The 125,677-nt window shown below is 41.0% G+C and overlaps 3 protein-coding genes across 4 annotated transcripts; 1 reads left to right on the top strand and 2 right to left on the bottom strand.

The window, feature by feature from the left end:
• Nucleotides 1-11,796: 11,796 nt before the first annotated feature.
• On the top strand, nt 11,797-23,797 carry CNOT11 (CCR4-NOT transcription complex subunit 11). The gene is made up of 7 exons (XM_084227029.1): nt 11,797-12,235; nt 13,452-13,616; nt 18,041-18,193; nt 18,765-18,967; nt 19,762-19,964; nt 21,170-21,266; nt 23,467-23,797. The coding sequence occupies exons 1-7, from the start codon at nt 11,830-11,832 to the stop codon at nt 23,662-23,664; spliced, it is 1,425 nt and encodes a 474-aa protein (XP_084083155.1). The 5' UTR covers nt 11,797-11,829; the 3' UTR covers nt 23,665-23,797.
• A 2,187-nt stretch (nt 23,798-25,984) lies between these two features.
• Nucleotides 25,985-48,311, bottom strand: RNF149 (ring finger protein 149). Of its 2 annotated transcripts, XM_084226663.1 has the most exons (9): nt 47,761-48,311; nt 40,230-40,480; nt 37,308-37,376; nt 34,384-34,466; nt 33,817-33,913; nt 33,276-33,305; nt 30,982-31,177; nt 28,590-30,626; nt 25,985-26,518 (listed from the first exon to the last, which is right to left on the bottom strand). In XM_084226663.1, exons 1-8 carry the CDS (start codon nt 48,224-48,226, stop codon nt 30,568-30,570), a joined length of 1,251 nt encoding a protein of 416 aa, XP_084082789.1. In that variant the 5' UTR covers nt 48,227-48,311; the 3' UTR covers nt 25,985-26,518; nt 28,590-30,567. The 2 variants fall into 2 exon arrangements, with proteins under 2 accessions (XP_084082789.1, XP_084082790.1); XM_084226664.1 differs by lacking the exon at nt 33,276-33,305.
• A 6,705-nt stretch (nt 48,312-55,016) lies between these two features.
• Nucleotides 55,017-71,492, bottom strand: CREG2 (cellular repressor of E1A stimulated genes 2; the record flags this gene model as incomplete). Its single annotated transcript, XM_084227135.1, has 4 exons — nt 55,017-55,164; nt 56,923-57,036; nt 68,854-69,023; nt 71,094-71,492. The coding sequence occupies 4 exons, from the start codon at nt 71,490-71,492 to the stop codon at nt 55,017-55,019; spliced, it is 831 nt and encodes a 276-aa protein (XP_084083261.1).
• Nucleotides 71,493-125,677: the final 54,185 nt, after the last annotated feature.

Here is a 125,677-nt window from a genome sequence, read left to right as displayed (position 1 = left end):
TTTAATTCACAATTCTAGATGCCAGTCCACGTGAGGAGTTCTGGGAGGGTGGCTAGGATTTCAAATTATCACCAGTATGAAATACCTAAGGAAATGTTTTACCATGTGCTGTGGAAAGACATGTTTGTTTTTCCTCAACCCCAGCTCACAGACGTTCCTAGTCCATTATCAAACTACTAAAAATAAAGTACTTCTGATTCAGCTTTTTCTCTCCTGTCCTCTCCAGCTGCTGCCCAGACATGGATCCTGCCCCATTGAAAGAGCTGTTCCTGTTTTGGGCTGTGATGTTATTTCAGAAGGATGCACACAGAAGGCTCTGACCATGAAGGGCGTTTCAGCAGTGGAATTTTTTAACCCTTACTTGACAGTGATGGGTCCTGGCAAAGAAATGCTGCTGCTTACATTGCTGAATGTTGACAGCTGTTGTTTACATCAGGCCTTGCCAGTTGAGGTTTCTGGTGCTACAGGGTTGTGAAACTGCATCAAGATCTAGAGTAGGGGTGATAAGCAGCAGCTACACAGTTATTCCATAGGGAACTCTGCCCCCTTTGAGTCTTCTGAAGACCTTGCTTTGATCCAAAACTGCTGTAAAAAAACAGAGAGGACCTGGTGCACGAACAGGTCACCACGCTAACCAGGATGTGGCTGTGACAGGCTTAGGTAACCATTTTTGTGTTGATTAGACAACTTCTAATGCTGTGATAGGAAGAAGTTTGTGCTGATGCCAAACCACAGGCTCCGGTAGCTAATACATGTGAAATAGTAGCTGGCTGAGGGAGAGTGCACTTTTCCAACTACACTGACTGCATGTGTCTGTCCTTGGTGTGATCTCTGCAAGAAATGCAGGAACAACTGGCATTCAGGGACACAGATCTGCAGATGGTGGCTGATCACAGGGAAACATTTATGGACACAAGCATGGGGTGCATAGAACATGAAACAAGGATCATGAAGAAATCTAGGGCTTCTCCTTTGGAGAAGGGACTCGGGTTATTTCTGACAGTATATTTACAAATAGAAAGACTCTACCCATTATTACTTTATTTGACCCACCTCACCATCTTCTTCTGTCCTGGCATGTAAAGTTATATGCTGAGGATGGATCACCTGATAGGAAAAGAAGGTTTAATTATATATTAAATATTTGCAAAATTATTTCTGTTGCTGAAGGCAAAATTGCACAGCCTTCAAACTTGTTTCGATGTCTATGTGTTCTGGGCCATTTGTATTAATATCACTGCACTTTCACACCTTCTGTGAGGGCATCAATTAAAAATGTCAGTCTTTGGAGATAGGCAGGGACAGCAAGAGAAATCAAAGATATCACGAGAATGTCACACCTCTGTCTCCCCACCCCTGAAATACTGCCAAGTAGCCCTACCTCTGCACTGCAGGTGGCATGTTTGTACACACCACACACTTTGTGAATGTGACAGGAAGATGTTCATGCTGTAGGTAGTTTTTGACTCTTCTTTCTTTCCCATGAACTCCAAGTCCAGCTGCAACTAAAATAAATTGGACTTGTGCCCAAAATCAGTAAGCACCTGCAGGAGAACAGGAACTTTTATCCCCTCTCTTTCCCACTGCCCCCCTGCCCCACCCCAACTCCAACAGATTCTTGATTTGTCATCTTATCTAAAAAGACTGTAATTTTTTTTTTTTGTGACGTGGAAAGAGAAGAAGAGAATGTTCTTATTTATTTTGCTCATCAGAATAGTGTCACTGTTTTTTTAAACTTTATCTCATCCTTATCCATTAACCTGTTCTGAATCCCTTGCAGACTCCAGACTCAGGTACCTCAGATTTAAGCTTGAAAGAATTTGGCAAACAAGTAGCTGGGGTTTTATGAGGAAGAGTAGGACAACTGAAGTAAAGGCATGTTACCAATACTGTTTTAAATGTATTTTTAGAGTATTGACTTGCTGGAATTCCCTAACAGAAGAAGCTACTTCCCAGACCTATAACAAGAGACCTTATCTCTTTGTTTAAATGTTATCTGCTGACCAGCATATTTGTGAATAGGAAGGAACTTATGGAAGCTTAGTCTCTTAAATGATCTTACCAATTCCTCCATTAAAAAAAATCTCAAACATCAGGGTAAAGATGTTAGGAAGGTATTAGTAGATGTCAGACTAAGTTGAAGAAGCTGTCTGAAAACCAAAACCACTTTCCATGTCCCCTTCCCTAGCACTGGCTTTGCATTTCTTTTTCACCATGTTCCTTGAGCCACCACAGAGAAGCTCCCCAGAACATCACCTTAACATTCAGCACCTTTGGGATATAAAGAAAACCCTAAAGTGTGCTATGCCCTCTGCATCCCACAAGTCCCACAACCCAATTCCTTCCCTTCCTTTCCTCTTTGCCACCATATCTCTCTCCCCACCCCTGAAATATTGCCAAGTACTCAGGAGAGCCTCTCCAAAAGTACCTCTGAACTCCCAGCCCAGTGACTCCAGTTCTTCTACCTTCAGGGGGCAATGGGCATCATGTGGTGTTACAGCTATGCCTAAGGTGACAGCACTTTGCTGCCCACCCACTGAATTCAGCCAGAAATGGCTTCTTCCATGAGGGAACTGATAATATCTCTCCTCTGGCCCACCCACTGATTTTCATAAAACTCATGTGCATTTAACACTTTCAAAAGAATTTTGCATTTCTTTCAGATCTGCTGGAAGAAATTAATGGTGAGAAGTTGATGGGGGGAGGGAAGGGGGGAAGGGGGCCAGTTTGATAGACAGACAAATAGACAATGTGATTGCATCAGTCTCATTTCCTTAGGAAACTGGGCTAAAAATAAAAGTTTTTATTTGCCCCCGGGAATAAAGAAGAATGTCTCTTACATCTTTACAAAACATTTGTTTCTATGTATACTTATAAATAGTCAGGATAAGAGAGGAAGTTTGCACGGGATTTTGAGCAAAGAATTAAAAGGAAGAGCAGGAGGTGCGTGAGTTGCACAATCTGGGATTCTTTTAGGCAAATGAGAGCAGAGCAATGAATGCAGGGCTTTGTACACCAATGCCACATTACCCAAGAGTACACATCTCTGCCCTGCAAACCAACTGCCCATTGGGCAATTTTTCAGAGCCTCGCAGAATGCATGCAGTTTTACTGCATCAGTGATGGATGATGTGCTTTAGATCAAACCCTTGGTGCACTTTATGGTCAGCAGACTCTCTTGGGTGTAAGTAAGCAACACGGAAATTGCTACATTTGTTCAGATTTATGGTCTAGAAATTCCTGTCTGATGGTGACCAAGACAAGTTACAACAGAGAAAATAATCCCCAAAAAGGTCTCATCCATCATCAAGAGATTGTGTAAGATGAAGAAGCACTTATGCACCTTCTAAATTTCTCCTTTCCTGAATTTACTCTAGATATTTTGTTATCTTTCAAAATGTCATAGGCCTCCTTACAACCATGGCCTCTGTTACAGTCTGTAGTAGTAAATTCTGTAAATTCTTTATATGCATGCTGTATATAAAATGCTTTTTGTTTATGAGATTTGAATTTACTACCTTTCAGTTTCACTGAACTGGCAGGGCTGAGAACTTGGGTTTTTATGGCCATGCTTAATAGACAGGGAACAAAGTAGTTCCACATCCTCTAGAAACTTCTGATTGTTGTAAGACACAAGTGCCAACAAGTGGGAGCCACAGGAGACTTCCCCCAGGGCAGGTGGGCAGAAAGAAGCATTTGTATTGTACAACTCCTTTGGTTTTCCACTGCCCATTAGTTTTTGCTTCAACTGCTTATGCATGGAAGCCCCTTCTTCCTGAGACATGCCAGAATTTCCATTGCAGGGACACTGCAATTACAGTCCCAGAAATTGCTGCTCTAAGGACTGTCACTAGAGGCAGTCCTCATCCTGGAGAATTTAAGTTTAAAATATGAAAAACCAGCACAGTCTGGAGAAAAGGGATGCAACACAGCATTGGAAGATTAGAAAAGGAGGGAGTATCTTGCCTGCAGGTATGACTGGGGCTCTGACCAGGAGTTAAACCTCAGCTTCGTGTCAAACTTGATCTTGCTTCTCCAGGGAATGGGACTGATCTCCTAACTTAGAGGTCAAAAATGAGATGCCTGAGGTCATCATTCTACAATCCCTCCACCACCAGCCAAGAGAATTAGTTTCTTCTGGAGACTGTTCATGTGACTTATCTTAAATAAAAGGTAACAGTAATTTCTTCTGTTTTCAACTATATGCATAAGAGATTTCTTCTCTGACTGGTTCAATATCCATGCCCCATTCTATTGCTTTTAGCAGAGTTACTTACTGATATCACCACCTATGCAAGGTACACGAAGATGGTTTTCTTGCTTATTTCTTTTCCTAGTTAGAATAGTCTCTGGTATGAGCAAAAATAGAGCTTAATTTACATTTTAACAACAAAACATGTATATGCCTGTCTTAGGTACCTTACTTGATAAACAGTTTTAAATTTTTAAGTAATCTCTGAAAATTTTGTATCATAATTCCAGTCTAAGGTGCAGTCTGGGAATTACTAATAATTCAAAAAGCATCTCAGACTTCAAAATCACTTACATAGTCTCAGAAAATTTGCTCCTGATCTTACTTGCATCATCTTCTTGAAAGAAAACCACAGGACTGAAAAAACATCTGAACCAAATGATAATGAAAGCAGCTGATTTTTTTTTTTAAGCTTGATAGCAAAACCCCTGTCTAATTATATGCAATTGCAATGAGGTCTGAGTCATGACTTGTCAGATGATCCTCTTATTTGATGTGGCTAGAAAACCAAAAGATATGCATTGGGAAGGCAAACAAACTGAAGACCTCACAAAAGCATAGGCCTTCCTTGTTTCCCTGGTCCTTTGTTTTTCTCTCTTTCTTTATGTATTACCTTATGTTCAACCAACCCAGAGAGCAGCAGCTGTATTTCTTAAAATTTTGACAGTGTCATGCACATTTATGGTGCTGTGCAGATGACTGATAGGCAAAGAATATGAATGATGCTGTGAAAAGACAGAAGGGAAAGGTGTAATGACGTAAACTTGACCTGTATTCATTTTTGATAAACACACTCTGAAAAAAATATGTCACAGTACTAGAAAACGAAGGTATTTACATATAACACTAGGAAAACATATTGCCAGTAGAGCCTGGCAATGCTGCTGTTAGTTTGATGTCCAGTAGTCACAAACACAGGGTGGTCAGGACAGAGTATGGCTGCTTCACTTCTTGCTTGTTGACTTCTCAGAAACCTTTCCTGGAAACAAAACCCTTCATATGATTTAACTATTGAGTTATTCATCAAAAGGCAGCTGCTATCTTATGCTGATGTGTATGTTTGCTAATGACATTTTTCTCTTTGTGTTTGTTAGTTCACCAAGTGAGCGTGAGAACTGTCTAGAGGGCATCCTTGGGCAGTTCACTCCAGAGCTAACTCATTGCATTCTCTGGCAGCACTCACTGGATGTGGATCATTAATATCTTCATTGTGATCAGATATGCAAAGCTGTGTCTTGATACTGAAATTTTGTAGTTTTCCCTTTTATTTTCTTGTACCAAGTATTATGGTACAAGAAAATAAAATTATTAGTAGTATTATTACTTTTTTAAAAACACTGAAAATTATATATTTCCAATGTGGATGATTGCCAAAAAGATTGCAGAAGATGGGGGGAAAGAGGGTCAGGAAATAGAGAATGTGACTTTTTTTAGTAGAGACATATTGTGTTGCATTTGCCTTGTCTTTGAATCACATTAAATATACACACTGTTAAAAGGCTATTGAAATGTTCAAATGTCAGTGTTTCAAATGAAAATCAATAGCATGCTATTAGGCTCATTATATTGCTGTTATGCATCATTAAAACACATTTAAAAGCTTTCAGCATAAACCAGGAGATGGGATGGATAACAAGACACTTTCAGAATGTGCAACATACTTAAAAGGAAATGAAGAGGCAAAAGAGAACTTTGTAGGCACTGGGATAGAAAGCCCTTGAAAGAGCTCACTGGGTGTTCAGAAACATACATGAACATGAGAAAATGAATGACATGGAACTCAGGATACAGGCAAATGTGTGAAGCTGTGCCACTGAAAGTATATTACCATAGGAAAGGAAGTATATGAGACAAAGAGAGATTCCGTACTAAATTTTAAAATTTTCTTTCTAAAGGGAAAGACTGGGAAGAAGTGACTCTCCCAATGGCTGGGAATTTAAGAGGGCAAGAGGGGCAACAGATTTCTAGTCCCTTCACATATGTATTTTTATGCTTTTACACCTGATTGCTATAGTGCACATTTGCCTTGTTCCTGGAGCAGGACTACCACACAGACCACCCATCATCCTGAATGTCACACTCCATTACATCCATCAGATCCTCCTTTTTCTCCCTTCCTCTTGTGGTGAATCTTTAATTCCTGTAAACAAAGCAAAATAATTTCAGCCAAAGGAGATAAACACTCCCCTCTACTCCTAATAGCCATAGTCTGGGCTGGAGTTTAAATCCCTGTAGGGAGATGAAGAAAACCTGAATCTCCCACTTCCTGGACAAGAGCTTTCTAATCAGTTCAGAATTATTGAATATTCTTTCAGAAGGTGGATTTCAAATTTGTAGCTTAAACATAAAGCACTTCCTCCTGCAATTTTATCTGCATAAGTAAAGATTCTACTGAAACTGATTTTGGATGAAAACAGAACCATAAGGCATAAATCAAGTCATGGAGTCAGGAAACGGAAATAGTTCCATTTGTATCAGATACGCAATTGCATAGCTCAAATTAAAAATGCTGAGTGCTCAAATTAAAGTTCACGGTGAAGACTTCCTGAGCGATGCACAGACTGAATATTTCTACACAGAACATATGCCTAGATATTTTTTAATTACAAATGGATTTCAAAAAATTCCTGTGAGAAAAAAAGAGCAAGAAAAAAAGGACAAATGAAAATATTATTTTGCTTTTGGTTTTTGGAGGAAAAAGTGTTTCTGAGCAATCCAGAAAGGGTTTCCTTGTCAGAAGAAGAGCCTATCCAAAGACACATATGCAAATAGCTATACTGTATGCTGCTTTTATGTGCCAATATGTCCCTGTTGGAGTTTCACCATCAATCTAATTAAGCCAAAGCTCTGTCTCTTCTGGGAACATCTAACACTCAAAGAATCAAGAGAGTGGACTAACATTAATTTACAGGTGTGATCATGTTTGGCTTAAAATGCAGAGACATCACTAGAACTCACAGTAGTTAAAGAATTCAGCAATGACCATGTTTATTTCTAACCCACTCAGTATTCAGCACTTATGAAGCCATTCATGCAATGATATTTTTGGTGTTTCTTAAGTGCTTTTCAAGCTGTATCCAAGATACCTTGGCAGCTTAGAGAGCTGACTAACAAGTGAAGGTGCGTTCTCTTACAGTTACTCAGGAAGAGTTTTAGGCATTGTTAGCAGGCCAATATTGTTGATTACTCCAGGAATAACAAAATCTGTTTCTGTATTCGTGGTCCTGTCTTGTATTTTGAATTGAAAAGATGAACTAGGAAAAAAACATTTAACTGTTGCTAGAAAGATACACATGAAGAAACGTATACAAAATGCATCTTCTCCTTCCTTTCTCTGATATGCTCTTTCTGATATGCTGCTATTTAAAATATACTGTAGACAGGATGGGTCACTTTAACTACTATGGAAAGGAATTTGTATACAAGGGAGAATAAACAGAACAATCTGGAAGCGCTTTAATTCACCCTTTGACTTTAAGGTGTGATTTAATTTGTTCCTACTGTGTCCTTCCTAAATGAACTGTGGGGATAAAAGATAGGCTGTTGGGAGCTGTTTCCTGAGTATTCAGCCTCTTTGCTAGAAGAAACTAAAATACTGGCTGGATAGTTCTTTAATACTTTTATTGCTCCTTCCAAATGTTGTCTTTTCCCATCTATCCTTCAACAGGATTCTTTTTATAGTACCTGCAATGTAGTCTGTGTTTCTTATGTGTCATCTAATTTACAGCTGTAAACAATACAAACTACAACAGTAAATAATATCATAAATTCTAAGAAGGAAAGAGAACTACAGTTAAATTGCATAGCCTTGCCCTTAGCTCAGGAAATCAAATCTGATTCTGGTCTCCTTTGGTTGTGAATTTAATTTTCCAGTAACAATTACAATTCATCAAAAGCTGATGTTCTTTTAAATACTACACCAATTGCATTCTAACAGCCAAATAATTTTGTAAAGGGTTATTTGAATTTGCAAAGGGTAACCTGCCAAACTAGATTGCCTGTGTCACTTTTGGTCTGGGACCTCTGTGTCTGGGCTAATATGTATTAGCATGTTTGAGCCAACAGGACAGGGTTACACAAAGGGGCTGAGAATCAGAAATTTAAGTACAGCCCCAATCTCCTTATCCCTCTTTAAGAACTCAAAGCATGATTTTTACTGAGGTTCTTCCTTAAAGTCAAACATGAAAAATAACAGGTGTATTATAAGCGTGTATTGACCATTTAACAGCTATTCCATAGGCCATCTATAGGAAATGGAATATGCTCAGCTTGCTCCCACAGGTGTAGTTCTGCAAAGGGAGAAAACTGATGTTTTCATTTTATACCATGAGACTGTGCTGCACTGAGGCATCTCCTGCAGAATTGACCCCCCCGGCCCATCAAGGGAGCTGGGGCCCCAACCTTCGTCCCTGAATGTAATGCAATACATTTCAGATCCAGCCAAGAACTCCTTTTATTTGAGTCTGCACTATTACCACACTCTCTTGCTTCTTCATTACACAAGTTTTGAGCCCAAGAATGTCCAACACACTCATGTGTACACAAAATACAGTGCCCTGTGCAGTCACAGAAACACTATTTTGCTTACTACACTTTCTGTCCCAAAAGCATTTTACCCCCATCTTTTTTTTTTTAATTAAGATTTTTCCTACCCTGAAATAGTAATCTGTTATAAAATCTTTGTGACTTCAAAATTCCCTTTGTCAACTGATGCTTGGGCCCATCCCACTTCCTATTAAGTATTCCATCCTCTAAACTGCTAAACTGTTAGCTTTCCTGTTCTGACGAAACTTTTAATTTGCATTGAATACTTTCATATGGCTGCATTAGTGAGCACATATGAGTAATACATTCTTCTTGCTATCTCAGTCATCAGAGAAACTTTTTATTTCTCTAAAGTCCATTTCTGCAGTTCTGCGTCCATTATTCCAGTAAGCACAATATCAAAGAGTGAATTATGATTCTGAAATCTATAGGAAAAGAAAAAGCAGCTTTCTCTTTCTAAACATGTTTCTTCTTTTAGCTCTGCTGTCTTCAGCAGAGTTTGTTATTAGGAGCAGACTGTACAAAAAAGACCACCTGGACAAAAGCATCAAAGGTTTGTTTGGGTGCTAATCCAGCCAGCAAGCCAGCCCTCAATATAAGGCACAACTTTAGATGCAATAATTTCTAACCATAAACTTCATGCCAAAAATGAACAAGTGCAACTTTTGTCAGCCACCAGAAACAGAAAACCTGCTGGCCTCAGACCAGCCAAGTTTTCCATCTAGCCCTACCACACACATACATAGTTTACTTCCTCAGCTATTTAGAATACTTTCATCTTCTTCCTAAATCTTACAAATAAAGTCCTTGTTGCAGTTGTTAGTAAATTCTAAATTGTCCTAAATTTCCAAATAATGCTTTATTTCCTTGAATACTCTGGCCAGGTCTGGGAGCGCACTGGCATCCTCTTCCACCTGCTTTTCTCTTCTAGCAGTGTATGTTGCAAGCAGACTTCTCACTGTGATCCAGTCTGCTGGTAACTGCTCTATCAACAAAGCTTTCAGATCTTGCCTCACCTGGCTGTAGACCTTGCTTTCCTCACAGACCCATCCTTTTTTAACAGCTCTGTATGTACATGAATTCTTCACACCTCTGGGATCTGCGTTTCTTTGCCATCAGAAATGTGAAATAGGGAACATCTCCATTACTTGGCTTATATGTAGAACACAAACCTTCAATTTATACTACTTTAGAAACTGAATCCATCTCTTCCACATGTATTGCTGTCTGGAAAGCCAAGATCCTTAGGGCTGGGTGACTTGGGAGGAGTACTACTACTAGAAGGATCAGTGCCTGCTCTCAGGACTTCCTAAGCTCTTCTCCTCTCAGCACAATCCACAGAAAGCCCTTCCTCCACGCCATGACCTCAGCACTTCTTCTGGTTAAGCCAGTGACTTGCTGTCCCATGAGATGCACTTCTACAGGATAAGCCAATGAAGCAGATCATCACACTTCATAGGGATGTGTTTAATGCTACTGGGCCGCTCCTAGCCAGATAGTGAGATCTATACAGGACCAGGGTTCCTCAGGCGAGCAGTCTCGGGCCAGGCAGCTCAGCCTTCCGCAGGCCGGGTTTCCGAGCCCTAAGTGCCCTATAGCCTGGCACCTTAGCAAGCACAGTGATTATCAGCTCTCAGTGATTTTCAGCTCCTTTATAATTTCAGCTCTTAGCTTGCTAAGGTGCTGGCCGCAGTGGCTTCCACATAAGCAGACGGAGAGAGAGAAGAAGGCAGCCCCGGAGATTCCACGATGGTTTATTTGCAGGGAGTTCGCGAAGGGTTCCGACGGCAGCTCTTCTAACCAGAATGGGCCAGGGTGGCTTCTCATATAGGGTTAGGGGGGCTCAGGAACTGACCAAGTGTAAGGGTTAGGGCAAATAACCTATAGGGTCACAGAGAGATAAGCTAGGCCAGAGGACCTAAGTGAAGACTCCATGCTTAGCTATTCTGACTCAGCATTTCCGTATCTCTAAGTTTCCATCCTCCACAGGGCCTTAGCCATCTCAGTGTCCGCTACAGGGATGTGCTTCAACCCCTGGCTCCCAGACACACGTTACTGCAGCTCACCACCCTCCTGCTCTGCTGAGAGCCCCACCAGCAAAGTGATATTCTCAACTGCACTGGACCATGGAAGACATGGATGAACATCAGCCCTTCAGGATCACAGAATCAATTAGATTGGAAAGGACTTCTGAGATCATAGAGTCCAACCTGTGACTACACCAGAGCTTGTCAACTACACTGGGGCACCAAGGGACATTTCCAGTCTTTACTTAAACACTTCCAGGGATAGATAGTGACTCTGCCACATCCCTGGGCAGAGTTCCAATGTCCAATCACCCTTTTTGTGAAGAAACCTCTAATGTCCAACCTAAACTTCCAATGTCCAATCACCCTTTTTGTGAAGAAACCTCTAATGTCCAACCTAAACTTCCCCTCGTGCATCCTAGGACTGTGTCCTCTTGTCCTGTCGCTGGTTACCTAGGAGAAGAGTCTGACCCCCACCCGGATACAAGCTCCTTTCAGGTGGTTCGAGAGAGTGTTAAGATTCCCGCTGAGCCTCCTTTACTCCCGGTCCAACAACCCCAGCAGCCCCAACTGCTCCTCACAGAACTTGTGCTCCAGACCCTTCAATGGGCCCAATCCATGGCGTAACTGCTCCGCCGTTAAACGGCACGGCCACGAGGTGTTCCTCGGCCAAGAGAAAGCCCCCGGCCCACAGCGCGGGGCCCGGGCGCAGGCCGGGAGCAGCCCCGGCCCGTGAGGCGCAGGCTCCCGCCGCAGCGCCGCCGCCATCGCACCGCCCCCGCCCGGCACGGGGACGGCGCAGCCGGTGTCGCGCGTCGCCGGGCGCCCCCTGCCGGCCCCCGCGGGAGCGCGCGCAGCCGCTGCCAGGACCAATCCCGGCCCGCCCGGCCGCGCGCGCGCCGCCCCGCAGCCCGGGCCGGAACGCCCCCGGCTCCTTTCGCGGCAGCGCCGTAAAGCGCGGCCGGCGGGGAGCGCCGGGGCCGGAGCGGCGGCGGTCGCGGTCGGATGCCCGGGGGCGGGGGCAGCCCGGCGCCCGGCACGCAGGGGGCAGCGGAGGCGGGCGAGGTGGCGGCGGGCGGCAGGATGAGCCTGTCGCCGAAGGAGCTGTCGAGCCTGCTGAGCATCGTGTCGGAGGAGGCGGGCGGCAGCACCTTCGAGGGGCTCTCCAGCGCCTTCCACCACTACTTCGGGAAGGCCGAGCACTTCCGGCTGGGCTCCGTGCTCGTCCTGCTGCTGCAGCAGCCCGACCTGCTGCCCAGCCCCGCGCAGCGCCTCACCGCGCTCTACCTCCTCTGGGAGATGTACCGCACCGAGCCCCTGGCCGCCAACCCCTTCGCCGCCGTCTTCGCCCACCTCCTCAACCCCGCTCCCGAGCGCGGCGGCGACGAGGCGGAGCGCACCCCGCTCTCAGGTGCGTCCCGGCGCGGCGGGGAGCGGGGCAGGCAGGGCGGCACTGGAGCCCTCCTGGAGAAAGCGGTGGGAATCCGGCACGGCCGGCGTCTCTGGGCTTGCGGTCAGCCAGGCCTCTTGCTGGGACCTCGTAGGTCTCTACAACTGCCTGGGGGGCTGGGGCTCTTTAGCCTGGAGAAGAGGAGGCTCGGCTACTTTTCGCTCTCTACAGCCGACTGAAAGGAGGCTGTAGCCAGGTGGGGGTCGGCCTCTTCTCCCAGGCAACCAGCGACAGGACAAGAGGACATAGTGTAAAGCTGAGCCACGGGAGGTTTAGGTTGGATTAGGGAATTCTTCACAGAAAGGGTGATTAGACATTGGAATGGGCTGTCCAGGGAGGTGGTGCAGTCACCGTCCTTGGAGGTGTTTAAGGAAAGACTGGACGTGGCACTCAGTACTCTGGTGTAGTTGGCCTGGTGGTGTCCAGTCATAGGTGAGACTTGATGATCTCAGAGGTCTTTTCCAGCCTGATTCTGTGATAACACTGAATTTTCTGGGAGAAAGCCGTCACAAAAAGCTGGAGGTGATAGGAGGCTTCTGACAGCCTTAAAGCTGTGAAACAAAACTGTTAGAGAGAAATACATTAAAGACTTTTCCTCTTCAGTAAATATGACACTACCAGTGTCAAATAAATCAGTTTCTAGAAAAAATAACCTGTTGGAGAGACTACAAGAGAGGACCACCAAGTTTTTTAGAGGGCTGGAGCACTGGAGCAGACTACCCAGAGAAGGTGTAGATGCCCCATCCCTGCAAGTGTTCAAGGCCAGGCTGGATGGAGCTTGGGGCAACCTGGCCTAGGGACGGGTGTCCCTGCCCGTGGCAGGGGGTGGGAACCAGATGGTCTTTAAGGTCCTTTCCAACCCAGGCCATTCTCTGATTCTGTGCATTGCAATGTCAGGTCATACTGAATAGCTCACTTTTTGTCTCTATTGGAAATTGTGTGAATGAACTAGTGTGAGTGACTTAGCATCAGCTGTGGCATGTTGTGATGTCACATAATGCTGTATTTTGCATTAAAACAGTTTTGTATGTGTCACACAGATTCTCCAGCTGCACCTGCCTTGCCATAAATAACAGATCCATTTGTCTTAGTTTTGTTTTTTATACATGAAGAGCACGGAAACTGTTAATGCTCCCACATTAAAAACCATGGATTGTTTTTCATTGTGTCTCCATAGGCTTTTTACCTCCTATAACTCCTCCAGAAAAATTCTTTCTTTCACAACTGATGTTGGCCCCTCCTAGAGAGCTGTTCAAGAAGACTCCTCGGCAGATTGCTGCGATGGATGTGGGGAACATGGCCCAGTCAGTGGACATCAGTGGGCTGCAGCTGGCATTAGCAGGTAAGGAAGGTTTGTGGCTGTGGTGCTGTTAGGGATGGAAGCTCTCATTGGAATGTGGCTGTGGGCTACCTGAGAAACACCTGTCTGTCCTCTATATGGAAAAGTTTGAACTATGCTTTAAGGTCTTCAAGCCTGTGTTCAAGAACTCAGAGAAACTTCAGGCAGAGATTACATCCTAACCCTTTTATCCTCCTTAACAAGTAGTTTTTTAAGCATATATGTAGTTGCCTTAAATACAAGAATATTTTGTAAGTATAGGAAGATTTTCATCTAAAGCTATGAGGGATTGTTTTTAAGGATGGATTTTTCGGGGGGGGGATGTTTTTGGTGGGTTTTTTTGTTTGTTTGCTTTGTTTTAGTTATTGGTGGGGTGTTTTTTTTTTTGTATTTTCATCCCTTTCCACCCTTTGCAGTATTTCTTTTATGAGAGAATCAGCATAACTGTAATGCTACTATTACATGCAGTACTTCAGCTGTACCTGGAAAATTGAGTGCTACAATTATATCTTTGGTTTATTGCAGAGTTAGGCCTTGCAGTCTTAGCCCAACAGTTGGAAAGAGATCCAGCTTTACTAGATTGAAAAGAAAAGCAGTGTGATGCTTATTCTTTGACAGGAGAATGGGAGGAGGGACATGACTGTTCATGTCACATCTGGGGTGAAAATGAAATATATATTGTTGGGAACAAGGAACCAGTTCAAAAACAAAAAAAAAAAATCCTTTTTCCCTTGGTATGTTGCAGTAGATCTGCTTGCTTGAAAACTGACCATCCCATTTCTGTATCTGTACAATGTGATTTATTGCTCTGAGGTTGGGCACCATTTAGATTTTTTGTGTCCTGCAGTTGTATCTTGGTATTGTCAATTTTTTTTCTGTGGACTCTGACATTGACTGGTAAAGCTGTGATGTACTGTCCCTTGTTCACAGTCTACAAATGTCTTGTGGGTCCTCTTTAGGTGCTATTTCCCGACTGGGATAATTTGAAAATGCAAATTGAACACCCTGTCATGCCATTGTGGGTGAGACAAACTTTTCTGGTCCTTCTTATGTTCATCCTGTCTGTGTTCTGTAGGAATACCTTAGCAAATTAAAATTTTGCTCGGGTAACTTGTCATTTTTAGTGCAAGGCATATGTGATGCCTTAAGAAGCCTCAAGGTGCTTTGATTTGCTTTCCCCTTGGTACTGTGTTTGCCTTCTGAATAGTTTGTTCTCATTAAAGATGAAGTAATTGAATCACAGAATGGGTTGGGTTGGAAAAGACTGTAAAAATCTACTTCCTCCTTTGTCTACTGTGGGCATGGACACCTTCCAGTAGACCAGGCTGCTCAAAGCTCCATTCAGCCTGGACTTGGACATTTCCATGGGTGAGGATCCACAGCTTCTCTGGGCAACCTCAAAGCTGTGGTTGGGTGAATGTGTGCTCTAGGCCACATATTTAATTCTAAAACAGAAGATAATGATGGCTGAAAGTAGAATACAAAGTCATTAATGGTGCTTGTTTAAAATTTATATAATTGTTTACATAATCTAGTAAAAGTGCACAGTTGCTTACAAGCAGTTGTAGAAGTTATGTAACAAAACCAGCTGCATCTGAGAAAGCTCTGTGCTATCTTTCTCAGACTTCTTGCTGTAGGTCCCCAGAATAACTGTCTGCTTTCTAATAATTTTCTTAGAAAATAAATCTTTTACTTGTTTTAAAATCATGATGCTTCTTCTCTTTGTTGTGTTTTGGAAAGTCTATGATTTTTTCACTTGTCTTCACTATATTTGTCCTAATGATTCAATATGCAGGATGAAGCTGGTGCAGGATGATGACACTAAGATGCAATGTTTGAGGTGTTTTGTTTACACCCTTTCCCCAGGATGTACAGAATGGCACAGCTATAACACTTGGTAGCTTTTCAGAAGTATGGTCTTTTATATGAGTTCAGAGCTGTTCAGAGCAGGATGATTTTTACTTGCTTTAGCACATACCTGCAAACTCAAGTGAAATAATTTAGAAAGCATTCAATTTTTTCTATCAGTTTATCTCTCCCAATCCTTTTTTTGTAAAGAAAATGAGAACACTTATCCTCTGAATCCAAGCTTACTGTGACAGTTTCTTTGCAACTCTAAGGTGGATTTTCTATTTTTTATTTTCTTTTTTGGTTTAAGGTTTTCCACCACCACCCCTCAAAAAAAAAGGCAACAAAAAAATAGAATGCTGGAATCGAGCATCTTGGGCATGAGTATTAACACTTGTTCTGTTCTCTCCTTTGGTCTGCAGAGAGCTAATTCAAACATTGGTACTGCCCTACAGTATGTTTCTGTTCATCTGGTGTGCTACCCTATAAAAAAAGTAATCTTCTCCTAGTTGCAGGGATGGGTGTCCTGGCTAAGGGTTCCTCAGTGTTTGTCTGCTAAGCCCTGTTTGATGGGGGAGTAATTGACCTGCATGAAAGTAAAGCTTTAAATACATTGTCAAGCTTTCTTTAAGAATCAAAGAAAGTTTCTTTTTACCTGTAAAAATAAAATAGTAAGCTCCATAAAGGAACCTAAGGATTTGTTTTCAGTTTAGTTTTGTAAAACTTAAATGTCTTAGTTGAAGGTGCTGTATTAGTTTCTGTTAAATCACCATGTTGTAATTCTTACTTCTGCTTACCTGAAGCTTTTGATTCAGCCCTTATTCTTGAAGCAGTGAGGTTGAACTTCTGAGCTTCAATGCATATAACTGAGGGCTCAGGCAGGCTTCTCAAATCAGTGAAGTGAAATATCACTAATCATCTTATCTAATATCACTAGTAATTTCAGATTATGAGGTTACAAACAAATCCATGACTTACTAACTGGTGGATTTAAGTCCTAGACTATTAATGAAAAGATAGAAGAAGGACACCCAATGCCTCTCCCCCACTCCTGTATTTCTTTTGTTAAATGAACCCTTCTGTTCAGGGGCTAAATGAAAATACTCATGAGATGAAGTTTGAAATAGTTGCTTAAGTAGAAAATATGTTTTATAAGCCATCTCATTTGGACTTTGCCTTTAAAATGTTTTTTTTTTTTAAGTAGATGAAAAGTATTGTAGTTGTTGCCTTTAATAGAAAAATATACCCTGCTGTCCTGCTTCAGTGAGCATATATGCACATGTTTGCATAATCTGAAGTAGTTGGATAAAGTAGGACAGAAAGCCAGAAAAATTAACAATTTTGTTCTCATGATGCTCATCACTCCACAGTTTTGGGCATCTCCTGCAGATTTGTTTGGAGTCATATGAAATAGTTTGTGTGTGTGGGCAGCTGGAAAGGGTCAACATGATTGCACAAAAAGGGGCAAACACACTTTGCTTAGAAGTGTTAGCGTGCACAAAATATAACAGCACTCACTCAAGTAGCCAGGAAATTGAGTGGTGTTTAGTTTCATCTGGAACTTTTTCAAGGGATTTCTTGTGTGGTACCAGCAATTTTGGACTTCAGATTGCTTTAGGCATAATCTGCTACTTAGTGTTCTCTGTTAACAGGGTGGGGAGAGGAATGTTAAGTGGTATTCTGTAGTGGGGATTTTTCTGCTTTTTGTCCTTTGGAGCTTTCTTTACCAAAGCAATGGAAAACAGGATCTCTCAAAATAGTACAGAGAACATGGAAGATCAGCCATTAAGTCTCCAGATACAGAAGAGCAATAGATTATTGACAGAAGGGCACATAAAAATCTGATAATACAAGCCATGAGGCCCTATTTTCCTTTTTGGCCAATTTGTTCAAGTCTTCAGTTGTATATACACTAACCTTAGTGTTATGTTTCTGTAACTTGTTTATGCTCTGTAATTTGGCCTCTAATGGGATGACTTTAGCTCCTTTCAGGTTTGCTTTAGTGATGATGTCTGTAGAATCACATTACCATTAAAACTCCATTGTTTGCCACTAAAACACTGATTCTGGCTTGACAGCAAACCTACAAGGAGCTCAGGCAATGCCACAGAAATGTGTTGGGTAAATTTGAATAGCTGACTTCAGGTCTAGTATGACCATTATAGTCTGTAAAAGGATCCGTGTAGATCTTTCACTTTCCTTCTCTGAGAAGTGATTACAAAACCAGATACAGCACATACAAAACCAGAACTCTTTGAGTAATAGCATGGGAACCTACTAATGTGCTGCTTTTAGATGTAGATTACATCAGTTACGTGCCTGTTCTAAGGCCAAGACTACGTTTCAGATTAACATCTATTGATTAACATCTATTTCTTCTTTATCCTTGCTGCATACCCTCTGTCCTTGTCTGTCAGCTGGCACTCAGACTGCTGACTGCCCAACTGTACTAAATTTCATGTTGATATTATCTGTTGAGTTTTTTAAGCCAGTTCTTTTCTAAAGCTGCTTGTTTCTCACTACTTTTAGTATTCCAGGCATCTCTGTTCCAATTTTATGGTTTAATATTCCTCTTTCAGAACGTCAGTCTGAGTTGCCAACACAGAGCAAGGCCAGCTTCCCCAGCATTCTCAGCGATCCTGACCCAGATTCTTCCAACTCCGGTTTTGACAGCTCTGTTGCTTCCCAGATCACAGAAGCATTAGTGAGTGGACTAAAGCCTCCTATAGAAAGTAGGTGCATTTTCATATCTTTGTTTCTGTAACTCACTACATACTGTGTTACTATACTTCAGATAAAATGTAATGGAATTCAGAAATATTTTCAAGACATGAAGTGGAAATTAAGGTGAATGGAAGTGCAAAACTGCATCAGGTTGTTTCTAGATCAGAGTCTAGTGTTTACATTTGCAGACTTCTAGAAATCTGGAGTCTGTCTTCAAGCCCTTCCCCATGTCATCTGTTGAACAAGACACTAGTCCCTGCACTGAGATCTGCATTGGCTGGTAGCCCCTCCCAAGGAAGCTGTTACTGTGGAAGGGAAAAAGACCACAGGATCAGTAACAGAGTGATCTGAATCAAGAGGAAAAACAGGCAGATGTAATGGTATCACTGAAAATCAGAAATAAATGTTTTTCTGGGAGGCAAATAGGATTGTAATGCTGTTCTCAGTGTTATAATAGCTTAATCAATAGGGATCAATAGCAAAAATCAATAGGGACTTTTGGGGCGTCTTCTGTTTTTTTACTGATACAGAACTGAATACCCAAGCTTAAGCAAATATCTCCTATTGTTGCCTTTTTAGGTCACTTTCGACCAGAGTTTATCCGACCACCACCTCCACTCCATATATGTGAGGATGAATTGGCATGGCTAAATCCAATTGAACCAGACCACACAATTCAGTGGGATAAGTCAATGTGTGTTAAGAACAGCACTGGAGTTGAGATAAAAAGAATAATGGCAAAAGCTTTTAAAAGTCCTTTGACTTCCCCACAGCAAACACAGGTAAGGATGGATGCACTTTCCATCTAAAATTATTCTCTAAGAAGCTGTTAACTGCTGTGTTTTTAAAAAGTTTGAGCACTTTAATTGATCTGTGTTTGCATTCAGGAAACTTTTAAATTGTAAAAATCCAAAAATTTTGACTTGGGTTTGTCTGATTAAGGAAGATAATGTTCATACCATTGACTTGATGTAGTCATAGGAGTGGCACCGACATATTTCTGTATGGAAAAATCTTTGTATAACTAAGTTGCTCATGCTCCTGTGAAAATTTTTGATAAATAATTACTCCAGAAATATTAACAAAATTTTTTTTTCCCCTCAATTTGATAGTATTACCCCTGATTTCAGTGGGCTTTTGTCATAATCATTATCCTGGCACTATAAAATAAACTTTATTTGCACTACTCTTTCTGCCAAGTGAACTTGAAATTGAGATTTCCTTCTACTGGACAGGAAGCTAAAGGAGGCTGAAACTTTTCTTTCTTTTTTCTCCATAAAAAAATTCATCATGGAATTTTTTTAACTCCCTTCTTTGCCATCTACTGATGAAAGACTCCTAAATGCATTAGTTTTATGGACAGAGTTGCCTGTGTCCACTTATGTGTCCATTAGTTTTATGGATACATAAAAATTTTAAAGTAGCCCTCCAGTGCTTTTCAATAGAGAAGCCTAAATCTAAAGGGCTATCATTCTCCTGGATCTTAGATGTGTTATAACAGTTTTTCAGTTTTTTCAAGCAGTAGCATGAATAGTTGAGGAAAAATCAACTGAGGATTTTTTTGTCTTCTTCACAGCTCCTTGGAGAATTGGAAAAGGACCCCAAGCTTGTTTACCATATCGGTCTCACTCCTGCCAAATTGCCAGACCTGGTTGAAAACAATCCTTTAGTAGCTATAGAAATGTTGCTGAAACTAATGCAGTCTAGTCAAATAACAGAGTATTTTTCTGTCTTGGTCAACATGGACATGTCCTTACATTCAATGGAAGTTGTAAATCGGTGAGTACAATCTCAAATCTAGTAAGGTTTCACTGAGTGTGTAAAATGAGCAGTTTTGTTTTATCCGGATATCTAGAAATGTTTCTTTTGATCCTTCTTGAGGCATGTCTGTGAGAGATAGAAGACTACAGTGGGACAAAGGGCACTTACTGTGAGAATCCTCCACAAACTGTTAATGCCTCATAGCTAATCTGCTTAATTGCAACTTGTATTCTTGATGCAGCTTAAGTGAACAAAAGCTGCTGTTGTTAAACAGCTGCCCTGCTGTACATTCATGTTCTGTTTTCATTGAGAATAATCTCTGCAGATAGGTACAACCCATTTTCCTAATAGAATGCTAGCCCTTTAAATGGGAATACTTTTCAGACAGCTAATTCCCACAAATTTACAGAAATATATCTCTCCCACTTAGTTTCTTCCATTTCTTGGCAATTACTGAATGTGAACTACCAAATAAGCCTCAATCAGCAGTTCCTTTGAAGCACAGTTGAATTGCACCTTAAATATCTTCTGATTAAAGAAACAGCTCCAAAATAAATGCCTCCCTACTGGTGTAGACTGATGGCAGTTACTGCCCTGAAGTGGAGCTAATGATTGCAACATGGAGAAAGAGTGGTGAGAGTAGGGCTTTTACCTGTGTCCAGGAGAGCTACACCACCAGTCAGGCATGCTGGTTCTCCCACAGTATAGCTACCACAGGAACAACCTTTCATCAAACTGCAAAGTGACTGTTGGTGCAAACAGGGGGAGACACTGATTGTTAAGGGAAATAAGACAAAAATTGAAACTGCACTTGAAACTAAAACCTTCACCGTTTTCCCCATTGTCCCCCTTTCACGATTACCCCCTTTCACTCATTACTTTGGTTAGATTCTGTTGTAACCTTGTTGCAGTTCTCCATTTAGTGCATGTTACCTAAAGAGAGCTGTATTGCTCTTTTGGTTAACAAACAGTGGCAACTCAAATGTCAGATGTACTAGAAACCAAACTAACTTAGCTTCTGTACTGTCAGAGTTTAAAAAAGCTTTACTCTTAATTTAGATATTTAAATGACTAGAAATACATCTGGAAGCTGTAAAAATCAGTTCTGTATTACAGAACTGGGAATAAACTCATATAACAGGTCTAACTGATATGATTTGTTTTGCGACAGAAGCACTCGATTTATGGCTTCATAAATCACTGAATATATTTTATTTGAACAGGCTTACTACTGCAGTTGATCTCCCACCTGAATTTATTCATCTTTATATCTCCAATTGTATCTCCACCTGTGAACAGATTAAAGACAAATATATGCAGGTGAGTGCTTCAATAAATAGGTTAGGAAAACGTATCCCATATATTGCTCTGTGAAATATGTGCTATGATTTTAATAAGGTTGATAGCATTAAGTTACTCTGTTTTACTGCTTTTTTATTTTAAAGGCACTTCTTTTTTCCTAACACTCTCTGCTTCCCAAGCCTGTCCTGCTTGCATGCTAGTACTGAGGAAGTTGTAGGCACTTTAAGGACCCCTGACTAGGGAGGGTCAGGGGAAACCTGAGGATGTTTACACACTTCTGCAATTCAGAGTTGTCTACATGCTGTGAGGTACTTCCTTCTCTCCTAACCTGATCTGTTGGCTTCACCAGGTGCCCAGTAGAACTTTTCTTGAGTATGTCATTGGTAAAAAACATTTCTGTATTCAGTTTCTCCAAAGCTTTTTGAATCCCAAGTCCTGCCTTAGCTTTTTCCTCTTGATACTGAAGGACTGCAATGTCCTGAGTCTCTCGCAGCAAGACAACTGTTTCTTTCCCATTAAGCTTTTTTGGTGTCCTCTAGTACCTTCTCCAGCTCTATTGTATCCTTCAGCAACAGAAATGAAAGCTGTGTGCAGTGCACTGAATAGGGTTGCAATGTGGTTTTAGGTAGCAGCAATTCCCCCTTCTTGTTCTCAATCCCATTCTGATCATGACTGGCCATGTGTTATCTTTTGGCGCTGCTGATGCTTCTTTGCTTTGTGGTTCTGCCACACACACATGGGTGACTTGATCTGCTGAGGAGCTCTGCCTATTACATTTGGTAGTGGAGTAGGAAAATAGCAGCAGACCTGGGCTGCAGCTGAGAATATGCCCAGAATGGGACACTGTGCTCAGGGGGGCTGCTGAGAGCACATAGCAGCTGTGCTTCAGGCACACGGGACAAAAAAGAGCTCTGAGGGTCAAAGAACATTCACTGATTACTGAGCAGCATGCAGAGCTTGAGATCTAACATTTTTTATATGTATGGGGCCTCACAGAGCTGAGACACAAGATGTTTTGTTTACAAAGCATGGTACAAGATTACTGTTGGAAATGATCCTCAGAGACTGGGAGTCAGCCAGTAATCTTGCATTTGTTCTTTTGCTGAGTTTCATCCTCCTGGATTATTAAAATTACTCGCGTAACTAATTTGTGTTGCAGAGAAAGCATGTGATGCCTTTTGATCACAATGAAGGAAATAAGTTATTCAGTCTCTGAATTCTTTCATTATAAGTAGCAAATTTTGCAGTAGTAAGATTAGTTCCTGGAAAAACAGCTGATACCTGATTTTCAGTGTCAAATAATCTGAAATGCTTTGGACACTTAATCTGTCACATCCTTCAGTTCTGTCTGAGAAACATCATTCACATACATAATTGCTTTTAGAGAAAGAGTTGAACCCAGACCTTTCTCACAATGTGAAGTGTGAAAGCACTTTAATGATAAAGGCTTGGTTTTGTCCTTGGGGAAGAATGTGCTCTATGCTAAACAGATAGTTGGTGACTGGACCTATGTATGACAGATTTTAAGTGCCAGTTCCTAAGCTTTCAATTCCCTTCGTGCTCTTCAAGGTGTTGCCTAAGTAGCTTTTAAGATCCTGTTTTTTCTCTGAATCAGGCAGGAAATGAGCCATGAGTTCTTGGATTAGGTGTCCCTGGAATTTTTTTCCTTCTAACATAGAGCAAAAGGGTTACCTCCTGATTCAGCAACAGAGCACATTCAATGAAAGAAGTTTGGAATCAGTTTGGTTGATGTCACTTCCTATCTGGAGCTCCTTGATCATGTGGTCATAAGAAATTTTAAGATGTGAAAACTAGTTCAATTTTCTTTATGGTACTATTGTGGAAAATAAGACTAAGCAAGACTCAAATGTTGGCATCATCTTCAGCTATTCTCTCTTCTTTGCCTTTATTCAGAGATTACATAATAATAAGTTAAGTACAGGGGATAGGTAGATCTGGTGCTTCATTTGTGCATGGGATTAATCCTGAGAAAGCTCTTGCATCCAGAAGTACAAGAACTATAAAGCAGTCAATTTTTTAACTATAGTAGTAGTAGTGTGGGATATGGAAGAGAAGGGGCAGCATGTACAAAGCTTAGGAACATGATAACTGCTGAAGCTAAAACACCTCACTTGTACTGTTGAGGGCCAACAATCCTGTAACTGACTTGGTTGCAAACATTTATTTGGATTATTAAACCATTTCTCTTATGTTTCAGAACCGCCTGGTCCGTCTTGTTTGTGTCTTTCTTCAGTCTTTAATCAGAAACAAAATTATTAATGTACAGGACTTGTTTATAGAAGTGCAAGCATTCTGCATTGAGTTCAGTCGGATACGAGAAGCAGCTGGCCTTTTCAGATTGCTGAAGACACTGGACACTGGGGAAAATCCATCAGAAACAAAAACATCAAAATAAAGTGACTGTCAGTGGCAAAAAAAAACACCTCTTGCTAGTGTTCTATATCAATTAATTGTACATTTTAAACTTAAATCCCTGGATTAATTATGTATTATGTTAATTACATTATAAATAGCATTTTATGCATTTGAACAATAAATAAGGCTTTTTCTGATACATGTTTGATTTTGTGAAAGGTGTTAGGCCTTAAAACTATTTTTTACTATGGTTAAAATTTGTATGTTAAATACATATCCTGAAATTCATGCTCTAGTTCCAGAGATAATATAAAGGATACCTAGCATTCACAGCAATTTTAAGCATTAATCTGGCACTCATGCCCTGTCTTTGAGTCCAAAATTGTTTGTATATAACTAAAGTCAGCTTGTATCAAGGTAAGTAAGTTCCTTGTTTTACCTTTTGTTCACTATGTAAGACCTTCTAGGAGCTGGATAGAACACCTAACAATGTATTCCAGTGACTAAGAGAAAGTCTGTCTTGATATCTAGAAACAGCTAAAGGCTTATCTTCACAAGGCAGAAATGAAGTAGGGTGCTGTAGGCTCACAGCAATATTTTCTCCTATCAAGACCACTGAGTATTTTCAGAATCATGCCAGCACCAGTTGAAATACTATACCTTACATGCTTATAAAAATCTTTCACTTAGGAAAGAGGGTCACATTTCTTCCATAAAAATCAAAAGAATTTCAGTCTCTTCTCACTTCCAAATTTGCACGAGCAGTTGCTATTTATGTTCCAAAGTTAAATAGCCTCTTCCTTCTAGAGCACAGAGACAGAGTAGCTTTCATGTTAGATGCCAGGTATTGTGGAAACTGGAGAGGGAGTCTGCTAAACTCTAATTTTAAGCTGATTGGGTAGAGTACCTGCTTTTATATTTAAGCCCTGAGACTGAAAAGGAAAGTATGTTGGAAAGTAACAAGATCTAATGTAATGCTGCTTGCTAAATGAAAGTTGTTTTAAATCTGCATCTGCTTCTCAAATTTTTAGGAACTACACGACCACTAATGCAAAGTAAATACAGTCTTTTGGCTTTTTCTTTCCAAGGAGTTTAGGATGTGAAAGTGCTTGGATTGAAAGGATTTTCAGTCTCCCGTCTCACTTAATACAATCTTTCAGTAAAAAGTCCTATGAGTAATGTTCTGTAGTCATTAGGGCTTAGACTTGTGCAGCTTTCCAGTTAAAATGTATCAGGTCAACTAAAGTAACACTTATTTAAGATCTGTTCCAATTCTAGACGTTACTTCCAAACCCAGTATATTTGTTATCAGGCATTTTTAGTGGCAACACTTAGAGCATGAGCTGGTTTAAAAGCATACCTTAAGGTTTTCTGTCTACTAAAGCTGAAGCCAAATTTGACTATATTCTGCGTAGCAATACTTCTCTTTAAAAACATACATACATTTTAGACTAGTGTCATAGACTAATATCATAGTGCTGCTATGATATTGCAGCCAAAATCTAGCTGTTCTGCATCTTCACTGTGTTTGCTTGAGTTGTACTGATACATGGAATTTTTATAGTTCTGTGAGAAATCTAAGGATGAGGGACTTAACCAGAAATTTTATGATTTTATCATAGGTATGTCTGAGACATATTAATTTCAGAGCCCTGTGGTACTGGGGAAGTGCAGGGTGGCCTTTGTGAGAAGAAGGCTGCACTGTTCCAGACCCAGCCAGGAGAAGCTGGCACAGCAGAGCCCCACAGCCAGGCTGGTGGCAGCTCAGTGATAACCCTGGAGTTGTCTATACCGGATGGAGAAGATCTGCACTGAAGGATTTCCTAGAGAACTGCGACTCCTTGGAAGGAGCTCAGGATGGAGCAGGGCAAAAGGGTGAGGAGGGAACCGCAGAGATCACCTGTTACAGGCTCACCATGCCCCCAAGAATCCTGCCACCATGGAAGGGAGAAGTGTCAGCTTACACAGGGGTAGTTTTAGTCCTCTACTACCCAACTCTCAAACTAATTTATTGCCATTTCAAAGTAATCTTCATGAAGTCACATCTCTTGTGCCTGTAATGGTAATTGGTAACTATTTCTTATCTTGACCCACAAACCCTTCCATCAGTTTTCCCCCTTGTCACAAAGCAGCCAGCCAAGGTTAGCCCAGCCCTCCCAGGTATTGGTGATGTGGGGGAAAACAGCACATGCTGAAAGGGGCTCCCCCATAGCTACCCAGCATCAAGTTAATCTTGTTTTGTGCTGTGCTAGTGGTGTGTGTCTCAGATTCATTTCCTAAGTGTACCAAAGAACACAAAACCCTCCACCTTCACAGACATTGCTTTTTAAAAGGTATAATTTATTATGGAATTTGAGCTTTTAGCCATTAAGTTACAACAACAATGCATAACTTGACATTCTTACAACTGTACATACACAATGGAAAAGACAAGTGCTTAATCCAAACAATGCAACCAAATTAGTTCAAGGTTACAATAAAAGAGTGTTGTGAATTTTTTTTTTACAGACTAGCAAATTCAAATAGTTCTCTGCAGGTATATGTATGTTTCAAAGTTTTGGAGTTAAGCTTCAGACTAACAAAATGATGGAAACTTACCCTGCTCCTCTGAATTAAAGATATGCTCATTTAAAAATGCAGTAACATTACCATGTTTCAGATGGTGAAAAGGAGCTTCAGGTCCAATGGAAGTATAATGGACAGTCTCAGGCAATGCACTCTTCACACAAATACATGCAATTATAAAAGCATTCTATTTTAAAAACTTTCTTAAGTTTTGCAATACAGTAGGATATCTGAGGAGAGATCAGGACCCATACTGAACAAAACCAAAAGCCTTCAGCTTGATTTGTGCACTTTTAATCAATTCCAATTCTCAAATCTTCACATATCACCTGTGAGAGAAAAGAACACATCCAGTAAAGATCAGTCTCAAAGACATATTACAATTTTTTACAGGCATTCAGTTTAAAAAAATTAAGCTTATTCCATTTCAGGAACTGTAATTCACCATGGCCCTATTATAAAACTGCATCCTTTCAACATACCCAAGGGGACAGTCTTGTTGGACTCTGCCCAACTACAACTGGCTGGTTGTAGAGGAACTTTGCAGGATGGCCAAAAAACCTGAATGACCATTCCCAAATCAATAGGTAATTAAAAACCAGCTTTGCACACTTGACAGGCCAGCTTTGGCAGGAATATACTGGTATGCACTTTATTAAGTCAGCATGGGTTAAAGGCATTTCCACTGTAGGTAAATTATCCTACAACTCCTCCAATAGACCTCCAAAATCTAGCCCTAATTACTGGCAACAGGCTACTGGGCTACATTCACATGCAATGTGGGGGGTAAGAGGCAGGGAAAAGGAGTTACTGCTATCCTATCAAACTTGTCTAGTACATGCCAAGAATCACCTCCAAGCCTTGCTTAGAGCCAAAGAAGAATCCAGTCTAGCAGTCATTAGTAAAAGAAAATCCAGACTTTCCAGTTAAATTGGTACTGCAAGTAATTAAACCATGAACATGCTTTTAGATCTGAAATTTTTGCTTGCTATTAAGTCTGAAGGACAGTTTAGACAATTTTTTACTACCAAGTTTTTTCCAGTTTGTCATATGTAGATTATTATTAATAAACTAAAATTTCTAAACAAAGAGGGACCTCCAGTTTTTTCTTTAAAACAGCAACTCATTTTGACATGCTCATAGTTCCTTTTGTAAAAAAAAAAAAAAAACAAACATTAAATCACTTAACTGCACTAAATTTCTCCCTAACAGAAACAGCAGCAGTAGCACAGCCATACCAATTAATACAACACTAATAAAACTTATTCCACAAAAACCAGCATCCCCTAGTTCTGCTAGAGATTTTTCCCAAGTGATTTATTCAGCATCACTATTGAGAGGCTTTAGGCTTCCCGTGGGCTCTGCAATTTAGCTTTTTGTATAATGATACCACAGGAATGCCTCCAATAAGCAGTGCTCTGCCTGATTACAGCAAAATCTAACAAAGGGACAGAAGGGTCCAAGACAAGTTCCTGCATGTTTTACATAAACTGTGCAGCTAGGAAGAGAAAAGTGATGAGGGCAGGGGGAGGCAGCAGGAGCCCATAACACACATAGCTGCAGCTCCCACACTAGGCAGAACATGGCTGAAGCAGCAGAGGTGGATTATAGATTCCTCAAATGGAAGGGAAGGGAGTCAGGAGGTACCTATCCTACAAGAAGGGGTGAGGCGATGAAAAAAATCACTCATTAGTTCTGACCTTCATACAAGCTTTTAGAAGGTCAAGTGTCAGAAACTAGCAACACCACTTTGATCCAATTTAGTGGGGATCCAGATCAGCAAAGTCTGTGCACCTGTATTTACCTACAGCAGCCTATACCCGTTTACTCAACATAATAGATAAGCTGGAACAGCAGGTCCTATGCTTCTTGTTTCTAAGCTTCTCTTGCTACTGTTCTAAGCTCCCTAGATTGTCTTTTTCCTGCCCTGTACTTTTCATCCTACTTCTCTTTTTACTAATGCATGTCAGCTCTTTGACTGAGGTCAGACTAGTGATTCGCTTCGGATGATTTTTGTCATTGTGCTTCCAAGGAGAGCAAACTGCTTGCTGGAAGCACTGCAATTCGGCCTTTTGTCATCACTCCTCAGCAGCACAGCTGGCCTCACAAGACTTAACTATATCAAAGATCAACTATGTGCAAACCTATTTGACTGAAACAACTGTAACTATTTTTGTGAATGACTGAAATGAAACAGGTGCAGTGCCAGCATGTGTAACAGACCTCAGGAGTCTTCACACTCAGATATTTTTTTAAGTTAGCACACACCAGATTTTATAAGCACATTTTTCAGTTTGTAGGTTCCTTAGCTTTTCTTCCATCTTTCTGCCAGATCTCAGATTTAATTCTTAAGAAAAGCTTTTGGTTTTATAGGTATGACATAAAAGCTTAAGTACTTACCACAATTCTCCTCTCCAGAATGAATACTGTGCTGTAGGTATCAGCAAGACACAATCCACAGACTGACAACACTTCTCTTGATAACTTCTCTTTTGGTTCCTCCTTGAGCTAGAATTTAAACCCTCTCAACATTTACTACATCAATGTTCAGTTTTGTGTTAAAGAAGAGGGAGAAGACTTAGTTTTTAATATTGAAGAGATAGTTAAAAAGGCAGTTCTGGAAATGTTGATAAGCTTCTTTTGGAGACATAAGTGTCCCTACACATTGTCTGCTTTAGTTGTGGGTTATTTATTTGTTCAGTTTTGGAGATGGCTGGTCAGTCATATTCCATTCTCATGTGCTTCTTGTAAGATAAAGGCATCACAAAAACTTGCACCTGCTGGTGACATAAGAACTACAACCTGACAGTTTTCCAGTAAACCTAAAAGTTATACTCCTACAGGGAAGAGGCAGATTTTTTTTTAAGTAGGCATTAACAGGAATTTTTTTAAGGAAATTTAGGATGAAACATCTGCTCTGCAAAGTAGAAGTTCAGATTATATTTCTTCCTCTGTCATTTCTGGAACATTCATTTTAAAATAAAAAAAAAAGTTATTGCTTCTATTGAAGCTCAATGTAAGTTAGAAAAAGAATTGCATATTTTCTTAAAAACATTCCAAATATACATTTTAAAAACAAAATGCACTCTAAAACAAATGTCTAGTGAAAGACACTGTTTTAAGCAATCTCTAGCAACAGCTTTACAAAAGAAAATTGAGGAATGTAGCATATTATTTATATTATGACAATGCTAAAATCCTAAACAATTCACTTAACACCCTTAAGTAATGTTTTAAATATACATATTTCTTTACAAAACAGTTTAGCAATTCCTTATACCACTTACAGTATATAAATATTTGAATAAGAGGTCATAATGGGAGATGCCACGGTTTATATTTACTCTCAGATGCTTCAGATTTCTTAAGTGTTTTACTATAAGGCACAGTACTGCTAATCTAAAAGAAAGGAATAAAAGCTAATGGCAAACCCAGTCAAAACTTCTAATGTGGAATATCCAAGAGAATTCCAGCATCTCTATGCAAAGGAAAGGAAAAGCCAAACAAATCCAACCTTTGTATTTCTTAAGAAATGGTTTCAATTTGTACATAAAGTGGGTCAGGATGGGAACAGGAGCAAGAAGAAATTATGTAAATTCTTATAAATAGACTAATAAATATATTTTTGCCATAATTAGCCCTTTACCTCTGTTTTAAGATTGAAAGAGGTAACCAGTGTGCATATACTAAATGTCTACATGCTCAGCACGTGAAGACCACCTAGCACAACCTATTACTGCCAAATTCAGTATAGAAAGCTAGCAAGATGGAGAAGGTTTCCTTTTCTCAGCATCCACTCTGAGTAGAACACATTACAAGACAGAATAAGCATTTGTTACATGTTGCAACCAGCAATTTTTCCGTCACAAGAAAAGGATATGCAATACATCCATTAAGTTATTTGATCCCTTCAAGGTTAATGTCTTTCTTGAGAATATTCATCTCCAATTACAACAGTTCAGAACTTTCAGAACATTTTAATAATCGTAGCTTGTAAGTGTTCTTCATGTGTACATACTGAATGTAAATAGTGCATCCAAAATATTTAACCATTACACATTCTACATTATTTTCACTGCCTAGTCTTCATCTTTGTTACAGCCCTCTGGAACACAATGACATTGCAACAATGCTTACAGAAAAAGGGTTATTGCATTTTTTTTTTTTTAGGATGAGACATCCAGAGGAGATTTTATAAAATCCTCCTGTGTACAAAATTCTTAGTTATTAGCCCTTTTGGATCACCAGCTAGAAAAGTTTGAAAGGTAAAATAATTTACATTGTTATTTTTTCTGTTCACTAGACAAAAGTCCATACTAATTAAATAAAAAATAATAGTTCTTCAACAGTCTATTCAAGATATCTTCCATGAAGCAGTTCAGTGGGAATTTCCATTAGATAGATGTTCTCCATGCCGGTTATTACTGGCATCCACATCTAGAAATCACGAATTAAAAGAAAAATTGTTTGTTGTTTTACCATTTTAATATGCTTTATCTGTTACATTAATCCATACTCTGGCTAGAAACTTCATACTCATATATACCTCAGGTTCTTGAGATTCTCTGGGTAATCCTCTTAAGACACTGCTTACATCTTTCCTTCCCCCAAATCCACTTATTTCCATCATGACAGAGTTCCTTGAAAACCTGCTTGTATTTTTTGAAGACCAGTAGTGACACCACCCAGTCTGCTCTGCACTGCAGTACTAATTGCTCACACCAGCTAGAGAAGGGCTTCTAATGCAATGTCTAGTGCTAAGATTTGTCCAGTGAAACACTGAATTACTTACCAAGCAATGCTGTGGTTTCCCCTGCATCCTCTTTTAAACTGGTACACTGCAATACAGACTCATTAGTGGAGGAAGCTGACAATTCGCTTACTTCGTTTCTGTCATCATCTTGCAAAGCAATACTTAGACTTCCGACTGAAACGCTGCCACTTATGGATTCAGGTATTGGAACTTCAAGTACATCTTCAGGGTCCCCCTTTGAAATTAAACATATTTAACTGTCACTTTTGTCTACCATCAGACATCAACATTTCTCCATGTCACCTTTTGTAACCTCACCTTATTGGAAAAAAGACCATTTTTTTAGCTATTACGTGTGCACTGCTGGGAATAGTGTTGATATTGTCCACTTTCAATGTTATTGTCTGACTGCAAGAAAGAAAGCCAACCAAAAGAAAAGCCATTTCTCAAAAGCCACCACAAAGCCAAGAGCAGAAAGAGTCCACCCACTCAGCCTTTTGGATGGATTACTTCAACACTGTAGCAACAGTATTGCTGAAGGTTAGGAGCAGGCTCAGCACATACCAAGTCCCCAGCAAGGAAACCTATTGATTCTTTAAGTTTGCAGAAGTCTCCAAGCCCTGTTTTTTCACTATAGTAGTTGGCCAAGTTTTTTTTTTTACTAGGTTGAACAAACATTTACATCAGAACCAAATTCTCTCCTCCTCTATCTCCAGCCTAACTTTAAGTCTGTTCCAAAAACAAAAAAACCACTGGCTTGTCACTTTGCAGGAATGCAACATCTGCATCACAGGCAAAGGGATCTATTTCACCTATTGTATAGCATGAGCTATACAACTCTCAATTAATTTTCAGAATGGATCAAATTCCTATACATACAGTTCTGTTTCAACAATTAAACAGACTACCTTCATTGCCACAGATATACTGATGTAATTATACATAAGCAATTATATTGCAGTTTAAGTAGTTATTCTTTTTGCTTACTAGTAAGTATTTTTTCCTTCCTCAAACAACTAGTGAAGGCCCATCTTAAAATTTAAGAAATTCTGGGCTGATTCTTTCATTAGCATCAAATCAGCATAATTTAAAACATACTAAATTTTAATGAGCTATAGACATGATACAATTGAACACAATCTTTACATTTGCAGACAGGAGAGGGCATTAATGACTTGGTTTCCAAAACTTACACAGTTAAATAAGCACTGAAACTACAAAATTCAGTAATGCTCTACAAAATCAGCCAGACATGGAGTTCTTTCTCTCATAAAAGATAGCATAATGAAGAACCACTGAAGTCTGCTCTTTACAAAAGCCATGTCATAAGACTTAGTGCCTTTTTCCTACTTCAAGCCTTTAAAAATGTAAAAGCATGTGAAGTATTTGTTGTCCATAAGTGAACCGAGCCTCTGCAGAAGGTTTAGTATATTTCTATAAGCCTGCACATTCTTTTCCATAGGTTCAGAGCACAGTGCTGAGTGAAGCTGCCTTGCTCTTTGCACTTCTTTTCTTCACATCAGTAAAAAAATTCAGGCAATCACTCCACAGATTAGACTGGGCAACCTGGATCAAACTGAAAACTAAGCTCGAAGAAAATTCCTGAATGGTTTCCCACATTATTAGCTTCAGTGAGACTTGAATGACTGATGCAAACACAGGATCCATTTGCCTCATTTCATTAGAAAAATGAACTGGATTTCTCTGTTTAACATAATCCCACTCAATCTGCTTTCCAAAAATCATTTTTGCCAAAAAGGAGAGGAGGTATTACTGTTCCTGGTTGGGCTTAATACCAGTATCCTCTGCAACAGCACAAATTCAGGGAATATAATTATTCTAAAGGTGCCAGTATTTCAGTTTCCAGCCTGTATTCAAAAAGATAAGTCCTTCTGCATATAACACAAGATACATCAACCCAAAGAACTGAACGTGAGCAGAAACCAAGCTGCTAATATAACAATCTTAAAGTAGCAATAGCTCTTCCACATGACGATGAGATTGCAACTCCCAGGTGAAATCTGACTTAACTCACAGAAGCATCAAAATCTGGTATATACATATTACATAGCAAGAGTATTGTCCCCCTTAACAGAACAAAACAGTAATTTCTAACACTCTTCCACAGATCTGCTAAGTCTCTGCAATGAAGTAAGAGAAAAGGTAGTCAAAACACAGATCTAGTGTATGAAAGGAAGGGCCCTGAAACCAAAAAAACAGCTCTATTTTCTAGAGATCTCTGTAGATCAGTAGGAGATAAGAGAGGTACATTCTTGCCTATAACAATTTAGTGGAACTCAAGACTATTTATCAACAGTGACTGAGTAACCTACCGCATGTGTCTTCATCTCTCTTTTCTGGTGCTGTCAGAAAGAAATGAGAGCACATCATTTTCTCTACTTAACCCATTTCTGGTGAATGTCTTTAGGAAGGTTTTAAGTACCGGCTCATTTACAGGGATAAATCATGGGGCATATGTGAAAGTACATAAACATTCTATGTAGAAAAACTATAATTTCTTCCTCTGAATCACACTTCTCAACAACATCAAATGTAAGTTCTAGATTTTTTTAAATTCAGTTATATTTTTGCAGCCTGAGCAAACAATCTCACCTCTGCTTCAAATTCCTTAACATCATCAGCTGGAGATAGAAAAAACTGATTATCAAAGAAGATTCATAAGCTGCTTGACATATTTAAGCTCTTGCCCATAAAATTCCCCTATTTTCTGGTTCTCATTCAATTACTCTTTGCATCTTTGCCCAGCTTCTCAAGTCTTGTCAAATAACAGTTGCTCTCATTCTGAACAGTTACATGAAGTTTGCTTCCTAGACTGTACTTCTGCTTTGAAGATTAAAGTAATGTGCAACATACCCAGTATCCCAGAGCTTTGATAACATCTAGTTTACACATTGGACAAGTTCGGTGGTCCAAAAGCCAAGGATCAATGCATGTTCTATGGAAGATGTGCCTAAAGAAAAGAAATGCTCTTTAGAACTTAACATGAAAGCCACACACCCCTCCTTCAAACACTGTGCAAGTTAACACATTAAAAATAAACCCTTCCTTTATAATCTTGACAATTAGCTGCTGCTCAATTTATTAATACAGACAAGGTTCTGGAAACCTTTTGGTTCATGCCAGCTTTCTGAAGAGGAGATGCTAATAACCACAAAGACACCATGCAGTTATCAGTTCAACAGTGTACGGTTCTAATTTAAGCAAGCTCTACTTCACCCCTACAGTTCTCCCAATTGCTGCCTTGCCCCCACATACATATCAAATGCTACATGGTCTCACACTGCCCTTCAACATTTTTAACAGGCCATACAAATTACAGCTTCAGCTCTGCCACCAGAGGTTCAGAAGAATTTATAGGAAATTCATCCCATTTCTTCAGAAAAACATGCTAAAGAGTAAAGAATAACTATAACAACTTACTTGCATGGCAGAATTCGGACAGTGTCCTTCAGTTTGTAGTTCTCAATACATACAGCACAGTTTTCCACATCAACATCTAAACCCTAAATATGACAACACATTTAAGTGCATTACATTCACACTCATTACAGAAAAAACTTTGAGTAATAGCTAGCTTCAAAGAATGCAAAATATATTAAATTGTATACCAAATAAAAAAATCTACCTCATTTAATTTGAGATTCTATCAAGAGGTGATTTGATCAAGTTATCAAATACTAAAAGCAGCCAAACCCAGATTTTCTAATTTAAATAACCATACATGGCATCCTAAGTAATTCAATAAATCTCACACATTGGCTTTGTTCATGGGAGCATAGGAATGTTTCAGTTGAAGGTAGCTATAAGATGGAAAAGATTTTAAGAGCAAAACATTCAGCACAAATCAAAGCGTGCAACCCAATTTTGAATTAACGGTCCCAAAGATTTCCAAGAGCAGGAAGAGATTTTTGGGGTTGAATACTGCAAACCTCTTCACCTTTTTCCCTCTTCTACCACATCCTAGTAGATATTCCTTCATAGCCAGAAGAGAATACAAGCAAACAATTTGGGTTTAAAACCTTTCTTCAAATTCACACTAGACAGAACATAATTTCTCCACTTCTACTTTTATCTAAGGGTTAATTATCTTTTCTAAGAGGTCTTACTGTCTTCTTGAAGCCATGCTTAGAGTTGCAGTGAAATATGATGGACAGCTCCAAATACAAGAAAAATAATCCAACTTTAATTTGGCTGCATAAATTCTAGAAGAACAGACAGTGGGAAAAGTCCTCTGCTTTCATCCCCCAAAAAATTAGTATTTTTGATTTACAACTTAGTAAAGCACTTCAGTTTCAATACAAACATTTAAACTAATTAGTTCTGCAAGGAAACTTTCAAGTTCAAGGCCAATATTTCACTCCTTTGCATGCTATCAATTTACACAATTAATGCCTTAAATTCCCAAGTAAATCACATTACAACTGTTTTTTTGTGTAAGCAAAAAAGTTAAGAGAAATGCTTATTCTATAACAAGTTATTTTTTATTCTGTACAAGAGGCAAAATTCAAGCACACAATATGTAGCACATACTCAAATGAGTGTCCATTTTACAATAATCCCATAAGCTTATCAGGAAAAATCTACATGATAGTAAATACACTTTTAATATATGACCTATTTTTAGTTAAATATCTCAACCTCAAGTGGGGATAACGAAAGACTGTACTGCATCACAACAAAAGAAACAGACTCTTTAAATAGCAGAAAGGAAATATCTAAAGAAAAAATGTACACTTACAGAGTAAGACAGGACAAATATCCAGACAAATTTATACTAGTTCGTGAAAACATCTCTGCATCAGTAAGTTACGTAAATTTGCTGATAGCAGGTTGATTCAAATCCCATTAATGAGATCTGCCACACACAAAAGCTCTATTTTGACAGAGAGATTTTAACCTTATCTCATTCTACTCTTCTTAATGAACATGGCACTCATAGGAATAATCAGCATAAGGTGTAACAACAAATTCCCCCATTTTATTTACTTTAGTCAAGGGTCTATTTATTGGAAGGAACTCCCTGTATACTGCAAAAACCGCACAATACAAATCTCATTTGGAGGATTTTACTGAACATCAATTTAAAAAGCTGTTAACATCTTCTGTGTGGTTTTTAACATAGGTTTCATCATGACCCTTCTATGTCCCTTTCTTCCTACACTGGCATTATGCTTTGATAGTGCTTCACAGAAGTTTGGGTTCATTCTGCCTTTCTTGATCTCTAATGTCACCATCCTATGAATTGAAGTATGAATATCCCTCTCCTCACAGCTTGAAATATATGCTAAACTCCATCAAAAAATAATCTAATTATAAGTAAGAAATATTTGTAAAACACTATTTAAGCATGTTGAAAGCATAGAAGGAAAAGGCAATTAAGTTCAAAGACACTTTTAGGATTTTTTAAGTTTCAAAACTGATTTACCAAATGAAGGACATATCCTCTGTAGCACATGACCTGAATGAAACAGCTTCTGCTAGACTACTGCTTTTAAAGTTTTTACATATCAATGTCCTTTCTCACTTTGATTTTATTCATAGACTTAAAAATAACCTAATCCTTGTTTTTCATCTCCAAGTAAATCAGTCCTAAAATAAAAACTCATCAAATAAAACAAGGGTCGAGGAGAAAAAAATTCCTATGTAGCAGCAGAAATCTAGTCAGAAGCTAATTTTGCATCTAGGATCAGCACTCCTGAAACTCCAACTAAAATATTTTCTTTCAAAATGTTGGCTTTTTCTACTTCAGTTATTCTAATACAGCTGAGTTTAGGCCATATGCTGTCAAAGCCAACTTCCTGAAAGCTGCTTTAATTTTTAGATAAGCTTTATTTCAGAGCATAGAAATGTATTTTAAAAAAATTATGCTTCAGGTTAAGCCTACACAGCTCCTTAACATATTATATGACAAAAGATGAAACAAGTGTTTTATTTTTAAAAGCTTTTTATATTTTTAAGGCCTTCTGATCAATAAGGTGATTAATGCTCTTTTAAGAAAACAGAACATTACATCAGCTCTAAGAACTGTGCGGAAGTATTTTGCAATCCACTTGTTGATGTTTTCAAGTGCTGAAAAGATAACAATGTTTCCTCATCTCTGTAGTACCAGTCCCCTTTACATTCCATATAACCAGATAGTATTTGCAACAAAGTAGCCTTAATTTCATGAGTAGTTCAAATTTGAGTCCTTAATTTTAAATTCCGCCTTTTAAGCATAGGCCCTGATGTAAGCCTAGAATTGTATGTCACACTGCAATTATGTTGTGTTAATTTTAGCTTAAATTCTTTGAAAACATTACAACCATTTCTAAAACTTACAGCAATAACCAGAGACACTGAATTACCTTTTCTCCACGCTTCACTGTATGCAGCTGAAGCTGGCTGATGGCTCTCTTGGTCTCTTTCCTATGTCCCTTGAAATAAGATTTTAAGTGTTAGTATAGACAGTAGTTTCAGGAATTACATTTCCAGGTTTTTAAATACTTTCCACGTGGATTACTGAGTCTTCTAAATGTGTCTAAAAAATTAAATTGATCTCTGGGCAATGAATTAGTTTATAAAATATTTCCAGGCAGCAGATGTTAAGTAAGTTGTGCTTCTGAGGCTCTGTAAGCGCCCTGCTTGCACGAGCAGCCCCAGCCATGCGGGGTTAGCTGAGCACACAGCAGCCGCAGTACTGCATCCTGACTGCCCTGTCGGCATTAAGGCCCTTCCCACACAGGAAAGCTGAAACCCGTGCAGGCTTTAGAGGCAAGCAAAGCTGTAACAACAGCCATATAACCAGACCTTCCGGTTAGGCAAGCCCATGAGCAAGCACACCATACGTTTGGCACCAGCCTGGGAGAAGGTGGAATCCTGCCAGGTAGCCAACAGCTGACCACCAGGTCAAAAGGCTGCTTGTAGCTATTAATACTTCCCCTCAGTTAAACACTGTCTCCTGCACTGGACAAAGCTTTGCACTGAAAGGACACATTATGCAAAGGAGATGACAAGAAAGACTTTACAGACATGATGCACCATACTGGACTTCTATGCAGTATAATTATGCTTAGAGGGGAAGCAAGAAAAGAAAGCAGTACTGTAATCCAAGACAAAGTGCTAGCTACTGCAAGAAACTGAAAAACTAAACACTCCCAGTTGACAGATGCTGACCTGTCTAGCAGCAACCCTCAGCAAAGAAATACCATAAAGGAAAAAAAAACCCAAAACCCATAATGGCAGCTTTTCTCTGTAATTTTACAAATGTATGGTACTGAAAATCGTGATTTTTAAATTTTTATGGTGTTAAAGATAAGTAGTCTGAAAGGTCTCCCTGAAATGACAAAACCAGCAGCAGAAGCCTATTTCACCTTCTCAGGGTTTTCTGCACAGTCCTGCTTTCATCTTCAGTAGCAAGGAGATCTGTAATTTTACTGCTAAACTGATACTAGAATAAATCTTAAAATACTCATCTTCATCTTCAGTTGGCAGTTACACTGGAGCTTGCTTGAAAGCATAACATATTTAACTCACAGGTTTTACTTTTAATTAAGTCCGTAAGCCAAGCAAAACAAGATTTGGGTTAAAAAGTGGCTTTTTGTTTCCAAAATTCCTTTAAGACTCTTAATAATACGTCTCAACTAATAGCGTCAAAACATTTTCCAACTTTGCATCATTTTTATTTTCAATGGCTATTTTAGAAGAGAAAGAAATGAGAAAAGGGCATAACCTTCTAATGCTAGACAGTTTCATCTAAGAGGCATTCAGACGACAAGCACTGGCAAAATCTAATGGCATTTGGATGACAACAGCAAAATCCTATTAAGTGCCTGTGGCACAAGTTTCTTAGAAACATCACATTCACATCTTTAAAACTAAAGCACACGATATGATGCTTCATAAAGCATGTGAACTTTCCTCTGTGTGAACTATTTAAAAGGCAACAGGAAGAAGCAACTTTCTTCACCAAACAACTGTTACAACATAGAAACACATCCCTTTTCCTATAAATGCTTCTCAAAAATTTTGTTTTCCCAAAAGTATTCTCAGAAAGAAAATGCTAAGATTTAAAGCTTAGTAAAAAAGACTCTAGGAAACCAAAATTTCAGGGAGACCACAAGGTTAACCAATACAGAAGTCCTGTGTGTTATTCTCAGTTATTGAAAAGAGAAATTAAGTATTTTCCTAGAAGAGTCCTCTAGGTCCTAAACAGAGTTCAGACTTCTGAAAGCGAACAAAAATCCCTTCCTTCCTCCCCCAAAGCTAGAATCTACATCATCACGGAAAAGGCAGGAGAAGTCCACATGCTAAGCACTAGCTGAAGCAGCAGTATTTTTTCCTGAACAGAGGATAAAAAAAAAAAAAAAAAAAAAAAAGAACCTGCAAACAGTAGGCTGATGATCATGGAAGAAACCTATCTGCACTAGCTGAAAAGCAGAGGTAAGTGCCATTCTAAAGTAATTTCAAAATTCAGATGGACTTGCATCTTCAACAACTCCATACAAGTTGTTCTCTTGATTGCAGGAGTCCAAAGGTCCCTTCCAGCCTAAACTGTTCTCTGATGAAGTACTTTCCTCAGGGAAAAAGGTAAAGCTGGCCTTTTTTTTTCTTTTAAGTTCAGAAATGTGAGAAGGGCAAATAAGGAGCAAAATTACTCCTTCCAAACATCCTCAACACTCTCACTGTTCTCAGTACCTTGAGTAGCCCAAGAAGCCCAAGAGAGCTGAATCTCACCACACATGCTGCACCTTCTAGACAGCTGTAATTCAGTAACTCTACAGTGGATTTGTAGAATTACAAGTACCAAAAGTAGTTTTTGTAAAGCTTTAGAACTAAAAATTCTACCCTGAAGAACTTGTGGGTTTTACAAGAAAATTAAAAAAAACACCCCAAAACATACCATGGTCTCTTTCCATTAAAAAAGTCTGGTTAGTGAAGTTAGTACCTTCAAAATGAAAATTACTGAAGAATGAAAATAATTTTTCATATCAAAAGGAAGGAAGTTCAGTTAGGTGACAGATCACATAAGAAGCTGTTGTTGACAAGTGGCTAAATGTATTTCTCATTACTTCATATGAGCATCTAATAATTATAACTAGTCAAACTTGTGATGCCAATTAGCATAGTGCTTATTAGCCTCACTGACTGTTGCCGAGCAGCATTCACAGTTAGCAAAATAGGAAGAAGGCACAGATCTTCAAGAATGCTCCAATAAACAATCAAAGTTAGGCAACTGATTTGACACAAGAAGGAGGTAAATACTTTTAAGTGCCATTAGCTCCATTTACCTGGTTTCCAAACTGTGATCCCGTATAGAGGAAACGCTGTATATAGTAAAATATGAGCCAAGCAAGGGATATAATCATCATGGTGATGAAGGCGATGGCTACAAACACAACTGATTGACCACTAATGTATTCTTGCACATGTCGTGTGCCAACAACAATACTCATTGTTACAGGAATCCCTCTTCGTACTGGCTCCAATATCTCTATTCCTTTTGGATAGCCAACCATTATCACCACTGTATTTCCTGTTCCTGTTGGAAGGAATAAAAAAAGAAAAAAAGTCAGTAGTCACAGTGAAAATGTAGGTGTTCCTGCTTGAGGGTAATTTGGCCTCTTCAGTTAAGATCAGCAAGAAAAGTTATAGGAAAGCCTCCAGTGCTTTTTATCAGGCACAGCAGAATTGATAGGAAGTTTACTGGTAAAGAACCCTTTATTTACTTTCAAAAACTCTCAAACATAAGATAAAGTTCAACAGATGCATCTTTACTGTTCAAGGCCTACAGTCATCATTCCACAGTGAGGTAAGATGTGGAACCACGCAAAAAAAGTCACACACAACCCATCTCAAAGCAGTTTAAGTTCTAGTTTGCAGCATAGGAACAGCTGGTCTTTCATTAGTCAGCGTGGGAATTTTAGTTGTAGATGGAGACAGTATGTGAACATCACAGAGAGACACTTCAATTTAGTGTGAATCTAAATCCATAGCCCAATTGCACTGGATATATGAACAAAATAGAAAAAGAATCATATATTTAATAATAAATTCAATAAGAAATTATTTTAAACATTGAAATACTTACAGATTATTTAATACTAAATATTCAAAATGTAATGAGACTTCGTGACAAGGACTTGTCATGAAATACTTTGTGACTCTTCTGGGAGCAATGAGCAAAAGGATTTTTCTAATGCATTAGAAGTCTAGAGCTCTCAATTCATATGAAAGAAACCAAATTTCAAAAAAACCCCAAAACCTTTAGGCAACATACTGCTACCAAAACCAATAAGATAATTACAAGACCAACTAGCAAAATCCAAAGGCCTCTGCGACTGGTTTTCTGGAAGAATAACCAGTATTCTCAGAAACATCTAGCCCAAGTATTACAAAACAAATTACAGATAAATATACCTATTAAAAATGTCACATTTTCACTGTTCTATTCTATTTCTATTTGAATAGTTCTTACTTTGTGTGTACCAACACTGCTGTCACCTTGGTAAGTCACAGCTTCATAGTTTACTTTGCTCTCCTACCTCTGAGAAAAAGTGAAACTAGTCTTGATTCAGAGAGAAAGGACAAAAAAGAGAGGGGTTTTCCTAGCTGAAAATCTAAAGCAGTAATGTTACAGCTACCTTTTCTAGATTCACAAAAGACTACCTACCTGCAACAAGACCTCCCCCTGAAGGGTTAAAGCCTTTTTCTCTTCTGGCTGTGTTAGATTCCTTTCAGAGAAGCTATGTCAGAAGAAATGGCTTCCTTATTTATAGCATCACATCAGATGGGGATTTTCAAAATTCAAAGCTGCATTCTGGCCTCAGCCACCTCTGCCTACTAAGACAAAGAGTTATTTGCCTGAACTATTTAAAACAAATTCCTTTATTTGAGGAAGGAAAAAAAGCTGTGACAGCTTTTCAATCTGGCCGCTCTGCTATCAAGAAGTTTGCAGAAGTTTCACTTGTGTATGTAGAACTCTTCCCTCCATAAGGCATATATAGTTTGGTCTGGATGAAAACGAAAGGTTCCAGGCATTAGCTGAATAAACCTCCCTTCTCAACTTCACCTTAACACAACCATCCCACCTCTGGATACCTACTCTAAGAACCATTACACCTGTGTCTGCCAGATCCAGACGCAGCAAAAAAGTGGATTTTCCTAATAGGGTTACAGTTACACCGACCTGTGCCTCCCCTCAGGCACCCCACTCTTCTCACCAGCAACGCCCACCCCCACTATGTTGCCTTGCTTGGTAGGTGAGCTTGGAGACACAAAGCAGTGAAGCTGAAGACAGACAACAAGCACTCAGGCTCCACTAATCAGTTCTGCTCACCAACAATGTGTTGATCCACATGATACCCCAAGTCCAAGCATACTACAACTTGGTTAATTGATATTGCTCTTCTCTCTGAAATAGCACAAAAGCACTACCAGAGAGCCTCATGAAACCCAGAGAAGAGTGTGAAACCCTCTCTGCTCTCTGACCCTGCACAACTCCACAAGGAGTTAGCAAGAGAAAAACATATCAAAGTGGGAATTTATCTTACATTGCTAAGAACTGCTATCCCTATACCTGAATCAAGAAATTAGGTCCTGTGTCCTTCAACAATTTTAAGAGTTGCAAATAACAGGAGGGGTGCCTGAGGACAGACAGGGAATGGTACAAATATGCTGGAAAGATTTATGTCATTTCATCCAAGCTTAAGGAAGAAAAGGAAGTTTCAAGATTAGAGGCAGCCTGGATTTTTAATCAGTAAATTTCCACCTCAGTCCTGAAATCTTAAATCAGTTTCATCCTGCTACCTGATTCTCTGCACTATTTCTAATGATGAAGTATTTAAAAACCCCCACAACAATAAGTATTGTCCTTCTCTGCTTTGTCACCAGAATGCCCAACTATCAGACAGTTATTTCCTTGAAATGAAAGTCAGGCTACTTTTGCACAATGGCTGCTAGACAGTGCGACACCTTCCACTTTTAGAATTAACATAAGCATACTATACATTTTTAAATAAATACCCATTGAAGGCATTTTAACAGTTTTAAAGATTTGGTGATGAACCTGCCATAAAAAATACAACACAGAGGCCTTGAAGGTCATGAGACAGAAGGGGAAGAAGAGAAGAATAATTGCAATCCATGATTACAAAAGGAACAAGAGCAGTCCCAGAGAAGCAGTTGCCCTGAGCAGCCTGTAACACTAAGGCTTTTAACTCATTCCTTGCTAATTTTAGCCTGCTGTTCTGAAACTCATTGTTCATTATTATAAGACTGAAATGACGGTGAGTCATTCCATCAACTTCTTCAACTGCCACACAACTCAGACACCTTAAATCACATTTATAAAGAAAACTTCAAGTGTCACATACATGCATATACTGAAAGCACGTTGTATTGGCTTTGCCTTTCTATAACCTTCTAGTTTTACAATAAATAATCACATTTTTACTTGGCTACAGTAAATCTTTTTTTCTAAGTTTGATTGATGCTTCAGTGAAACTGGGTCCACTTAAAATTTGGTCTGCATTTTTTAACATTATCAGGGCTGGCAGATCCTTAGGATACTTGCAAAAAAGGGCAGATTTGGAACTCTGAAGATGAAGGCATGTTTCCTGCCAGTGCAGACAGTTTTACTGCTATGACTCCCAGTATTTTCTTGCAAAAGGAAACCAGCACTCTACTGATGAGAAAGAAGTAGGACAGGTACAGATCTTAATTGCAGGCACACCAAACTACATTTATTCCCATTCATGCTTAGAGATTAAGATATTTTTCTGTCATGCGGAAACTGATGACAGACACACCCTACTTTTTGTCCTCCTGAGAAATGTCAGAAAGCTCCCAGAGTTTTACCATCTTAGTAGAAATGTTTAAGGTCAGTCCATTGGTTTATTTAAGCATAGGCACCCTACTAATACTGCCACAACTAACACCAAATATTCTTTTTAGCTCCTGTTCCAAACAAATGCTAACAGTACACTAACAATCTCATAACATGCTTTGTCTTAACCATCTACCCCAAACTCACCTAATCCCTGGTGCATGTTGTATTTTCACCTGCCTCAAGGAGGATATATAACCACTGGTACACATACTCTTTTCACCTGAGTTCCAATACATATGCACTTTTATCTATGAGACAGATATAAGCAGTTACTCCTGCTTCTTCAGAAGAGCATTACTAGCTCAACATCATACAGTCATGTGTTATTAAAGCTAGCCGCTGTCCTTTCAGCAGTTACAGTACCAGAAACTTTCAGTAGAAAACAGGAGTAATACAGAAATTATGCACCATTTGAGAATCCTGAGTAGTCCTGGAAGCAGTGTAACAAAGAGTTGAACTACATACCAAAATAACTCTGCTGCTTTGGAGATGCCAAGAACTTATAGAATCGTGAGCACAAAGTAATTTGCATCTGTTTTGTCCAATACATGTGTATTAAAAAAACATGACAATGGAGGAAAGAACCAGTTGGATGTATGTTGGCAAATCAAAGACCATTTTTATTATGTAGCCAGTCATACACTCAAATTAAGTCCCAAGCTTCCCTTAAATCCACAAACCATGAATTAAAGCCCTAATCCAGACCTACCTCAAACTATTACAGCCACTGCCTCCCATCCCTGCGTGTCAAGCAAAACCGCATTTCATTCCATAGTCTACAATAAGGTAACTTATGTTCTGATCAGGATCACCAAATCCTACGGTGGGGGGGGATACAGACATGGTTGGGTGCCCAGCATGAAGTATAACAGGAAAACTACAGAACCAGAAGACCCTGTTTGCTTTCCATTGCAATATACCTCTGCCTCCCCCTAACTTCTGAACCAAAACTGAGCCTCTGACTCTCCTTAGTCTGGTCTCTACAACACTCTGCACTTTGCCTCTTCAGATTCCTCTCCAACCCACTCCCAGCTAATATTTAGGTGCAATATTTATTTTGGCTTTGGAAAGCAATTTGAAGCTTCTGTATTAAGTTCACCATCATCACCAAAAATGAACAGAGTTAGGAGTGCCTGCCAAGTCTGTAAAAATGAAGTCTGAATTTATGTCGTTCAGATTCAGTAAATGAAGTACAACTCCCCAAGTCATTTGGGTAAAATGAGAGGTTTTCAATGGAAAAATCTTCTTAGCCACCCATGAAATTGTGTCACTATTACTTTCCTCGAGGAGAGGAGTAATCCAGCATTTTGAACAATGTAATTTGGACAGAGAGCAAAGGCTTGAAATGAAACACATCAGTAGAGTCACATTTGCAGAACCTTCTTTTGGAAGAAAGGGCAGGATTTCAAGGCTACACATTGAAATTCTTGACTCTCTTATTCCAAAACTTTAGAATCCCTACTCACTGCACTAATGAAGATTACAAGGTGAAAAATATAGATTATTTGGAACATTTGTCCTTTTTTAAACACTTTGACACTAGCTATAAGAAATCATTTCTTCACCTAATCAAAAACCTTTCTTTTTACTCAGGGTGAAACATGCCTAAAGCCACCAAAAGGCAACCAAAGAACCAGCACACATGTATCACATACATCCCAGAAAATTCAAAGGGTAGGTTTTCCAGGAGGAGAATGAAAAGATGGCACTGAGATCACAAAAGCTGTCTATCACCTTCACATAACTTGGGCTGCATCTCTACCAGCCATAACCACTGTTCCATCTCACATCATTTTCGGTGCCACTAATTGCAAACACATTAAGCGGATTTTACTTATGCATGTAACTCCACTCCTTAGTAACTGCACTGCAGATTTCCCAGAGTATTTATCCTCAGCCCTCCTCCCAGAAGGAAAGCTTGCTTCCTTATGTGCCAGTTCACAAATCCCTTCACAGAAATGAAAATGTAGGTCCTGTAAACTATAGCTTTACCTTGCATATTCTTCCCTGCCAGTCTTCCACAGACCTTTCCATCATTTCCCTTCAAAGAGCCTAAGATTTAAAACACTAACAGTACCTCTTCCCTTTATTCCCAAAGTGCACTGCAAGTGTTTAAACATTTGCATGTCTGAAAGTGTCAACCATGAAACAAGCATTTATGACTTCATCACAGCTCGTAATTATATTGCAATATATTATAATCCCATTCAAACAATCATAAGGTCAAACCTGCATTTATGAAGTCAGTATAAATACAAATGTGTTATTGTACATATGCACTATACCAAATCACACTCTCTACATAGGTGGAACTTTCATCAGTAACATTCTGCCAGTTCAAGGAAAAAAAAACCAACAAGCAGTCAGAGAGCACTTCTCTTTACACTAGTGGCAAATGTAACTGTACTAGTGAAGTCCAAAACGGAGGATTAAGCCCAAGAAGGTCTTCTGTAGCACAAAGATGACAGCAGAAAACAGAAAATTCTTTAAAAAAATATAAAATAAGCAAAATAGGAGACGCAGAAAAAAATTCAACAAAAGAGCAAATAATACTTATGAGATGTTACAATAGGGAATGGAGAAGAGTGAGGGAAAAAAAATTGTACTAATTGGCCAATACAGGGTGAAAACAAAGAAACTGTTGCAGACGAAAGCAGTATTACACAACAAGGTATCTTAATCACCACCTAGGATCAAAACCAAAGGTTCATTTTACCCAGCATCATACCTCCACTTTCACAGTGAACTAAGAATATGAAATGGGCCAGGCTGATCTCAAGCAAGCAAAAGGCTAAGAACAATAATCATGATTCCAATCCCCCAATTGGTGCCACTGGGTAGTCCAAGAGGAGAGATGTGTTTTCTAATAGATTAATCACATGTGCAATAGAGCAATAGCTCCCTAGCCGAGATTTTCAGCTTACTAAACTAAGTAAAGAAGTTTGTTTCCTTTAGAAATACGTTATGTCTTTACTTCATCCAAGTGCCTACTCCTTCCCTTCCTCACAAGGAGCAATGAGAGCCCGGGCACTAATAAACTCATTGTACCAAAACCATGAGAAGCACACATTTACAGAATTTTTTACTTAGTTTGCCTTGTGTTCACATCCTCCTCTGAAGACCTTCCAGTTTCTCAAAAACTCTACAAAACCAAAGATTTTACTGCCAAGTTAAGAGGCTTTTTTCACCTCTTTGATTTAAGCATTTAATATTGTCATAACCACAAAAATTCAGCAAGTCTTTTGTGTCATAGCCCAAGCGGGGGCTGTGGTGACAGAACATCTGGATTCCTATCGCGGCAAAAATCATAGAACCTTTCTTCAGGCTACACAGCAGCAGTAGTACGCTGAGACAAGCCAACATCCTTCTCCAGGATTCAGTTTTCCTAATGCATTTGCGAGCGTTTAAGGATTACCTGATGCTTACACCTCTCACTCGCAACAGACCTGCGCAGGAGAGGACGATGAAGCTAATACAACAAAGCCTGTTCTAAAGCTATCTTCAAATAGCTACAGCTGTACCTTCAAAAGCACCTGAAGGCACCTTCGGAATATCTGGTGCATTTCCACACGGCCTGCAGAAAGCGGCCTACCTGTGACCGCTGTAGCCATTATGCCAGAGGGTACCAGGCAAAAAGGTATCGCTAAAGGAAATCCAAGGCTCCCACCCCAGTCTGCCACAAGACTGCCGGTCCCGATGGCTGTGCCGCATTTCCTCCCTGACGCCCGGCCCGTAACTTGGGAGACAGAAGACGGTCCCGGCTTTTTCCCTAGCGTGGCTTACAGGAAGAGAAAACAAAACCCCGGTTTTCTGTACCATTTTTACAAGGGTTTCTGCCTCCCTACATCCCCATTCCGCACCGCATCACCGATGCGGGCCGGCGTCAGACAAAGCGATTCCCCCCGACCCCCCGGCGGGCGCGGGGAGCTCACCCAGGTGGGACATAGAGACGGTGCTGTTGCCGAATCGGGCCTCGTTGTAGATGACCACAGCGGCCGCCCGCTTCCGCGCCGCGTTGGTGACCTTGTCCTTGAAAGTGCAGCCGCCGCGGGCCACCAGGGCGATCCAGGTCGGAGGGTCGCCCTCGGGGGGCCCGCGGCCACCGGGAGGCAGCGGCACGTCGTAGTCGGTGTCGGGGGCGCAGCCCTCCATGTGGCGGGGCGAGGCGCCGCGGGGAATGCCCACATGGCCCCGAGCGCTCTCCTTGGGCGAGCTGTCCCCGTAGCGGCCGCTCTCCGTGCTGCCGTGCACCGTGCGGTTGCTGAGCGGCTCCACGTAGGCCGTGCTCACCCACGCCGTGTACCACTCCAGCGCCCGGGCGCCCGCGCACGGCGGCGGCGGCGCCCCCAGCGCCACCAGCGCCGCCGCCACCAGCGCCAGCCGGGCGCGACGCACCATGGCCCGGCCGCCCCCGCCGCGGACAGGAGAAGCGTGCGCAGGTCGCTCGGCCACCACCGCCACCGGCGCGCTCTGGCCCGCGGCCGCCCCGCGCCGCGCAGGTACCCGCGGTGCCGCCCGGGGCGGAGCCCGCCCGCCGCGGCTGAGGGCGAGACAGGGGGCCGGGCCAGGCCGCCCCGCCCCGCGGCATGCCGGGAGAGGGGGGGCCGGCACAGAAGGTAGGCGGGAGGGGCGAATGGCGGCGCGGGGCTAGGGGCCGCCCTGGTGTCAGCTACAGGGCCTGAAAATCAATTAGGTTGGAAAAGAGCTCTGAGATAATCTAATTCAACCTATGGTTGAGCACCGCCATGTCACTAGACCATGGTACTCGGTCCCACGTCTAGTCTTTCCTTAAACACTCCCAGACCAGGTGACTCCATCGCTTTCCTGGGCAGCTCACTTCAATGTCTTACACCCTTCCTGTGAAGAAATTCCTCCTAGAGTCCAACCTGAACCCACCCTGGCGCAGCGTGGGGCTGTGTCTTCTTGTACTGTCGCTGGTTGCCCCGGAGAAGAGGCCGACCCCCATCTGGTACAACCTCCTTTCATGTGGCTGTAGAATGGCAAGGTCTCCCCTGAGCCTGCTTTTCTCCAGGCTAAACAAACCCAGCTTCCACAGCTGCTTCTCACAGGACATGTGCTCCAGCCTCTTCACCAGCTCCACTGCCCTTCTCTGGACCAATTCCAGCACCTCCATATCCTTGAAGTGAGGGGCTCAGCAGTGCTGTGCTGGACACAGCACTCGAGGTGTGGCCTCACTAGTGCTGAGTACAAGAGGAGGATTGCTTCCCTAGCCCTGCTGGCCACTCTTATTCCTAATACATGCCAGGGTGCCATTGCCCCCGGTCTGCCGGGGCTGTTTAAGGAGCACAGCTCAGCCGCGGCCTCCTGCGCGGGGCTCCCTCCTGGTGCCCACGGGGATCAATCTGAAGCGCCTCCTGCCCGGGGTGGGCACTGCCCCTGCCTGGCACCTGCCTGGCACCCGCCTTCCCCTGCCATCGAGCCCTCGGGAGCTGCTCGGCCTCGGACCTGCCATGCGGGGCGGTCCCGCGTCCTGTGCACCGGCCCCGGCAGTGACACACGCGTCAAGTTAAATGAGTCACCACCGCACCCTCCGGGGCACACCTCGCCCTATTCGAGGGTACAGCATGGCTTCCTGAGGAGTGGAGGGAGGCTGGAGCACCAGAAGCAAGGACACAAGGGAACAAGACGTGGCCGGAAGCCAGCAAAGAACACAACGGTGAACAGACATGCAGGGGAAAGGGAACGGAGCTACCCGCGGTCAGATACACACGGTGCCTGCGCTGGCGGGAGCTCATTCCAGAGCAGTGAAAAATGGTGACAGGGTCTGTACCGTGTCTGGAGGAAAAAGTATATAAGTACAATTAAGGAATTAAGGTACCGAATAGACATGATCATTCTATGGACTTATTTTCCCTTAAATAGAAGTATTTGACATACCCCTCTTCTTAAATAAACACAGAGTCTTCCCTATTTTTTTCATGGAACACATCTGTATCTTTTCCCAGCTTTTTTAAATGAATCACTTGTTTCCACCAGCCTTTTTTGAGTGGTTGTTTTCCTTCAGAAACAACAGTTGTGTGCTCCTGCACTGTTACCTATGTTGTTGAACAACATAGTCAAACTTTGTTGATGTCCTTCCTAATCATGATTATATGTTGTGGGTGCTGACACAGGCAGGGCCTAATAGAGCCTGGAATAGTTTGTGCAGAAGATATCATTGGAAAAAGCCATGACCTTGATGAACTGCCTTATGCTGTGTCAGCACCAAGGCCAATATGTTCCATTTTTGTTCCAGATGCAGTGTTTCAACCAACAAACAAAAAAATACCTACAAACCCAAAGTATTCCTTGAAGCTACTCTCTAGCATTCTCCCAAAATAAGACTTGTCAATGTTAAGATCCTCTCCAAAGGCACTGAGCACAGTGACAAGAAGATTGAAGTAGCAAAATCAAGCAGACAAGATTGAGCAGATGAAGTAATGTGGAAGGGGCTGTAGAGAACTTGGAAGCTGAGGGAAGAAGATAGAAAAATTTGAGTTAATGAAAAAAATAGGGAAAAGAGAAGAAGGAAACAGGAGCATCTAGCAAAATGTTAGATGGGAGAGGGCATGTGGAGGTGGTGGCAGAGAAAAGGCAGGTAAAAGGTGAGCTTTATTGAAGGATGACAAGCAGCACAATTTGGAAGAAGCGCAAATTCAGTATTTAGCAAAAAGAAGATTAAAAAAATCAAAGTACTTCAGTGATTCCAAAAATGTCAAATTAGGGTTTGGTTGGTTTTGGGTTTTGTTTGTTTGTTTTTGTTTTGATTTTTATTTGGTTTTGTTTGGTTGGTTTTTTGTAAATAAATTAAAGACACTTGGTGTAGTCCAAATAGTCATCACTCCAGAAATGGGATAAATGTAAAAACAGTAAGTAAAAAGGAAGAAACCAGCTGCAAGGAAGTGTTTTTTCAAAAATACAGATTACTGGAAATAAGAAGCTGGTGTTGACTGAGATTTGTGCAGGTTAGGGAACTGTGGTCACAGTTCTTACAGTAAATGCAGTCCAACCAGTGGCAAGAGAGAGAATTGAAGTGTAAATAGGAAACACAGGCTGTTATGCAATCCTAACATAGGCTGTTATTCTATTCTATTCTATTCTATTCTATTCTATTCTATTCTATTCTATTCTATTCTATTCTATTCTATTCTATTCTATTCTTTATTGGATATGAAGTGGGAATTTTAGTATGAGAGCTTGAATTTTGTTGAAAGGAGATGGTGTGGGAAAACAAGATGAGAAGGTAAATTGTCAGACTTGGCTTAAGAAAGCGCATCAGAGGAAAGTGGAGAGAAGAGAACAAGCTCTAACAAGAACTTGTAAGAGCAAGGCTGGCAAGGGAAGAAATAGCACTGAGAAAACTTCCAAAACAGTATTAATGCACACCTAAGAGATGAGTGCTCAGTTCCTACGTGCAAAAAAGAAGAGTGAACTTTAAGAGTGACATTTAACTGCTACAGTGAAAGCAAAGAACACAATAAATGAGAAGATGAAGGAATGATAAAAGGGGCTTGGCTAGACTTTTCTCCCCAGAGAAGAGGCAAATTGGAGTCTCAATTCCCACAAATATTTTGAGAGAAATTAACTTGGTCCAGGAAAACTCAGGGAGAAAAAACCAAAGCAGATGTTCAGATCAGACAGAAATTGTAATGATTGTTTGCACAATGTGGGTTACTCTGGCAAATGCTATACTGAAGAATCTCCTTATACATTTTCTGCTTTGAAATTTGTTTTATTTACATTTCTTCTTCATGGACATTGTGTTAACAACTTTCAATATTTTTAGAAATCAAAGTACATTGCAAATTGCAATACACATCTGGAACTGAGACAGGTTGCATTTCAACCATTGAAGTGATGAAAATTTCATCAGAAACAGAGCATTCTTTGGTTAAATAAGAACAGCAGTTCAAAATAACTGTGCCTAAATCTTGTACCTGCATTCCTTTTGACCAAATTAGCAAGAAGCGAGAACCCAACTTTTCAACTTCATTTTTCTTTTTTCAAGTATACAGAAATGACTAAATACATCTTTTAAATATTCTAATACCACAGGTAAAATTTTAACCATGTTGCATAAACTTTTTTTGGGGAACCTACAGAAATAAGGAAAATACAGAACACATGGAAATTACACATCAGCTAGTTGAAATGCTTAATAAATACATAAGAGCTTATCCAGACTACAAAAATGCTTGTTTGATCCAATAATTAAAGCTCAATAAATAAATGGGATTTTTGATATTGACCTGAATTGAAGCAAAATCAGAGTCTACAGTCTTAAGGAAGTCTGGTTTTATTGTGGTATTTCAGATAAAACTCTGGGTTAAAAGCTTCAATAAACATCACTTACCATGTGATGACCAATATTACTTGAGACATTTGTCTGTTTGAAGAAAAATTAGAACTAGCCTATAAATAATAATATAATGCCCAAATAAGCAAACTACTGTCACCTCCTTTTTTTTTTTTTTTTTTTTTTTTTGTTCTGGAAAATTCCACTCAAAATCTGCAGGTCATATTTTTCATGAATTTCTACAGGCTTTCAAGGACTCACATGGTAGTTATTCCTTGGGTGAAGGAAGCATGAAATGAGAACAGGTGATATAAGATAGCATTTCTTCATGAGGCGCCTTTTATCCCTTTACACGTCACCAGCATTTCATTGTTTAAGGTTCTGTCAAGAGCCTCACAGCATGTCCATACAGAAAATCATCTTGATGAATGTGTCATTTTACAATACAGAAGCGACTCCAATTAATTTGTGTGTGCAGAGAGGCAGCCTATAACAAGTAGTGCGTTGTAAATTCAAAACCTTTCTTAGTACACGCTGACTTCTTAAACCATTAAAACTCTTCTGAACCTTCTTGACACAACCCCTTCCTGCTTCAAGGCTTGTTAATAAGGTAATGGATTGGACATAGGACCATGTCACTGTTGCCAGGGGATGTGAATGTGAAATTGAGAGTATAGTAACAGTAGCACTTCTAAAATTCTTCCTCTCTTCTTCAGTTTGTTTAAACATTAAGATTGCACTCTGGATTTGCTTAATCTGTGTATTTAGGAGTGGGGGACTGAATGGGGGTTTCAGGTTTCTCTGGGAATAGTAGTGAAAAGGAAATATGTAATTATACTTTCACAGAAATGTTACACCTGTGAAATTCTCTTACAAGGACTGGTATTCTTCCTGTTGAACTCAGTTTTAAAATTCCATTAATCCTAATGGACAAAGTAAACAAATCCATAGTGGACAAAGACCTCTATGGCAAAATTACAGGAATCGAGGAGGATTTCACTTGATGGTATTCTATAAATCTGTATAGGACAGGCCATCTTCCTTCAGTATTACATAATGCAAGATTAAGGGGCAAACTCAAATGTGAAAATGCAGCTCATCTGCCAAGAAAAAAAAAAAAAGGAAATAGATTCAGGCAGGACACTTCCTCCTTTTGTGTAATTACCTCTGCAAAAGATCTGCATGGCTAACAAAGTCTCTGGCAATGAGACAAGAATAAAAAAGCTTAATGAGTGTCTAAACAAAGTCTCCCCCCTCATTTGCCTTGGCTTCTTACAGAATATTAAGAATAGTAGTGATGCCTGGGGCTGGGACTTGCCCTAGGGCTAAGTTGGGCACCCCGGGCCCCTTGTAGTTACACCAGCATGGTGCCCAGCTGTTCTAGGAATGACTGTCTCTCTCTCCATGCCTGAGCCAAAATAAGCTCAGCTACACTTAATTGGCTTCCAGCTGATCATAGCTCATGCAGCTGCCTCTGAACTCTGCCCAGGGATTAACCTGTACAAGCTCAGGGCACTCACCCAGTCACCCAGGCTCCTCCTCAGCCCAGATGTGGTGCAGGCTGATGACCAGAGCTTAAATGCATTCCCAAGGATGCTGGAAGACCTTCCCCACAGGCACATAAACCCCATCTCAATGTGTCTCCTTCTTAATGTAACAGGGACAGCAGCCATATAATTTTCAAACTGTGTGGTGACTTGCCTGGTTAGCTATGGGAATTTTCTTTCTGTGATACCCTTAAGAACTGCAGAATAAGTTTACCAAGAGGACATCCAGAGAAAGAGCTGACAGTGATTAAAATACCTTTGAACTCTTTTAGTATTGCCACGTGAGAAGCCTACACATAATGTGTTTGCAACAAAGTTTGCACTTTCCAGACCAAGAAAAGCAGTTTTCATGGCCTGAAATACCTACCATCTTTAGGCTTCTTTAAAAAATAAATGCATGAACGAGCCCTTTAAATCTTGGTGAGGAAACAGAGTTAAGGAACAGGCTCCACCCCTCAGTGAGTTAGTGAGGGCATACAAAAAATCAGTTACACAAGCCAGTTAAAAATAAAGCAGTGGCTGGAGCAGGGAGGCAAAAAAGAATTGGGACTACAGGCTATTAAAAATACTTTTCCTGTCTCAACAGGAACAGGCTAGCTGAGAACATTTACTTAAATTCTTCTTAGGAGAATGTTTATACTTGTATTGAGATAATCCTTGTGGGGCTGATTTGATTTTGGCCTTTAATGTGTTTAACCAGCTTTGTGTCAGAGACAAGTTACATGGAGCTGTGTTGTTTGAGCTGATTGCATTTTTTCTGCTAAAGAGAGAAGTTTTACTCAATTTCCAAGTGAAACATCAAATTATCTAATTAGGGAAAAGCACACATAGAAAAGAGGAGTTAGCAAATGAGGACAGCTTTAGCAAATAATTTGTTTTTAAACTTAAACCTAAATTTGCAGCTATTAAGTTTCTCTAAAAGTACTTACAAATCAAGGGAGACCAAGCAGCAGTAATACCTCCACAATGCATAGAGGGTTCTGAGTAGGCAATTTGCATTTTCTGCAATTCAGAACATTATATTTAGCACATAGTGTAGTTTCCCTGTGGGTGCACAGCAATAGAAGTCAAAACAAACAGACACAAAGCGTTTTAAAAACAGCATTTCAGATGACGCATTGCCTGCTTGAAATGACAAGTCTGTACATTGCAGGGTAGGGCTAATATCCACCTCTCCTTTATAATTTGAAAGTCTGTGTTGATTTATTTTCACTCTGCTCCATGTGAGACAGGGCTATTTTGAAGCCTTTTGGGAGAAGAAGAAAAATATCACTGTAAAGAAACCATCTACCATGAAATTTTAAAAGTGTTTGGAAAGGAGATTTTTATCTCAAAGCCCATTCAATCATCCTTTATTTGGAACCGCTTTTAAATACTCTTCCACTGCAATGGGAGAAACTTCTCCATACCAGCTTTGAAGCCAGATGTGTTCAATGTTCAGTTTCATGAAGAACCACTCATAGCTACGAGGCCACTTTCTTACCACTGGGTGCCTGGAAGGACAAAGAAAATAAAAAAATATTTTAGAAGATGTGCCAAAGCATATGCATAGTCTGCTTTTTTCTTCAGCCTGGTGTGCTCAGCCAGAGTGAAACCTGAGATATGAGAACATCCCCATTCATCTTTCTGGCCCTTCCTTGGTGTAAGCTTTATGATCTTCCTCACCCCAGTCTGGGGAGAACTGCAACACAGGCAGCCAGCAATCACCACCTTCCCCCACTGCAGAGCCCTGTCTCTAAAGACAGATGTTGTTTGGTCACTGAGTAAGTGAAAAATAGTTAGAGAAGACTCTTTGAATATATGTCAGGGTTGTGCTTGTACCTGTTTAAAGGAAACAGCATCCTGAAAATACTACATCTTTGGTAGCACTTGTGTGGAGGGAGGGCTAATAAAACCGGGCAGAGCATTGTCTCTGCAAGCTGTCACCTCCGACAGCCTTCTCATCCTGTATTTTTCTCTCATTTCTCTGGTCTCCCTTACAGCTAGGGCACACAGATTCTCCCTGACTGGGTGCAGATGTCTGCTCCCCAAGCCCCAGCAAGTGTAGCTGTGGGAAGCTCAGCAGCGATGCACAGAGTGGATGCCACAGTTCAAGTCACTGTTCACAGGAACATGGGTGGGAAGTGGTGCAAGTCTGGGCAGGGTTGGCTCACTGCCCTCTGCTCCTGCAGAGGACCCTGCAGCAGAGGTGCTTGGTTTGGTAACCTCTTGGTTTCCCTCTCATTGGGAAAATGGTGTTTCCTACCATTTTCTGAGTTGTCCCTTTGAGCACCTATGATTCTGGGATTGGTAGGTGGCATTAGATGCTGCTGGCACTGGATGTGCCCCAGCAGCCCTCACTTTATCATTCTGACTCTTGCACCCTGACAGCAGAACATCCTCTGCTGAGGCGCTGGTGGACTCTGGATCACATGGAAATCTAATTCCTGTGAAGTTTGTAAAGAAAGCTTGTGTGTCAATATGGCTCCATCTGTTCATGGTTCCATTTTGCGATTGGTGGAACACACTGACAGAGTCCCACCCTGACCCCGCCCTGTAAATCAGAAGGAATACCATCTTTGGGCTGTTCTGGATCCAAGCTCATCCCAGTTTCCCAGCAGTATTTGATTGACCAGGCAAGGTGCAGCTGGAGGACAATCCCTGGCAGCCCGTGTGGGAGGTGTGTGCCCCAGCTAAGGTTTAGGCTTTTCACGCCTGTAATTCTGGAAACCCACTGAAGGGCATGGGGGCACACTCTGTGTGTGTGCTACACACCTGGGTTGTGCTTCCATCTGTTCAAAGGAGACTGTTCAGTCAGTACTATGGCTTTGAAGCAGCTGGGATGGTAGGAGATGTAATTAAATTTGTAAGCTCCACCCTAAAAATGTCTGTAAACCCAAAGGCAGGAGATCTCTGCTCTGTCTCTGAGTCTACTACCTATCATAAGGTGGGGTAGAATCATTAAAGATAACAAATACACTATGGAATTATGGAATCTCTCCTTGGAACCAGGTGACATATCTTCATAATCCCCAGATTATAAACCGTGTGCCTTACCAGAGTCCAACACTAACTAACTGCATTTCCATATTTCATTTCCTCAAGAGTTAAAAGGTCTGTCATTCCAAGCCACACAGAAGCCAGCATGATTCACAGCCCCAAAGCAAAGGTCAGGCTTGTTATTTCTCAGATTTTCTGTACCAAATGGCCACATTTGTGTATTTTCTCAAACCCATGGGTTGCACTCTTCTACGTGTCTGTTAGATACAGACCTGGAAAACATTGCTTGCTTGGCAAATTCTACTTCCTCTGGAGGCACCGTGACCATCTGTCCCGTGAGAGTCAGCCTGGCGCACCTTGGATCCTCTGGATCAATTACGTTTTTTCTGTGCACAGAGAAAATTGCTCATGATTAATAGCTTCCTTGCTTTCTTAAGGGTTTTTGGAGAAGTGTGGACTCCTGCTCACATATAAAAAGCTTTGTCAAGCCTTGTGGGTCTTCTCTACTCCCAGCTGGGTGTCTGGCGGAGGGGGGAAGTCTGGAAGGAACACTTGTCTGACACATAGCTCTGCTGTGGATAGTTGATTAATCTTAATTTATCATGGATTAGTTGGATTACATTGGATTGTAAAAAAATGTGAAAATAGCAGTATTCCCAGACAGATGTACAGCCCTGTATTCAGGATTCTGAGAAGAAGTAGTGAGATGGTTAGTCTGTGCCTATGTCTAGAGAAAAGAGCAAGATTATGTGTATCTGTATGTAGACATAAGGTCTTTTCATTGTGCTTACCTAGCAAATCAATCCTTGTTCATTTTTTACCCATTTTTCAAGTGTTTTACACCAAATAGAAAAGTTCTTGAATTGCTTTCAGACCAAGGCAGGGAAGGTGATTGTTACTTTTTGGCTCTTTGTGTATAGTAATAATAAATTACTCCCATTAGTAACTGCAGTGCAATTGCTGACTCTGACATGTACAATACAAGGATATATATAAATCATAAGTAAATCTACCAATTGCAAAAAAAAAAAAAATAGTGCATGAGATTACTGCAAAGGCTTGATCCTGGCAAATACTGAGCAGCCCAAAGTCCTGTTGCCAGCAGTTTGAAACTGCTTAGTGTCTCGGGGAACCATGTTCCCATGTCAGCCCAAGAAACTACATTAGGAAATGAAAGCTGCATTTCTTCTTCAGTGTGTTTTAATCACAGTAAATTGTATCTCATCCATGTACAATTTTACTTAAAGATCTTGGCTTGAGCCCTTTAGCCTTAACTGTGTGCAATCTGCAATGGCTTCATTTTTGGTTATATTTCTCAATGTGTGTCTAGTGTATGCAGGAAACATATGGGCATCCTCCTGCAGCTAATTTAACACCTGCAGATTCTCCACAGATGGTTATAAGAGACTGTGTAGCTCACTAGATAAAATAGCTGCTTTTCTAAAGAGGGTCATGAACCCCTTTGTAAGGAAGTACAGGAGGCTGATTGATACTTGACTATGTCTGGTAAACACTTGCCACTGTCTGCAGCCTGACCTCCAAAGTGCCATTTGCAGTCACATCATCACAGGGACACTATTTCAGTGTCCTGTTCAGTCTGGAGAAGCAGTTGTCTGAAGGGGATGTTCGATTTAACAACTTTTGGACAAATTCCCCTTGTATTTGTTTTCCTCTCCCATGCTTACTGATGGGAGGAGGGGTCAAGGCCAAAGATCAGGCTCAAACTTTCTGTTCACATCAATAGTCTAATTTTATAATGGTCTAACTTTCTCTAGTAAAATCTTTTTAAGTTATAAAAGTGGTGTTCTGAGTAGCCAAAAATCTGCATTCCCTGCCCAGGCACATGGGTTTATTTCTATCAGTGTGTACACAGAGTAGAAACTTGTCTACATGATCACCTTGGTACACCATAGATCTTCAGCACTGACTCCTACTGCCTGCTGAAGATGTCACTTCATGTCTGGGTTCCAGTGTCCTGAAAGTGCTCTGTCCCTAAGGAGCACAGCTCCATGCCCCAGGGACACCCATAGCTCCTGGGATTCCCTAAGAAGCACAGCTCCATGCCCCAAGGACACCCATAGCTCCTGGGATTCCCTAAGGAGCACAGCTCCATGCCCCAGGGACACCCATAGCTCCTGGGATTCCCTAAGGAGCACAGCTCCATGCCCCAGGGACACCCATAGCTCCTGGGATTCCCTAAGGAGCACAGCTCCATGCCCCAGGGACACCCATAGCTCCTGGGATTCCCTAAGGAACACAGCTCCATGCCCCAGGGACACCCATAGCTCCTGGGATTTCTTTTGTGTGGGCTTTGGGTATCGTGTGGCTGCCCAGCGTCCATGGCCCTGTAAGATGCTCACCCAGCAAAACACAAATAAATTAAGGCAAATACAGTGAATGCAGCTGAAGAGAAAGGAGTCAATCCCACATGCAGAGGGTGTCAGCTGAGGGTCTGTGTGTCCAGCAGCCAGGGCAGTGCACATTCCCACTCTTGCAACTGTTGGCCCTGGAAAATGAAGTGTTCAAGTCCATTTGAAGCAATCTCCTGATCTCCTGTTATCTTTTATGCTTAATCTCAATACTGTATCCAAAGCCCTCTGCATATATTGATATATTCAGTATATATTTAACATTTCTATTGATGAAGGAAAGGGACTTCTTGCGTGCAGAAATTCAGTTCAGAAAATTGCTTTAAAACAACTGTGCATTTGAATATATGATACAATTTCCTCCACAGCCAAACAGTATCATAAAACAACTGAAAAGCCAGGAAAAGCAGGAATATTTGCAAGTGTCTTTCTTGCACACAGCTCCTAGGTAAAATGTGGTTATTTACTTTAGGAGAAGATTTTGAAAGAGATTGTTATTAAAAGATGTTTGTGTTTCACAGAGCAGATTGAGGTGATAGATTTTGGATGTGATCAGGAGCAGTGAGAAGTTTTGGTCTGACCTTCTCAGATTACAATTATTTGGTGGTTTTGTGCAAGTCCATGTTTATTCGGAAAGCATAGTATTTGATTTTGAGTAGGCAATAGAGCTGATGTAGCTGTGGTTAAGCAGTGAACCCTGCCTGCCTTTGCTGAGAAAGTTTTGCCTAATAGGACTAATGTCTGATGTCACTCTTCCACAATTGACATGAAAAGCTGCTCTCCACATATTTGGCTGACAGCAAAGTCCACACACTGTGCATCCATAGCTTGAAAAGGTTTTTTTATGTTTTGATTTTTTCCCCCCTGGCTTCTGCTGTTTACAGTTTTCTGTACATTCTCATGAGGCAGGGTGCTACACTGATTGACACACATAATACTATCTTCCCAGTAAAAATTACTCAAACTGAATTTTGCATATTGGAATAATATTCTGGAGGGTCAGTTTGGTTTTTTGTGAAAAGAAAAATTATTTGTTGAGATTTGTTGGGATTGTGTTAGGTGAAGTTTTGGAAGAGCTGAACAGGGCGAGGATACATCTGAGTTCAGCACACTGTTATTACTTTCTTGGTTTTGCTTTCAGGCCTGCCTCTTATCATAGGTTTTTTGTTTTAGATTAGGAACCTTGTATTCTAATCTTACATTAGCATTAGTATTTTCTTTTTCAAAGGAACGCTTCATATTCTGAAGTGAATCTGCTTCTGCATTTCTTTTTTTTGGCATAGTATTTCCCTAATAATGTTTGATTACTTTTATACTTCTTAAACCATCAAAATGCATTAAACTTACAGCTACCATTTCTAAATGTTGTGAGTGGGTCTTCAGTTTTCAGTGTTTTTGCCAGTGCAACTAATACAAATGCAGGATTTGCTTCCTTGGAGCAAGGTGATATAGTCAGGGATTTGTGTCATATTTTTACTGAAGATAATAAAGGGATATTTACTAAAACATTCCTCACTTGCATCTGTAGAGGTCTAGTCATGCATTCACTAGACATTTCTTCCCTCTGTATAAATACATATTAAGCTCTCAGTCCCTGAGTTCCTCTCATCTTTGCTGGCACAAGAACAAGTAGATGCAGAGGAGTGGCTTTATGTAAGGTTTGTGTGCTGCTGACTGGTTGTGAGGGGGAGGCAGAGTCAGGGGTAGAGATGGTGACGCTGTTGCTCTGTTGAGGAAACCCAAGGTGGTTTCTCAGGTGGTTTGTCTTTACCTGAATCAAGCCTCTGTTTCCATAGAGAGGACTTCATGAATGCCATAGTTAAATATGAACTGAGGGGAAGAGAAAGCAGGTAACTGTGAAAGAAAACCAAGCAATAGGGAACACATTCTTTTTTTCATGCTTATTTCAAATACATAGGCTTTGTTGCAGAAAATTAGGAAGGTCAGATTAAAATAGAAGAAGATTTGGTTTATAAGAAAACAGTGCATTAAGAGATATCATCTTAATTATTCATCTGATCTGTGAAGACAGAAGAATTGATTGTTCCTGTTCTTCTGCTTACAGGGAGCAAAGCAGGCATGCCGAGTTTGACCCAGTCCAGGCAGTTTTCTTCCAATGTGTGTGAGATGATATCACCTACAAAGGTGCAGCTTTACCGAGCTTAAGGAGAGGCCTGCATCCAAGTAAAAAGTATTTCCCAACAGAAAGGCAATGCTGCAAAGCACACAGCTAATGACCGTGTCCCACTTATTTTACTATGTAACACTTCCTCAATTTCTGGGTCCTGGTTCAAGAGTGGTTCAGAGTAAAGAGTGCCACCTACTCATTAAATTGTTTACTACACTAGCCATCTCTTGGAGTTTAATTAGAAGGTTTTTATACAGCAACTATCCAAGTCCAGGTGTTATGAAGCTATACTTCAAGCTGTTGTGGTTATATTGGCACATAAGATGATGATGTTGGGGCTTGGTTAGGATTCCCTTTCACAGTTGAGATCTCTGCTTTGACTGGTGATGGTTTTGATGCTTTGACTCTCTCCTGATTCCTGACCAAAGTATCCCTGAGTATTACCTTCATTCTTAGCCTTTGCAATCCATTAGTGAGGTGACACTGATCTGCCACAGATCAACAGGAAAAGCAAATTAAGAGTTTGGAAGGCACTTGGGAAGGAAAGCCAGGTACTCCCAAGAAGGAACTGGTAGGAGAAAGGCAGGAGGGTTCAGTACTGTTCCAGTCTGGGTGTGGAAACAGGGGTCTATGCAGAGGAATCCTTCTCTTTTTCTTCTTCCCCAGACTCCTTTTCCCACAAAGGAGCTGACATCCTTCTCCTCCACTGCCTGAGGAAACAAGACCTTCCATCCTCCCTAGGAGGATACAAATATGTCCCCTAAACACATTTCTAGATGCCATGGGAGAAATCACTGTTCTTATCCCTCTACTTCTTTAGAGTTGAAGAGAAAAGAAGTTGGGAAAGAGCTTTCTCCTATTGCAGAAAAGAAGAGACAGAGAGCCAAGAAGAAAGCCCCAGAGAACAATTTCCCTACATTTTTTTCTACTTTAAAGCACACAGCTCATGAGTGGCATAAGGGCAATGACTGCTTCCACACATTCTAAGCTCTCCTATAATGATAGCAGTCATGAAAACCCATGTAATTAGGAGATGGGGACTGGCTGCTGACACAGCTTCTCCCTGCCACCTCCCATGGATGCAAGGTAGGTGACTGTCACACCCTGCACAGGCCTTCTCTTCACATAGCCTCAAACTGGGCACAAGGTGAAAAGGCAGTTATTTTCTACCATATAAAATGCATCATAGGATTTTTGTCCCCTAAAATTTACAAAAAGGAAGGGAGGGAATGCTCAGTCCTTGGAGAATTACTGTAAAGTGCATATAATTTTGACTCATAAATGTGATTAATTTTGAAAAGTAATTTACTCTTCTCATTCATTTCATTTGTTCACCACTAGCCACCAGAGTCTCTGAAGCAGAAAGGATGTATTGGTGCCGCTAATCTGCATGGCATGAACGTCAAACAAAATCTCCACTGAAAGCAATTTCATAATCTGAAAAGCTGTTGCTGGCCTTCAACCGGAAATGGCTAGGCAGATCTGCCCTGCTCTGGTTTTCACAAGAATTTCTCTATCAGCCCTGTTTGGGAGCCAGCAAAGTTACTTAGAACATCTTTGCTTTTGGAAGAAATCTTCTGTTCTGAATCTGAAGTCAAGTCTGGGAGCTAAAGTGTATTGGTAGTGTAGTGGCTATTCTATTCAGCTAAGTGAGCCTGTGCTCCTAGTATATGTGTTTTAATATGTTAATGTGTTTAATGTGTTAATGTTAATAATAGTTAATGTGTTTTAAATAATTTCATTCTTTCTAGAAGACAATCCTTCGTAAAATGTTTTAATTACAATGTGTTATGTGAAGCCAGTCTGCCTCTCTCCATTGACAATAACAATGCATTTCTTCAGCTGAACTCTGTGTTTCAGTCAGGAAGCTTTTATATAGTTTAAACATAGACAATTCATACAGAAAAAAAAGAATCACAGCATCAACTATTTCTGTAAACAGAATCAGAGAAACACTATTTCACTAGAAAAGGGATTTTAGGAAGTTGGTTATTTAAGAATACAGGAAAAATAGTAATTTAGAGCTGTTTTGTGTGCATTGGGTCATGATGATAGTAGGTTTCAGGTTTGGCTTTCTAATTTGGTACGTGCATTTTAAAATTTTTTTTAAATACAGATTTTTTTTAAGTACAGATTTTTCAGGAACAACTACTGACATAATTATTTGCATATGACTAAAAAGGGCCTATATAAATACCAGAACTGGAAATACATCTGTGCCACAGAATCAGGAGGTGGATCTCCAAAAATTATGGATGTTTGAATTCAGCCTTTGTGTTCTGCATGCATAATTTCTCATTGTGTGAAGGTACAGTACCAGATTTCTTTGTTATATTAATCCTTGTATTAACAACAGTGACTCTACAAACCTAGCAGTAGTTATATGTTGGGTGGCCATATGACATCTCAAAGGTTGTCCCTTCCACCCATGGCAGCCTTATTGTCCCTCAGGATTGCCCAGGGAATGAAGTTGGATGTTTGTGCATGCTGCTGATCTAGCACACAGCAGGAACCTAGACCCACAAAATTCCTCTTCTCTTCCCACGCCTTGGTGGCTCAGCACTTCCTGCCAACATTTTCCATGCAGCATTTAGGAAACCTACAGCCTCAGCTTATGTCCACTGAAGACATGTGCCTGATCATGCCAATCTGCTACCTCAAGCACCAGATGAGCATGGTGGATAAAATGGCTCTGATGGAGATCATAAATCAGGAGGGGAATCCAAATTCATGAAAATCACTCATGGTCTGCAGTGTGGATTTGAAACACCACCCTCAGCTAATAGCAGGAAAAAACCAAAGGTGGACTGACTCCAAAGCTCTCTGCTTTCCCCTTGTATGAAAACAAGTCCATGGCAGCCATGTAACTGCTCCTTCTCTAAGAAAGCTGCAGTGTGTCCCTGTGAATGTGCTGGACCTGATGTCAAGGAGGTGACACACGTTTAAAATTAATTGCCTGTTTTCCAGGCTGCAGCTGTAATGAGGCAGACTGAGGAGCTTACTTGGAAAGAGGAATCCTCTGAGCAGCCTGTGTGTTGTGAAATGTGTTTAGAACAATAGCTGCTCTATTCTTTAATGTCGGGCTTGGTCTTGCTCCCTCTGAAAACTGCAGGAATGGAACTCAATCTTTTCAGCTTGTCAGTGGCATAGACATACCAGTCTATTTATAGCCCTGAACCATTTAATTTTTCTTGCCTCTATTATCCATTTATCAGCCTTCTGATAAAATGCTTTGTAGTTACTAACAAATGCTGTCTCTATCCTGGCCATCAGAGCCTTCTCAGAGAGGGGCAGCCCATCTCCCTCTGGGAAATGGTAATCTCTGGGTCAGAGAGGAGGAATCCAAACTGTAGCTGCAATACTAAAATGTCTTGCAATTAGTGCCTAGTCAGATGCATTGCAGCTCTTTTCCTTCAGTATTAAATGTTATTTTTCTTATTAGTTTAGGATTTTCAAATTTTCTCTCCAGCTGATTAAATATTGAGGCTGGAGCACCATAAAGGCCAGCCTGTATTCCTCACATCCTTGAAAGGGAAAATATTCATTGTCCGGGTTTGGAACTTGAGTCTGTTCTGAAACAAAACAAATGAAATTTGCTACTAAATAAATTTAATATCAAATTGGTGTACACAAGTCACTTGAAACTCATTAGGTACAAGAAGACATTGAAATGTCAGCTATGTTTTCTTTCTAAAGGCCAGAGATTTCTTTTGCATGCAATAGGTCAGAAGCATTTTTCAGGACAGTGCCAAACACTCCCAGGAGCACTAGCTACAGGCACCGATCAGCTTTCACATTTATTTTGATTCTTGCAACTCAGAGTAGCTTAATAATGGAATTCTAATGAAGTTCCACATGAAAACAAGCTACAAATGCATTGCTGGCATGCAAGGACATGAACTTTCTCACATAGAATATTACTCATTTAGCTATTTTACATAATTATTTTGAAACCAAAACAATTAATGATATAATTGAAGAGAATGTCTGACAAGAATGACACTTTCCTTCCAAAGAAAACCTCACAGATACCATTTTAATACTAGCAGGACCTGAGGTCTCACAGAGGGAAAGCTCTTGGCCTCTCACACAGCGCTAGTAAAGAAGACTTTTGCTACACCAAACTTGAGCCATCACATAAAGCTCTGCACCGAGGATGCTGTGTGCTGTTTGCATGGCACAGCCTGTCTACCTCAGCTGGTCAAGTGCACACTGAAGCTGGGGACAGGCCACCCCAAGCACTGGCAGCAGGGCCTGGACACCCTGTTGTTTTCTTCAGTGTTGCACTGCCCACAGAGGCCCTTTGAGTGGGGTAACAGTGAGTGGTGTGCTGGGCTGCAATTTCAGATGGTGCTGCTTTCAAATGCAAAAATCACTCATGGTTTCCTAGTTAAAAACATACATTAATTTTTGACCTTGGTTATAGGGGAAGGGAAGAGAAGAAAGGTAAAGTCCATTACCTACACCCTTCCTTGCTGAGAGACAGCCTCACAGCTTGCTCACATTTTCATACCATCAACAACAAAAATTGTAGCTCAAGTAACGACACAGCTTTTCATTGTCTGTATTGTTTGTCTTTGCACTAATGCAAACCAACATCTGTTCCAGATGAGAACTTCAGAAATAATGAAAAATAAACTGAAGGTAAAAACAAAATAAATAATGCATGGAACACTGATCAGACTCTGAACCTGTGTACTCAATTCAGTAGTAAGCTCAATATTTGAAGTATGGTTACCTGCTAAAATAAGAATATTCTATTTTCCACCACCTTCTCTTTTCCTTCTCCTTTGCTCTTCTCTGGCTCTTGAGGAGCTAATTCAAGTTACTAAGACAGTAGAAATCTCATCCAGAAAAAAAAAAAAAAACCAAGAGGTTTCCGCTGGGTTACTGAGTGAAAATAGGCCCACCATATGGTCAGCTGGAGGGTGGGGATGGGATTCCAAGGCCAGGAGCAGTACTGGCCACAGGATGAAAAGAAGAAGGATCAGCAGAAAAACTTATTCTTGTTGTCAGGATAATTTTCTTCACATTTATGTTTCAGCTCAGGCTGAGGCAAATCCCAGAAGTGATGGAGGGCAGGGTACCACATGACTGGTAGGTGGTAGGGAGGGAGAGTAGGGATGTGGCAAATGGTAATCAGTTTGGACTAAGCTGTTTTGGAAATCCAGGTTTAGCTTCTTGGCCCAGAGAGCTCTTCTCACCAGAGAGCACAGTCTCAGGCTGCAGAGGGGACTGGAGAGACAGGTGACAGAATCCAGGTTTCCCTGGCTGCAAAATAAGCAGCAGCAAATATCTGGCATACTGATCAAAAGAGCAGGGATTTGAAAATAATAGTGACGTAATAAAAAGACATCGAATAAATATCCTCAAAGGTTTGTGGTGGATATGGATTTCATATTTCTGTAAAGCATGCAGCATTTCTCTTTCGTTGTGAACTGGCACTTCCCAAACAGGTAAATAGGGCAGTGATGTTGCTAAGCCGTAAGAGGCAAAGACTTTCAAGAGTGGCTGTTTAAAGTTAGGGATCAAAGGCCACACTTAAGTGCCTAAGTGGGTGTGTGGTTTTCAGAAGTGCTCAACATTACCACATCATCAATGGAAGCTGCTCTGAGTCTTGGGCCTCTGAAAATAGGGCATTGAGTAGTAGGACATAGGTCTTAAAATACATTTCTAAGCACTAGGTCTGGATAGTAAGTTAACTATTAGACTGAATGAAAAAGCTCAGAAAGCAGGGATAAATGCCATTAAGCCTGCAGTGAAAGAACGTATATGTTTATTTTATAAATTATTAATCCAAAATATTTAATGGAAATATTTAAGCAATAAGCAGAACCTTCCAGTGTTAACTTCACTACTTCACTGACCTCCTCAAGCATTCAAGACTGAATTACCTTAACAAATGTTGGTGATAGAAGTTTCCTATTAGGTGTTTGGCATTGTAAGAGGAAGCTATGGTTTCCATTCCTTGTGAATAGGATGTCAGCCTGAAATTACTTGTACTGCCTCGGACTAAGAGACATTTCATTTTTCCACCATATAACTCTCTAGAAAACAATATATTCTGAAGACAAATACAGATAAGTGTAACAGTAATGTTTTATATTTGCCATTCCCTGCTTTTCCCAGGGTTCTTCTCAGCTAGCAGGCTTGAGAGGTGGGATGATACTCAAGGCAATCCTCAGCTGGGGAAATCTAGTCTTAAGATAAAACCTCTCCTTCCCCAAAGAGGACCTTAAGTTGGAATAAAAACTGTTAATGCCATTTCTTTCTGAAGGAGTCTCTTCTTACCAGTTGTGTCTCTCTCCCCTTGGAATGTCAGCTTAAGACCTGCTTTGGTAACAGAGTTCTGTCTGACACAATTTCGGTGTCATGTACCTCGTCACGTAAAGAGGCCTTTGTAAATAACACTTCACACAAGGCTGACCCAGCCAAGTTTGCCACATGATTGACTGTAAACAGACATATGGTAGAGATATGTCTTTTTCAAGGAGACAAAAAATGGAGGGGGAAATTGAATCATCTTTGAGGTTACATAGATACATTTTACACATGCAAAGCTTTGGGGATCTGAATTATTCATTATATGCAAAGAATGGAATGGAGCTGTTGGAGCAAGTCCAGAGGAGGCCATGAAGATGATCATAGGGTTGGAGCACCTCTGCTACAAGGACAGGCTGAGCAGTTGGGGTTGTTCAGCCTGAGAAGGCTCCAGGGAGACCTTACAAGCAAACTTCCAGTGCCTAAAGGGAGCCTGCAAGGAGGCTGGGGAGGGACTTCTCACAAGGGCATGTAATGACAGGACAATGGGATAAGGATTTGAACTAAAAGAGAGTAGGTTTTGGTTAGATGCTAGGAAACAATTCTTCACTGTGAGGGTGATGAGACCCTGGAACGGGTTGTCCAGGGAAGCTGTGGATGCTCCATCCTGGGAAGTGCTCAAGGCCAGGCTGGATGCAGCTTTGAGCAACCTGGTATAGTAGAAAGTGTCCCTGTCTGTGGCAGGGGGTCGAACTTAGAATCACAGAACAGTTTGTGTTGGAAGAAACCTTAAGGGCCATCTAAGATTCTATGATTAAGAGGAAGCCAACTGACTGCTGTCTCTGGAGAGAAGCACTGGGGATTGGATGTAGATTGGTAAATCTCAGATGTGGATTTCTCTGTTGGGAGGGTCATTTACTGACTGTTTGTGATATACAAGCTGTAAAAAAATTGCAAAGATATCACATTCCATCACATTCTCTGAAGAGGTGGAAATCAGACAGAGCGTCACAGGCCTGACCATAAAACTTGTGAACTGAGAGCCGGAGATCCTCTCACAGAACCCTGAGAGCTGGAGCCCTGTCAAGGCTTTAGCAGGGCATCCAGAGTTTTCAGCAGAGCAAAGATGTGAACTGGACAGCCTCTCAAACTCTATGGATTTTATTGGCTAGATAACTATCGACTATTCTAGGATCTTGAACACCTAGATTTTCTGCGGATGCTACATATACTTCAGTGACACTTCTGCTTTTCTCAACTATGTTTTACCAGGGGAATTTACTGGGGAAAAAAAAAAACAACCAAAAAACAACCACATAGGAAGGAGCATGTAGGTGATTGTGAGAGTTAAAAATAAGTGCAGGACTTTGAAGGTGGGGACCCAGCATTCTGCTCTGAGGTCTCTGTTCTCACTGAAAGTGGTAGGAGGCAGATAAAACTGTTACCTGCAGAAATTTCCATCTGCCTCTGGAAGGGTCAGAGAAGCCATGGGATTCTTCAGAAGATCTGTCACAGTGCTATCCTTTGGTGTCACGTAAAAGAAAGGAATTCCAGTGCTGTTGTTGATGGGACCATCGCTGAGAAGTAAACAGTTCCCATAGGGCATACCTTGGATCTGCAAAATCCAAATAAGCAACTGGTTACCTCCTTGCACATAGACGGTTTTCAAGGTGGGGGATTCCCTCAAGGGCTCTGGCAGAGAGGACAGCCAGCCCCATTGCTCCCACTTTCTATTATCATCATGAGAGAGCATTTCTTTTAAATTAGATCTATCATGCTTCTATAGAAACAGATCTTTCTTCTATTTCTTCTCTCTAGTCCTGTCCATGACACTATCAGGAACATTTTCTCTTACACTAAGCTTAAAGGAACTACCAAATTAAAAATATTTAAGTGCATGAATATCTTTTTTTGCTGCCATTGATGCCAGGAAATGTTTACTCTAAACCACTGCTGGTACCTTTCCTTAAGCCTAAAAGAATATAGAGCCTAATTTAGCCTTGATTCAGCCTGCTTTTTACTTTAATCGTGCCTCCACTTTTGGTTTTTGCAGTGTGATTGCACCAGTTTGCAAAAACAAGAAAGCATTTGAGTTAGAATTGTGTTTGAAGTCAAACTGGACATCAGCTCAGCTTCCTGGGCAGGAAGATCAGATTCCTGATGGGGGGCGTGTCTCAACTACCAAGCCAGCCAAGTAAAACCTCCTCTCATGGCAGAGAAGGGACACTAAGGAGCCAAGTTTTCAAAAATATTTTCTCTCATACACTGCCCTATGTACACACAGTGGTAATAATGCATGCAAAAATGTCCTTGCCCAGTAGTGTCACTCTTTATTATACTTCAGAATGACATATACTCCTACTATGCTTTTCATCCCATTATAAATAGCAATGACAGATATTCAATTAATTACTCCTTTTTTTCATGTCATCAGATATTTTTTCCTCATGGTTTATTAAATGTTTAACAGTAAAATTATCTTTCAATACATTAAATCTTTTATAACAAAATAAAATTAAATATGAATAGTTAATAAGAAAGCCCTGGATGATGTTGTTACCTGGATAGCACGCTTTCTGATTTTTAATGTTTATATGCCTTTAAAATTTTAATGCTTATAGTGCTTATAAATGGTCTTTGTTGGCTTCCCTTAGAAATAATGCTTTAATGATATTACATAACTTAGAAAACACAAATCCTTGTTTATTATTAAGAGCTACAATTTAAAAAAAAAGCTCTCAGTAATATTGCAGGACATGTTCCCATTGCTTAAAATACTCAGTCTGTCACGCAAGGTTAATGTTACTCTGGATTCTCAAAAATAATTGTGATCACAGGCAGCATAGTTCAGCATTCAAAGCAGCAAACACCACCCTCCAAATTTCAAATTTTATTATGAATCAGATTTTTCTGTATTACTTCTGTGTTCTGTCTGTTCTGGAGGCAGGTAACTGCTGACTATATTATGGCTATAATTCCACGGAGGGTTTCTGGCGAGAGCATAAACCAAGAGTAACGATCATATGGTTTAATAGGATTTCCAAAAGCTGATGGAGAATTACGGGCCTCTTCTGTCTGCGTAAAAATTCATTTAGTGGTATCTTTTTGTCAATCAGTTACTTTGTATTTCACAATAACATTAACTGCCACTAACTCAGCCAAGCTTCCTGAAGACTTATGTGCTTCAAAATTTAATTAAAAGTCACAAGCTAATTAATCTGTGAATACTTTCAACAGAAAGTTAAGAATGTCTTTTAATTGTTTTATTTTTTTTTAAATTTATCTTTTTTTCCCCCTTTGTCTGAGTGGTACTGGATGCTGTGTCTCATCCGAACTTTAAAAAAGGAAATATTTTAAAGCTGGAAAAAAGAATGACCCCAATAGCAGACCAGCTATTTTGTTTACTGTTCCTGACAGAGAAATCCTCCTTTAAGCTGGTATAGCTGGACGGACGGGCAGATTTTGTGGTAGCCCAGCAGGCTCTCCTCCTCCTCCTCCTCACCCTCCTAAAACAACCTCTTTCCAAACCCTGCGATGCAGCTCTGCCTTCTGGCCTTGAGATTTTGCTTTTTTAGGCGTCTCTCCGGTGCGGTTTTTAGCGTGCATCCTCCCTCCCTGAGCTCCGAGCAGGATTTCTCCTCCTGGGCGGGCGCTGGTCGGGCGGGTAACGCCGTGGGCACCGTACCTTTCCTCGGGCGGCCCGCGTCGCCACGAAGCCCCAGGTGTTGTGCTGGGCGAGGTAGCGGGCGGTCCCGGCTCGTCCCGGCGCCGCGCCGCCCTCCCGCCGGTAGGAGAACATCCTGGAGGGCGCGGCCCCCTGCGCCGGCCGCCGCGCCGCCGGCCCCGAGCCCAGCGCCGCATCCTCGCGGTACGCCGAGGCCGGGTAGCTCTGCTTCCAGAGGCCGCCCGCCTCCTCCAGCAGCGCGGGCAGCGCCTCCTCGGTGGAGGAGCTGTGCAGCTCGTCCGCCGCCGCCCCCGCCTCGGGCAGCGGCCACGACACGGAGCTGACCACCACGTACCCCCCGGCGCCGCCGCACAGCAGCGCCGGCAGCAGCCAGCACGGCCACGGCCGCCGCGCCGACATCTTCTGCGGCAGCGCCCTCCGCGCCGCTCCCGCCGCGCCCTCCCGCGGCCGCCGCCGCCGCCCGCCCGCAGCGCCTCCTCCCCGCGCCTCCTCCCCGCGCACGGCGGCCGCCGCGGCCCCATCGCCCCGTCCCGGTCACGCCTCGCTGGCCTGGCCCCGGCTCTGGGGCTCCAGCCCACGCGGAGCTCCCTGCGGGGTAACCCTGCCTTTGCGGGGGACCTGGGACACCGCTGGGACCCCTGGTTCAGGTGCACTGTCCAGCAGGTATCTCACGTATTAAGTTCTCTACACGCATCACAAAACCAAGAAGATGCAGCTGTCCAGAGGCGGTGCGACCTCTCCGTTTATTAAATAAGAGACTGTCCACGAGGGAGAATGTCCGCGTGAACACTCCCGTTGCAGGGAAAGCTTCGTTTGGGCACTGGGGTCAAGTCACAGCAAGACCCAAAGTCCCAGGTGGCAGGCAGCATTAGTTTGGTGCTTGCAAGTATGCGTTTTTGATATGCAAATTCAGGGAGCTGCTATTAAACGATTTCCAGGCGAGGTTTTAATTAGGCAAAGATTTGCATGTATATGAGTGTATATCAATATCTCAATTTAATAAAGGCACATGTGCATACAGATCCTTTCTTGGCAGTGGACCTCTTCAATATGGCAATGCAAAGCTGTAATTCTTTAAAACATATGCTTGTAAACTTCCATTGCATTCATGCAAATTATTTAAGGAGCACAGGTTCAGTAGGACACAGGGAAGAATGAATCTCTCAGAAGCCTTTGCCTCTGCCTCAGGTACATCTAAAAGATGCTCTCAGGTACATCTTACTTTTTCATATCTGTGAAGAACAGATGATCAGTCTACTGATACAACTTCTGCCTAATTGTGCCATGAGAACAGGTATATCTTATCTAGAATCTAAACTCTTATAAATAAAAGTGGACTGGAGAACACTGAGTATTTTTAGCTTATATTTTTTCCTACACTCCCTGTTCCCTTTTTTTCCTCCACTATAAAAACCTAAGGAATAGTGGAAATGGGTATAATGGGCCTTAAAACCTAATATTTTTTTCTGATTGTAAAGATACTTCCCAAGAAAATATAATTTTGGCACCAAACTCTTAATCTTTTCTGCAGAGTTGAATACATGACTACATTTCCTTTAGCACATGGCCCTGTCTACATCTGCTGCAATACCACACTTTTGAAAATTGATTCCAAGTTCAGAGCTTGAGCTGAGACAGAGGAACGGAGATGCAAGCGGAAAATCAATGTAGATTTCCAAACCCAAAATGAGTGAAAGCTTCCCAAGCTCCTGACAAGTGCTTTTCTCTGATTCAGGATACATCCCTTCTTAAAATATTGAAGCAGTTGTCCCTTCTTGAAATAGCAGCCAGGCACAAACAACTCACTGCAGGCATGCTCTTCAAAAATAGCTAAACCCCCATTTCCATGGTGTTTCAGGGAATTTCCTCACACAATCTGATGCATGCAAGATACAAATCTCATCATTTGTATTTACTATTTTCTATGAATTTATGCCAGGGTTTCTCTTTATAAATGTCTTTGCCGGTACTTCACTTACAGAACAAGCCCAAACAATCTAGTTTAGAACATAATAAAATAGTAACATTATATACAGCCTATTTTATTTTGGTTAATAGAATTATATGTGAGATACTGACTCTCGTATCCTGCAGAAATGGTAAACAAAGCAGGAATTTCTAAAGACAGGAATTAGTGCTAGGTTTTATATTCAATAAATATAAATTTTAAATTAAACATGTAGACACAAAGCAGCATTAACACAGAGTCATTCGTTTATGCTGCAGCTTCCAGATAATTTACCATGATTACCTCAGGTAGGTCTTCAGCTTTACTGACAACAGAAATATACAAGAAATACATAAAACCAAACCACGAGTACTCCATCTTTATCTTCTGAAGATTTATTCAAATAATCCAAATCAAATCACATGACAACTTAAAATAATTGCATTGCTAGTCCAGTTTTTCATTTCTTATTAAAAAAAAAAAAAAAGAAAGCTCTTTAGTATAAGAGAATGAAAACAGTATTTCTTAAACTTTTATCAAAAAGTAAGAATGTCATATCATATAGAATGCTACAGCCAGGATGCTTTTCTCTGAAGATTTGCTGTTCATTGGAGGCAAAGAAATATCATTTCATCTTTTTGAGTAAGAAATGTTTCCTTTCCAACTTGAAGATCCAACTTAGTACATGATATAATAATTTTCTCTTCCTAAATTATCTGGATGTGCTGAAAATTAGAAAAAAAACATGGAAATGTTTTGACTGTAGGAATTGTAAATAATTTGTTTCTCCCTTCATTGAACAAAAAAGTCTTCTCTATTCTTTCTTGCTGAACCTGAGGTATTTTATAGATATCCAGCCTTATTTTACATCAAATAAACCCAACAAGAGGAAGCACACATTGAGGTTCATCATAGGATGGCAAAGGTCTGACAGAAGGGCATATCCCCTTTGAATACATCATTCACACTTCTCACACTTTATTTGTTTTGAAAAGGAATAGAAGGGCTTACAGCTGACACACAGTCTCAGCCTCTCTCCTGATGGGCACTGCTTTTTCATGCTGAAATTCTGGCTTTCTTAAAGTCAGCAGAAGTTTTGACACTGAATTCAAGCAGGGTCATGTTTTTGCTCTCATTTTTTGATCATTTTAGTTAATGATTTCACTTGATCTCTGTATCCTGGTTTATACAGACCACTCAGATGAACACTTACCATTCCTACAAGTCAAGTAGTTAACTATGTCCTATTTTTTCTCCCTTTTTAACAAACCAAAGTGTTTGATTTGCTCTCTGCCAACAGAGCTAGGAATAGCATACCCTCAGTATCTTCATGCCCTGATTTGCAGTATATTGTATGTTATGAAGGTGTAGAATTGGATTAAAAGCTACAGCACAGTGCTCTGCAGATGAGCCCACTGCAGGTGTGCTGCTTAATAGGATTTTAATTTGTAGCAAGTGAAAAAAAAGCAGAAACCTAGAATGAGATTTTCTACATAAAAAAAAAAAATGCTATTCATGCTGAGAGAAAGCAACTGCAAGCTCCGTGATAAGGAATAAAGATCTGGCCAATTCTCCCTGAACTGCACTTTTATAGATTATGGCTTGTTCAGAGCATCTCTGTTACTGCTACCAGTTTCATCAATTTTGAGTTCATACTATGTGTGTTTGGCTCTATAGCGTTTCATCTGCCACACTTCCCTGCTAAGCCAGTGTGTACCAATCTTCTACTATCTTGCCCCCTGCCCTCTACATTTTTTTTCATATAAAACCAATGTTTTCTCTGGGAGATCCCACCAACCCAGAATGTATTCTGTTTGCAAGAGTATTAACTCTATTTATTAATTCTATGTATTAATCGTTTAAACTATAGTTAAAGATAAGATTCATAAATGTACTGCGCTGTTCATAATAAATGGGAAAAGATGGTCTCCCTGCTGAGGAGTCTAATTTATATTCAGCATCAACTAGGAATGGAAGACTAGAAACAGATGGAGAAGGAAAAGGAAGAATAAAGGTGACAACTAAAAGATCAGGAAGGGATCTGCTAAGCCACACATATTGGTGCTGCTGCTATCAGGGAGATTCTTTTCTGATTCGTGTTACCAGTCTTCCCTCATAATCTTTGCGGGTTTTGTAGCAAGACCAAGTGGTTAGCACTGATTTCAATGAGCTGAGTGGGGAGGTGTGATGAAGAGATTTTTTTTTTTTCCACAGCATAACAGGCTGTAGAGAAGGCATAGAAATGCCTTGTGGAGCAAGATTAAAAACTACGGAGGTTGGGTGATGCTGGCAATGGATGGAGTGGAGGATGGGAACTGATGAAAAGCTCTGGGTTACACAAAGCTGCCAAGCCTGCCTAAGGTGAAGGAATTAAAAGCAAAAATTATGAAATAAACCTGAGCAATATGTCAGGCAGCAGAAATGTGGTCCAGGAAACAGCAGTGTGGCTGGTGGATGCTGCTATGGCTGCTGAGGGTTTAGATACCCAACAGAATGGGCTGTGGCCAAAGGGGGATTAGTCAAGAGCAGGGACAGATGGTTCCTTGGAAGCATGATGATGATTTTTGGTGGTCAAAAGTCACAGAACAAAAATCCTCATGCAATGGAAATCTTGTCAGAGGATCTACAGAGATGACAATACAAGCAAAGCAGTGGGTGATAGAGATGCTTTTGGCAGCTCTGCTTTTCAGCAACCCGTGGCATCGGTGTGGATATAGAAAAGAAAGAATCTGCAAAGGTCAAGGTGGGAGCACCATCTGTCTGAAGAACAGGAGCAGGCAAAAGTGCTCACTCACTCTTACAGCTCCTGAACCCTTTTGAGCTGCAGGTTCAAGTTTTTTGACTCTATCACAAACTGTGACCACTTGAACCACAACCTAACAAGTGCTTGCTAGAATATCTTTTTCATCCCAGTTATTAGCATCTGGCACATGGACTGGTAGAATCCATCATCTGTTGGGTTATTTGATGTCTAAACTTCTACACTTTCTCATTCACTGTGTCCTTCCCTCATCCTCACCTTCTCCCAAGTCCTCATACTGCTCATTTCACATTTTACACTCTTCCCCTCCTATTCTGAAAGGGATGATTCCTCATTCCTCTCTCTAATCAGCCTTGCTCTGTTCTTGTGATCAGGTACAAAAATTCAAAACTGGTACATATTTATAAGCACATCACTTTCAAAGACCAAACCTGGGTCAAGCCCTTGTCTGATGACCCCTGCAAAAAGCATTGCAATGGGCATGGGACATACAAAAGGCAGCACAGTGAAGAGCACAGGAAATGGGCAGATACTGAATAAAATTTCTGGTGGTTCATTTCCTCATTTCTGACCATCACTGATTTAGAGCTCTCTTGCAAATTGTCAGCACTCAGCACAGTTTACATTTTGACATAAAGGTGGTATGGCAGGATGGTCTTCATTTTACATTTGAAAAATAACAAAAGCTGTCAAATATGCCCATCACATGTATAAATCATTCTTGGTTTGTCCTCTGTGTGACTGCTTTCTCCCCTCCAATTTTCTTTGCTGAGCTAGTCTTAGCATACTTTAAAAAAATTAGGGTCCCTTACAGGGCCTTCTAATTAATAAAGAATTTTAAAAACAGTCAATTTCCACTCCTGTACTAGTGTATGGAAAATGAATACCTCTTGGGAATAAAATAACTATAGTAGTGTCACCCCAAAAACCTAATTTTCTCTGTGAGTCTTGGTGCCATTAACATTTTTCTTTCACAGTTTTCTGGAAAACACAATGTTCTCTGCTCTTACTGCATGGAAGAGAAATATGAAAACAGCTGAATGTCTAATTCATCACTTGCATTAACCACAGAGGCTTGATCCATATTCCCATTTGTTCTTGTATTTTAGCCTTGTATTCTAGAAGACTTAGAGTCTATCTTGTTTTCTACCTGTATGTCACACCTTATGCTAGTAAGTTTGGAGCAGTGGACTGACTGCAAGAAAATCAAGGATTTCATATTTCTGAAGATATTTCATATCTTTTGATAAAAGTAACAGATAATTGGAGGGAAGAGAGCCTCTCAGTGCTTCCAAAAGTGAGGAAAGACCACACTGTGCCCTCTCTTTTTTGATCGCTAAACACATGCAGTCTGTTTGTCAGCTAGCCCATGCCCTGCTCCCAGCCCACCAGAAGAGCACTGCTCTTCCTTAGACAGCATTTGGGGAATCAGAAGGAGCTATTGTGTCTGCTGGAAACCTGAGGAAAGAATCAGGAACCTGTGGTGCTGGGGAGGTGGGTGATGTTGAGACTACAATCCAATGATACCATTGTGGGGTGGGGGCGGGATGTGGAGGATGCTTTGTGAGTTGAGGTTTCAGTGACATTGGACACAGCTCCATGCAAACCTGGATTTCATTAGTTCTACTTTACACGCAGAAAATACCCCAGTCAGCCACACACCTCCCAGTCTGTCCTAATATGCCCAATTTATAACATTTTCCCCATCATTTTCTTTTAAGTTAATGTTAATTTCACCTTGCTGACAGTGGTTGTGTTCACCAAACAACTCAGAACTCTGGAAAGCATTGCTTAATCCGAAGTTATTCTGGTTCTGCATCACAAGAGCTGTCTGTGGAGCATTGGCTTGAGGTTCCTCCTCGGCAAAACAGGCTGAGAGATGGCTGGGCTCATAAACACACAGAACAGGGACCTCATTTTGCTTTGCAACCAAGGCATTTCCTTCTTCCTTCTCCTCTTCCATATAGGACTGGAAAATGTGAGCCGCAAAATCAACGAGGAGCATATTCAACAAAAGCCAGGACCCTAGGTTTAAAAAAAAGCAAAGATAATTATGACAACCTCTTCATTTGCATATCTTTATGATGTGATCTTTTTTGAAGGGCTTCATTACAGTAATAGGCTAGACAAAGTAATGGACTAGAACTCCTCAAACAGTACTTACAAAATTATGTACTTCCACATGTCCCAGAAAAACAGGCATCACTGCTAATTTTAAACATATGCAAAATTTTTTTCCCTTATTTAACTAGAGAGGAAAGTTGTGTTCATTCAGTTTCCTGTTCAAGTTCCTCCTCCCCACTCACTTCTATGACAAGGCTTATCAATAGCCACATCTTATCCCCATTCTCCCCTCAGACAGATAAATCATTCCACCTCTTCCCAAGCCAAACCTCCTACAGACATCTGTGTGTGCTGTATCTATGACATTAAATGGCCCACCTTGCAGCTTGGACCATAAGGGATAAAAGCCAAGAAAGACTCACTGAAGCCATTGACTTTTGAATCATACCTTGGTTGAAAGCCCTTACAGTAAAAAGTAGATCTTCCATGCCATAAATCTGCATAGGAATTCATTAAGCTCTGCATCCCACAAACTAGTTTTTATGGACATCAACAAGGAGATATCACAATTTATGTTAATGATCACAGTTGACAGAGGTTTAAAAATGAAAAATACTCTCTTTTGACGTTATATGTGTCTAAGAAGCTGCTGCTTCTGCTGTTCATCCTTCTGAGGATCTTTAAACTAGGAAAGTAGGAGGAAGTGCTTGTTTACCTATGGAACAAGGAAAGGGATTTTTACAGTTGGAGTTGAAACTATATTGATTTGTTAATAATAGTTCAAGAGTGTTTCTAACAGTCTTACAGGTGTTTCCAATATATTCTGTAAGAGTAAGCATGAAGCCAAAGCTACCACTCCAGTTGTCTTTTGGGATAATCCAGAGGAACACAGTTCTCAAGAGGAACCAGGTTGAAGCAATTTGCAGAAGAGGAATGCACAGCTCACTACCCCATGGCTTGGCAGTGCATCCTTGAATGCCTTGGAAGGCAGCAGAGGTGTGTGTGCTGACATGAAACTCTGTGAGGGAGGTGTGTAGAGGCACATTTTCTGGAAAGGAGATGGAGCTGAAGGAGCTGTAGAGCTCCCATTAGCCCTGAATGCTCTAGCACACCTGCTCCCTGCTGCCTTACAGCAGGGGTAACTGCAGGGCTCCTCTGATCTCACTTGGGCATCACCCAAGTGGGGGCTGGGCTGGAAAAGGGTGAAAGTCAATCCTAAACTGAGAGGTGTGAGTATGCCAGTGTATTATGTCTGCTGGATGTGGCAAGCTAGAAGGCAAGAGGTCAAGTCAGAAGTAAGATTTGTTTTGGTTATGGATTAACATGACACACATTTCCCCAGGTAATTGTGTTTCCTCAGTGTGGATGCTACATAGTTCATATTTTGAAGAAATGCTGAGATTTAAGACATTTCTGGAAAGCAATGTTCCCAAGTACAAAACTTTTACCACCAGATGGCTTGTTAACAGAACTGCTTCAGCCTGTCTGCTATAACTCAGTGTCCTAAAGGAATAGAAACAGGCAAAAAGAAAAAAAAAAGGGACATTGATAGATCAAATACAACATCTTAAGGAGTAAAGAAAGATAACAATGACCACATTATTGAAGTATCATGGAAAAATATTAAAAAATATTTTTAACCCTCTCATATTTGAAATAAATTCAATTTTAGCGTTATTGAAGTATAGTAGGAAAACTGTCATAAAATGGGTGAAAATGTAATTTGTAATTAGTTTAATGAAGTTTCAGCAGACCAAGAGATGTGCTCCATCCATTGTATCCCATCCATCAACACAACTGCAGAACAGGGAGGCAATTCATTAAACTCTTCTTGTGGTGGAAAGAGAGAAGAGGATTTCATTGTCATGGGGGACTTCAATAAACATTATACTTCCAGTGCAGTTCTTGGAATGCATTCTCAATTTATTCATTGCCAAAAGTACTGCATATAACATTGGAGAGTTTTGTGCAGAACTCCTCTGGAGAAAGGACTGATTATTTTACTGTAATGCAGCAGCTGATGGATGAGGGGCCCTACTGTGTTATGTTCCCTGCAGACAGAGAACAAAACTCTGATCCTGCTCCAGACAATTTACAAGTAAACAGAAGGCAAAAGGCAGCAGCTTGATGCAGAAGAGGAGTGTGTTCATACATGCACAAGCACGGGCATTAATGGGGTAAGAACACTGAAGAACACAAAAGGCAACAACCTTGACATAGCCCTTTGTTATGTATTTATAGCAAACACATGAAAGCATGGTTTTGAAGGGGCATTTCAAAGAAAATAATGAGGTTTTCTTTGGCTATTTGTATGAAGTTGCATCCAACAGAAGAGTTAAAAATATGAAGGTGCTCCTTTGAAAATCTATAAGGCAGTTAATACAGTTTGGGATTAGATGCAACTCCCAGGAGACAGTACATTTCTGCAGAAATGGCAGCTTTGCAAGGTGTTACAAGTGAAGAGAAAGGCACTTAGGGTAGAGATTGGACTGATTTAAGATATGTTTGTATCACTTCAAGCCTCTTTGAGTGAACACAACTGCACAGCTCCTTCCCTTCTCCTTGCATTGGTGTATGATGGATTTGATGTTTGACAGCTCAGAGCCCTAAGTGCCTTACAGCCCTAAGATGGAAAGAAAAATAACCCAGCTAATTTCCAGTCAGTTTTTAGGCTATTTTCAGGCTACTTTTCAGTCAGTACAATACCTTCAACAGGTGTGCTGCTGGCTAGGCAAGAACTCAGGTCACTGTAAGACACTAAGTAAGAGGAGCATATATCTGTTGTCAGAGGAACTAGCTGCTTTTTTGGCAACTAGCTATTGCAGTGGCTCTGTTCTGGCTGTATTATACAGAAAGAACCTGGGGGACTCAGAGCTATCACTTGAGTTGTCTGGAATGCTTATGGTTTGGAATATTAGTGGCCCCAGATCTCTAGCAAACCATTTTGCTGTGGTGTGCAGCTCTTGCATGGAGGGAAAGCAGAGGCTCTCACCTCAGCCTGGGGTTCCCTGTTTCCCCACAAAGTACAGCTTCTGCCAAAAGAGGGAGTCCCAGCTTTCCTGCCATCTACAGCTGCGTGCTCCTACTCTCCTCTCCTATGCTCATCCTAGAGTTTTGCCAGAGAACTGATTTGGCCAAAACCTAATAATTTCCTTTCCCTGACTTGTCTAGCCACATCACCAGGAGAATGGTGATAAAAGGAAAGGAGTAGGACAAGAAATGCCTCTGTTAAATGTTGCATACATTTCTGTCAGTTAAAATCATAGAATCACAGAAATGCAGAGCAGTTTGGATTGGCAGGGACCTTAAAGACCATCTAGTGCCAACCCCCTGCCATGCACTTTCCAGAGGCTGCTCAAAGCCCCGTCCAACCTGGCCTTGAACACTTCCAGTGATGAGGCATCCACAGCTTCTCTGTGCAACCTGTTCTGATGCCTCACCACCCTCACAGTAAAGAATTTTTTCCTAATATCCAGTCTATACCTGCTCTCTTTCAGCTCAAAGCCATTCCCCACTGTCCTGTCATTACATCACCAGCCCTCATTGCCTCCTTTAGGTACTTTTGGATCTGTTGCCTCTGCCATCTCAGGTCAGAATGGGGCATATCAAATTGGAGTCACAAAGATCCTATTTACCAAAACTGTCTGTCCTGTTGATGGTCAGAATCTTGCCTACATTGCTCAGTAGGAGGTTCCATTTCAACATGAAATCTGATGCCTGCTCTTTAAATGCCTCTTTACTCTTGCTTGGCTGCAGATAAAGAAAAAAAATGGTTTATGATAAAGTTGGTTAAAATAATTCCTTTCTGTGTGTAAGACCATTTTCCCTGTACAAACTGCATAAAAAGGTGAAGAAAGCAACAAGTATTTTTTTCTATTAGAATCCTAAAATGTCTTAGGTTGAAAGACATCTTTGGACATTACCTATTCTGATGTCCAAAGCTTGGCCATCTTAGTTCAGGCCTTGTCCAGCCAAGTTCTGAACATCTCTTGGATAAAGATTCTACAGACTTTCCAGGTAACCTCTTCCTATGCTTAACTTTCTAATGGTAATTTTTTTTCTTTGTATCTATTGGAAATTTTCTTTGCTGCAACTTGTCTCTCTTGCCTAATGACCTATAACTATGAACCCCCAGGAAAAGTTCCACTCCATCTTCTCTATACCATCCCATCATGTAGTTGAGGTTATGTAAGATGGAGGCGCTACAGAATTGCAAAGTACTATTCTTTATTTGAAAACAAAAAAAATAAGGCCAAGGAAGCACAGTTTACTCTGCTTCTTCAGAAAGGAGAAAAAAACCCCAAACACTTGAGTACCACCCAAACCCAAGTCAATGTTGTGGTAACCAACCAAATGTAGCAGTACCAACACGGTGACACAAATTGTGAGTCAGTGAAGGCAGAGGGGTGGAAGAGCTGGTAATCTATTGAAAGGTGCATGTGTGAGGATGGTCACACTTGAATCTTTCACAAGAGCTAGAGACTTTCTACTAGAAGTTCTTAGTACTTGCTAAAAGTCAACAGCTTGGTGAAACAAGGATGTAAGGAACCATGAAGTGTTCTTCATTTTTACCAACATACTACTTCTGAATTTTGGTTTATTAGGGGCTATGATAATATGTGTATATGAAATCAGAGCAGATACTGAAATTACTAGAGTGGATATGTGCACAGAAATATGCTTGTAGTTGTTTGCACAGATGGAATTTTTGTATGTCAATTAATTCTCCCCTTTTCCACAGCATGCATAAATTGTATTTATGCAAATCTGCAGTCTGGTCAGGTTGCTAGTGTGCAATGTACCTCCTGCAGACTAGTGACAGTCAGTATGGAGCAGGATAAATGATGTGATCACTCCTTCTATTCTGAAATTAATAATTTCATACCTTAATAACAAAAGTCTGGAGATCTGAAGACAAACAGCTCAGGAGATCCCGAATATCTGTGGAAGATGTCAGTGAAGAAATGAAGTTCTTCAAACCTGTGAAATGCAGAAGGGAGATCATTACTTGAAGTGATTGGTCTGCCTTTTGGTTTGTTTCTGCAGTTTTAAGCTTTTCTTTTCTTTTATCTTTACCTTAAAAGAGATTAAGACATCTGTTTCTAGCATTTTGATTAATATACCATTTCTTTAGAGAGGAATAGTACCCTACTTTGAAATCAGTCAGAATTCATGTGTATTTCCATTTCCAGCATAACTGCACTGACCTAGTCATCATGGCAAAGGTGGGAAGAAAAAGCAGTTCTAGTGAGAAAGCTGCAATTTGGTTAGAGGCAATACTAACTTATTTATCTGAGATTTTATGTGATTGAGAAAAAAAATCTTGGTCTCACTGTTGAAGGGGGAAAAAATTTAATACAAAGCAGAAAATGCAGAATATTCTGTAGACCAACAGAAATATGGATAATGCTGCCACATATCAGTGCAATTGCTCCCCCAAAAGTTTGGCACCGACCACCCAATGCCAAGAGGCAAATTGCACCTCCCTGAATTTATACCAGTTTAACTGAGACCTCTTCCTTCCAGAAAGCATATGGATAAGTTCAGTGAAACCTTGCTTGTTATAGATGACAGTGTGGAACAGCAATGAAAACAGAGAATTCAATAAAAACACGTTAGGAAGACTAAGAACATCGATAATATGACAGAAAAATGTAATAAGTGTTCTATGCAGTGGTTTTGGGTTTAGTATGTATATATATGTTATTGAAATGGTTCTCCTGATGGTTCTGTGAAGCAGGCAAGTTATTACTCCTACTGAAAGCAGTCACAGAAAGTCTGTGACAAATCCCTTGTCAGTGCATGAGTCGGTGATGGACCAGGAACAAAGAGCTGAGGTTCCTCTGGTTAGTTCTGTGCACAGCCTAGTCCAACTTGCCTATCTCTTCCTAATATTTTTAATGGCAGACCATAAATCTAAAAATTAGGTTGCTGTTCTATTCCTTTTCATTAATCTGTCAAATCATTATGTCACAGCTGCACACAAACTATGTATTTTATTGTTTACAGCACAACATTGATCCCACAGGCCACAATACAGCAAAAGGACACCAAAACTAAAAGGCCTTGTCCAGTTCAGCATACAGTATTTTAAAATCTGGCCACAAGAAATGATTTTGTGTGCTTCAGGTAACAGAGGAAAATGCAATGATTGAAAACATCTTTCCTGTCAAAAGAAACCATGAAAAAATATCCCTGCTTGTCAATCTTCTTCTAGGAAATACATAATTCAGTAACACAAACACCACTCCTGCTGTCACAAAAAGCTTTAAGAGAGTCAGAAGCAAAAGCCTTTAACTCTTAAACTTTAAAGTTAGGAGGATATTACCTCATGCTGGATTCTCAATTTTATTGGCTCTTTTCTAGCCCTTCAGGTTACAGGAAGAGTGTGATTCCCAGTAAGGCAGATGTCATGAATAAACAAGAGGAAATGCTGGACCTTTAACAATGACAACCTAGTGCTTAAGAGGAAAGACAATAAATAGCAACAATTAATTACATTTTAATTGTATGTTTTTCTGCCGCTTCTTTGGATTCCTAAACTTCTCTTGAAAGAGGTCTTTGGTCACATCCAGAGATTTCTCATTGAAGATGGCATGCAAGCCTGATCGCAGAACAGTGACTGTGCTGTTGTTGTTCAAGAGTGCTCTTACTGTCTGGACAGAATAAAGAAACAGTTAATGCCTTTCATTTTCTCAAGCCCTTAACTCAGCCAAATAAGGGAATTGAAAAAGGAAAGCTTCCCTTATTCAGTACTAGACTTCATATGACCAGTCTCCAAATTGGGGGTGTGGGGGGCTATAGGATCAAAGGAGATAAATCTGAAGTTGTCTTCAAGAGAGTTTTGTTCTGGGGGATGTCCTTTCAATGATGCTCTGTGTTGTCTGTGATGGAGCAGACAAGGCTAACATACTTGAATTATCTGGGCAATTGCCTGGGCAATTGGCTTTGCCTAGAGTTATTATAATTACACTAAATAATGATATTTTGTCTAAAGCATGGAATGGTGTATCAGGGATGACTTTCCTTCAGTGTTATCTGTCCTTAATTTATGTTGCAATTTAATTGTTGCAAGTTTTCTCAAATTGCTTTGAGAGAGTAAAAAAAACATTAGAAATACTGTGTTAGTTAAAACAGTATTAATTGGTATTTTATCCCATTTAGCCTTTGAGAGAGTAAAAATAACATTAGAAATACTGTATTAGTTAAAACAGTATTAATTGGTATTTTATCCCATTTATCCGCTTATGAGTCATTTGTGAATGAATCTGTCTTCATATTTGTCTCCAAAAGTATTACAGAGATATTGCAAACAATTTTCAGACTAACATTTATCATAATCTCTTCACTTTTTTAAAATTAGTTGCTAATATCACACAATATTCCTTAAGATTCTTGATGAAATAATGAAAACAGTTAAGAAACTAAATCTGAATCCATTAAATTTTGTTAACAAATATGTTTAGTCTTTCGTACTGAAATCAGTAAGATCCTAAAGCCTTTTTTGGACTTCAGGCTTTTCTGTGAATAACCCTTGTCCAGTTGGGCTTTTCAGTGGAAAAATATGTTTTGTAAAATTCCAGAAAACTTCGGGATTCATATATGCTTTAACAAATCCCATTCACTAGGTGCTTAACATGACCCCACAAACAACAACGAATGCAGCTGACCATTTCTTTGCAAAAATTATCAATACACCTATTTTTCATCACTTTCCTAACTTTTTTAAAATACCAAACTCAATCTGATTCTCACTTAGCAATCTCATTCATAAAAGTTAAAGACAAAGGCATTCTTCTTATTGGACTTGGAGCTCTCAGGGACAGAAAAAGAGCCTGCAAAAAGAACACATGATGCAAAGGCTGGGAACTACCAGGGCAGCACCTTCAGTAGGCTGCTGATACCTGACTGCACACCCCAACACTTTATTCTGATCCCTTCAGCCATTGGATTTCACTGTACTAAACATGATTCTCCAAAATGACTGAGAGACAGCCCTCTCAACATCCAAACACAACTTACCAGAGCAGGAATCAGCCCCAGAAAATGATAAGCATCACATTCACATTCTTTTCTCACAGGGAATTTGCACCTTTTTATGCTCTAATTATTTCTACATGTCCAGGTAGTAGCAGCTGTCAGCCTGCTTTATCTACACATGGTGGGAAAGCTACCTTTTTTCTTTTGAATGTTCACCCTGCCAAAATTGTTCTTACTTTCTCACCAGATGGCTGAATTATTGTGAAGTGCTCTACAAGGAATCATTTGGTCACAGTGTTCAGAGGTTGCAGCTGCACAGTGCCTCTGTAGTACTTCTCATCAGGAGCACTCTTGCCTGCTCTGACCATCAGTCTTTAGTTGAAATTCCAGATGCATTTTATACAGAAAACTGAGAAGGTTGATTAGAAATATCAGATTACTCCTGTGTGAGAAGATGAGATAACCTTCAGAGAGAAATAACTGAGGCAGGATGTGATGCAGGTTTGTGGGAAGCATTGCTTGAAGAAGGGTAGAAATTTTAAAATGATGAAAGTATTTTTTCATACAACAAATAATTAAACCTTGGAACTCACTGCCCCAAAACATCAAGTACAGTAAAACTCTTTTACTTTTCCCTTGTGTTTTGAAGAGGCTCTAGAGAAGGTACAACAACTTTTACTTGTGAGAGCTAGAAATATAAATTCGATTCTCTGATCTGCTGTGTTAAATTTGTGTGGGTTAAACAGTATGAAAGGGATGAAGAGCACCCAGAGGCTTCCTCTAGAGAATTTCCCCCAACTGCTCAAATTCTCTTGCCCTAAATCTTGAGGGTGTAAATCCAGTTTTGACTCTGCAGCTTTTCCACACATTAGGAATAGGTAAGGAAAACTGAAAGAGCTACAACCAGCTCTTTGACGTCATGGCTTGAAAACAAGAAGGATGATTTGAAGTATGCAAATCAAATGCAAATGTCTGGGAATAGGTGACACTCATGATCTTGCTGGATCATGCTCTTCAATGCATAAGAAGACCTTTTTAGAAGCACATAAAACTGAGATTTTAGGAATTAGTATCTCCAAGGGCTGCTGCAGTTAGTGGAAACTATGAGTGCTCAGTACTTCATGGAAGTCAACTCTTTGTGTGGGCAGGTGCCCTTATGCATGTCTGTGCTTCTTATTTTTTACCTTTTTTTTTTTTTTTTTTTTTTTTTTTTTTTTTTTAATGTAAGAGGAGGGACTGTTTTGTATGCTGCTGGTGATGAGGTTTTCCCATAAAGAAAAGCTACATTTAATGGTCCAAGAAGCTGCAGTTCCTCCCGTTCCTCCCTTCCTCCCTGACATATTTTCTCCTTGCTTCCCTTCTTCCATCTGAGTAACCATTCAAATCAGAGGGTGTGCTGGGAAAATCTTGTGCATGTTTGAAGGAGAGAATATATCCCCTGTTCTCTTTTGCTTTCTTCCCTATTTGTGACCTTCCTTTTTCTGCTCTAGCCCAGACCACCTCAAAACCCAAGGATCTGGGAGGATCCAAGGGCACCAATGGAAAGCATGCTCCAGCATGTGCTCTTGACTGACTTTGGCATGGATGGGCAAAGATACTGGAAACTGTCATCTGACCCTTCCAACTACTGTGTTCTCCTCTCCATGGGCTACTATCAACTTCATCTCAGAGGCTTTCAGAAGAATCCAGAGTGAGGAAAATGTCCCCTCAGCATGCTTAACAGTGAGGGAAGAGATGGGTAGGAGCATGAGCATGACGTGGTTGGTGTACAGTTAAGAACATCCATCATGCTGCACTTGTTCTCCAATGGAGCATGTCAAAAATAGTGCAAACAGCTCACAGGAATGAGATTCCTGGCTCTTTTTTTTCATCAATTCTGGAACATACCTTGACCATGTTGCAAAGGTCTGTCTGTCTCCTGAGCCTTTTTACAAACTCTTTAGCTTCTGTTAAAGAAGAAAAGGCAGATGTTTCACATCATTAATATTTTACAGTCTAAAATACATTAATGAAGACATATTTTAAGTTAGAAAGTAGTTCCCTAGGGGAGATTTGGAGGGTGATGGAGGGCACAGCAGGAGCACTGAGCCAGCATTATGGGATGGGCTGGGGACCCTTGCAGTCAAAACTTGCAAGGAGAAGCTGCCCAGCTCACCTCACTTCCTTCACTGCCAATCTATTAATCCATGATGTGCAGGAGAAAGTCTTTCAATATTTTCTTATTTTCATTTAATACTTCCTAATTAATGCCCTGTCAAGCATTCAAATGTAAGAAATGCCAAAATTAAGTCTGTCTGCAACACTGAGCACATGAATCCTAACACAAACTTTTGCCTACACAGCAGCCCTGCTTTACCTCTGTGGAGTTGGTCTTCACTCAATGATCACCTGAGCAGCACAATGTTTTAGGTATAAATATGTGTATGTGTGTAGATATTTACGAACACACACACATACCACAGCTTTGTAGAGAACAGATTTATTACAATTGTCTTCTAATATCAGTCATATTTTCCCCATGGGACTATGGCTTTTTTCCTTTTATATTGGACTGCTACAGCCATTAATTAATTTATCAGCATAGGAAGAGACACAATAATATCAGAGTTTCAGAGGGCATGCTGCGTGTTATTGGTCATCTACACGGCCAAGGCAATCATGGCAAGAGACAGATCTGTAAAAAGATTTAAGTACATTGCAATTTAAGTACATTGCAATTTACCATGAACTGGGAATACTTTTGGCTTAAGTTTGTTCTCACACATTATCAAGACCATTTATTTTTAACTGTATCCCAACTAACTCTAATTGTTGCTACTATCACTGTTACATCAGCTAAATTCTTTTAAAATAATTTAAGAGTTTTGTAATAAAATCTTCTCTCCAGTTTAATCAAAGATTATTTTTGAAAATATCTCTCCTACTCAAACCTACCATTAGACTTGGATGTTTGGAGCAGTAATGGAAAACCTCCCAAAGGATTAAGCATCCAACATTTAACATTTTCACTGAATGATCTGATTGAGTCTATGTGTTGTGCAGGCACCTCCTCCAGGAAATCAGGAAGTAGGATGTTCTCCAATTCCTAGAATACAAATTCATGCTGCTGCACTTGACTGGTGTACCACAGATATTTACAGCAGCATGAAATAAAATTATATTGATAATTTAAATGTAAGTGTAAAGAAACACATTTTTTTCTTCCAATTAAGCAAGAGCTAAGCATATTTTCTAGTGAAGGATAAAGATCCTAAGAGTAAATGTTGCTACCTGAATTAATTTCTAGACAATACTTAATGACCTGCTGGAAATAAGAAGCAAATTATTTTTACCAGAAAACTGCATATCTCTATGTGGAAGCTCACTGAGAAATGCAGTAGTGTTCTCAAAGGAAAAGTAACTCTCATAATCTGGAAAATCATCATCAGTTGAAATTTCAGTCACATAACCTCATGCCAGAACCACAGACCACATTTATAACAGCACACTCCACTGATATTAGGAACTTACAAATTAATATATAGGAAAAAAATGAAAGCCATCCCAAATTCCACTGTCTCCTTTCAAAACCAAAACCCATACCGGGCTGTCTCGGAAGAAGCAGAAAGATAAGAGTTGAGGAATAAACAAAAATCCCATTGTACAGCACAAAAGAAAGAGAGGGCCCTTCTCCTTAGAGCTACCAAAAAGACACAAACACATAATAGCATAATTGCAACAAGGAAATGTGTGTGCAGTACCTTGAACAGATACCTATCATAGCTTTTTAACAGCTGGCATACATCTGGCAGGCACATCAGTTCTATTCTTTCAGGCTGCAGAGATGTCCAGAATGACATGATACAATCTTCCACCTGTCACACAAAGCCCTTTATGAATTTTCACTGGTTTTACACTTGTGGAATGTAAAGTATGATTCAGCAAGACAACACACAGACACAGAAGCAAAGGAATGACCATGGAGATGGGCTCTTTGCCTGGACCTATCCTAGCTGGGCTCCAGTGTAAGTGGAAGCGTGCTGGGGAAGCAGCAACAAGCTGAACCTCACCAGGCAGTGTACAGAAGAGGAAAGAAACCAAGAATTGTGCCATGGATATGAGGATGCAGTTAAAGATATGTATCCATGGCTATTGTTATGTGCTCAGCTCACTCGGACTTTTTGGTGCACCAGGAGAGATCAGGATATGTGTACAAACTCAGATTCTTGGTGCACGTTGTGTTAACTCAGAATTTTAAAGTAACTTGACTGAATCCTTTTGTCTGAAAATCATCATCTTCCTTGGCTGAAACCATCAAGTAAATAAGATACACAGACACAATTTTGCCCTTACAGTTGTTTGCTGTTGTCAGAGTAAATGTTATTAAAGAAAAAGCATACCTTGTCAAGCTTGGTCTCTCTCACCATTTGTAAAATAACTTGACAATAGTTGTAGTAGTCATTGGCAAGCAGTGCAATCTGTTACCAAAAAGAGGGTACAAAATGATCTCACAGGAAAAGAGCTAACTTCTTTTATGGCCATGTACTTTGAACGTACCAGTTCATAGGGGTATGTCTCACTTTGTGCTTGTTCTCCAAAGAAGAACTGGTTGAAATCAGGAGAAAGGTAATGAAATGTCTCTTGTTCAGTCTTCAGATAAATGACAGATGGATAATACTGCAAATTCTTACTCTTGATGCATCAGAATTTATTTTGGACAATTAAAAAAAAAAAGATTGCAATTACTTTGTCAGTTTGGTTAAAGGTGTTAAGTATTTTCTTGAAGTTGTAGGACATGATTTTATAATAAGATGTATTTCTTTAGAGAAATGCTTGTCTTTTTTTAGAAAATAGGGGTGGGTGAAAAAAACAAGAAGGGCTGCCTAAATGTTTAAATCCTAAACTGTACATGAATTTCTTCTCAAAACCAGTAAATATTTAATGCTACACATCTCTTCCATATATATTTTCTATAGCACTCGTGTCACACTTGTAACCCTCTGCATGAGGCTGCAGATAGCTGGCTGTGCTGTGGGGATGACAGGACATTTCCCATCGGCTGTCATTGTCACAGCACTCATTACTGCACCCGAGCACTCGGTGGAAGCGAGTCACACATCCAACCTCTCATTCTTTCCTCACTTTGGTCCACATAAGTTTGTTGCTCATGCTCTGCTGGCTGATATCCAACAAGCCTGGTGTCAGGTCATCCCATGACAGCTTGCTGAGGGGAGAACTGCCACAGGTTAGTTTTGCATCTGCCCTTTTCTGTGGGCAGGGATTCTGCTCTTTTTTCTTAATCATTTCCTAGTATTTAAATACTTCTGGTGACAATAAACTCCGAGCATGCTGATGTCGTCGTTGAGTAAGGAGGACATGTTGGAAAGACACTGTCTCACCAGCATGGGGGTCTGTCACTGTGGGCCTCAGGCAAGGAAGGCTGTGCCCCACTACCTCCCCTAATATCCAAAACCTCATCTGTCAGCCACAATTTCTGCTCTCAGTGCAGAAAAAATTATTGGAGCTGACGTTAAGACAACAAAAATATTTAGCTAATGAATGAAACAGGAGTAAGGGAACTAAGCATGAAGTGAGATTACACAGACCAAGAGTATTTTGAGGAAGATGGGCTAGCTGTATTTCATCAGAACATCTTAGAAGTAGTAATTAAACAAACAGATAGACATGTTGTTATGTCTAATGTATCTGAAACTCACTGTTCCTTTTTTTTGTCTATTCTTCTTGTAATCAGCTGCATTTTCAGAACTCCAGGAACTTCTACTGGGATAAAATAAACAACAGAAAAAACCAAACATTCAAAAGCTCACTGATTCGTTCTGTATTTAGTAAGAAAACAAGCTCAAACTGGATAGACTACACTAGGTTGGAGAATTGTATTTGGGAAACAAACCCCACTCCCTTTTCTGTCATTTGGTAATCCCATGATTTTCTAACAAAATCTGGGACCAACTTCTGAATTTTAAGATTAAACTGAAACATTCACTTTAATGACAATTGACCATACAACAGTGCAATGTCTTTGAACTTCTTGCACCAGAACCGTGGGTTTGTATTTCTAGTTGCAGTTTGTTTGGAATGGTAATAACTATTACAAATATGAAAATAACAAAAACATTATAATCCTTCTGCTTAAGTTTCACAGCTATTACATCTTCTGCATCATCACATCTGAGTTTAGATGGCATTTTGTTTCTGACTGCTTCCCATTTACTTTTCAAGTTGGCCATGGTGTTCCACACAGTCAGAATTTACCTAGACCTGTGAAGGCTTGACCACTGGCTTGTTGCTGAAAGCAGGCACAACAGGCTGCTTTCTTGCTGTACTTTCTCCTAGCTCCCTCCCTGCCTGTTTTGTTGAGGCTGATGGTAGCAGAGGGAGAGGCAATGTTGCTAGTAAAAGGGATCTGCTGCAAAAAATTGATGTCTCCAGTCAAGCCTCCATCTGCTGCTGACACCTGTTCACTGTCTATGAAAGCATTTCAAACTCAAGGGTCCTGCTGGACTTGGCTGGCTGGAAGGGTGGCAGGCTGTCTAATCAGAACCTGGCTACTGGGTTTCACTGCTGTGATGCGCTACAAACCAGGGTACCACCGTGCACCCTGAAGGGACAGAGGACAAAATGTAACAACTTCTCCTCCTGTAAACTCCAGCCACTGAAAACGCTTCCTCTCCACTCTCTGCCATCCACAGGACTGGCCCTTGCCACCTTTCCCTCTGCCCTACTCTGTGCCATGAAGGCTGTGCTCCAGCAAAACAACCAATCTGGCTGCCCAACAGGGCACAGCATTCATGCTGAGCATGTTTGGTAGAGCTAGTGACTCTTTTGCTCAAACATTTTAGAAGTGGTGACTGGACAAAGCAAACACTTGTAAATAGAGATGTTTCATAACACTTCTTTCACATAGGTCCTTCCTGAAGATTTCTAAAGCCTGTGAAATAAAATTAATGAGTATTTTCCAGCTCCTGCTCTCCCTGAGAAGGCGGCCAGCTGTATCTTCTGCTGCTGCTACTATGGCAACATGAATGGGCATGGCTCGCCCCCAGTGCCTTGGCTCCCTTGGCAGCCTGGCTCCCCACTCCCCTGACACAGGGACATCCAGGACAGACAAGGAGTCCTCTGTGCCCCAGCAGCCAGCCAGGAGCTCGGTGCTGGCTAAGTGCAAATGCCTGTGGAACACTAACAAACAGTTCTGTGCCCTCCCACTGTTACCACAGGGGGCTGGGACTCACCTGGTGCTTGGCTGCACATCAGAGATGCTCACTTCCCCCGGAGAGCAGTGCCTGGGTAAAGACAGAACACACAAAAGAGGAGGTGGGTGGGAGAAGAGGAAAATGGGAGACAAAAAAAAATCATAAGGAGAGTTTGGGCGATGCTATGGTGTGGGAACGAAAGCTAAAATGGGAAATACAACAATGGGGATGAAATAAAGAATAACAGAGATGCAAATGGGAAGAAGAAAAAAATGAAAGAAGGGAAGGTGATGAATGTGCATGCTGTTGACTGTCAGATTACACAGAGATTAGAAAAGTTAATTTGCTAGAAGCAAAATAATCTTTTTTAATGAAAAAATAGTATGTTTGCTTCACTAGCCAGTCAGGAGCCTAAACCATTATTACTAGAATCAAAAAAACAGCTCTTACAGAACCAGAATTCAATGACATTTTTTAAACACTGCTGTACTCTGAGCCAGACCAGGTACCATTTTAGGGGGAGCTTGTCCTCAAAGCTCCCATTCCAAGAGGGAACACATTCTGTTGCAATACAAATCAGTAAATACCATATTCCCTCAGGTCTGTAATACATTTGCAGACCTCATTGACTGCAGCTGCATATATTTACACTATTTTCATAGCACCATCATCAGAGCAGTGGTACATATATCTTCAAAGCCCTGAAGATTTCTAAATGAATCACAGGTGCTGTGTAAGACCATCCTCATCACCCCTTCTGTGGATATGTTCCAACCCTGACACATCCAAGGTCTCACCCACCATCAAAATGCAAACACCTTCTTTGTATTTAAAGGCAAACCATCATAATCTTATTGCCATTTCTGTGACCCCCACAAGCACAGCTCCCAGGCTGCCAGATCCTTCAGAAGCCAGTTCCTCAGTACCAGCACCATGTCACTTGCTGGCTATCATGGTCAAGAAATATCCTTTGCAGTAATTACAAAGAGTCCACAATTCTGGAGCCATTCTTTTCCTTGCCAACCCACAGGCTGATGGATGATGTGGTCTCTCAGCTGGGCTCAGGGATGCACTTTCCTCTCTGGTAGTGTGACAGAAAAAGCATCTGCATGTTGGATTTTATTCAGGCATGGGAGGGCGCAGTAGCTATTTAGGACACCTTCACCACTGAAACAGATATGCCCAGCCTCTGCCTGAGGGAAGTGGCAACAAGCCAGAGAAGTTATCCCATTAGAGGGGTCTGGACAACAGACTGGCACTGGACTGCACTGGACTGCTACATTAAAAATCCTCTTTACTCTGATTTGGAAATTTCCACACAAATACACTCTCAAAAATTGACATCGTAAGTTCAATACCCTGCTGTGTTTACACATATGATTACTTATATGACAACACAATTTCTTCTTGCAGGTAAAAGACTCATCAAGTTTTAAGTATTTTCTCAAAATTTCAATTTTTTAAGTAAAAAACAATCTAGACTTTTCCACTGCTGGTTTCATCAGTTTTACTGGATCAGTTTTAATGGTGATTTCAAAAAGTACTGAACCCTACTGATAGGACAGTAAAGATGAGTTATTTCCTTCATTACTTAATTGCAAAAAATTTACAAAACTCCACACAAATGGAAACTAACTCACTTATTTGGTTGAAGCAGATGCTTTTTTAGTATGTGACCTAATTATTTCTTTCAGAGTCGTGCTACTCATCCTTCTCTGGCTGCATTTTGTGCTTTTCTATTGCTTTCTCTCTGTTTTCTCCCGCTGTGCTATATGAGATACTAAGAAGTAATTGTGACACCCATCTGCCCAGGTGTTGTGGGCCTGCATGTTGGCTTGGGACAGGGACATGTAGCTAAATTTAGAGTGGAAGCTGTTCTAATTTCAGCTGTCTGGCTTGCCTCAACATTTTAGTGTCTTCTTATAATTGTCTTTAATGAAGGAAGCATCAGACAAGATAATTTTGTAGTTAAGAGATTTTTCTGCTGCAGCTAGAAATATGATCTTTGTCTGAATATGATCTTTATATTTTGTTGTTTGTTTTTTTTTTTTTTTTTAATCTGAATAGTTACAGAATCATAGAATAGTTTGGTTTGTAAGGGACTGTCAAGGATTATCCAGTCCAACTGCCAAGGGCAGGGACTCCTTTCACTAGAGCAGGTTTCTCAGAGCCTGATCCAGCCTGGCCTTGAACAATTCCAAGGATGGGGATCTACAGCTTCTCTGGGCAACCTGTCCCAGTGCCACACCACCCTCACAGTAAGGAATTTCTTCCTAATATCCAATCAAAGCCACCCTTTTTCAGTACAAAGTCTTTGCCCAGCTCTCCTGTTGGCTCTCTTTAGGTACTGGAAGGTGCTTTAAGGTCTCCCTGGAGCCTTCTCTTCTCCAGGCTGAGGAACACCAACTCTCATCCTTTTCTCAATAGGACAGGGGTTTATTGTAAGAACCAAGATCAAGATCAGTAGGTGGCTGGTTGATGTCAGTCCTTTCCCTGGAATGCACATCCTATTCCTTGCCTTGGCCAAATTAAACAGAGTTTTTAGGAGTAGTGTCTGTGCAGGCAGCTCTGCAGCTGTTGGAGGAGGAGGAGGGCTGGAGCAGCCAGGGCAGCAGCTCCCCTGTGGTTAACATGACCTACAGGGTGCTCCCCAGCCCATAGAGGAGATGGCTCATTTCCATGAGGAGGGACAAATACAGAAGCTATGCTGGCAGATGTAGGGTGTCTGTCTCCCAGCAGTGGCTAAAGTCCTTCTTTCTGCACCTGCCCCAAACTCAGCTAACATTGCTTCTTGGGTTCCTCCTACTTTATCATTTTTTTCCTCATGTTTCTACACTGGGAGGAAAAAAAGAGCAACAATTCAAATCATTCTGTTCTCTCTCAGCTCTCATATGATCAGATCCTTTTATGCCCATCAAAATTGCCATTTTTAAGTCATGCTGCAGGGAAACACCTTTCTTTCCCTGAAAAGGAAAGACCAGCAGAAACTTAGCCAGAAACCTGCAATATCCCTTAAACAGTGGACAAGACCTTTCCTCATTGTGGATGTGAAACCTTAGGCCTGTTCTGGGTATTCTGGGTATAGAGGAAGTGAAGGATATCCCTCCAGTAAGAGTGACATGGGAAACCAGCCTCAAATTTCCTATGAATAATTTGTTTAGTCTCACAACAACGGACTGCCAGTCGATCATCTACAGAACCTGATCCTCTGTCCTGTCTCAACATTTATCCTTGTCCCTCTATAGACTTCTGCAACATTACTGCCATAAAACCAGTGAAGAAAGGCAACAGACCTATGGGTATAATTTTTCCATGTTCTTCCAATGCATGCACTCTTTTAAGTAAATATTATACAAAACATCACTGAAACACTTTCAGCATCACCAGATATCTGGATCCTTACAGACTGACTTGTATGCCCCTAGCATTCATGCCACAGAATAATGATGTATCTCCATATTAAAGGATGAAAACCTAATTACAGAATTTACCCATATACACACCAAACTCATGTACAAGACTGTAAAAGAATGAGGATACAAGCCTGGTCTTCAAAGTCCAAGGCATAGACTGCATCAAATTTTTTTCTTCATTATAAAGGAGAGTAAAACTGCTGCAGAATGGCAGCATTTTTCTTCTTCTTTTTTTTTCCTTTTCTTTTCATTTTTGGGGGGAAGAAATTCAAGCCTGTAGTTTGTTTATCTGAACCATGAGCTCAACCACGAGAATTCTTCCTCTCCTGTCCACAACATGCTCCTGTCTACCCTTTAACCTATCACAGTATGTTACATTCATTTTAGGATTTTAGGCTTTTAAGTTTTGCAATCCATTTTTATTTGTCTTACACATTTTCCTATTGATGTTCTCTCACAAGAGGTGATTTTAAAATCTGATATTTTAAAACCAAGTGAATGAAGTATTTTTGAAGTACTGTTTCAAGCATTAAAAACCCAGATAAAAGATTGTGTGTAGGACTCTTCAAAACAGCACAGTCATTTATACTGCAATATATTTCTCCAGCCTACTGTTTAATGAGGAAGGTGATAGAATGTCAAGAAGCCATTTCAATATGCTTTTTTTTTGAGCTCCCATTTAGAGTCTTAACATAATAAGCTCTTCTTTTAGGTTCAGCATGAGTTCCTGCTCTTAAGATCCACATGGTTAAAACATCCAGTTTTTGGAAGTCTAATTAGGCAGTGTCTGTTTCCAAAATGCAGCTTGCCTATTAGGGCACAGCACTTAATGGCACAGCACTTTCATAGTGCTTATAATGAGAAGAAAAATATAATGCTACTGTCAGTGCTCAACAGAAGATTTACAGATTTTCATGGACAGAAAACATATAGACAGTCATGAGATATTTTTTGATTAAAACATTTTTAAAAACAAACCTGAGATAATTTTGTTCATACAGAAGACAGCAAAAACGTGCATAAAAGGAAGACTCCTTCTTGATAGCTATTCCATCATAATGATATCTAGAAAATTAAAAAAATATTAACTGTATGATTTTCAACAAGTCAGCAAATTCATAATCCTCTTTTGAAAGCAGATGATCATACTGTTTAATCAAGAAAAGATCAAGTAGAAAAAGTAATATTTGTTTTTTAAATTCTGTTGAATGTTTATTTTCCCAAACAGAAAATAATTACACAAACTTTTTCCAAACTCCCTTTAACAGTTTTTGTCCTGCAATGATACCCTCTTCTAAATGAAATAAAACTTAAGCCAGTGAATGGAGTTCCTCAGATTTGTCCAGGCCAGTTAGTGAAGTCAGGAAACAGCCTCTTAGCAGGCAGAGGTCCCCATATCCCCACGGAATTTGCAGGACTTAGTGCAGCTGTTTACATCAGTGACTGGATGGTCCATCAGTGTCATGGCAAGCTAAAACTCAAGGAAACTGCCAGACCTTATGTGAGATTTATCTGAGCTCAGTGAGAACCAGGGTGCTGCCAGCTGGCTCCTCCCAGGCTGGGCCACCAGGAGCCAGGGGAGCAGTGCCTGCTTTGGGGCACCTGCAGCCAGGAGCTGGTGACCTTCTGCTGATGGGAAGAGAGAGCACAGAGGCCACCAACACCATCCCAAATCCTGTCTGCTGGGAGCAGGAGCCAAGGAGGGTCTGAGGTGAGGCACTCCCAAAAAAAAGGATCTCCTGGCTCAAGCTGATAGCAAGTCCAGACTTGTGGAGACAAGTCAGGGCATGTTGTCCTCAAAGCCCATACTTGACAGCTGCACAAAATGCTTGTAAAATTATTCAGCCTCAATGAGCTTAAAACATCCTTTTTCCTACTCTGGATATTCAGTGTGCAAGTATAACTTTGGGTATGAAAAAGCACCAAACTCTCTATGCTCTAGAAGAGAGGGAAGGGAAAAGAAAGGACGTTTAGAAGGAGGACCTGAAGTTGTCTGATTTAAATGGTTTGAAACTGTACAGTATTTCCATTGTCCATCACTATGTGCTGGGTCACTCCATGGATGTGTGCAAGGACAAAAAGCACAATACAGACATTAATCATTAATTATTAATCATTAATCACCACCCCTGTGCATCCCAGAGCCAGTGTTTCCTGGCCTAGAGAGGCAGTGTCTGAAGAGCTCTCAGTAAGGCTGTGATGTCTGGCAGATGCTTCATGCAAACCATGCTGTTAATAGCCAGCACAAATTGGAGCACTAAGGTCTTTTAAAAAGCAGGGCAATCTAGAATTCATGCCATACCAAAACAGATCTGATGTGGTGGTTTTCATGGAATTAACTCTATTTTAATGTCCTTGGTTACACCATGAATTACTCTGGATCTTGAGTTGTGTTACAGACTTGCAGCCAACAATTCAGCTGCCATATTACAGTGCTAGGGCTGAAAAGTCAGCCACTTTAAAATTTTATTAGAATAGTTATGAATAACATTTTCAAAGAAAGGACAAAAACTCAATACCTGATACTCCCAGCTGTGGTTCGCTTTCTTGTCACCAGGCCTGGGAAGACTAACTGAATAAGCTGTAAAAACAAACAGAAAATTAGAGATACTTGGCAAATTCATCCAAAGATGCAAAAATGTATCTGGCACACTTTTTTGCCTTTAATCACTTTGTTTGCTTTTCATAATTTCCAGGCTAATACCTGTTCTTACATACCTCTCAAATGGTAACTGTTGAACTAAAATCAATCAGGCATTTGTGGATCCAAGGCTAAACAATTTAAAGGATTACCTCTCTCAGGTAGGAATTTTTTTAATAGTTTGCACTAGAAAATAGTGCTCACACCAAGAGACCCCCTGCAGCCAGGGCAGGATCAGTCAGCTGGGGGAACCTGAAGGTGCCCTGATGGTCCCATACTCTGCCAGACATTCAAGCCTTACTCATTTAAGTAAGGCTTAATGTGCAAGGCTGCACCTACCCACTTACTCTTGGAAGGTGTACTGACAGGATAGGGCCAGACTTATCTCTCTGAAAAGGACCTGAATCATCAAGCTGCAAAGCAACCTTTTGACCACTGTGGTGGTGTGAACCGAGGTCATGCAGCATCTGTCAAGGCTGGGCTCTACAGAGTAATTAGACACTGTCAGGGTTATAATCCACTTCACTACGATTACTCTGCATGAGCTGTCCTGAGACTAACAGAGACTAACTCAGGACACCTGGCTCCAGGACTAACCCAGGACACTCTAATATTCCCAATATAGCAGGAACAGAGGATTTACTCCGTGTTAGCGAGGAGTGAGGAGAGTCTCCACCCAGCAACACAAAGCTTGGACTCTGCACAAAGCCCTGATAAAGCACTCATCAACACACACTTCTAGTTTTTATGGTGGATCTGTTCATTGCATGTTTCTGCATGCACCCACCCCAGCTGCTCCCTTTCTCAAATTGATAGTTTAGCATAATCCCATTTTTCTAAAAGGACAGCCTATGAAACTGGGGCTTTTGTGGCACAAGACATATCCTTCCTCCCGCTGCCATTCCTTACAGAGACAGTGATGTATCTGGGCAGAGGGATAGGGCAGATGAGATTAGTAGTGTCTTCAACCACCATAGTTTTATCCACATGGGGCTGGACTGCAAAAGCCCTTGTAGTCCACACACATGGAGCACAGTCAGGTTACTACAGCTTGGTAAATTATTAATAGCTCAGCCCATTATAGGCTGTGGTAAGTGATTACACATGCACTCAGGTTAAACCAGGATTGCTGCAGCTCCTGCTCTCCTCAGCTTCTTGCTACAAGGTCCATTCTCTTGCTGCAGAAGGCCAGACCATTTCAAGGCACTGGGGAGCTGCACCCCAGCTTGCTGCTTTGGGATGTATCAACTTGCACTGCAATGCACTGGGCTGGTTGAGGCTGTGAGCAAATAGTTGCAAGCATCAGCCCGCAGCAGCAGCTCTGGCTTGTCAGCTCTTCCATGTGACCAGACTCGCCTCATCTGCGCCTGTCCCAGCTTAAAAGTCAAACACATTAAGGTAAACCACACCAAGGCTTGGTAACTTTCACGTGGTAACTCAGCCCTGCTGGAGCACTGGAAGGGTACAGGCAGGATAGGAATAATCTCATCTACATGGCTACAAGGCAGAGACGTCCAAGATAGTTGCTGCACACTACACAGTCAATGAGAAAAACAAATGGCAGGTTTGAGGCCCCTTTCATCTGAGCTGTCTGAGGTGGCTCATTTAGTGTGAGGAAATGTGTAGCTACTTATTTCTCTCCAGTGGATATCTAGAGATTTTTAAGGTGACAAGCTTCATGGCCAATGTCTACGCTGAGCCAGGCAAATTCTACCCATGGTCTTAGCTGGTGGGTGATGATCCATTAAGCTGTGGTAATAAATTACACTGGATCATTCACTCAAATATTAATTTTCAGCAAAAGTGATTTAACTTCTCCAGTAAAACAATTAGATTCAACTGAATTAAGATAAATGATTCATAGAATGGGGTTAGCCATACAAATGAAACTGACTTCAGGTACAACTTGTACTTAAATTATTTTGGGCTTGTGTTAAAACAATGCTTAGTAGCTCTTACTATGGGAATTAACAGAAAGTTAGCATATAAAATAGGAAGTTCTGAAGTCTGAATAAGAAGTCTTAAACAATAAATAATCACAACATCTTCCTTAATTTGTTAAAAAAAAGGTGTTGCTATGGGTGTTGATTGCAATTTGTATTCCTAAGTGTCAATTGTTCCATGGTTGTATCGACATCTCTGTAATAGAAAAGTGGAACTCTTAGAAGGAGATTCAGTTCCACATCTGCATTTGTTTTCCTTGGATGATTCTGTAGGAACTTTTTAGGGTATGTTTGGAGCAAAATCTCCTCAAGTATACTGAAAAGGGAAAGTATAAAATTATGTAACAACCAAAGGTATCTTTTAAACACAGAAGAATCATCTCCTTGGAATGAGTTGCATAACTTTCTGCTGTTAAAAAAAGAAAACTGTAAAACTTTCTAAAATATATTGGCAAAAGAAATCTTTGCTAGTGTATCGTGCACCAGTTCCCTGAAAAAATAAACTCCATCCCAAACAACACTCTTTCCTCTGGTACAAATGCATCTACATGAATGCTAAGCAGAAATACATTAGAAAATGCATAAGCATAATTCATTACATATTCATTCTTCTCTGTTATTTAATGTCTTTTGATATGCAGTGTGTAAAGTTGAAGATCAGGCTTCCTCTTTAGGCATCCCTACTTCTTATCTTGTATATCCTATCTACTCTGTACCTTTCCAAAGGTGGATGGATGTACTTGAATCTTGAAATCTGGATTGCAGGTTTCAATGTACAGCTCATATAGTAGCCGACAGGGTACAGTGCATCCTCCACACAAATAGAAATTATCAGCTAGCCTTTAAAACAAAAATCATCCATTGGTTTATGTCAGAGTTAGAAGAAGGAATTGTTAGATTTTTATAGTTCATCAGATTTACAGTGAGCTCTGTAAGAGTCATGCTGATTTTATAGAAGGATAGAATCAAAAAGAGCTACTTCCTTTGTGTTAATTCTGTATCCTGGGAAACAATATACTTTTTCACACACACACACATACATATAAACATACATATATATACACTCTCTGTTTATTTTTAACTTTTAAAGCCCTATTTTCCTTGTTTTCAACATGTAAGACAGGTCATGTGAGATTCTGCTAAGAAATTAACTAATTTTCTAATAACTCTCATAATTTTTAAATTAAAACAATATAACTTAGTGATACCGTTACGACATTAACACTAATACAGACAGTATGAGAATTTCTCATATGCAAAATGTTGTTATATCAAAGGATCTAACTTCAGTCTTCTAAATAGAAGGGTATCCACTATACCAAAAATAATAATATAAGCATTTTTCCACCTGAAATGTTAAATATGGTGTTTTGGGACAGAGTGCACAAACTTTAAAGGACCATATTCTGTTTTCATGATTTTAGGACAAGTTTAATAGGAGAACAGAGTTTTAATTCACTATTACTATATAACAGAACTGCCAGAACTGAAGCAGGCTTAAGTGTTTAATTATCCATCCTTTTGCCAAATCCCTGATTCATCCTACTAATCAGAATGGTCATAGTCAAATAAATGCAACTACTCATGTGAAGGTGAGGGAAATGCAAACTTGGTTACTTATTAGCCTAAGATATTACCCTCACCAGGAAAAATTATCTTTAACTATAAAATAATGCCAATGGTTTTGATGTCAGAAGATAACAGGCTACAGTACAAATACAGGAGCAAAGCTGAATCAAAGGAGCAGAGGGATTAATTTCAAAGCATGACACACTGCCCGTATCACGGCGCTTTCTTGCTCTGACTCTGTTTCCGTTCTACCAAATTATTTATGCATATTTAATTAATTTATCAGCTGAACGCCAGTGCAGCACAGTGCCAGTTACTCACTGTGTCTTTACTGACAATTGAGTTCATTGGGAAAGCAGACTTTTCAATTCACTGGGTGTGATAAGTCAGTTGGACTTCAAATCAGCATCCTCTGCTTTAGTACCCTGACTTCAGGCACCCCAGTTGTTTGTGTTAGTTGCTCTGTCAGTAGACAGTGGATAAGGTCTACAGCAAATTGGCTTGCTAGAACAGACTGAGCAAGCAGCTCATGATGTTTACCTCACCTGTTATTTGTGCCTCCTCCCCTCTTTCCATTGAAGAATGCTATCTGCTTCCCCCAGCTTTCCTTCTCCCTAGCAAAAGACCCCCAGATGCCTCACCTATACCTCCTTGAAGACCATCTCCTCACCCAACAACCCAGGAGGCTCTGCTGCGCTCCCTGCCAGCTCCTCACCACCTCCAGCTCCACCATCCAACAGCAAAGGCTTCATGTCTAGACCTGAGCAGGAACCTGCACCCAAAGATAGGGGGATCTGCTCTAAGGGGTATTTCCCATCATCAGACTAAAAGGTAAATTAAATTCTTTCTACATAAGAGTCCTGCCTCCTAGCAGGCAGAAGTGCTTTTTCTTCTAGAGCATCTCAAAACTCTTCACAATTGAGCAGTCTCAGAGGAGATTAATCTTAAGTTCAAATTCATCCTTAATATAACATCACAAGAGTCACTGGAAGTGCATCAGAAATTAATTCATGCTCCAGTAGCTGGTTTCTGCCAGTAGTTTTTCCTCAGCATTTAACTACTTAGCGACAAAGTATTAGGGAAATTCATTTTGTGAATTTTTTGTCTATTAAGCTGCCAGTCTTTTTGAAATAGTAAGTCAAACACCTTCTTAGTGCTGACACATAATACAAAAATATTTCTGTCAGGAAAGCAATCTGCGCAGAAAAGAGCGCAGCACTTCTCTTCTTGCTTATTAGCCCCAAGGTTTTCAAAACCTGCATTTTTATGGCATGCATCAAAACAAAACTGTGAAAAAAGACAAAAAATCAAAATTAAAAGTGTGGTAAGGCAGAAAGGTAGAGATTAAAGAAAAAGCACAGGGGGAAAGACCTTCTCAATTCATCTACTGTTTATCCACATGCTGTGTAGGGTTTTTTATCCTATTGATTTTAGGACCTCACAAGTCCAAGTGTTTAGGGTTTGCCACCTATTCTGTGGGAACCCTTAGCAGCCAGGCCATTATACAGGTTGGCAAGTCTGCTGTTAAACCATTTCTAGAGCAAAATCTGGTTTGCTACTGGAAATGTACCAACTGTAAAATGAAGCTGAACATTCAAATTTTTTCAAAATAGGAAAAGAAGGTTGTCATGATGAAAAGAATCATTAGTTCATCCTTTTAAGGATTGCTTATGATTCAGTTTTATGCTGTGTCTCAGACCTGTTGGATGAATGACCTTGTATGAATCTCTTCCTTCAGTCCTTTCAAAATGGGAGCAGTGGTATCTATATCACAGGGAAAACACAGACTAACTTCCACTGCTCAAGTACGACTGATGGGGGAGTAAAATTGTTTAAGATCACTTGCTGATGAGTTATAAGTTTGTATGCGTTGTTACTATTTCACAAAAGCTTCAACATTATTTATGAGCAGGACTCATTTGTGCTTGAGAAGACAAGTAAAGTAATTCTGGTTTCTCTGTGGCTGCCACATGGCAGATGATGCTCTTCTCAAAGCCCAAGAAAACAACCGTGTCAACCTTCCTCCACTACACAAAGTGTCTCATTAAGGAGTTCAACCTTCAGCTCAAGAAAAAATAACCTTGGAGAATGTCAAACATCAAGCATCACCCCGAGTGCCAGTGTGCCACCTGCTCGCAGCCACCTGTGCGCTCTAAGAGCCCACCAGGCAGTAGAGTAAGTGGTAGAGCCAGGGAGATCCAAGTGGATGGCTGCCAGGATCCCAGCCAGGGGGCAGGCTGAGACAAAGTCCCGTTTCCCCCATGTCAAACCACCTCCACATCACTAAGGCTTATGGCACTAGGTGGTCTTTTGGGGAAATTTCCCTGCTCGCTTGGTATCGTTTATGCATCACCATGATGACGGGGCCTTTGTAGCAAACCACACTCTTGCCCTGCGAAACCGCGAGAAGAGTTAAAGCGGGACTCCTACGCTCCCCGCGGCAAGGCAGCTCCTGCGAGCCCCACGGGACAGCACAGACAGCCGCGCCACCTCCCCGCTCCATCCTCAGCCCCGGCCCGTGCCGGGCAGCGGGCAAGGGGACAGCACCCACCACTGGAGGACGGGGAGATAGGTGAGGGAGGTGGGGCCGAAATAAGCCATGTCGGCCGGCTCCGGGACGGGCTGCGGCTCCGTGTCGTCCATTGGGACCGGGATGGTGGGGCCGGGGCCGGTGCGTGTCGGGGCCGTCGGGTAACGGACGGCGGGTAACGCCTGCCCCGCGCCGCCCCACGGCCCCGCCCCACGGCCCCGCGCCGCCCCACGGCCCCGCCCCACGGCCCCGCGCCGCCCCCACGGCCCCGCCCCACAGCCCCGCGTCCGCCCCACGGCCCCGCCCCACAGCCCCGCGCCCGCCCCACGGCCCCGCGCCCGCCCCACGGCCCCGCCCCACAGCCCCGCGTCCGCCCCACGGCCCCGCGCCGCCCCCACGGCCCCGCGCCCGCCCACTGCCCTACGGCCCCGCGCCCGCCCCACGGCCCCACGGCCCCGCGCCTGCCCCACGGCCCCGCGCCCGCCCCACGGCCCCGCGCCCGCCCCACGGCCCCGCGCCCGCCCCACGGCGCTGCCCGTAGCGGGTTCCGCGCCCTGCGGAGAGCTCGGGCTCCACGCGGCATTCCTGGCACCCACCCCTGCTCCGCCGCCTGGTGGGTTCGTTTTCTTGTAGGAAGTGCCGGCGAGAAAAGGAATTCTGCCCAAAGCGGAACGCGGTGCACGTGGCCGATCGTGCGGCGGTACTTCTGAATATCACCTAGTGGCAGGAGAAGAGGGGATAGCTTCAGACTAAGCGTAGGTTTAGATCATGTGTTAGAAAAAATATCTTTACTGTGAGGGTGCGAGGCATTGGCCCCCGGTTGCCCGGAGAAGCTGTGGATTCTCCGTTCCTGGCAGTGTTCGAGGCCAGGTTAGATGGGGCTGTGAGCAGCCTGGTCTGGTGGAAGGTGTCACTGCCCACGGCAGGGGACGTTGGGACTCAGTGATCTTTATGGTCCCTTCCAACCAGGCCATTCTATGATTCCATGATTCTGTGATCACAAGTGCCATCCTAGAAGGTTTTGCACATCTTTAAAGCCTTACTTTCAGAGTTTTCAACAGGGATGCTGCAAACTCCCATAATTGTTTAATTTCTCTTTGATACAGATAGATGAAAGGTCTGTCTGCTCTGCTGAAACCCTGTAAGCACTTTTCCATCACAAGTATCCATTATGCAAAATGAGCTTTGCTGCCATGTGACTGACAAACATAAATTATGTATGGCTTGAGCATCTAAAAGCATACTAGTCCATGGCTTTGGGTTACATCAGAGCTCAGCTTCTCAGAAACTCCCACAGCTCCCTGCTGTTAATTAGCTTCCTGAAATCCCCATGTGTGACACAGACTGGCTTGCTTCCTTCGTTATGACAGTATGACCAAAGCCAACACATTGGTAGACAGCAGTATTAAAGTGGGGATAGGGAGCACGACGCCAGGAAAGGGAATTTAAAGTGGCAAGTTACTGGTTTTCTGGTCCCTTGATGTACCTTGCTTTTGAGGAGCAGTGCACACAGATGTCATGTATGGTATAGGTTGCTTTGAATCTGTGAAGCCTCATGCTGTGTTGAGAAGCCCATGGGAAGATGATGTTCACTCGAGGGCCCCCAAACCAAAGCCTTGAAAATGCTGTCTGCCAAAAACACAGGTTAGTGTTAGTATATGCATTGTAACCAGTCCAGTCTGCCATCAATAACTGTGCTTAATGGCTGATTGGGGCAGCTTCCCTCACTAGCTGCAGTTTTTGGTCTTGATTTTGTGTGTCTGCAGTCTACTGACCTCTGTGCGACATATAGACAGTGAATACTCCTGTAAATACTGAAGAGCAAAAGCTTTCTCGGGTTGAAGTAGCTGTTGTGAGGACTTACAGCAGTGATACTGCAGCAGCTGTGAGGCTTGTGTGGTGTTGCCATTTAAGTACTCCTGGAGCTTCTGCAGCAGGTCTGGCTGTAGATGCTGCCTGGGACACCCACTGCCTGTTCAGGTGGGCCTGTCCCTTCTGCACTCAGAGCAGTGCCCATGCGCCTAAGGAAGAGGAAACCTCATCTCCAGTTTCCCAACAACTGGCTGGCTTATGTGTTTGCGTGTGCTTCTGAGTCCTGGTCTTAGTTCTCAAGGTTCATCACCAACAACTGACTTTTTGGAACTGTCTGAAACTCTACACAGGGAAGTTGCCTAGGCCCAAAAACACCTTAGCAGGAAAAATCCCAAAAAACACAACTTAGCTAAAACTGAAGAATGATAAATAGAATATTACTGTGGTAACAGACTGAAATAAGGGAAATTATACAGATCAGAAAGTCCCTGGACAACACCTCATACTCAGAAAGGTTTTGAGGAAAAGAAGCAAATGCTGCACAAAAAAACCTGTCCAGTTACTGTCCATGGCTTGAGAGATACCAATTAGGTCACAGCATTTTTCCTGCCCAGTTTGCAGATAATGAGATAGACAGATCTGTGTGCTGTTCAGGTCTTGACATACTTTTATTTGATTAGGGTTTTCCCTTTTTTTTCCAAAAATAACTCTTTACCTCTCAGATAGTTCTAACATATGCTGCTTTTTTTGCCTTTTTTTTTTTTTTTTGGCAGGAGGGAGAGTGAGTGGGAGAGAAGGGAGATTCTGACTTTAAATGCCGGGCTGTTATAAGAATTTGGTTGAAAACCTGAAATCAGTTTCTTCAGCTCAAACCAGTCAGATAGTACTGGTGGATATAGATTAGGTCAAGCTGTAGTCTTTATTCTTGCATAAGCTGAAAGCTGCAAAGCTCTTTATTGCTGTCATGGACATACTCCTTGCATAAAATTACAGAGTACATAATGAACATGCACTTTGACTGAAAAAAGATTTGGAATAAAATTAGGAGTATGGTTGAACAGATTAAAAGGTATACAAAAAAAGCTTCCTTCCTCTGACTTTCACCTATAACTAGGACAAATTTAAACCAAACTTTGAAGCAATCTCCGAAATGTTGTAATGAGTGTCTTTAGCACAAAATTGCCCGTTCAGATTACTGTCTGCCCTCAGCTCCCCCATCCCATATTCAAGAGAACATTTGGATACCTTGGGAGATTTGGATGCCTTGTAAGGTAAACAGATTATGTAAGAGCTCTTTCTGGTGACAGCTGTCTTGTAAAGGCAAGTGCTAACATCTCTGAGATATTTACAGTTTTAAAAACAAGTACTTTATAAGATTTTTTAATACCTAAGCAAAAGTATATATGAAACAGTCATTAAAGCAAGTGAATCTACTACAGCTTCCACCACTACTAGCAGCAATGAACACATGTTTCTATAGGAAATTCTGTGTTTCCCCTAGAGCTGCAAAGGCCTGGAGGGTATTTATTGCATTCATTCTCACGCAGGAAGGAATGGGTAAAAGCTTGAAAAGGAAAGTCAAAAATAAGAATCCTTCCCTCACACCCACCAAACTGAAGTCCTGGAGCAAGGTATTATTAACTTTTCCATACAAAAAGTTAAAAGAATTGGGTCACAGTGTAAGAGTCCCGTTGGACAAAGGCAAATATCCCAGTTTGAGAAATGTGTCAGTACATTTTATTAGTTTGGCATTTGTTTGTTTGTTTGTTTGTGGTTTTTTTTATTTCTACTAGTTGGCCTACCAGGGACAAAATTACATCTGTGTAAAAGTTTACTCATTTTCCCCTCCTTTGAGATCTGAATAATGCCAATGATCAGGCACTACCTCAATGTGATCAGTCTACTATGAGCAGAGATCTTCCGTCATAGTTACCTTTTAAACTTTAGTTTGAAATAGATCACTTGAAAGAATCCAACAAATCCAATGCTTTAACATTATAGAATGCTGTGTCCTTCACAAGCCATGCACTTGGACATGAATGCACATGAGGAAGAGGAAGGCTCCTCTCCCAAGTGCCTATAGCATGTGAATTCTTGTATGTATGAAAATCCAATTCAGCAAAGCATGTCAGCATGTTTGTAAGACTGCTTCATTTCAGCAAAGCATATAAGAATGTGCTTAAATTTAAATATGTACTTAGCTGAATCGTTCTGCTGAGTGGGGATTGATGGCTGAATTGAGGCATTAAGCATTAATGAGGGAGCTGGGAACACAAAATAATATGTAAATTGGGATGTGTCCTGTCATGACTAGAATAAACTGATTCAAACAATGCAATCATTGCATGACTAAGATCTCTTGAAAGATGTGAAACCATTAGAGATACTTAAGACCTGGTGACTTGAGATGGGACACAATCACTGACAATCACTCAGTCCTTCTTCACTCATCTCAGATCACCACCTGGTTTTGGAATGTCTGGTGGAGAGGCTGGGTGAAAATCTCTTCCACACAGTAACTGAAACACTTAACTGACCGTTGCCATATCGTTAATTCCAGATGCTGCCCAGGGCAGTGTCATCTACTGATCTTCTTTTAACTAAGATGAACGATGAATTCTTTGACTGCTTTTGGTCCAGCCACAACTGGTAGCAGGGTCAGTCTGAGCAGCTCTGTCCCTCTTGTCTGGAGAGGCTCTGGTGTGAGCACTTCCATGGGTCCCTGCTGGCCACCCTTGGTGCTCCTGTTGGGGCAGTGCCTCCAGGAAGGTGACTGAAGCTGAGCACTGTGCTTTCCGCTGTGCAAAGACACCTGCTCTTTGTACTTCTTGTTCTTCAGTCCAGCTTAGGGCAGCCAAACAGTTTGTACAGTGACTCATGAAGATGGAGATATGGATAAAAGCCTATCTGTCCAGAAGAGGCTGAGGTAATGCTTGCAGGAGAAAGCAACTGCTTCATTTCTGCTTGGCAGAAGATGTGGTGCTTGCTCCTCCAAGTAGAAATAGCATTTTATGATGCTTCCCTGATACATTATTTTTGTGGTTTTGTTTTGTTTTCTACATTTTGGATGCATACTGGAGTTAACTTTCTGTTTAATAGGACAATCTGTTATAAACAGCTGTGCTATAAACTCTGAAATAGTGATGCTAGGTTTGCATGTCAGAGTAATTTGAACAGAAAAAAATTCTCTACAATAAAAGCAGTGGTGAGTCACGCAGAAAAGCCCCATCTATCTCAGAGGCTAGAAACAGCAGCTCCTACATTAGCTCCTGTGCCTGGTTTGCAGATGACATGCAAAAGACCCGTGATTGTATTTGTGTGTCAGGAATGTTTACACAATGAATTAATTAGTTCTGAAGTAAGGATGGCATTAAGGGCAGCTTTGAAATGTATTCACAGTAAAGTCCAACTACAAAAGTTTTAAAAAGAGAGAAAAACATCACCCTCCTCCACAAAAATAAATACAGACGTTACTGTGAAAAGAGGTGCTTTCTTTCTTCTTAATTAAAACAAAAGGTGAAAATGTTTCACTTAAATAGCTACATTAACCAATAAATTTCTTGAAAGTACTTGTTGAAAGATTCAGCATAGTGTTTGACATAATTAAATTACAATGCAGTTAACAGTTAACTCCTCTGAAATGGAATTTTATTGTAACAAATGCAAATCCTGCCTCAGTAATTTTTGAGGGTAAGGCATGTTTCACGAGTGATGTAGTTTTATCTTCTCACCTTTGGAATATCTTAGGCCAAATGGTACATCAGAGAAACATTATATGCATGTAGTGTCAGGGGTGATACGATTAAAACTGCATACAGTTCTGTATTCCTATTATTCTTTTACAAATCTTATTTTATCCTTCAGACTAGAAAACATAGTAGGAGATAGTGTGATTTATGCCTTGCTTATAGTTACATAACTGACATTTTCATATAATATTTTATCTCAGATTACCAATAAATTCAAGAGAGAGAAAAACCACCCTAACAGACTTAATAAGCCTAACCCCTGTAGGAACAATGAAACCTGAAGTGCCAAGACCCATCTGAACTGTTCAGATCCACCAGGACCCCTCTTTGATCAGGGAGGTGAATTAGATAACCTTCAGACATCCCTGACCACCTCATTTATTCCATGATGGTTGCATGGTCTTTTTCTTAATTGCATCTGAAGCATTTGTGACTTGTCTATGCTTGGCTTTTGTTCAAATAAATAGAACGTTCACTTATGCTGCTGGCAGTAGTGTTGCTCTAGCTGCAGCAGAGTACAGGTACAGCCAAGGCAAACTTTATAAAGAGAAATCTTTCACCTGGGCCCGTTCATACAGCTAGGCTAGATACACATACTGAATGCCCACACAGATTGTGCTGGATCTGAAGCTAGCAGCAAACACATGGCAGATAAAGGTTGGAAACAACTGCTCTGGTAGAATGAGAGAGCGTTTCTTTTTCCCAATTTAGTGAATTAGATTAGACTGATATAGTTTAGGACAACAAGATGTCTGCTATACCAATTGATATTCTCTGTTTTCATTGGAATAAATTACAAAATCAACCTTTGTGAAAAATTGGATTTGAAATTCCCCTTTGAGGAGCTTTTGAGCTCTGGCCTCTTTGCACTGACATGAAGGAGCTCTGGGGTGATTGGATTGTGACCAGCCATGGAGGGGGTCTGGACCGATCAAGATCCTTCATTTATGGTCCTGATTTGTGATCCTGACCTTGAACTACTCCATCATTTCTGACCCTTAAAAATACTTTCCTTACTGCTAAGTGCTCCTCAGAGGGCTTACATAAAACATTTCCACCTCTGCAAGCTTCTTATTTCGACTGTGTGCTATTTGTAACCGGGCCCTCTGGTTGGTAATGTTGGAGTTTTGTGTGAGCAAAGACTAGAGCAGACTGAGCACATATCCTAAATATCCATTTGCATTCGAAAGAGAGCTTCCATTGAACTGTGGTTGTAATCCTTTTATGTTTGTTTTCTGTGAAAATGCGATCATGTGAGCTTTACTAGCAGAGTACTTCTCTGTGAGAATGTCCATGTGACTTACTCATGGGAGGAAAACATTTCATTCAAATGTTGCACTTCCAAAAGGAGGTTCAGAATTTTCTATTGACTTTGTTTTGATTACTTATTCAACCTAAATGCTACGATCCTTGAGCATAATGCAAAGCACCTAGGCAATATGATAGTCAGTGGGACAACAAGCATTCACACTCAATTTATTAATTTTAAAAAATGGCCAAAAGATATATGGGGCTCAAATTCACTTTTATTGATTTATTGTAAAACATATATTTCTAACAGAAGATTTTAATGTGGATTACAATGTTCATCAATTGGATGATTGGATGATGTAGGTCTGCAGACCTACAATTATTCTCTGAAATATTTAATTCGTGATTTTATAACAAGCACATTTCAGACTTGTACTGCAGATCTACAATTGATTCAATGTAAACTTTGCCAAAGCAAATCCTCTGGTAAGATCAAAATGTGTGAGTTAGAGATGCAGGATGTGGTTGCTTAGTTACGAAGCAGGAGTCTACCTGAAAAGCACAGAGAGTGTGGAGAGCACTTCAGAGTATGGAGAAGGGTTTTGCCCTTTACTTTTGACTGACATTTCTGCTGAATGTTAAACGTGGAACCAATTTTAATAAACAGCGATTCCAGTCTGGCAACCTCATTGCTACTGCAGCCAGTGGTAGTGCAAACATCAGGGAAGATAGAATCACTGGGGAAAATTTAGTTTTAAGAGGCATTTAAGAGGCATTTTAGAGAATGTACCTTGGATATTTTTCTCTCATATGTCATCCTAGTTGCCCTCAGAAATCACAGGGATTTCTTATCTGTTTTAATATTTTCAATATATCCTTGGATTGTTTTTAATAAAATTTTTATAAGTTCTTAAAATTAAAAAACCTATAAAGATCGTTAACCTATAGTATTTAAAATTAGTTTTCCCTTTAATCTGATTCTTGACAGAAACAGTATTTAACAAGACTCTGTGATGTTTCTGCAATTTGCCAGATTTTTTTCAAATATTTATAATGTATTTTCACCACTGTCTTGAAAATAATCGACAATGGATAATTCCCCTTTCAACTGTGCAACAATAAGTTAGAATCAGAAATGTTTTCCATAATTTGAAGCCTTAACAGCCACAGGGAAAAATATTTTTAAATTAAATCTTTAATGGTTTTCATAATTGAAAGAGACGCTAACATGTTGTTAGGAATGCACAAAGCTTTTGTTTAAGAAGATATACAATTTTGATTATGAGTGAATCTTGGAAAACAGCATGATTTAATTTGCCATCACAGTCAAGTGATCTATATGAATGATATCAGACAATCTTATGACATACATTTTTATGCTTCTGCAGCTGTCATCTTGTCTTTTTCCAATTTTCTAAGCTAAAAAACAGATGTCAAACATTTTGTTTGTAGAAGTTACCCTGGAATTATTTTATCTCTCACATCATTTATAGGCATTAGTGTATTAAAGATGCAGTTAGTTAAGGAATCTCTGCATAAATTGCAAAAATACAATAAGTATTGTGCAAAGCTACACACAGTCATTTCTTTACAAATTTTGGAAAGTACAGAACATTTTTCTAGAGCTTGCATCTTAATGGCAGGTTACTGTCACAGCTGTGGCTACAGTCCATGTAGAAATGTGATGAGTATGAAAAAACCCATAAATAATATGTAAAGCTTCCCTTACTGTGGCATTACTTGCCTGTGCAATATCTGTTTTTCATACCCTAAATTCAAATGCTGTTTTCCATACAGTTGCTCTTTACCCGTGTGGAAATGCATGGAAGAGCTCCAGCCATGACCTGGCTCTCTGCTGGCACTGGAGCTGCAGGGATGCATCGGCACCCCCTTGTTTTCTTCTTCACTGGGTGGGGAGGCACAGAGGGCCAGGAGCCAGGACCATGGCACTCCAGCAGCTAAGGGACCACAAAGGACCTCGCAGGTGAGCCCCTGCTTCTCCACTGGGGTCAATATTCACAAGTCTCTGATCTTTGGCTCGCTCTCATGGGTTCTTTCATTTCAGTTTTAATTGGAGGCCTCGGTAAAGGGGCATATTCATCCCGCTTTTTCTGAAGGAATCTTCCATCTCTGAAACCCTCACCTGTACCTTGCCGTCCAAATTACTTTTTACTCCTCTCTCTCCTATTTCATCTTGTGGCTTCCTTGAGCTGCCCTCCTTCATTAACAGTTCCTGGTTAATTAAGCAGGTGAATACAAGCAAATCATAGCAAGATGAAACCTCCTTTAACACAGGCTGCTGAAGCCTGGTTGGGAATTAACAGGAACCTCCAGTAAAGGTTCTCCTGAGCAAATCCTATTAACAGCAGGCTACCATGGTCAGTCAAAACATTGAAACACTGCATTTAAACACACCAGAAGCCATTGACAAAGTTTTATAGTGTTATTCCTTGTCCATCAATTTCTCAAGTGGGTTAAAAGAGTACAAGTGGTGGCCAGAGCAATGTTGTATTTTAACAGGCAAAACACAAAGCAGCATCTACAGTTCTTACTTCAGGTGAGCAATTTAGCATAATTTTACAACTATAAAAATTACATAAAAAACCAAGTGGTTTCTTTAAAATGTTGTGATTATTATTGAAATGCTAACTTTCTTTGAGCCAAATTCTACTTCAAAAATGAGGTATAATCAAGAGTTACAGTGCTTAATGTTACTCTGTGCAGGTTTGATTGATTCAGTTTTCTTCTTGCTCCTGCAAAAATGAATGCAATAAGACATGACTCTTAAAGAGTGGATTATCACCATCAGGGAGGAGTCAAAGAATTTAGGAAGAACCTCAAATAAGGGATGGATGAACATATTAATGACAAAGGAGTTAGCATTCACTGTCTGCTAGGTTGAAATAAATTAAGACAATTTGAGCATGTGTATGACAAAGTTTTTTCAGTTTCCTGAAACCAAATTTGTTAACTATTAACACATGCTAAAAACCCTTAACCCTTTGATAAAAGGTTGGGAAGTAAGATGTGCATGTTAAACCCAAAGTAATTTTTCATTATTAGTATTATTATTAAATGTGGCATTTTGTCCTGTTTGTTTTTGTTGGGTAGGTAGTTGCTCATGTTCTGCCAGTTAATCCTGTTCTTTTGCCTGTTTTAATTATGAAGCACCTAATAGCATAGTGACGGCTTCTAATAAATTAAAAATACCTGGGTAAATAGAGAGGTGGTGTTGTCTATTAGGCACAATATCCAGGTTTGGTTAAAACCAGGAAAGTCTGCTTGAGCTCTTAAAGTAGCTTCTGCAGCTTGACACAGCTCTAGAAGGCTTGCTCTCAGCTCTAGCAGAAATGCCTGAAGCATAAGGACCTGGGAACTTCTGTTCAAGGACAGAAATAATCAGCACAACAACATCTGATTTTTTCTGTTCAGCCCTCATAAATATTGTTCTTAATTCTACAAGTGACAGCGAAAAGCATTTTGCAGCCTTGAGAGGTTTTTACATTTTCAGCTTAGTGTGATTTAACCGCAAGCTGTGTAGCTTGGAGAAGAACAACCTGCTTGTGCATGTCTCAAGAAGCAATGGGTCAAATGCCTGTGAAACAGAGACGACACAGTGCCCAGGCTGTGGCCAGTTCCAGTGTTTGCCCCATTGGTGGTGCTGCCAGTCACCCTGCAAAGCCAATGCAATGTAGCTTTTAGTCACAGTGCTTACAATAACTTCTGATATTTTGAATCAGCTGGGACTTGCCATGGGCTTTTAATCAGGCCCTTGTAGTTCTTCTTCCCTTACAGCAACTCTTAGAGGCTGGGTTTAGCCAGCATTTCCAAGTAAGGTCTCAACAAAATTTGGATTGTTTCATGTATGAGCCCATACAGAATCTGAGTTCTTTGAAAACCCTAGTCAGCATTATCTAAGTGCAACTTTATCATTCTACAGCAGTAACCTTTCTGGGGACCTCACCATGGGTGAGCATACTGAGATGAGGAGAAAAAAGGGATCATGAGAAAATGTACTACAGTAACCCCTTATTAGCGAATGAATGCTCACTCATGCATACTTCAGCTATCTGCTTTGATATCCAAATACAATAGAGCTATGGACTAGGCTCAGGATTTGACCTTCAGTATCTTTCTGCCAGGGCATTTATTCCTCAGCTGCTTTCTTTAGTCTTAGGCTGTTTTTCTGCTAAGTAGTGAAGAAGTCTGGTAACCCCTGCTGTGCCAGAGGAGACTGACCCTGTACAGTGATCATGGTGTAAAACTGATAAACTTGAGCCTGACATGTAATGACATCTCCTGCCTATCCTTCTTCATCCAAAGAACCCAAGCTTTACTAAGCTGCTTAATGACAGCACAATGTTTACTTCCTTTTCAATGTAGGAGGGTAGGTTATCAATGTAGGTGTAGGAGGGATCTGAATAAAATTTATCCCTTTTTGGTCCTGAAATATTATATGTTGTGAAACACAGGTTGTACAGCTGAGAGCATAACAATTTGAGGACAGAACTGCCTCTGGAAAAAACATTTCAGTTGCTCTTCTGCACGTTTCTGTCTGCCTTTTACATAGCTGTTTATCTTTGTAATTATGAAGTACATCTTTCTGCATGGTGGTCGTAGCTCAAATAGTATTTGAAGGGAACGTCTCTTGACTGTCATTTTGCTTACTCAAAGCAAAATGGAGTTCTTGAAATGTAAAGATTTATGGCTTTTTTTGCTCTGCTTATCCCTTACCTATGGATATATAGATCATATCTCTGTCTCAAACTGGGTGATTAAAGTAATTGGTGCAGAGGAATCCCCATCCAGGAACAGTATCTTCTGCTGTATCTGTGGCTCCAGTCAATGCTTGTCTTCTGAGACCTGAAGGAAAAATACGCAGTACAAATACAAAATCAAGGAGCAGGAAGTATTTTCTTTTTTTCTTTGATAAAAAACTTTGCTGACCTATGTGCTACAATAATGAAAGCCCATACACCTACAGAACGTGATTCTACAGCTTTGAGTAGGGGAAATTAATTCAATAAACACAAGGCCCTGACAACTTTATGATCAATTATCAGAACTGCTCATTCCCCTCTAATTATGTTAAATGAAGTTAAATGAATTAATTAGGTTAATATGAAGACATATTTTGTGAATCTCCACAGGACTAGGCCAGATACCCAGAGTTTTAAAATCGAGAAAAGAACACTTCCCTTTTAGGAAGCAATCTAAAACTCTTTTAACATTCCTGAATGGCTTATCCTTAGTGTGCTAAACAATCTTCAGTGTAAGTGGTTACCTTTGCTGGTGCCTTTTGGTAACATGCATTGACATATGCAGGAACACATGGAAAAGGCTTTGTCACCACACCTTGGCATTACAGGTAGCATGTTTTATTGAAAGCTATGAAAAAAAAATGTAGAAAAAAGTGAGGCTTAAAGCAGAGGTCTTGCAGGCTTGTAATTTTCATAGCTTCTAGGGAAGCTCATTGTCCCTAAGATGAGGTATGCCATCATGGGAAGTTCTCTGCCAAGTGAAGAGCAAAGCTGGACATCACAGTCTTCACACAGGAACTTCAGATGAGTTTGGGACCCAGACTACTGAGTGCTTTGGAGACAACAGGCTTGGGCTGGGGTCAGCACTGTAGGAAAACACTAGGAGGGTACTAGTCCTAGTCTGTGTGGATGAGAAGAAATATTGCAGCCTTCTGCACTTGCTGGAATTTCCTGAGAGCTCATGACTTGTCACTCATGCGCCTGACATTGCTTTGGTCTAGACAAGAGCTGGCAAAAGCTTGTGAAATGGGGAACAGGTCACCATCTGAGGCTGACTCCCACAACCATTAAATGACATTGTTTTTCCAGACAGTTATCATAAATAACATTTTCTGTTAGAATACATGACAAAAACTCTATTACATTTTTTGCTCTGCTTTGAAAGAAATCCCTTTTACAATTCCTGGTCAAATCTGGCTAGGAGATTCTGGAATGGGACTTCTGTGATCAGAATTTTCTGCTGTGAATTGAAAAAAAGAAAAAAAAATCTTTGTCAAGGGGGTTTAAAGTTGACACAATCCAAAGTAAAAACATCCATATAATCTAAAATGACTAAGAATGCTTGTACAATGTAGTTTGATGACAAAAAAACCTTCAGAAAAGTCATATTATCAGACAACAGCAATTCAAAAGTGATGACAGATTTTTTCTTTTATTCTAGATGTCAGGATCTCTCATAAATAGACAAATATGTAACTTGCCAGATGAATGATCCAAATCCTTCATGTTCTGAAAATAGACAGTAACTAAATATTTTTTTTTTTTTTAAGAAAAGTACAATATTTGAGTGACCCTGTGAAATTTACCCCTCTGCTTCAGCCCTCACCTGCGCCATCACACTTCAGGTCACTGCCCTTTTGGGTGTGCTATCACATGTGCTTATTGTGATCAGTGCTCTCAGTGAAATGATCCAGTTTAGCCCTCAAATGCTGCAAGCAATCGAGCTGGTGCAGAGGAGAAGGCACTAACCTCTAAGGAAGAGAGGAGTACAAACCCTGAGCACTGTGTAACATGCTAGCCCAGTGCACAATTGAGACTACTATTTAGTGGAATTCCCCCTCCTCCTGTATTAATTAATTAGTGACAGGGACTCTCCCAGCTGCTGGCCCCTGGGGATCAACACACCTCATTTGCTGAAAGGTGCTGGCCTGAGGGTTTGGCCCGTGGTGACTAATGCTATTCCAAGGGATTTAGCAGCTAGCACAATCAAGGCCCTCTTCCCACTAAATACCGTGCTTAAGAAGTTAAGGTGGTGGAATGCAACAGGCATGGACTAAACTCCATCTCCTCTAGCTCAACAGGCTGAGAATTGTCATCATATTTCAAAAGCCTCATACCTCCTTCTCAGTGATTTCTCATGGGCAGTTCCTTACAGCAACAACTCCTTCACAGCCAGCAAACTCCATCTCCCTTCTCAGCTAGCTCACCAACCCACTCTTTTGTGGCACTCTTCTTATTGGACTCAGCTGTGGCCTATTAAGGGCAGGCCTGTTCCTAATCTTTGGTGATTAGTACAGCTGCAGCTCCTCAGGTGTGAGACTACCTTCTGCACTATTTTCTTACATTCTATCCCTCCACAGAGAATGATCCTGGATGGTGCTCCTTTGTGAGGATGTCTGCATACACACTTATTCATCCATCTTGCCCATACCACATGATCTGTAAAGACAAAATTATTCCCACTGTCCCTCTGCAAACTGTCTTCAATCACTCTGGAGGGAACACGAAGTCCTCCAGGAATTGCAGAATTACAGAATTACAGAATAGTTTAAGATGGAAGAGACCTTTAAAGGTCTTCTAGTGTAACCCCCATAATGAGACAGGGCATCTTCAACTAGATCAGGGTGCCCATCCAACTTGACCTTGAATATTTCAAATGATAGGGCTTCTGCTTCCTCTCTAAACAACCTGTTCCAATGTTTCAGCACTTTAATTGTAAAAATTTTCTTCCTTAAATCTAGTCTAAATATATCCCATTTTAGTTTAAGGTCTTGACCTCTTGTCCTGTGCAACAAGCCTAAAAGATTTGTCCCCATCTTTCTTGTAGGCCCTCTTCAAGTACTGAAAGGCTGTAATAAGGTCTCACTGAAGCTTTCTCTTCTCCAGGCAGCACAACCCAACTCTCTCTTCATAGGAGAGGTGCTCCATCCATCTGATCATCTTGGTGGCCCTCCTTTGCACCTATTCCAACAGGTCCATGTCCTCCCTGTGCTGGGACCCCAGAGCTGGTTGCAGGGTTCCAGGTGGGGTCTCACCAGAGCAGGGCAGAGGAGCAGGATCCCCTCCCTGGCCCTGCTGCCCACGCTGCTCTGGATGCAGCCAGGACACGTTTGGCTGTCTGGGCTGTGAGTGCTCACTGCCAAGTCATGTCCAGCTTTTCATCCAGCAGCACCCACAGTCCTGCTCTGCAGGGTTGCTCTCAAGCCCTTCTCCCCCCAGGCTTGATCCCAGGGACTGATCCCAGGGATTGCCATGACCCAGGTGTGGGACTCTGTCAGAGCAAGGGGCTGAGGGCCCTTACTGTCATTCTGTCCCTCTGACCTTGGTGTGTCATCTCACAGCTTGTCACAGGCAAGCCTGGCATTATCCCACTCTCCCTTCAAGTCTGGTTTAAAGCTCTGTTGACAAGCCCTGCTAATCTATGAGCAAAGACTCCCTCCCCTTAATTATGGGGGAAAAAAATTAAAGTTTAAATTTGGCCACTCTTCAACATCAGGCTGAATTTGACCCACAGCCACTGAACACCATTGAAAGGAAAGCTGCAAAATTATCAGTTCTGGGCCTGGAAGAAAATTTCTGGGCAATGTTTCTGAATCCTTTTGCTGTAGTACTGTCATCTTTGCTAGCTAATATTTCTTTTAGCAATGAAACCGCTTTGATTTGGGTGGAACTCAGAACTTCTGTGCTTTCTTAGAAAAACAAAATTATGCTGATTTGTATCTTTTCCTTGTACAGGCTGCATTTGTTTGCACACAAGATGTGAATAATGAAGGAGTCTACAAAATTCAGCTGGCGAAATTCTATCAGAGTTTGCAAGAAACAAAACAAACACAAAAACAGCCCATCAAGTAAAAATGGCTGAAAGATGCAAAAGGCAACACAGATGGAGGTAATGGAGTTTCAAAAGAGGAATTAGAGAAGATCTGAATGGAAGCTCGTAAATCTGCAGCAATTCAGCTTTGCCAAGAATTGCAGTGGGAAATCCTCATTATGGGAGATATTTGCATTCTGTACTCACCGATGGGAGCTTTGCTAGGGCAACCACAGGGAAAGCAGGAGAGCCAGCCATCAGCATTCCTGAGCCCTGCCAGCCTGCAGTGCTGACTCACAGGGCAGCCTTGAGCGAGTCACTGCTCATTGCCAGATGCTTCCACCTGACCTTGTCAAGGTGCTGCAAACAAGGAAGCAAAACAGACTCACCTTTGGCAACTCTGGCAAACAAGTTTTATCATGTTGTATTCCAGCTTCCCCCACATCACCAGTAAGCAGTGTGGCCGAGGAAGAAGCTTTAGGCCAGGCCAAGCTGTTTTTGGGACTGGGAGCCATTTGCCTGGCGTGGCAGACACATAAAGGAGTGTTTGTAACAGAGGAAGACTTGACTGTTGCAAAGGAAACATGACAACTGGTAGAATGTTCTTTCCACACAGAAAGTGGAGAACCTGGCAGCAGAGAAGCCAGTGGCTCAGCAGATCCTGTGGGAAAGATCAGTGAACAAGGAGGATGCTGAGTCCCAGGGAGGGAGCCACATAAACATCTGAAATAGCCTCCTGCCATGCAAGTTCAGCTGAAGGCTTAGATAGAGCCTGGTCTTAAATCTTCCACCAAATGGGAAAAATATCACTGCTTCTAACAGTGGGCTAGTGAGTCCTGGGGGCTACAAAATCTGGGGATTTTTCTGTTTTATTTCATCAGTTTCTCACCAGAGGGCATGCCACATTGCTAGTCTGGGAAGGACAGTCCTTGGTGTGACAATCTGTCTCAAGGCAATTGCTGTGACGTGCTCTTTCTCTTCTATGGGATCAGATGTGGGCAGCCTGATCTATGTTAGAAAAACATCATCAAAAGTTTCTGAAACAATTCACTTGGGACTGAGATTTCCTGAGGCTTTTTCTCTGCAGTGCCTCTTTGTAATATTTCTTGTACCACCACCTCCAACCACAAACACTGGGCTGGACTAACATGACTTGCAAAGCCTAAAAAAAGAGCTGAGACCTGAGTGGTGCGTGGTGAGACCTGCCAGCTCAGGGGAAAAGGAGCCATAATCACCCTTATCCTTGCCTAATCTTCATCTCCCCTTGCCTCCCAGCACTGGCTCTGGATCAAACTTCCCTTTTTCATGACAGGAGACAATGCCATTAATCACTTTGCTGCATCCAGTATTTATACATAGAAAAATGAGGCTGTGTTCCAGGTTATTGAAAATCCCTCCTGAGTGCCAGCAGAGGGTTAGGTTTAGGCTGCAGCTGCCCAGATACCATTACTGGTAAGGACCCTTACTATCAGCTATAGGGGGAGATTCTTGAGGGGGAGACATGAGAGGCTGCCCTGCAGAGCTGTAATTTGGGGTTTAGAGTTGGCCCACATCTCCTCCAGAGTCATATAAAAGCACCACTAAAGTCAGTGCAGGAGCTCTCACTGCAGTAGGCACCTTAGACACAAACACAGGCACCAAGCTGTGTCCTGAGTGCTCCTCTCCACTTTGCCCATCTTGCCCCAGGCTCTGTGAGGACTGTGAAATGCAGAAGGATTTGGGATGGGTCTCAGCTCTGTTGGGCTGGTGAAGGTAAACTGATGTGAGTTGTGATTGTTCCTGTTTTCTGTTACTGTGACCCTTCTGTGACACCTGAAAGCTTCAGGAAGTGATTCATAAAAACGCATTTGTAGCAGGTTGGGTGCACTAAGGGAGCCGTAGGAAGTGGTGTCAAGAAACCATCACAGGTATGGGCAAACCCAGCTGTGTACCACCAACAGCACAGAAAGGTGTCCTGAGCTGTGGTACTGACCCAACAAGCCAGGCTGTGTTGTAGGAGGTGCACCAGGCTTAGATCCTCCCAGCACTCCAGCAGTCACCCAGGTAAGGGATGGATGTCCCTCTGTGAGGTCTCACCCTGACACCACAAACTACTCCACAGGGAGCAAGCCTTTATTCAGAGAGGCACAACTTCCATGTAATGTGTGCCTCTCTTGTTTCTACTCTGTGACTCTGTTAGAAAACCAGGCTAGTGAAATACTCTTACCAGTTTTAATCCCTGGATAGCACAGTGAAGCCTTATGTCCTTTGTGCTGCTTCCAGCTACAGCATTAGCTTTGCTACATATATTAAGTGTTAGAGTGTTTGTACTCTTTTCGTAGAAACAGAGAAAAATAATACTTATGCTGGACCTGAATAGATAGTTGTCTTTGAATAGAAACATTTCAAAATATTACCCAAATATTTTGAAACAATATTCAAACTATGTTTTCTTTGTGAGATATTCTATTTGATGTTTACAAAGTATTTGATGTCTGCAAGCTATTGGATTTGACTCTCAGCTCATGTTGAGCAGTAAGCAACACGCTTTTTGGCTGCAGGACTAAAGCTTTCCTCCTGACAACTGGTGACTTGCACACCATTGTCTTTCTTTCTTTCTGCAGGTAATTTATGCTAAATTAATGAAGCATTTGCAGAATACCTTCTAATCACCAATAGAAAAATCATTATGCTATCTCACAAGTTGCAGTTAATGAAATTATGTGGTTTTACTTGCAGTGCACCTAAATGTTTTATTTGCTCCTTGAAAAGAGCTACAAGCTCTTTTTCTGAAATTCTCTCTTTCTGAAATAAGCTCTTTTTCAAATGTTCTCCTTCTGAAACGATTCATGGGCATATTTTCTGTCACAGCCAGGGCTGCGTACATTACGTGACCAGCTGTCCTGTTAAATTCCTTTGAGCAAATCATCATTTAGTACTGCAGGTGCAAGTTCTTCTGCAGCCAGTGGGTGTAGCAACTACCTATCTGAGATCTGCATTTTCCTGTTGAATCTAACTGCCCAGATCCTCAGCGGAGCAAATGGGACAAGGGGAAAAATGGGAGCCATGAATTGTGGTACCACTAATGGGCTGGGGTGCTGGGAGGATATAGAGACATGTGCTTTTTGGACACAAAACCACTTTCCAGTGATGAGAAAATCTGGGGAAAGTGGTGGCATTTGAGAGGCTGGGAAAGAGATGTAGCAACTGGAGTGGGAGAGCATGACTGTACCCACTGTCAGAGTTTCAGTGCACCAAAGCCAGGGTGCCTCACCCCATAATGACACAGCTAAATGGAAAGATTTTGTTTCTTTTGTGTCTCCACCCAGTTAGATAAAGATATGGCTAATGAAAGCCAGGTCACACCTGTCTACTGGCACCTTTTCCTCTCTCATTACGTGTGTTACCTTCACAGATAGATTTATCTCGGCATAGAGATAAAGGGGGTTCTTTTTGTTTGTTTTCTGTTTTCTCTTTAATTTTAGAGGAAGTGTTTCATACCTGAAAAGTACAGATTACAGTTGCTTTTGCTTTCTCTAAGCTTAACTTTGGTGGAAAAATGGGAGCTGCTGAATCCATTGTGTTTGATCCACTAGAGAATAAATATGTAAATAAAAAGTTGGGGCTGCATAGATTATAGCCCTCTGACAATAGCTGATTAAAAGCCATGAAGTAAAACCAAGGGTATCTTAAGCAATTTCATGAAATGAAAAATATTTATGTTTTTGGCTTTAATATTTCCACATATCTTTTTATCTTTTTGCATATTATGATTTAAAGCAATTTTAATTTACCTCAAAATACTTGTTATTCGATAAGAATTATTCAATAATACTTGTAATTCAATAAACACTTTACTGTCTAGTATAGCTGGTTCTAGACCTGCATCTTTTATCAATACCTTCTCTGAGGAAATCCTATTTATTTCTAACAGACAATTCAAATCAGGATTACAGAGTTTAGCCTACAATGAATTAGGAATGCAGACATTGCTCAGCTGAGAAAGCACAGGTTTCAGTTAATCATGGAATTATCTGTCCTGAAGCAAAAACCCTCCTTGAATGTACTGTTCAGATGAGAGAATATTTTTTCAACTTCAACCCTACAGCAGAATAACCAAAGTCCTGGTGTTGAAACTACAGGTGCTTCATGCAACACTGAGTAAATTACTCCAGAGTGAGTTTGGCTGGGGAGAAGTGACAGTCTTTTATTCATTGCACAAGCACCTCAGTCAGTCTGTCTGCTCAGGTTTCTGGAAACCTCTGTGGTCTGATTCACTATTTCCTTACTGTTTGTTTTGGGACTGGGAGTAACTATGCAAACATGACGTTGATGCAATGTTGTAGGGAGTATCTAGGCTAATCCCTGCATTCAACTTCTCAACATGTTTGTTGGGAGCAAGGGGTTGGATTCCTTAGTGTCTTCTCTCCTGCGCTAAGCCTATGGAGATATAGGCACCCACTGTTTCTACACTTATTTTCTAACTAAATCACCATATGCAAGCCAGTGAAAGGGAGGACTTCTAGTGTACAGTGAAATGTTCTGACACTTGGCATAAGGACATAACTAGCACAATAAATATATTTTCACACAAAACTTTGTTGCAAATTTGCAGCTTCTAAGAAATTCAGCATTGTCTTCAAAATCATCTGAGGTAGTCAGGCTAACATCTTGGTCTTGGTTTTGGTGCTGATGGCTTGGTGCTTTCAGGAAAGAATTGGAATTTGCTTCCCTCCAGATTGGTTTAACGATGTCCAAAGATACAGTATTTCTAGCAGGCCCTGTCTGGTGACTCAGAGTTTAGTTGGAGGGCCGGTCTAGGGGCCAGAAACACGCTTCTAGAGACCTGTGCCACTTTTCAACATGCATTTCAGGCAGCATCCATCTCAGCTAACATGACCTGTGAGAAATGTCTGACCGGTTTTAGAAGTCTGCCTTCTGAAGAAAGGTAGGAAAGCTGCTTCCATGGGTCAGCTGTGAAGGGATCCACTCAGCACCCTCAGATGTGGAAGTCTGCAGCCACTTTGGCCAGCAGACATCCTACCTACCCTTGGCTGCTGAGGAAGAAGCAGGATTCAATACAACAAGTATGTTATTTACAGTAGCAGAAAGTGGGAAGGAAGAAAAGAACAGCAAAGCTTTCAGACCTGCTTTCCAGTTCCTGATTCTCCAGGGAGTGTTGT

Source organism: Fringilla coelebs (assembly GCF_963513975.1).
Source record: "Fringilla coelebs genome assembly, chromosome: 2".
Classification (NCBI taxonomy): domain Eukaryota; kingdom Metazoa; phylum Chordata; class Aves; order Passeriformes; family Fringillidae; genus Fringilla; species Fringilla coelebs.
The sequence above is the reverse complement of the archived record's forward strand: the minus strand, read 5'-3'. Positions and strand labels throughout refer to the sequence as shown.

Coding starts and splice junctions, on each gene's coding strand:
- CNOT11 (XM_084227029.1), top strand. CDS start 11,830: ATGCCCGGGGGCGGGGGCAGCCCGGCGCCCGGCACGCAGGGGGCAGCG. Junction 13,617..18,040: donor GCTGCAGCTGGCATTAGCAG/GTAAGGAAGGTT, acceptor TTCCTCTTTCAG/AACGTCAGTCTGAGTTGCCA. Junction 18,968..19,761: donor CTTCCCCACAGCAAACACAG/GTAAGGATGGAT, acceptor TCTTCTTCACAG/CTCCTTGGAGAATTGGAAAA.
- RNF149 (XM_084226663.1), bottom strand. CDS start 48,226: ATGGTGCGTCGCGCCCGGCTGGCGCTGGTGGCGGCGGCGCTGGTGGCG. Junction 40,481..47,760: donor CGTCTCTATGTCCCACCTGG/GTGAGCTCCCCG, acceptor TCCTTCCAACAG/GAACAGGAAATACAGTGGTG. Junction 37,377..40,229: donor GATCACAGTTTGGAAACCAG/GTAAATGGAGCT, acceptor TCTTATTTCAAG/GGACATAGGAAAGAGACCAA.